Consider the following 109975-nt stretch of genomic DNA (forward strand, 5'->3'; position numbering starts at 1 on the left):
ATCATGAACGCACAATGGGAATTAACAAACGTTGCCAGAGGCTAAAAATACGGCTACAGTTGTAAGGTTCTTTTATTTAAAACACGACCGGTTTCGTGCTCTTATACTCTCATCTTCAGGTGTCGTACTGAAAATAGTAAGAGACGGGAGATAATTTTTACACGCAGCAATACACAAAAAAAAACAAAAAAAAATCCATAAAAAAGTAAAAAACCACCGGTCGGGCTGGGAGCTGTAAATCCTAATTCAATACCAAAGTGATACCAGAAAGTACTACAGATGACAGCCTGAGTAAAGAAATGTGCAAAGAATACCAGAACACTTCTACTTCCTGCTATGACTCTGAGCGCCGCAGTGGATGGGTGCAAGATGGCGTGTGCTACCAGCAAGCGCAGAACACGGAGTAGCGTACATGAAGGGGGAAGCAAGCTGGTAAACCAGAGTGGCAAAAGTACTGCCTTCTGTTGACAGGAAGAAGAACGCAGGGCCACTAGCCCGGCTGTTCGTAATATGAATTAGTGATTTACATTTAAAATGAAAATTAAAGAAAAGGAAACGGTTTGTAGAAAGTTACATGAAACATTAAAAGTGCATTAAAAGGAACATGCTGAACAGGGCAGTACAGAACTGTAGAAAAACTGTGTGGAACATAGTGGCATAAAATTTATGTTGTTGTTGTGGTCTTCAGTCCTGAGACTGGTTTGATGCAGCTCTCCATGCTACTTTGTCCTGTGCAAGCTTCTTCATCTCCCAGTACCTACTGCAACCTACATCCTTCTGAATCTGCTTGGTGTCTTCATCTCTTGGTTTCCCCCTACGATTTTTACCCTCTACGCTGTCCTCCAATACTAAATTGGTAATCCCTTGATGCCTCAGAACATGTCCTACCAACCGACCCCTTCTTCTAGTCAAGTTGTGCCACAAACTTCTCTTCTCCCCAATCCTATTCAATACCTCCTCATTAGTTATGTGATCTACCCATCTAATCTTCAGCATTCTTCTGTAGCACCACATTTCGAAAGCTTCTATTCTCTTCTTGTCTAAACTATTTATCGTCCATGTTTCACTTCCATACATGGCTACACTCCATACAAACACTTTCAGAAACGACTTCCTGACACTTAAATCTATACTCGATGTTAACAAATTTCTCTTCTTCAGATATTTATGTATAAACCGTAAAATGCAATGAAACTTTTCTCTTTACACGAGTGGCATGCAGGTTTTTAATTCCCCCACACGACTCCTGTATGACCTCATCCTCTTCCCCCACCTCCTCCTTTTCCTCCAACACATCCCCATCCTTTACTTTGTCCGCAAGGCTTGATCCCCCCACCCCTTGGTTTCCTCCTTCCTCTCCACCCCCTACCCATTGCCGCACCTCTATCGCTGCCTCCCTCCTTCTCTCCACCTCCTCACCCTCCATGTCCTTCATTAGGGCTATGTCCCGCACCTCCCCCGCCATAACATCTACCCTTCCTACCAACTGTAGCCAGGCCTTGTTCCCCCCTCCCCAGGACCCCCCATTTTTTCCTCTTCCCTCCTTCCAGAGCGGATTTTCCCCCAGGAATCTCTGCACCCCTCCTCGACTGTTTCCCTCCCATGCTCCTCTCTCACTGCCCCCCTTCAGCGCGCCCCCGCCCATCTCCCCCTCTTCCCCCCTTTCCCTCCTTTCTTCCCTTCTCTCTCATCCCCATCCTTCTGGCATTTCCTCTCAGTTTTTCGTCATCAGTATACCGCGTCAGTGTTGTGTTTTGTGCTGTTCACCCGTGACGTCAAGAACTGTGATTTTCACTGTGTGCTGGTCTTGTACATAGTGTTACTGTCAGTGATTGTTATGTGCTACGCTGCTCATCGCTACTTTTATGCTCTGGCCATACTTCGCCTTGTGTTCCTTTTAATCGTCACAGTGTGTGGTTTTTTGTGTACAGTTTTTTAGCTTTTTATCGCCGTGTCACAGTCAACCCCTTTTTTACGTTATCTTCCATTATGTTTCCCCTTTTATATGTCTGTTTCGCCGTATTTCCTCCTTTCGTTTCTTTTTTTGTTTGTTTTAATGTCTCTGTACTTACTGTCTGTCTCTTGGCTGAAGAGCGGCGCCTATGCTGCTGCCAGCCCGCCTGGTATGGGGTATTTAAATACAATAAAGAAAAAAAAAGAGTTTTTAATTTAGTGGGGATATATACATGGTGACGTTGAACGTAAAAGGTAGCTGGAGCTAGACGCATGGGACATTCCATTTCGGATATCATTAAGGAATTTAATATTCTGCTATCTGCAGTGTCAACAGTGTGTCTAGAATGCCAAATTACGTCTCTTGTAGGACAATGCAGTGATCGATGGTCTTCACTTCACAAGAGCAGCGGCATTTCTGTAGAGTTGTTAGTGCTAACAGACGAGCAAAACTGCGTGCAAAACCGCACAAGTCAATGAAGGGCGTACTACAAACTTATCCTTTTGGACAATGTGGCGAAATTTGGTGTTAATGGGATATGGCAGGAGGTAATGGATGCGAATCCCTTCACAGACAGCACGACATTGCTTGCAGTGGCTTTCCTGGGCTCCAGACCATATCGATTGGACGCTAGACGACTGGGAAACCGTGGTTTAGTCAGTTGACTCCCAGTTTCAGTTGATAAGGGTTGATAGTACGATACGAGTATGACGCAGGCCCCACGAAGCCGTGGACCCAAGTTGTCAACAAGGCACTGTGCAAGCTGGTGGTGGCTCTGTAATGGTGTGGAGTGCTTTTACATGGAATGCAGAGGGTCCTGTGGTCCAATCGAACCGATCATTAACTGGTAATGATTATGTTTAGCTACTTAAAGACCATTTTCTGCCATTCGTGGACTTCGTGTTCCCAAACAAAGATGGAATTTTTGTGGATGACTGTGTTTCACCTCACCAGCTATAATTCTTCGCGGTTGGTTTGAGGAACATTCTGGACAATTCGAGCGAATGATTTGGCTACCCAGATCAGCCGAGATGAATCCCATCGACAATTTGTGGGAGGTAATCGAGAGATCAGAGCATGCACAACATCCTGCCCGGCACCACTTTTGCAATTACGGACGGCTATGAAGGCAGTATAGCTCAGCATTCCTGAAGGGGACTTACAACAATTTGTTGAGTCCATGCCAGGTCGAGACGCTGCACTACGCTGGAAAAAGGAGGTCCGGCACGATATTAGGTGGTGTCCCATGACTTCCATCACCTCAGTGTAACTCACGTACTAAAGACTACCGTCCCTTGCGGGTAAGAAATTTACTCTCGTAAGTCAATATAATCAAACGATATGGGAATTTACGTCACATGTTTTGGTCCTCGCAAACCCACTTATGAAAACCTGTAGGGTACGTCTCGTTGCCCGAGAATCATGAAATTTAGCAAGGAGGAACGTTTCACTGCGGAACTAAAGGAAAAATTCTAAAAAATGTTCATTGGTAATTATACCACATAAAACAATTTTTTTGCCACTTGTCTGTCTGTCTGTCAGGCAGTTAACACAACACCTCTTTTTCTTAGCAACTAAAGTCAATTAACTTTGGCTCTGTAAAAAAATTAAGCTTTCAAGTCAATGCAATCAAAAGATACATATTTCGACACTCGCAAACACAAAACATAATTAAGTTTGTATGGGACCCTCAGAGTGCGAGTCCTGCTCGCATTTGTCCGGGTTTTTCCTTACATTTTTCTTAATTCATTTAGTATGGGACCTAATGCTTCACTTACGTCTTTAAATTTTCAGTAGATAAATAAATATTGCTGCACACAAGGTCTGACTAATACAGTTTGCTAGTTTAATAATTCAAGAATACTTCATCGAAACACTGTCGGACAGAGGGCGCCTGTGACTGGTGATCTATCTGATTATTGAATCTATAATACAGTGTACTATGACCAATGAATCAACCAAATATTCAGCCATGAAACTTTATAGGAAGAGGATAAAGCCCAGCAGTTGATTTTTTTAATGGATAAATACTTAAGATTTGAGCTGAAATAGCCGATATTTGGTTCAAATGTCCACTTCAATATAAATAATCCACAATGCAAAAGCGACACAATTTACCAGTATCTACAGCCTGAAGTTCTGTTGACACCATTATCTAGTCTGTTTAAATTCGTGGGGGGACGGGAAGGGGGGATGGGGCGAAGAACGTCGTAGCACTGAAATAAAGTGTAATTTTTGGAACTTTGAGCACGCTTCAAACAATAATAGATATTCAAAGAAGATGCGTATTAAGGCAAGATTAATTAGAAGCAGAGATTCTCATAGCCAGTCAGAACACACACTACAGTGATACTCAGCCATTCAGATTCCAGCACGGAGCAGAATACTGTCCGAAGCTACACGCAGTCGTCCTCATGAAGGCGGACTTGATGTGCACGAGCCCTTGTTTCCCAGTAACGTTATTTGCTGCATACTGTAACACTTTTCCCATGCTATCGATCCTTTCAACTTACAATCCGATCGGAGGCCGAGCACCAAACATCGACAGACTAGTATAATGAAGTTCGTTTGATATTTTTACGCAATTAATTTAAGATTAACACCCATAGTTGGAATAATATTTTTCTCTATGCCGCCCGAGTGCTGACATATACTTAATGATGTAATTGACTAATTAATGTCTTCCAATTAGCGACGTCCGATGACAAGCCAAAAATCCTACCACGACTCAAACTATGTAATAAGCAATACTAATAAACAGTAAAGCAGTTTAATGCGAAATGATTCTCAATCTTATCCAATACCAATCACAAGTCGTAAATAACCTCCATAGTTACCAAAACATGGAAACGACTCTGAAATTCAAGAACCACATTAGCTATAAATTTTTATATTACGAAAACTACTCACCTTTTCTGAAATTATTATCTCATTAAAAAGCTCAGGTAAGAGATAATCCGGAAAAATTCCTACTTTCCACTAAACTTGCTGGATTGATGGTTGTTTGAAGTAAGTTAGAATTATATTGCATCGTAAATAACGTATTCGAAACGCAACTGATTCTTCTTGGTGTTAACACCAGATCTCCACTTATATTTTTATAGTGTTGAAATAAATGAATAGCACTGAAAAAACTGCAACCTTAAGAAAACTAAATTAAAATCATAATATTGATAAGCCAGCGCAAAATTTCACACTCTAGTCAAATTATGTGTACCGTCAACACACGAAATTGCAAAATCATATTTCCATAGCCAAGCACCGCTATAACGACATTTAATTATTTAAAAGAACCATTAATATCTATTCTATTTTTAATGTCAACATCGTTTTTTTCCTAAACAACTGGGTGTGAAAATAATATTGTAAGAGATCATTTGATACTGGGATCTCCCAAAGACCTCAAACTTTTCTGAGGCAAAACTGACTTGAAATGTGTACATTCTAGAGGTCAGACATATGTGAAAGTTGCTCTGTAAATTTAACTATGCGCAACACTCGTGGAAGTAGAGCAATGTATACATAGAGTAATAGAAAACCTGTCACTGAATAAGTGAAGATATCTACTAGAAAAAAAAACGGCCTTGCCATTTATATAAGTGACAAAAGGGAAATTAGTACCAAAACATTATTCGTACCTTCGAAGCCTGGAAAACACAATGCAATGCCATAAAGTCAAGAACAGCAACTCAACAAAAGATAAGTTCCGAAAACTTTTTTCATGAACTCAATTAACGACATTTACAGAAACAGAATTTATTGTGGTGATCTCATGACCTACGTGGACATGTATGAGTTTGGACAAGAAGATGAGTTGCAGTTTACAGCGTACAGTGCGCTTTAGTATGTTTCGGATGGTGTGTGTTTCTTATCTGATAAATCGTTAATTTTTGAATGTTGGGCTCCATAAGGTTCCCTATCTGTGTAGCGACCGTGGAATATAAAATTATAAAGAATGCAGCAACCACTCGAGGAAACATAATTTATTTATCTTGTTGCAGATCGATTTCGACTGATATCAGTCATCATCGGTGCAGTTTTCTAACCGATACATGCCATATGTAGAGGTACTGTCCTTGGCAGATTTCTGCTACATTCTTTATAATTTTAAACCGTTAATTATTTTCGAATTTGTCAGACAAAGCGTTATATCTGTGAAGCGTAAAACAATTTTGTATCATAACAACAAAACGTTGCGATGTGACATGGATGACTGGATAAATACACGGCCCTCCGCATCTGAAATCATTCGCTGACGTTAGACACTTATAGAGGACAGTAATACACTATGGAACAAGACTCCATGGATAATAAGAGCAGTACTTTGAGGATCATTAATAACGGTTTTCCATAGCTTCTCGTTCTGAAGTGACTACGAACACAGCACAGTATTACTTCAACGAGGTCTGCATCCCCAGTTTCTGCTGCTTCCGTGTGCCCCAAGCCCTCTTTATTAATATTGTGATGCGTGGGGGGGTTGATCTGCTATTCTGTTATTCTGCGCAACGGATTAATCTGATATGTACCCTTTACCCTGTGGCTCCTGCAAGATGCAATTTCCACCCCCCACACTACTACAGAAGTCAGACAGACGCTCCTAACGTTCTAAAGAGAAATTTCTGAAAAACTTTCAGCAATAAATATCTTCTGGAGTCATCCACTGACACAAAAATTCACAAAATTTCTTATGTAACTAGTGGGATACTTGGATACTGGAGTAGTGCTAGTTAGTGTAAGAAAAACATGAAACTAACGAAAATTATTATTTATTTTGCAAAAATTCTGAGAAATCATAATGGCACTTTTAGTTATGAATTGAACAAGTTAAATCCTGGTTCTTTTCGGAATGTGAAGTTACCTCTCAGGGATAGGATTCGCTAATGAAATTTCTACACAAATTTTAAGATTGTTATTAACTTGGCAGAATGGCTGAGAGGCGCGCCTACTCAACTTGAATAATTATACTTTAGAATGTTGCTAGGTACGGTCGACGCTGTCGCATGTGACATGCAGTGAAGTGTACTGTTGTGGAGGAAATATGGGGCTCGCAATAGCTATAGCGCACAATACCGTAAGCTGCGATGACTGCTGTCTGTGCCGCTCGCTGCTGACAAATAAGATAACTCTCGTTCTATCTGGATTAACCTTCGCCAATCAAACTCTCCCTACGCCTCGATGAAGTCAAGGATTCCTATTCGTCCCTAGTATAACTATTGGCGTGGTACACCGGTCAGATAACCAGTCCACCGCGATGCCACTAAAAAATTCGCTCGCAGGCATTTAACTATAACTCTGTCCATTCACACCGCACAATAAGTGTGTCGGCCAACACAGTGAACAACGCTTAATCGCAAGGACTCAATATAGAGTCGCACTTCGATTTGCTTTGCTTTTAAGCCGAACACGTGGTCGTTCCCCCTTTCACTCGGGCACACGCTGTCTGCTCGATGGGCGGCCGAGGTTGACTCGTCCTCTGAAGGGACCGGCCTCCCAGTGTGTGGTCTGCCTCTCTCGAACTAAAAGCTACTGTGACCGTCGTGTCTGGAATGTATGTGTGTACGCCAGCCTCGAGTATTTCAACCCCGGTGCGCACTTGTTATTTGCATATCGTTTACATGAATTCATACAACCTTGACTTTATCTTATCGAGTTTGGGTTCGAATGAAGCGTCTTTATGTGCGGAATATGATTGTGAGGGCGGAATATGTAAGCAATGAAGGTCAGGAGACCATGTCGTCTTACAATATGCACAACATTGTTTCGGGACCAAACCTTGACCTGATAGGACCACAGACGCTGTATGAAAACTATTGACTAACGACATTCGTTCAGGAGATATGACGTCAGAAACACTGAGCTGCGTGAAAACGAAACTATAGGGCGACCTTAGTTATTTGCTGGATGTATTCCAATCTCTGCCTTCCTCTACAGTTTTTACTGTCTACAGCTCCCTCTAGTATTATGGAAGTTCTTCCCTGGTCTCTTAACACATGTCCTATCGTCCTGTCCCTTCTTCATGTCAGTGTTTTCCACATATTCCCTTCTTCTCCGATTCTGTGCAGAACCTCCTCATCCCTTACGAGTTTATCAGTCAATCTAATTTTCAACATTCACCTGTACGCCACAACTCAAATGCTTCCATTCTCTTCTGTTCCGGTTTTTTTCACATTCCTTGATGCACTGCCATACAATGCTGTGCTCCAAACGCACATTCTAAGATATTTCTTCCTCAAATTAAAGTCTATGTTTGATATTAGTAGACTTCTATTGGCCAGGAATGCCCTTTTTGCAGGTGCTAGTCTGCTTTTTATGCCCTCTTTGCTCCATCTGTCATGAGATATTCTGCTCCTTAGGTAGCAGAATTCCATAATGCCATCAGCTTCGTGATCACCAATTTTGAAGTTAAGTATCTTGCTTTTCTCACGATCTTCTGCTGCTTTTCATTACTTTCATCTTTCTTCGATTTCCTCTAAATCCTTATTGTGTACTGCAGTTCATGTAATTCTTCACTTTCACTGATAGCAACTTCCTCAGGGAACTGTATCATTGATGTCCTTTCATCTTGAATTGTAATTCCACTCCTGAACCTTTCTTTCATTTCCGTCATCGCTTCTTCGATGTACAGATTGAACAGTAGGCCCGAAAGATTACCTTCTTAATCCGAGCATTTCGTTCTTGATCGTCCATTCTTATTATTCCCTCCTGGCTCTTGCACGTGTTGTATATTACCCGTCTCTCCCCATAGTGTACCCCTACTTTCCTCAGAATTTTTAACATCTTGCACCATTTGACATTGTCAAACGCTTTTTCCTGGTAAACAGATCCTATGAACGTTTCTTGATCTTTCTTTAATCTTGGATCCATTATTAACCACAACGTCAGAATTGCCTCTCTTGTGCCTTTATCTTTCCTAAAGTCAAACAGATCGTCATCTAACACATCCTGAATCTTCTTTTCCATTCTTCTGTACATTATTCTTTTCAGCAACTTAGACACATGATCTGTTAAGCTGATTGTGCGATAATTTTCGCACTTGTCGGCTCTTGCAGTCTTATGAATTGTGCGGATGATATTTTTCCGAAAGTCAGATGGTATATAGCCAGACTCATACACTGTACTCACCAACATGGCTAGTCGTTTTGTAGCCACTACTAATTATTTTAGCAATTCTAATGGAGTGTTATCGGGTTTATTTGGTCTTAAGTCTTCCAAAGCTCATTTAAATTCTCATTTATGCAATTACAGGTACAGATACAGGTGAAATATGTGTACAAATGTGTGTGAAATATGTTCAATATATGTAAAATATGCATGATATGTGAGTGAGAGAGAGAGGACGCGATGGACAGAGAGAGGGAGCAGAAGCAGGTGGACAGTGAGAGAGATGGGAGTAGCAGATGGACACAGAGAGGGGTAGGAGGAGATGTACAGAGAGAGATGGGCGAAGGAGATGGACTAGCGGAATTGGAATAAATACATACCTGGGCAATGTAGGGTACTCAGCTAACTACTACTAAATTGTAGCGTAATGGAACGTGATGCAATGACACCTAACACCATATGGCACTAATACGCACATTCGTGTTTCAGAATGAAAGCATCAGAGGACAGTACGCCACAGCCTCCACAGTACAGCGCAGTACCGCCTGCCACCAGCACGGCACCATATCCAGTGAAGCCCGGGGCACCAACTGGAACAGTGGCTACAGGATATCCCCCACCACCCGGATACCCGCACAGCGGGGTGCCAGTTAGCAATGTTATTGGAGAGTATCCAGTACACGCTGGTGTGTATAAGTAATTGTATGTCGGTCTAAATATGTGAAAACTGTTAAGACAGAGTTTTGTCTGGTATTGAAACAGCATAAGCGATCAACTAACTTTATTTATTGCGTTATAACTGTATTATGTTCAAGGCATTGTGACATGTATACGTATTTTTCTTACATTTCCTGCAGTGCTGTAGTTTACGACAATGACCCAAACTGATTGTCTCTGATGAATCATACGCACAGTGAAATAATCAAATATTTGGCACTATGTGCCTTAATGATACCCTGAATGCAAGGGTCTTTGCTAATAGATGACTTTGATGGAGAACCATATGGCACAGCCTTTTTATGTCAGAATGAACAGAGTGACCTTGTCAAATTTTTACTGACATTTCTTCATTCTGTCTCGGGTATGCGCGTACTCATGTGCAGTTCAGTCTCACCTGCCATGTGTTACTTGAACACTATAACCAATTCTAAAGTCTTCTGAGGTGCTGAAAAGGAAAGAATACTGGTGTTATTCACACTTTTTATAAATTATTTAGGTTTCTTTTTCGTGTCTTCGGATTTTCTCTGTACACATTCTCGACCAGATGTTTAATATAACTACTGACATAGTTAGTATCTTCTTGTATAAAACATTTGTACTTCCTATCGAACAGAGATGTTGTTGTAGATAACTTGCAGCAACTGAGTTTTCTTTCCTTCTCTGACGCTCATACGTTGTAATGAGAAATGTGGATATAGCGAGAGGTGATGTATGTATGAGGAACTTGTTGATAACGTATGTTTCTGGTATATTCTCAACATATCATCGCCTGTAACACATTTTATAGCACTATGATTTATTTCCCATCTCCATACAATAAACTTTGTACTTCAAGCTTGTCATCTGTGTTACACCCTTTTTTTTCCAAATGTATTGTGAAACTTTAACAATAATGTATTGCTCGTCTTTTCATGTCATGTGTCTGCTTGCATATTTTATCTCAAGTAACTCTTCTATTATATGTAAAGTTCTCTACCTCCTGGGGACAAGTATTATTGTGTGACAATCATTAAAACTGTTCTGTTTAGCTTCCTTTCGGAATCATTTCACTTCCGTCAAATTTCTCCATTAAGTGATGTCATCTATTCCTCCTGAGTCGTCACTCTCTACGCTCCAATGTTCTTTGTCTTTGGTTTCTCTTTCATGAAGTTCCTGAGTCACCCTCTTGAACTACAGTTTAGATCTGAATGAACATCTTTTTCAATAAGATAGGTTTTCAATTTTTTGTTACGATATTTTAAGATGAGTCTCTTCGACCAAAAGGATTTAACATTTAGTGGTGCTAATGATGTGTAAGTATGTACATTTATCTGTTCAAATACGATTGTAAACGACTATCTTCTTCTGCCATCGTTCTCCCCCATTGCTCAGATTATAAAGTAAAATTTATTTTACGTTTGCAGTACATGTTTATAACAAGTAAGTTGTTTGACCCAAGCAAATATTTAAAAAAGTTACTGTTAGTCATGAAAATACAATCTGTCATATTCCATCATCTTTCAGGCGTGCGTCAGGTACAGTATTATTTCTTCTTGCAATATTTCACTTGATAGCTTTAAAGCCATCTTCAAGGTGAGTCACTTGCAGAATTTAAACCTCCTGACACGATATTGTGGAATAAACGTGCGTGCGTCAGCGAGAACGCTGTTATCAAGTGATTTAAATTCTTCTCGTGATCACACTGAAGACTGTTGTAAGATTATCAGCCGAAACATTGGAAGAAGAAATAATAATACCATCCTGAATGCACGGCAGAGAGTATCGTCGGGAAAGCTTCAAGAAACAGAATCTATAATGTTGCCAGGGATGTTACCTTTCGGGACAATCGCTATTTTTAGGTTAATATCGACACCAATTGTGACGCATTCGGTTTTGCTTGGATGATTTTGATTGCTAAATATTGCTTCTTTTTCCGTTCAGTCTTGGGGAAAGATACGAAAGACACTTATTATCTTTCCGCTTGAAACAGTATAGTCCCTATGTTGGGTTTATCTTGGCGTATGACAACAATTTCGATTTTAATTCTCAGTTAAGAGAAGATACATCCACATATTCTGTCCAGTGAGGAAATAGTGAAGATTAGCCTTACTTCAAATGCGGAGGCTCTAGAAGGTGAATACGAGAAAATAAACAAATTTTTCTGTGATTAAAACTCGAATATTAATTGTGCTTTTTTTTTAACCTCTTAGCACAGATCTCCTGACGGAGTTGTCAGCACATTTTCTGTGGCATTAAAGCAGCAGGTGTTTTTACGAAGATACGTCTCTTGTCGCCTTTGTCAGATACTTTGACCTTTGTAAAAGTCATGTATGCCTACTGTGGGAGAACAGCCAGTGACTTGCCTCTGTTACCTCTGTCTAGCCGGCACGGTGATTACGCCGCCACTGACCGTGGGCCCCGAATCGTGCACCACCGTCTGTCCCGCCTGTCACAAAACCGTCCAGACAGACGTCAAGGTCGTGTCAACCACCAGGACGCACACGTTCGCCCTGTTGCTAGCCATGTTTGGGTGAGTAACTTACAATACCACAACAAACGCTGTCACGTCTGAAATCTCTTGGCGTTTAGCTGTCGTACTAAAATGAAATGTTCACTAGCAGCCTTCAAATAAATAAATAAAATAAAAATACAGTGTATTTCCAAGTGAGTTTAGCAACGCAAAGATGCTATAGAATTATTTCGGTATCTTGCTCAGATAAGAGGAAATGCTGATGTGTAGTTAACAAGTAGCTGAAAAAATATTTAACAGCAAATTCTGGGAACGAAAATTCCATTTTGCCTTGCTGTGAGTATTAATATTCTTATGATGCATGCGCAGTATATGCTTCATTTATTGAAACACGCAATCAACACAGTGCACCACTCCTTAACAAAACAGTAAGTCTGTGTCAAATTAACGAACGATTTATTTTTTGTTTTAGAGAAACTCTTAGTGTTCAGCAGTTTTTTTAACTAAACATATTTGAGCTGAGTTCCATTCTTCTTCAGTCAGTGTTACAAAGAGAGTCGTAGATAGATAACGCCCCATTTTCTACTATACGAAACCAGTTCCTAATTGTAGTTACACGATTATGAACTAGGCTGTGAATCTTCAGGTTTTGGCGACGCAAAGACTGTTCCATTAAGTTTCGGCTGTGCAGCCCCAAGAATTCTCCTTCTTCTTCTAATAATTCGGCTGTATAACGTTCAGCCATCTTCAGAGTGAACCGCAAGACTGCCGCTCCAGTGCTCGCTTCGTCCCGGTTTATTACACCAAGTGCCGGGTTCCTTGATTTATCGGGGTAGAAACCACTATCTCTATTAATTAAATTCGACGTCAAGCGAATCTCTATTGCTTCCTTCATTATCGAGTCCCATAAAGATGATGTAGTTGCCAGAATTTCGACGTTGTCATACAACATACTGTGGCCAGTGTCAATACAATGCTCTGCCACTGCCGACTTGTTAGGTTGTAAAAGTCGTGTGTACCTCCGGTGTTCTGTACATCTTTCTTGGACAGTACGAGTTGTTTGTCCAATGTAAGAAAGGCCACATTCACACGGAATTTTGTAAACTCCAGATTTTCGAAGCAGCAAATCATCTTTGACGGAGCCCACGAGTGCAGCCGTCTTGGGTGGAGGACCAAAATTCACTTTTACTTTGTGTCTGCTTTTGATGAGAGGTTACCCACATATGGCAGAAAAGCCATCGATTTAAAGGTTTCTTCCTCTTCTTCTGCTTTCTTTGTGGCCTCTTTCGGTTTCATTTTCAGTGCCTTCTGTATTTGGTTTGGAGAGACCCATTGTCTTCACTCTTTGCAACTGGGAAAGTTCATCTTGAAGACTGCTTTCGTGAGAAGTAACATGCGCTCTATGGGTCAAAGTTCGGAGAACACTCATCGTCTGGGCAAGATGGTGGCAGCTATTTGCACGTGTGCGTCGGTTTCCGATACACTTCTTGTTCCAAAGTGCCATCCTCTCTGCACCGAACCAGACCATCCAAGAGTCTTCTTGAATGATTTTTTAAAGTTCGAGTGACTGTTTCGCTAAATCTTTACACTCTTGTAGAAGCACACCACACACTAATAAACCTTACTTGATTAGGTGAAAGATAATACTCTTTCAGGCTTGCAGAAGTTCAAGAGCATTTTCAAAGTACTCTTATAACATCGTTTAGTCTGTCCTTTGTTCAATGTTAGTTTCTTTCTCATTTAATAACAAGTTATCCTCTGAGAAATTTTCAGTATGGTGTTCCATAAATCTACCATTATCTAGATTTTTCTTCCATTATTTATATAAAGTTCATCCATAACTTGGTCTTGGTCTTGTTTACAACCTCACAATTGCCTCTGAACCCCGACTATGCTTCTTCTGTTCTCCTAGAGAGCTTTCGCTACAAAATGGCTCCCTTTGCGTGCCTTAGTCACTGCGCGACACAATCTCTGCTACAGCAAGTGGCACAACAAATCTTTTACAAATGACAGAGTGTCTCTTAAAGAGTCATGTGGAATTCCATAGCTAATCATCTTGTTTCCTAAGAAGTATAATCTAAGTATTTACAACGTTTGTCATCTCCAATAAAGCTCTTCAGGAGTTTTCATACAAGTATTTTTCTGCATTTCAACTTTTGAATAGTATGTATCCAGTGCTTGATGTATACTAATACAATGAAGCTCTGATATGTTTTGTATGTTCTTAAAGATAGCAACCTAAGTTCCGGGTGTAAGAAAAGAGTATCAAAATACGCAAGACTCTTGTTTTATATCTCCGGTTAACTGATAAGAAAAGGAGCAAAGAAAAGCAAAAACAATAATTTTCTGTATATTTTCAATATGATATTTTATTGCTATAATTACCGCATGCTAGTAAAGTTGCACGTGTTGCTTTTGGTATTAATAGTTAGTGCCTGAAGTTGGCTTTATCTGTCAAGAAGCTTATAGCTTCAATGACATGTAAAAGAACATTCACACGATTTTATTTTTATTTTTACACTAATTTACAGTACATCTGTTTCAATTTAGAGGAAACGATTTCAATATCCGTGCACAGCTGCAAGTGGGCACTAAAGATAATGATTTTTACGTATAGGGATTGCTCCTGGTGCGTGTTAGGTGAAGTAAATGCAGAAATGTTGCTTAAGACTAAAGGTAAGATACAAGTAATGCTATTTGGACGGTTTTGTTACCGAGATCGCTAAAACACGCACACATACACACACACACACACACACACACACACACAGAGGAGTGTGCGCGCATATTTTACGTACCAGGCTGTGGTAAAAGGGGGCACTCTACCTTATAATTCCAGTACGTGGCAAAACAGCCATAAACTGATATTTCAAGTCAAGGATGCAAATCGGCAATGGTATGCAAAAATTCTTAATGAAGCTCTGATACGTTTTTTACGTTCCTAAGTTCCGGGTGTAATAAATGTATCAAAAATGCAACAGCTTTTTTATGGGTAGTGCTGCCTGCCAGGTTCGCATTTCAAAATATTATTTCCGTAAAAAAAACGGTGTAATGGGTTTATGAGAAAAAACGTACACTTCTCCGTGTGCCCATTTTCCTTAACTATTTACCAGCGTGTGTTTGTACCTCATGCTGATATCGTGATCCCTCTCACTCAAATACTGTAAACTTCGGTGGGAATTGTTTGTTCGTAATATGCATTGTATACAAGATAAATGATTTTGTAGACAGTAGACTGTTCTGCCTTATGACATCTCACTTCATAATGATTTTGCCTTATATTAAGAAATATCTTTCTCCCGTTTCAGATGCTGTTTGTGCTGCTGCATCCCGTACTGTGTGGACAGCCTGAGAGCGAAGCATCACTACTGTCCTGAGTGTAAAGCTTTTATTGCAGCTTATGACAGATGAACCCAGTTGTTCAACGCTCTGTTCCTAGGAGATGATCTAATGACACACAACTTTTGGCATAATGCCCCTGTTAACGCCATCGTCAAAAATCTGCTTGTATGATATTGTAAACTGTGGAGCGTTGCTCCAGTTTAAAACTCACTATATGTACCTGGTGATGCAAGCATCATATTAGTGGCGTTCCGGAACATACTTTTCCAGTTACTCCAGTATATGTTCTGCTTTACAATGCTAAACATCGAGTAACTGATATAAAGTTCAGTAAACTGTGATAATGTTTGTGTCTGTTTTGGTTCTTATCTATTTATTTTGCATGTCTGAAAGACACAGACATTAATGGTGATCGACAGCCGTACGAAATTAATTCAGCATAAATTCGTAAATGCGAATAGCTTGCCTTCAGTTGTATTAAATACAGATATGCCACCCTATTAGCGGCCTTTGGAAATTTGTGTCGGGCCGGGACAACTTTGACTATCCGTACACGCCTCCGAGACCAAACCAAACTTCCATACGTCACGCTGTCTACATCCTTATACCATAGTCCCCTACATGCATCTCTATTACTTTGTACATAAATTGTTATAGAGTGAATGACACAACAGATTTCTTACTGTTTTTAAATGTGATAACGAAGAAGATAAAGCATGTTATCGAACAGAATCAGTTCACTATTAATTTTTCATCATTTTTCAATTTTTGTCAACAACTGTGTTGTTACATAAGGAATGCTAAGCATGGGTTAATTTTTTTAGTAATAATTGTTAAAGAACGTTCCATTCAGAGACACTACTCGTGTAACATTCAGTGTAGTTGATTGTAGTTTAGGAATAACAGAAGATACTTGCTCATAGAACTGTGATTTTCTCGTAAACGTAACGTCACTATTAGTCTTACCCAAGAGCAAATAAAACTGAGTTGGCTGCTGTCATAGAAAAGCACCTACCTCCTCGAGGGTAGCAAGCAGACATTGAGCCTTTCAGCAGCCCCACGGAAAGCGAATCTCATAGAAGACTGGACTTTCAAAGCAGACGCCAATCTGATGAGAATCAGCTGGTATCAAAGATAACGTGTTCTTTGTATGTTCTGAACTGAATCATGTAAGTTAATCATTTTGTAAGCTGCGATATGCAGGTCGTATTTTTCAATAAAACATACAAAAAAATACTGAATGTGTTCATATGGTTGCCTGTTATTGTTTCACAATATTAGACGTACTACCTACAGTTTACTACTGTTGCCTCAATTGAAGTACTTTCACTGTACACAAAACAAACATACACACACGCACACACTCCGCTGTGGTTTATTTTGTAGCTCAGTTTAATTCAAGCTCACATTAAGTGTCCCAGTGCTAGTCTGCACTGGGCAGTTGGTATCACAGGCTGCGAAATTTAATAAACATTTATTAAGGGAATGTTCTTCAGTGATTGATCCTGACAGATCAAGTCCCCCCACCCTCCGCCCATTTCTCTTTAGCGTCAAATTTCGCTAAGCTTTTAGGATCCTGTTACCTATATTTCCAGGGTGAATTATACGAGTACCTACTACCTACGACATGATACTGATACTTGTAACCCTGCTTCAGCTCAAATATGTAAGGTATGTGGGGTTAAGTCTGTGTCCTTTCGTGCGGGAAATATTACTGAATTCCTTTCAGGTGGTCCATGTTAAGGAGTTCCATCCGTTTAGGGCACAGGGTGTCATCAGTGATACCGTGCTCAATAGTTCTAGAGACGACCAGTCACGCATTCTTATGGTATATTGCAATCAGTGAGACAGCGCTCGCCTTTGTAGCATCTGACACATATTCAACCTTCTCTATACTCGTAACTCAGACGTAACATGAATGTACCACCGAGAGCATGCTCACGAGACAAAGAGGACAAGATAGGGTCAGACATACAAGCGGAAGTAAATTGACAGGGAACCGAAATCGGAGTGGTCGCACTTGATTTGAATGCAACTTCTCCCATATGAGAGCCTCTTGCCTTAACTACATCCAGGTCGCTCAGTGTGCCCAACTTCGTATGCACGACACAATTCGCACGACCCAATACTCACTACTCAATAGAAAATAAAAGATTGTTGGAGGTGCGTAATATCCCCCACATAGCCTACAGTTACGAACTCGTACCATCAAGAGACCCATTCAACTTGGTGTCAGGATTATCTAACACAAAGTAATACGTGTTCATCAACAGCCTGTCTTTGTGGATGTAGTGTCTGCCAACGGTTAGTGCAGTGATAGCTTTACAAGTCATCCAGTTCTATACAATTAAACACACAGTTCACATTAGCATCTTTACACCTTTACGGTGAAACAATTGGAATTCCAGGAAGTCGATAATTCATTCCCGTTCAGCTAATTGTAAGACTCCTATGCAGTCAACTAATCACAGCACTCCCTACACTTTTACGTTCCTTCAGATGGCACTAGTCAGTCCTTGCATGCTGTGTGACCTTCTATTTTGAATATTTACTGCCATTACCTCTTCTTGGCCGTCCTGTAAGTATATAATCACATATTTATTAATTTATGTAATTATTCTTCTGGAAGTATATGACAAATCTCCAGTGGCACACACTGACGGGAAATCGCAACACCAAGGAGGAGTTGTATGACATAAACGTAGGCTATTTAAATTTCGCGCCCGTCGGATAAGAGTGGCGCTGGCAGCGCCACTATCACTATGTGTATCAGGTGCTTTAAACACACTCAGTAACGTGCTTCAGAGTTAGTTACCTTTGAGACTGGACGTGATGAGTTGATGTTTCTCAAGAATAATCAACAAAGACGTCACTATCAACAGCTCACTGAGTTTGAACGAGGTCGTGTAATAGGACTGCGAGAAGCCGGATATTGCTTCTGCAGTATTTCAGAAACTGTTGTGTTGGCAGAAGAGCCAACACCGTGTTACTAGTGGACGCCGGAATGCGCGCGTTTTAGCTCACGCAGGCTGGCGTGAGGAGGGAAGGACTATACTGACGTGAGGTCTGGAACATGACAAGGAATTAGAATTCAGAAAGCGGACATAATTAGTCTGATACTTAACTTTAATCCATTAACGATGAACGTCGCTGTTGACGGTACATGATTCACAACATTATCTGTTCAGAATACATTCTTGAAGAATATGGCGCCTTGCTAGGTCGTAGCAAATGACGTAGCTGAAGGCTATGCTAAACTGGCGTCTCTGCAAATGAGAGCGTATGTAGACAGTGAATCATCGCTAGCAAAGTCGGCTGTACAACTGGGGCGAGTGCTAGAGAGTCTCTCTAGACTAGACCTGCCGTGTGGCGGCTCTCGGTCTCCAATCACTGATAGTGGCGACACGCGGGTCCGACTTATACTAACGGACCGCGGCCGATTTAAAGGCTACCACCTAGCAAGTGTGGTGTCTGGCGGTGACACCACAGAAACACTTGGCAGGAATGTAGCCACTATACATGACTGCTAGCAGCGGAGGATAAGCAGCTGTAGCAGCAAGTCGTATACTCCTAGCTCACCCATTTGTTACATAGTTTAATTCTTAATTTCTTTGTGTGTTTTTGGTACTTGCATTGTTTAATTCATAAATTTCGGGCATATTATAGTATTTGAGAGTTGTAGAATTGCGTTTTAGTACCTCAATAGTGTAAATTCGCGTAGTCGTTTGTCTTCTGTTTTTGTTTTGAACGGCCAGTGTCGGTTGGTCACAGTCAGTGTGCTCCCTGCCGCCGTTGGATAAGCAGCTGCAGCAGCAAGTCGTATACTCCTAGCTCACTCATTTGTTACATAGTTTAATTCTTACTTTATTTGCGTGTGTTTGGTACTTGAATTGTTTAATTCATAAATTTCGGTCGTATTATAGTATTTGAGAGTTGTAGCATCGCGTTTTAGTACCTGAATAGTGTAAAATCGCGTAGTCTCCTTCCGCCACCGAGCAGTGTCAGCAGAGCGCAAATAGCAGCATTACTGCATTAATTAGGCAATCTTGTATTTTAATAACCGTTTAAATTTTGTGTCGATTGGTTTGCGCTCTCTGTAGATTAGTTCAGACGTTCTTTGCACAACAGTTTTTAGCATGGATAGGGACTGCAACTGCTGTGTTCGGATGCAGGCTGAGTTGGCGTCCCTTCGCTCCCAGCTTCAGGCAGTGTTGGCTTCGGTCACACAGCTTGAGCTGTTGCCAATGGGCATCACTGTGGGGTTCCGGATGGGGGTTTGTCGGGGACGGCCAGCTCGTCCCACGCATCCCCCGATCGGACTACGACTGTGGTTGCCCGGGATACCGCCCGCATTGAGGCTGATCCCTCACCTGTGGTAGAGTGGGAGGTCGTCTCAAGGTGTGGCAGGGGGCGAAAGACATTCCGGAGGGCTGAACGGAAGGCCTCTCCAGTTTGTCTGACGAACCGGTTTCAGGCTCTGTTTCAGGCTGATACTGATCTTCGGCCTGACATGGCTGCTTGTCCTGTTCCAGAGGTTGCCCCTCAGTCTGCAAGATCCCGGCGGTCGCAGAGGGTGGACTTACTGGTAGTCGGGAGCTCCAACGTCAGGCGCGTAATGGGGCCCCTTAGGGATATGGCAGCAAGAGAGGGGAAGAAAACCAATGTGCACTCCGTGTGCATACCGGGGGGGAGTCATTCCAGATGTGGAAAGGGTCCTTCCGGATGCCATGAAGGGTACAGGGTGCACACATCTGCAGGTGGTCACTCATGTCGGCACCAATGATGTGTGTCCCTATGGATCCGAGGAAATCCTCTCTGGCTTCCGGCGGCTATCTGATTTGGTGAAGACTGCCAGTCTCGCTAGCAGGATGAAAGCAGAGCTCACCATCTGCAGCATCGTCGACAGGACTGACTGCGGACCTTTGGTACAGAGCCGAGTGGAGGGTCTGAATCAGAGGCTGAGACGGTTCTGCGACCGTGTGGGCTGCAGATTCCTCGACTTGCGCCATAGGGTGGTGGGGTTTCGGGTTCCGCTGGATAGGTCAGGAGTCCACTACACGCAACAAGCGGCTACACGGGTAGCAGGGGTTGTGTGGCGTGGGCTGGGCGGTTTTTTAGGTTAGATGGCCTTGGGCAAGTACAGAAAGGGCAACAGCCTCAACGGGTGCGGGGCAAAGTCAGGACATGCGGGGACCAAGCAGCAATCGGTATTGTAATTGTAAACTGTCGAAGCTGCGTTGGTAAAGTACCGGAACTTCAAGCGCTGATAGAAAGCACCGAAGCTGAAATCGTTATAGGTACAGAAAGCTGGCTGAAGCCAGACATAAATTCTGCCGAAATTTTTACAAAGGTACAGACGGTGTTTAGAAAGGATAGATTGCATGAAACCGGTGGTGGAGTGTTCGTCGCTGTTAGTAGTGGCTTATCCTGTAGTGAAGTAGAAGTGGATAGTTCCTGTGAATTATTATGGGTGGAGATTACACTCAACAACCGAGCTAGGTTAGTAATTGGCTCCTTTTACCGACCTCGCGACTCAGCAGCATTAGTGGCGGAACAACTGAGAGAAAATTTGGAATACATTTCACATACATTTTCTCAGCATGTTATAGTGTTAGGTGGAGATTTCAATTTACCAGATATAGACTGGGACACTCAGATGTTTAGGACGGGTGGTAGGGACAGAGCATCGAGTGACATTATACTGAGTGCACTATCCGAAAATTACCTCGAGCAATTAAACAGAGAACCGACTCGTGGAGATACCATCTTGGACCTACTGATAACAAACAGACCCGAACTTTTCGATTCTGTATGTACAGAACAGGGAATCAGTGATCATAAGGCCGTTGCAGCATCCCTGAATACGGAAGTTAGTAGGAATATAAAAAAAGGGAGGAAGGTTTATCTGTTTAGCAAGAGTAATAGAAGGCTGATTTCAGACTACCTAACAGATCAAAACGAAAATTTCTATTCCGACACAATGTTGAGTGTTTATGGAAAAAGTTCAAGGCAATCGTAAAACGCGTTTTAGACAGGTACGTGCCGAGTAAAACTGTGAGGGACGGGAAAAACTCACCGTGGTACAACAACAAAGTTAGGAAACTTCTGCGAAAGCAAAGAGAGCTTCACTCTAAGTTTAAACGCAGCCAAAACCTCTCAGACAAACAGAAGCTAAACGATGTCAAAGTTAGCGTAAGGAGGGCTATGCGTGAAGCGTTCAGTGAATTCGAAAGTAAAATTCTATGTACCGACTGGACAGAAAATCCTAGGAAGTTCTGGTCTTACGTTAAATCAGTAAGTGGCTCGAATCAGCATATCCAGACACTCCGGGATGATGATGGCATTGAAACAGAGGATGACACGCGTAAGCCGGCCGAAGTGGCCGTGCGGTTAAAGGCGCTGCAGTCTGGAACCGCAAGACCGCTACGGTCGCAGGTTCGAATCCTGCCTCGGGCATGGATGTTTGTGATGTCCTTAGGTTAGTTAGGTTTAACTAGTTCTAAGTTCTAGGGGACTAATGACCTCAGCAGTTGAGTCCCATAGTGCTCAGAGCCATTTGAACCATTTTGATGACACACGTAAAGCTGAAATACTAAACACCTTTTTCCAAAGCTGTTTCACAAAGGAAGACCGCACTGCAGTTCCTTCTCTAAATCCTCGCACAAACGAAAAAATGGCTGACATCGAAATAAGTGTCCAAGGAATAGAAAAGCAACTGGAATCACTCAACAGAGGAAAGTCCGCTGGACCTGACTGGATACCAATTCGATTCTACACAGAGTACGCGAAAGAACTTGCCCCCCTTCTAACAGCCGTGTACCGCAAGTCTCTAGAGGAACGGAAGGTTCCAAATGATTGGAAAAGAGCACAGGTAGTCCCAGTCTTCAAGAAGGGCCGTCGAGCAGATGCGCAAAACTATAGACCTATATCTCTGACGTCGATCTGTTGTAGAATTTTAGAACATGTTTTTGCTCGATTATCATGTCGTTTTTGGAAACCCAGAATCTACTATGTAGGAATCAACATGGATTCCGGAAACAGCGATCGTGTGAGACCCAACTCGCTTTATTTGTTCATGAGACCCAGAAAATATTAGATACAGGCTCCCAGGTAGATGCTATTTTTCTTGACTTCCGGAAGGCGTTCGATACAGTTCCGTAAGTAAGAGCCTACGGAATATCAGACCAGCTGTGTGGCTGGATTGAAGAGTTTTTAGCAAACAGACCACAGCATGTTGTTGTCAATGGAGAGACGTCTACAGACGTTAAAGTAACCTCTGGCGTGCCACAGGGGAGTGTTATGGGACCATTGCTTTTCACAATATATATAAATGACCTAGTAGATAGTGTTGCAAGTCCCATGCGGCTTTTCGCGGATGATGCTGTAGTATACAGAGAAGTTGCAGCATTAGAAAATTGTAGCGAAATGCAGGAAGATCTGCAGCGGATAGGCACTTGGTGCAGGGAGTGGCAACTGACCCTTAACATAGACAAATGTAATCTATTGTGAATACATAGAAAGAAGGATCCTTTATTGTATGAGTATATGATAGCGGAACAAACACTGGTAGCAGTAACTTCTGTAAAATATCTGGGAGTATGCGTGCGGAACGATTTGAAGTGGAATGATCATATAAAATTAATTGTTGGTAAGGCGGGTACCAGGTTGAGATTCATTGGGAGAGTCCTTAGAAAGTGTAGTCCATCAACAAAGGAGGTGGCTTACAAAACACTCGTTCGACCTATACTTGAGTATTGCTCATCAGTGTGGGATCCGTACCAGATCGGGTTGAAGGAGGAGATAGAGAAGATCCAAAGAAGAGCGGCGCGTTTCGTCACAGGGTTATTTGGTAACCGTGATAGCGTTACGGAGATGTTTAACAAACTCAATTGGCAGACTCTACAAGAGAGGCGCTCTGCATCGCGGTGTAGCTTGCTCGCCAGGTTTCGAGAGTGTGCGTTTCTGGATGAGGTATCGAATATATTGCTTCCCCCTACTTATACCTCCCGAGGAGATCACGAATGTAAAATTAGAGCGATTCGAGCGCGCACGGAGGCTTTCAGACAGTCGTTCTTCCCGCGAACCATACGCGACTGGAACAGGAAAGGGAGGTAATGACAGTGGCACATAAAGTGCCCTCCGCCACACACCGTTGGGTGGCTTGCGGAGAATAAATGTAGATGAATGTAGATGAATGTACGGTCGCAATAAGATCGAGCTCCGGACGGCCAAATCGCACTACCGAGAGAGAAGGCCATGGTGTTCGGCGTATGGCTCTGGCGCATCGTACTACATCTGCAGCAGCAATCTGATCAGCAGTTGCCACCACAGTATCAAAACCTACTGTCACAAATCTATTACTTCTATGTCAGCCCAGAGCTAGACATCCTGTAACGTGGTTTCCACTGACCCCAAACCACCGCCATTTGCAACCTCAGTGGTGTCAAGCAAGAGCTCATTGGTGGGCAGGGTACGGGTGTGTTGCGCTTTCCGATGAAGGCTGGTCCTGCCTCGGTGCCAGTGATACTCGTCTGTTACTCACAAGGAAGCCAAGAGGTCCAGCAGCCGGACGGAGTGGCCGAGCGGTTCTAGGCGCTTCAGTCTGGAACCACGCGACCGCTACGGTCGCAGGTTCGAATCCTGCCTCGGGCATGGATGTGTGTGATATCCTTATGTTAGTTAGGTTGACGTAGTTCTAAGTTCTAGGGGACTGATGACCACAGATCTTAAGTCCCATACTGCCCAGACCCATTTGAAGCATTTTTTTGAACCAGTTGAGGTCCTGCAACCAACCAGTCGGCGTGCTAGACACACTGGAGTTATGATCTGGGATACGATTTCGTTCGACAGCAGGAGCACTCTCGTGGTTATCCCACACACCCTGACTGCAAATTTGTACGTCAGTCTCGTGATTCGACCTGTTGTGCTACGATTCATGAACAGCATTGCAGGGGGCGTTTCACAACAGAACAACGCGCCCCCACATACTATTGCTCTACAAGGTGTTAGCATGTTGCCTTGGCCTGCTCGATTACTGGATCTGTCTCCAAGCAAGCACATGTGGGACATCAATTGACGACAACTCCAGCGTCATCCAAAAACAGCATAAACCACCCCTGTATCGATCAACCCAGTGCAACTGGAATGGGGCTCCATCCCACAAACTGACATCTGTCACCAGTACAATACACTCTGGCGGTTACGCCGATTATTATTGTACTAGTATTTCACATTTGCAATGACTTATCTCTCTCTTACATTAACCTGTGATCTTGCATTGTTAATCACTCAAACATGTTACCTAGGGAAGTGAATTACAGAAATTCACTTACTCTACATTAATTATTTTTTGTATTGGGATTTTTTTCCATCAGAGTATATGACAAAACTTCAGTGTCATAGAATACGTCATAACATACAAAGAGCTTATAAAATGAAAACGAAACACAGGACTATGAAATTCCAAAATGAGAAGCAACTGGAAACAATAATACCTATAATAATGACAAACAGCATAACAATTTACTTCTTTTTACAAATGTTGACGTTGGAGGTGGACAGAAGAAGGCATCAACTGTGGCCTCATAAAAGCAACGCTCCTGAAATGATTTGAGTCGTTTGTGGAATACCTGAATCAGGATCGCTACATGATAAAAACGAGTCAGAGTCGTCCTTACATCAGCAATTCGTACTTCTCGATACACTTCCGCGACTTACGATAACACAACCATGCAGGCCAAAATTACACAAATATTAAGATTATTCTCTATTATTGCATTCATTTAAGGGAATTTTGCTTTCTTAGTACAGCAAAACAGACCTAAGGCATTCTTGTTTAGAAGGAGTAAAAAATGTTCAGCTTTTTTTGAAAACCACAATTTGAGTCAACAGCCTTCAATTCGAGTGAAAAACTGTTGAAAATGGAGTTGCACAGCTCTGTACATCTACTTATACAGTAGCTGAGGCTATGATCGAGGCGTGGTAATCACTACTTTGTCTTGTGATCAAAAGTTAGTGCTACTGCCCGTTTTAAAAGAGATCTATATTGAGAAGCATAAATATACCAGCTGAAAAATGCCTTTTAGGCTGTAACAGAAGTGTAGGGAACTAGCCGCCTCAATCTTCATTCCCTTGTTCACCAAAAATATTGGCATGCGAGCATAATCGCGCTATTTTAAAACATTTTACGAGACGTGCTGAAAAGTAATATCCCTGAATTTTTTATGTAAAAACTCTTAAGGCTTTTTAAATAAAACAAACGTTATTAACGTTCTACACCTTTATTCTTCATTTCTACATGCTTATTTCTCATCATGGTCATCCTGATATGAACACAGTTCTCCCAAAGAAAGACCTGTTTGTTGATAACATCACTGTAGAATGTTCGCCTTTGTTGATGGAGTCACAACCTCACCTCTGCATGCACCGCTTCATCAATCTCAAAGTGAAGTTCCAGAAGGAGTTTTTTAAGTTCTGGAAACAGATGAATCGAATGGGGCCAAGTCAGGATATTGTGTAGGACGATCGATGAGAGCGAACCGAAGGCGTTGGATTGATGTAGCAGTCGCAGCATTCGTGTGTGGTGTGGTATTGTCATGTTGAAGGAGAGCGTTTTCCATGTGTGGCTGAACTCTTTGAATCCGAAATCCGATTACATCACACTGTTTCCCACGCACCGGCATGCTTACGTTATGCACCGCCATGTTACACGCTACGGAGCCATTTCGTGGCAGACGGAGGCAAATAGTTAGACATGAAGAATAATGATGTAGAATGTTAATAACGTTTGTTTAATTTCAAAAGGTTCAATAGTTTTCAAGTAAAAAATTCAGAAGGATTTCTTTTCGGTATATCCTCGTAAATCTTTCACCCAGTCTCTCTTTGCAGTGAAGCCTTCTTACTCAGCATCTACCACTCACTGTCACTGCCTGTATATGTCTCTGTCCCACCGTCTCCTTTTCCACTTTCTCCTGTCTGTCTCGCCCACTGTCACTGTCTTCATCTCTTTCTCCTGCTCTCCCATTCCACTGTCTCCTTCTCTGCCATTTTCACTCTTTCCCTGTCACAGTGCCATTGTCTCTGTCCCGTTTTTTTTCTAACACATTGCTTTCTCTTCAATCACCATTGTTTCTTCTCCACTCACGATGATGATGATTGGATTGTGGGGCGCTCAACTAATCAGCGCCTGTACAAAGTCCAACCTTTCCTCAGCCCAATCTCGCCGCTTTCATGAAATGATGATGTAATGATAAGGACAACACACACACCCAGTCATCTCGAGGCAGAAGAAAATCCCTGACCCGGCCGGGAATCGAACCCGGGACCCTGTGTTCGGGAAGCGAGAACTCAACCACAAGACCACGAGCTGCGAACTTCTCTACTCATGTCCTTAAGGATGGTTTGTTCAGAGTTTTGACCCCTAGTTCGGGAAACTTTAACAGGGGATGGGGGAAAAGTGGGCTGGTCTGAGGGCGAGTGGGGGGATGGAGGGGCGGGGGATGTGAGTACAGATCCCTGCTCCAGCCTATGTTATCCACTCATCTCTCTTTCATTTACACTGTTTACTGCCAATTTTTCTCCTAATGCCACTATCTCCATCCATTTCTCTTTTACTGTCAATGTCTCTCATTGATCACCACTATCTGCTCTGTCTTTGGCTGCCACTGCTATTATCTTCATCCATCTCTCATTCTCTTTCACTGTCACTTTCTCTCTCCCACAATCACAATCTCCTCTCTCTTTCTCCCCCACTGGATTTGTCTCCTCTCTCTTTCACTGCCACTGTCTCTCTGCTACTCTCTTTCAGCAGAAAAAGTGAGAATATATTTTCATGCCAAAATTTTTGGTGAGGATGGTGAAATGAGGACTGAAGCAGCTGGTTCCCCACCTTTCTGACACAGTCTGTTACAGAGGAGCATATTGGAATTTTTTGTGCTCCAACGGGAACATTTTTCATCTGGATCCCTTCTTTACACTTTACAGAAAGAAGTGCTGCTTATAAAAAACGGATTCCGCGGGTCAGTAAAGCTTTAATCAGTAAAGCTATAATAGTTTATTTATATACTTCGACACGTTTACATAGTTTGACACATATAAACAACGAATAAGTATGCATAATATAAGGTTAATACAAAATCTTCTCCCATCCAACCGAAGTTCACTTTACAATACGTTACATAAAAATGCACAACATTTTTCGGCTACTCCTACAGCATACTGAAAAATGCGGTGTTTAATTTGAAAGTACAATAAATTTCATACGAAAAAACAATTTTTTGTAACGTGCTTACGCCGCCAGATGGCACCGCCGAATAGTTTCTAGGTCAAGACAGCCTGCATAGGCATTAAGCGTTCATTAGACAGAGACAGAGCGTCACAAAATTTAATTGGTGAAAAAAATAACGGTTAAAAACAAAGCGTGGTTAACTAAGAAACCCTTATATGACCTCAGAACCGTTGCCATATGTTGTCTAAGTCAATTAAAACAACATTTACGCATCGGTTCGGATATTCCGTGCTTATTTTACGTGCTTACATCCAGTAAATTTGAACCGGTGAATCTTAGCAACAGATAACGATGTCGCAAAAAGTTTTCAAAATAACCCTAGTACAACATCTTAAAAACATACGATAACAATTTCGACGTTCTGTCATGAACAGAAATTACTGAAGTGGCCATTTGTACAAAAGCTACTTGTGGTACCCAAACATCACGATTTTTTCGGGATTTTTCAGGAACCGCGCGTGAACAAATGATGATATTAAAAGCATCGTAAGGTCCACCACAGATCACACCTAACGCAAAAGAACCAACCGATTTTCTCAATTTGCCTGGGCTGGAGGTAGCGTGAAATGTTTAAATTTTGAGGCCGTACTATAGGGAGAGTTACAGTATGACCCTTTTTCCGATGGTAGGCGAAGGGATAGCCAAAACGCTTGACCCCTTATCTATGTGATCAATAGAGCCCGCGTTATGACCCTCTGAAAAATCGCATTTTGCGTGCAAGGGTTTGGAACATACTGATACAGCGCACTGTCGCGCACGAACCGATGCTTTCTCTAATTGACACCACACATGTTCAGGATTGCTTCTGCTTGCACGAAGTTGCTCCTTCACTTTACGCCTTACGAAATCACGAAATAAAAGATATCCGAAATAAACAATTTTTTGTGTTTCACTGGAGCTAACACTGGGGACCATACTTAATATGTAAAGGGTAACTGCACTCATATTTACTGGAGGTAATGAGTACTTGCCATTCACGACCCATAGTAGGATATCTGGTGCCTTTTGCTTCACTGAACTTGAAAGTATTATAAGGACGTTGAATGACATGTAGAGTATAATTGTGTATAAGAGACTGGATATGCGATATTTAATTGCAATGAAGAGTCAATCCGTGACGCATTAACAACTAGCTGCTCGTCTATGGAACACGGTTTCCTGTATTATTCACATTCTGACCTAACTATAACAATTACCTTTGCACGCCCTCTACATAAGTGAGCATGTCGTCGCAGCAATTCAGACACTCAAATCGTCTTGCGGAGCATGAATGTTTTTAAACCGCATGGACCATTATGACCGATTTATTTCCATGTTATTACCCATTCGTAACTTGTGTTCCATGTTTAATCATATCTCATCATCGTTTCATCATGGTATTGTAATTTTTACAAAGAGTAATTATGATGCTAAATTCGCACATCTTCATAGAAATAAACCATTCGCCTACCTTGAAACACTCGTTTTATTGTTTTCTCTGTTTTAAAACAAAGTTTATCTCCTCGTTTCACTCTGGGTTTAACTCATTACTAAACCGTGTCGCTTTAGTTGATGAAGCAGGAAAAAGAAAATAGATCGAGTGCTGTATTAGCCAGCACATGATCTTTTATTAACTTACTAGCTCCAGTTGGTTTACTACGGAACCTCGACCCGCCAAAGCTTTTAAACAGCGCAAGTTTAGGTGCAAAGAACGTGCTTGGCATTGCAGCAAAATAGACAACCGGAAAGGGAGAGGACGAAACAGTTTTTATCCCACGTGTACCACAGCTCCCGAAAGATCTTATGTCTCTTTCTCTCTCTCTCTCTCTCTCTCTCTCACACACACACACACACACACACACACACACACACACACACAGACACACAAACTTTTTCTCTCTTTTACCCCACCCCCTGCCCTTTGACGTATCGTATTTTTGAGTTTGCATTACGATTTCTGAACTCGGTAACAATCCACAAGTCACAGAAACAGTGTATTAAGTACTTCGGAGTGGATTTCATATCACCATCTTTCCCAAAGACAACTTCTTTTTGCTTGCCAAAGGGTAGGTTCATGCAAGAGTTAACTCCTATTTATTTTGCTCCTAGAGGGAAATTAAAAGCTCCCAATCATACACAGTGTAAATTAATATTACAGTCAGTTTGTAAGTTTTTTTAAGTCGGCAAATTGTACGTATACACTATCGCTAATAATTGACATCTGATTCCCTGTAGAAACCATACACCAGATGATCTCGTGATGATGTTACAAATTTGAAAGGATGATTGGGAAGGCTACATGTATCGATTTGAGGTTAGGGGCCCTGGTCCGGAAGGGTGAGAGGCGAAAGTTGTACGCAAATACCGTGCTGATAAGTCTGATATTGCACTACATGTACCTATTCTGCTGTTGCTAAGACTAAAAGATAGGCAACTTTGAGAGGTCGTTGTATGGTGCAAGACAAAAAGAACAAAAGTCTAGTAAACATGGGCTTTAAAATGTATTCCTGAAGAGCTATGGAAACTGGAAACTTGTTCAGTAGAAGAAATGTGTTTCACAATAGCGAAGATGAACTAGTGCTGTGCCACTTTTGTATGCCTAGTTCTAAAGCATAAATCCAAATGAGAGAATTTGTCCTATGTTAGTCCATTTTAAGTGGTTGGAAAGCTCAACCTTTTTTATGACTGTAGCGAGGTCGTAGTTATGTTAGGTGAGAGAAGCTAAGAGAAGTCATATGATGTTGATCGCAAGATCACGGGACACCTGGGGGGAGGCTGTGGAAAGTGACACAACCACACAGAGTCTTCATCTCGAATGGGAACAAAGGGGCAAGCGGGTATGACGTTCTCGTAAGACATGCGAGCTGCAGTCAATAATGTCTCACGTCTCAACTTCCTAAACGCTGTGGAGAGGTTTGAAGTTTAATACAGTGCAATGGCGTACAATCCAACGATTAAAAACTGTATGTCAAATCTCTCCCTGTCGCCGTCCATCCACGTGCAACAACAGTTTGACTGACCGCTACACATGCTAGCAACTGAACCAGCAATCTCTGAGTCGGAGGTTAACGGAATGACGGTATGGTGCTTTTCCTTTGAAAAATATCACTTCTGAATTTGCACTGTTAATTAACAGCCACCAATATGAAAGCAGCGGACGTGTAGACAGAAGACCAGGAATGCTTAGAGATATTCATTAAAAGATGAATGAAAGCAAATGAGCTCCACAATCGTGCTGCAGAGGTAGCGTGCCGTCGGCTTACGTCATCGTCTCTACCGCCTTAAAAAGACCTATTTACTCCGTCTCGAAATTTAAAGGTTGATTTCATTCCTCAAGTTGTCATCTCCACACGTATATGTGATCCCATTACATGCTATATAGTGCTATAGGCGTTTGTTTATATTAATAAATGCTCTTGTGAGACATAGGAATCAGTTCTTGCAGATAACTACCCGAAACGTACTATTTGCATCGTATTCTTACGGTTCCTTTTAGTATTGTCACTTACATTTACTTTTTAAACATATAGCTATCTTTATCTCTTCACACACTCGCAATAAGATACGTTTCGCCCAGTGAAAGGATACTATTCATTAAGGAGTTAATACTCCAGCTTGCACGATTATTCCACTCTGTTGCAAGACACAAAAAAGCAATCAAATCTGAAACTGGTTAGAAAACTAGTCACCCCCAGCAGGCATCATACATGATGCTAATACTGTCTAACAGGCCGAAGAAGAGAATCCGCAAGTTTCTTCAGGTATGCCAAATCCAGCTGAAGCCACTCACTGATTATTACACCCTGTACAGCTATCAAACCGCGAGAATGTTAATTCATACGCTTCATCCGCTGCTTTAAGTAGATCCAGGCATGTGCTACAGTATAAAGATGACGTGATTTAGCGGGCAATTCAAGATGAGGTAGAGTACCTTACTGTTCTCCGAGCCAGAAACTTAAGCTTGCAGCCCTGTGAAAAAAGTTGTTGTCAACCTGGACGATCTGATTATCTTCAGCGCCCTGATGAAAAAGATGTGTTGAATTAAACATCCTGAGTCATGTTCACAACATCCTGAATGAGTGGGCACAAGTCATGGCAGTAAAAACACTTCCAAGACACCACAGAGCCGTCCCTAACCTAACCTACACCGTCAGAGCATTCGACATCTTGCATAACTTGAGAAGTAGCAAAACATCTACACGTCCGACCATACCATACGCTTCGAATCATCTATGTCTTCTTGATGTGTTGATTCGACCATTCAACAGATGCAGTTTTATATGCTGCTGCGAGCAATGTCCTTTTCCGACATTTACGGCTCCAAATATCCTTTGAATGCACTTTATTTCGCAGTGTTCGCTAGGAAACTGGTTGAAATGGACCTGCATTAACTGACAGCTCCAATTTCTGTCCGATTCGAAACCAATTCTCGCTGAAAAGGCGTGACACTGGACCACGGTCCCTGCCGCTTAGGAACTTTTTACTATTCGTATCACTGCTCTAACGACTTATTGTGACGGGCGTTCATTAAATAATGCCACACATTTGGTTTTCTGAAAGCAAGCGGTTTTTAGCCAGGATTCCAATACACCATATTATTGCCCAACCATTTGGCAATAAATCCTGTTGTCCAACATAACCTCCGATCAAACCTTACTGGAAGGGGCAATGTGCTGGTCGACGTCAGAGCCAACATCTTGCTGCCTCAATAACCTCCGCATAATCCACATACTGCTTCCCGCAGATTGCTTCCATTATAGCGCCAAGATCTGAAAGGTGCGAGATCTGCACTGTAGGGTGGATGAGGAAGAACAGTCCATCGAAGTTCTGTGAGCTCCTTTCGAGTGTGCAGACTTGTGTGGGACCTTGCGTTGGCGTGGAGAGGGGAAGTTCGTTTGCACCACTTCCAGCGAGAGTGTCTCCATGATCTAACATTTCAGGAGTCACAGCTTTGTGCGGCAGGCCGGCATGTGGGATTTCGAACACGTTTGTGCGACCTTGTTGAAATGATGACAGACTGCTCGCCCAACGACTCACTGTGCTTTTGTTCACTGTCAGGTCTCTATAGACGTTCTGTGAGTGCCTCTGAATATTGACGATGCTCTAATTTTCCGCCAAACGAAACTCAAAGAAAGGTCACTGCTTGGAATGCACCTCCATTACAGACGTCATTTGGAAGACTACGTATAGTGCCGCAACCTATCGGAACTCATGAAACTATAGTTGCTGAAGTGGCAATATTCCACGATGCCCACAACAAATTACATATTTATTTTCAAATGAAACTGGCCGAGAAAAAAGTGTTACATTAATTATTGAATTCCCCTCATTCATGACCTCAAGTGTTACAATTTCACTCATAAAAATGTTAGAAGGCCCACATTGCTGCTTAGCGAATTGAGTAAATTTATTTCCAGTGTGGTCATGGTCACGCCAAAAAACTACAGCTAACTTACGGCCTTCTCTCGTGCCTCCAAGTCGATCAATTTTACTGTGATGATTCCGCACAATCAAATGGCCTATACAGAGTGGTCTATGGATCGTGACAGGGCCAAATATCTCACGAAATACGCGTCAAACGAAAAAACTACAAAGAACGAAACTTGTCTAGCTTGAAGGGGAAACCAGATAGCGGTATGGTTGGCCCGCTAGTTGGCGCTGCCATAGGTCAAACGGGTATCAACAGCGTTTTTTTAAATAGGAACCCCCATTTTTTATTACATACTCGTATAGTACGTAAAGAAATATAATGTTTTAGTTGGACCACTTTTTTCGCTTTGTGATAGATGGCGCTGTAATAGTCATAAACATATGGCTCACAGTTTTAGACGAACAGTTGGTAACAGGTAGGTTTTTTAAATTAAAATACAGAACGTAGGTATGTTTGAACATTTCACTTCGGTTGTTGCAAAGTGATACATGTACCTTTGTCAACTTATCATTTCTGAGAACGCATGCTGTTACAGCGTGATTACGTGTAAATACCACATTAATACAACAAATGCTCAAAATGATGTCCGTCAGCCTCAATGCACTTGGCAATACGTGTAACGACATTCCTCTCAACAGCGAGTAGTTCGCCTTCCGTAACGTTCGCACATGCATTGACAATGCGCTGACGCATGTTGTCAGGCGTTGTCGGTGGATCACGATAGCAAATATCCTTCAACTTTCCCCACAGAAAGACATCCGGGGACGTCAGATCCGGTGAACGTGCGGGCCATGGTATGGAGCTTCGACGACCAATCCACCTGTCATGAAATATGCTATTCAATACCGCTTCAACCGCACGAGAGGTATGTGCCAGATATCCATCATGATGGAAGTACATTGCCATTCTGTCATGCGGTGAAACATCTTGTAGTAACATCGGCAGAACATTACGTAGGAAATCAGCATACATTGCACCATTTAGATTGCCATCGATGAAATGGGGGCCAGTTATCCTTCCTCCCATAATGCCGCAACGTACATTAACCCACCAACGTCGCTGACGTTCCACTTGTCGCAACCATCGTGGATTTTCCGTTGCCCAATAGTGCATAGTACGCCGGTTTACATTACCGCTGTTGGTGAATGACGCTTCGTCGCTAAATAGAACGCGTGCAAAAGAGCTGTCATCTTCCCGTAATTTCTCTTGTGCCTAGTGGCAGAACTGTACACGACGTTCAAAGTCGTCACCATGCAATTCCTGGTGCATAGAAATATGGTACGGGTGCAATCGATGTTGATGTAGCATTCTCATCACCGACGTTTTTGAGATTCCCGATTCTTGCGCAATTTGTCTGCTACTGATGTGCGGATTGGCCGCGACAGCAGCTAAAACACCTACTTGGGCATCATCATTTGTTGCAGGTCGTGGTTGACGTTTCACATGTGGCTGAAAACTTCCTGTTTCCTTAAACAACGTAAGTGTTCGGTGAACAGTCCGGACACTTGGACGATGTCGTCCAGGATACCGAGCAACATACATAGCACACGCCCGTTGGGCATTTTGATCACAATAGCCATACATCCACACGATATCGACCTTTCCCGCAATTGGTAAACGCTCCATTTTAACACGGGTAATGTATCACGAAGCAAATGCCGTCCGCACTGGCGGAATGTTACGTGATACCATGTACTTATACGTTTGTGACTATTACAGTGCCATCTATCACAAAGCGAAAAAAGTGGTCCAACTAAAACATTCATATTTCTTTACGTTCTAAACGACTATGTAATAAAAATGGGGGTTCCTATTTAAAAAACGCAGTTGATATCCGTTTGACCAATGGCAGCGCCATCTAGCGGGCCAAGCATAGCGCCATATGGTTTCCTCCTTCAAGCTAGACATATTTTGTTCTTTGTAGTTTTTTCGTTTGATGCTTATTTCGTGTATTTCGTGAGATATTTGGCCCGGTCACTGTCAGTGGACCACCCTGTATACAGTATTTCACTGTCACGACTTACATCAAAGGCGGGAGGATCGTAAGACTGCCTGGTATCAGGTCTACACCATCTGCAACACTCCAAGCCGATCAGTGAGTAACGCCCCACGACCAGTCGACATCACTGCTATATCTCCTCCAAGGTCGAAGACAAGGTACCCCACTCCTCTCCCACTGTTTCCCCACTGCTTTAGGCCGGTAGGTGAGTTAAAAATAGCAAGCAAATCAAACAGACGTTGCCCTGTTTGTCAAAAAATCTGAGACAGTCTTTAGGATTATCACCTTTATCCAAGAAAGTGGTTCTAATTTATTACCATTATTAATGATCTGTCACTTTTAGCCATGCCTTTTCTATGTTATCACTATAATTTATTACCTTACCGTTATTTTTTGGTGACCTGCTATGCCCCTTTATGATTTATTATCATAAATGTTGGGGAAACTGACTCAGCCTGCGTGGTCTTCGAAATGCGGTAGGGAGCTGGTGTTGTGTGGAAAGGTATTGAGCCAGAATGAATTTATTAACGTTCCCAAAAGCACTAATGAATATATTTTTAAAAGCAAACATCCAAGAGTAATATTAACTGAAAAGTCTAAATTTCAATACCCGACGGATGGTAAACACCTCAAAAGGGCAACAGTATAAAATCACTTCCTTTTAGTAAAGAATATTAAATGAAGCAAAAAAAAGTACATTTACATTACAAACAGCAAAACATATGATCAAATGATTATGTCACAAAAACCAACCATAGGCTACTGCCAGTAACTATCGAAACGCCATTGCCTCCGAAGTAGCTAAAATGATTGACAAAGGTGGTCCAAATTTATGAGGACAGAGGCGGTGGCAGAGGCGACGCCAGTATCAACAATTCCTCCTCCTCTACTAACATAGGACGGCGGTTGTCGCTACCGCACTGCAAGAAACCTTCATTCAAAATTTCAATTATGATACTCAGGCATCTTTAACACGATCACAATTAACAAGAGATTCAATCTTCTATCTGTAACATGGAGACCTCTCGTTAATGATTTGGGAAAAAATAAACAAACAACAGATACAGAAATTCTTCTTCGTTTTTTTTTTATATGCAAACCATTTAGTCAATAGCTCCATCTCGTGATACTAGCCAACAGGTGACTACAGACATGCAGAAATAAGAAAAGATTAAACAATTTTCACTGACTATAAGGTACACCTCATAAATCATAAAAATTACATCTGCATTCTATACCCTTAGATTCTAAAAACAGTTTGGAATAATTACTGCCACAAGCCCACACACACTGACAGAACTGGGCTCTAGTAGTACCAGGCAAAATCTTCTAAATAACGTATTTATATGTATAACAATGGGCAACCAGGATAGGGAGTCACCATGCGACACCAAGTGACTTGCACACTAATCGGATGCTCACCGAGATTTCTCGTAAAATCCAGCGCCCATTGACAAACGCTTGTTTAGAGGGCGCCGGGAGAAGGATGTAACGAAGGTTACTCGTAGTCGAAAAGCCACGGGCATCATCCAGCAGACGCCACCGCGTCCAGTACTTGCTAGGTCAGACCGGTCTCCAACCAGAGACCTCAATGGACACAAACTGCTTGCAATTTCAATAGCAGAGGGCACATCGAATACTCTGCGTCCTGCCGAAGTAGCTTTTAACGAGCAAAGTTCACGTCTGCGACCAACACTCGGTCCTGCCAAACACCTAGTGAGCAAAGGGACCACTCTTGCCAACGGGCCACAACAGACGCTTGACCACAACAGCACGCCGCGCCGCCTCAATTGCGTTCCTCGCCGCCCGTGTCACACTCTCCTCTTCTCCAAGTCGCCACAGCCCTGAACTGTCTTCTTCTCCGACCTGCCCTCTACCGGCAACAACAACGCCCCATGCGCTCTTGCTGCCAGATTCCAAATCCACTGCGATTACGCGAAATTGAACGTGCGTTTACGGCACAGCCACCAGATTTATCCAAGATGGCTTCCAATTGTCAGGAAATTCAGAGCCACGTTATCCTATTGGTTGGAAAGCTGGGACAGTCCGCGTGGATGTGAGATTCATCACCAATTAGTACCTGGCACCTCCCACTTTATAATTTATTATGCAAAAGTGGCTGCCAAGGATTTTTCCCTCCAAAATAGTTCTTCCAATCTGCACTCATGTCCTATATATATGCCTGACATATGTATCAACCTTTTATACATCTATATGCAGTAGCACTGTCTTTTTCATATATGTCCAGTGGAACTGCCAGTGTCATTGGTTTGAGGATTGGCATGTTCCGTGTATACTTACACCCTGTATACACAAATAGAAGAATCCTATCAGAAATCCTTACCCTAACAAGCATAAAAGCCATAAGGAATTTATTTAGGGCATGCATATGCGAGTACAGGGCTATTACAAATGATTGAAGCGATTTCATAAATTCACTGTAGCTCCATTCATTGACATATGGTCACGACACGCTGCAGATACGTAGAAAAACTCATAAAGTTTTGTTTGGCTGAAGCCGCACTTCAGGTTTCTGCCGCCAGAGCGCTCGACAGCGCAGTGAGACAAAATGGCGACAGGAGCCGAGAAAGCGTATGTCGGGCTTGAAATGCACTCACATCAGTCAGTCATAACAGTGCAACGACACTTCACGGCGATGGTATGCGCAGTTTAAAGCTTCTGGATGCCTCTGCAAGGGGAAATCAACGGGTCGGCCTGCAGTGAGCGAAGAAACGGTTGAACGCGTGCGGACAAGTTTCACACGTAGCCGCGGAAGTCGACGAATAAAGCAAGCAGGGAGCTAAACCTACCACAGCCGACGGTTTGGAAAGTCTTACAGAAAAGGCTAAAGCAGAAGCATTTCTTAAACAGGAGATTGGAAAACCGATGGATCGGTCGTGGTGGAGATCATGATCAACAATTCATGTCATGGCCTCCACGCTCTCCCGACTTAACCCCATGCGATTTCTTTCTGTGGGGTTATGTGAAAGATTCAGTGTTTAAACCTCCTCTACCAAGAAACGTGCCAGAACTGCGAGCTCGCATCAACGATGCTTTCGAACTCATTGATGGGGACATGCTGCGCCGAGTGCGGGAGGAACTTGATTATCGGCTTGATGTCTGCCGAATCACTAAAGGGCCACATATCGAACATTTGTGAATGCCTAAAAAAACTTTTTGAGTTTTTGTATGTGTGTGCAAAGCATTGTGAAAATATCTCAAATAATAAAGTTATTGTAGAGCTGTGAAATCGCTTCAATCATTTGTAATAACCCTGTATTAAGTTTAGAATACGCTATAGGCTGTACACAACATACTGCTAAACAACTTATGACCCAAAATATTGAAAAAAAGCAGCAAACTGAAAAATGCGTGATAGTTTTACTACTAAAACAATTACCATCATAGTGAACACAAAAGTATAAAAATTGCTGGAATCTAGTACCATACTGCCTACACACACACAGAGGTTGCGTGACATATCAAGTACACTATTGCTACAGAGCAAATACGGTACAGGTCACACAAGGAACATCACTAAGTTACTCTGATAGGCCCTAGTTCCATGTTTAACAACTAACACAGGTCTTCTTTTTTTTAAAATTCTGTGTCACTGTTGTACCAAGTATGGTAGAAAGGAGTGGACCAGTGCCAATGTCTTTACCAGTAAGTTACAGACCACAACTCTCATATAACAGCCACCATCGCTGCCACTGTCCAAAGTGATGCCAGGCTGTGAGTTGCAAGCAGTGATAGGAACATGCACCTCTGTAGACACATGATGCACCGACATGCCTCCCTGACCCCAGTGCGGGTTGCTGTCGTTTATAACTGAGCTCTTGCCTTTGAAGACAGTTTCCAACCCCACACGTGACTAGGTATATTTAGAAAGAGATTCTTTCAGCATCCCCCTAGTAGAAACCAGCGTAGTGCAGAGGGAGACTTTAAGAGGACTGTCTAAGGACAAAAACATTCTGATAGTCTAACTACTGCAATCTGTGATATACTCTACAGTGGACAGACTGTGTTACCCTCACTCAAATGTCATGTTGACTAAAATGGATTATTTCTATTGGGTAAAGTGATATTTTTATTTCTGTCTTGCATAAATCAGTTCCGATCCAGTAACTTCTTCGTATTTTAGCACTGAAGATGGCTCTTTAAAGCTGAACTCCAGATATACAAAAATAATAAAAATACCAATGGGAGTGTAACTGATTTCTGTGTTCCTATCCTTCCTTACAAGAAAGTATAGATTTATGGAGTCTCCTCCTGCTCTTACTTGTCAGCATGTACATACAGCATCTTTTTGACCCATGCACAGTTTAATTTTGATGTCTAATGCTACGTAGTCTCTATTTAAAAAAGAAAATCGTGGTTGGGTATATAATGGTCCTTAGTCTGTATTCAAAAAAGAAAATCGTGGATGGCAGTAATAAATAGGTATTTCATGAACAGTTCCACTGTTTACATCACACCATGAAGATGGGCCAGGTCATCTTGCTTAAAAAATTATAGCAGACCCTCTAGATGACGTGTGCACAGGATTTGTGACTGTATGCGTGCCACACACAGATCGACCTGAGAGCTGTTTTGACATCCATTGTTGTTGTTGTTGTGGTCTTCAGTCCTGAGACTGGTTTGATGCAGCTCTCCATGCTACTCTATCCTGCCCAAGTTTCTTCATTTCCCAGTACCTACTGCAACCTACATCCTTCTGAATCTGCTTAGTGTATTCATCTCTTGGTCTCCCTCTACGATTTTTACCCTCCACGCTGCCCTCCAATACTAAATTTGTGATCCCTTGATGCCTCAGAACATGTCCTACCAACCGATCCCTTCTCCTAGTCAAGTTGTGCCACAACTCCTCTTCTCCCCAATTCTATTCAATACTTCCTCATTAGTTATGTGATATACCCATCAAATCTTCAGTATTATTCTGTAGCAACACATTTCGAAAGCTTCTATTCTCTTCTTGTCCAAACTATTATTGTCCATGTTTCACTTCCATACATGGCTACACTCCACACAAATACTTTCAGAAACGACTTCCTGACACTTAAATCTACACTCGATGTTAACAAATTTCTCTTCTTCAGAAACGCTTTCCTTGCCATTGGCAGTCTACATTTTATATCCTCTCTACTTCGACCACCATCAGTTATTTTGCTCCCCAAATAGCAAAACTCCTTTACTACTTTAAGTGTCTCGTTTCCTAATTTAATTCCGTCAGCATCATCCGACTTAATTTGACTACATTCCATTATCCTCGTTTCGCTTTTGTTGACGTTTATCTTATATCCTCCTTTCAAGACACTGTCCATTCCGTTCAACTGCTCTTCCAAGTCCTTTGCTGTGTCTGACAGAATTACAATGTTATCGGTGAACCTCAAAGTTTTTATTTCTTCTTCATGGATTTTCATACCTACTCTGAATTTTTGTTTTGATTCCTTTACTGCTTGCTTCATATACAGATTGAATAACATCGGGGATAGGCTACAACCCTGTCTCACTTCTTTCCCAACCACTGCTTTCCTTTCATGCCCCTGGACTCTTATAACTGCGATCTTTTTTCTGTACATATTGTAAATAGCCTTTCGCTCCCTGTATTTTACCCCTGCCACCTTCAGGATTTAGAAGACAGTATTCCAGTCAACATTGTCAAAAGCTTTCTCTAAGTCTACAAATGCTAGAAACGTAGGTTTGCCTTTCCTTAATCTATTTTCTAAATTAAGTCTTAGGGTCAGTATTGCCTCACGTGTTCCAATATTTCTTCGGAATCCAAACTGATCGTCCCCGAGGTCGACTTCTACCAGTTTTTCCATTCGTCTGTAAAGAATTGGCGCTACTATATTGCAACTGTGACTTATTAAACTGATAGTTTGGTGATTTTCACATCTGTCAACACCTGCTTTCTTTGGGATTGGAATTATTATATTCTCCTTGAAGTCTGAGTGTATTGCGCCTGTCTCATACATCTTGTTCACCAGATGGTAGAGTTTTGTCAGGACTGGGTCCACCAAGGCTGTCAGTAGTTCTAATGGAATGTTGTCTACTCCCGGGGTCTTGTTTCGACTCATGTCTTTCAGTGCTCTGTCAAACTCTTCACGCAGTATCATATCTCCCATTTCACCTTCATCTACATCCTCTTCCATTTCCATAATATTGTCTTCAATACATCGTCCTTGTATAGACCCTCTATATACTCTTTCCACCTTTCTGCTTTCCCTTCTCTGCTTAGGAGTGGGTTTCCATCTGAGCTCTTGATATTCATACAAGTGGTTCTCTTTCCTCCAAAGGTCTCTTTAATTTACCTGTAGGCATTATCTATCTTACCCCTAGTGAGATAAGCCTCTACATCTTTACATTTGTCCTCTAGCCGTCCCTGCTTAGCCATTTTGCACTTCCTGTCAATCTCATTTTTGACACGTTTGTATTCCTTTCTGCCTGCTTCATTTACTGCATTTTTGAATTTTCTCTTTTCATCAATTTAATTCAGTATTTCTTCTGCTATCCAAGGATTTCTACTAGCCCTCGTCTTTTTACCTACTTAATCCTCTGCTGCCTTCACTACTTCATCCCTCAAAGCTACCCATTCTTCTTCTACTGTATTTCTTTCCCCCATTCCTGTCAATTGTTTCCTAATGTTCTCCCTGAAACTCTCTAAAACCTCTGTTTCTGTCAGTTTATCCAGATCCCAACTCCTAAAGTGTCCACCTGTTCGCAGCTTCTTCAGTTTTAATCCACAGTTCATAACCAATTGATTGTGGTCAGAGTCCACATCTGCTCCTGGAAATTTCTTACAATTTAAAACCTGGTTCCTAAATCTCTGTCTTACCATTATATAATCTATCTGATACCTTCTAGTATATCCACGCTTCTTCCATGTATACAACCTTCTTTCATGATTCTTGAACCAAGTGTTAGCTATCATTAAGTTAAGCTCTGTGCAAAATTCTACCAGGCGGCTTCCTCTTTCATTTCTTGCCCCAATCCATATTCACCTAATGCGTTTCCTTCTCTCCCTTTTCCTACTATCGAATTCCAGTCACCCAAATTTTCGTCTCCCTTCAATATCTGAATAATTTCTTTTATCTCATCATACATTTCATCAATTTCTTCATCATCTGCGGAGCTAGTTGGCATTAGAGCTTGTACTACTGTGGTAGGCGTGGTTTTCGTATCTATCTTGGGCCACAATAATGCATTCACTATTTTGTTTGTAGTAGCTTACCCGCACTCCTATTTTTCTGTTCATTATTAAACCTACTCCGGCATTACCGCTATTTGATTTTGTATTTATAACCCTATATTCACCTAACCATGTCACCAAGTCTTGTTCCTCCTGCCACCGAACTCCGCTAATTCCCACTATATCTAACTTCAACCTATCCACTTTCCTTTTTAAATTTTCTAACCTACCTGTCCAATTAAGGGATCTGACATTCCACGCTCCGATCCGTAGAACGCCAGTTTTCTTTCTCCTGATAACGACGTCCTCTTGAGTAGTTTCCACCCGGAGATCCAAATGGGGGACTATTTTACCTCCAGAATACTTTACCCAAGAGGACGCCATCATCATTTAACCATACATTAAAGCTGCATGCCCTCGGGAAAAATGACAGCTGCAGTTTCCCCTTGTTTTCTCAATAGAAAAAAGAAAAATGATGAAGATTCATTCGAGTTGACATAGAATAACAGAGCAAGAGAAGTTATTCTCCAGGAAGCAGGACATACGGCATTGCATGCTTTTCTAGAGAGAGGTTATGGCATGTATAGAGGCACATAAGTATTAATTTTTTCCTCAAATAGTAAATGAGAGCGCAATAGGGAAGAGAGTTGATAACATTGTTTTTATATAGGCTCTGCCATGCACTGTACAGTGCCTTAAGGAGTATGCTTTAGATGAAAATGTAGGCGTTTGCGAACAGTAGAATTGTGTTTGAGTGGGATACAGCCCACGTTTCGACGAGTAAACACACCTTATATTAATGACTGGATGCTTTTGAACAGTAAGTGTATGCACAATGTCGATAACACAGTTCACTATGAGTAACTTAAAGGACAGGAAGTTTGCTTATGGACATTGGTTTATGTGAGAAAAATAACTGCCACAAAGGAAGGATATAAAGTGCTAGTGGATAGAGAGTGGCCCATAGCCATTGTGTAAGCAATGATTGCAAGTTACTGTCCATGCCAATAGATCAGGGACAGAGTTTAAATGATGTCAGTAGTCGAAACCACACGTCGTAAGGTGGGGTGTGGGTGTTCTGATTTTTGGAACAATCCTCATAAAGACAACATTATCATGTAGAAAAAACTTGTAAGTACATTGTTCTCTATTGCATACTGTGTATGGACTGCAGGTGTGAATTAGCTGGGGTTGGAGAAGTAACTCGGGAATGTCCGGGAATACGGAATCAGTGTAAGTTTTATCAGATTACTTTTTTCCTTGTTATGGCCATCAGTAAGTTGGGGGTCGAGATGGCTACCTAATAGAATGGTAGTGTTGTATCATGTTAGGAATCATCTAGAACATTGTGAAACACTTGAAATTAACCGGTAGTATTTGTACTGCAGAGATGAGAAATTAGCCAATGAATTCCATGTACAAGGACGTCGCAACAACTCTCATGTCGATTTGTGTGTAGCAAACGTAAGGTCACGAGTCCTGTACACATGCCAACTAGATGCTCTAACCTACAATTCGTTAAATAGCGCGACTTTCTCCGTCTTCAGAGCAAGATAAAAATAATGGGCTTGTATATAAAATAACTTTTTTCTACTGTCCTCCACACTTTTTTCAATATGAACTATATAGCATTATGATCAAATTAAATAACGTCAGGGGCAAATAAACGATTGCAAATAACATTACAGTACAAATAAAGAGGGAGGTGACAGCACATTTGCATACATTAATGAAGTGGATCCACTGTGGAGTTTATGACTGTTTACAGTGTAGGCTATGCACACATCGGAATATTTTGTACTTCGACATTCTTCTTAAAGTAACTCTCTGCAATGTACGACATCTAGTGGGCAGACATTCAACATAACTCTCTCTAAACACATCTGGATACTTGGGGAGGGGTATTGGAGGCTAACTGCAAAAGAAGGAGCTCAATGAAAACCAAAACCATGGCAGACTATTCTGCAGACAGGGAAGTGTGGCATGGTGCCATGTGTCTGCAGGAGTGCCCACTTCATCTGAGAAATACATTTATAGCTATGGCTTATAGCTCTGAGGAATTAGGTTAGATTAGATTAGATTAATACTAGTTCCATGGATCATGAATATGATATTTCATAATGATGTGTAACGAGTCAAATTTTCCAATACATGACATAATTAAGTTAATTTAACAACATACTTAAGTTAATATAACAACTTTTTTATTTTATTTTTTAAACTTTTTAAATTTTTTTTGTTTTTTTTTCTTAATTTATATCTAAAAATTCCTCTATGGAGTACAAGGAGTTGTCATTCAGAAATTCTTTTAATTTCTTCTTAAATACTTGTTGGTTATCCGCCAGACTTTTGATACTATTTGGCAAGTGACCAAAGACTTTAGTGGCAGTATAATTCATCCCTTTCTGTGCCAAAGTTAGATTTAATCTTGAATAGTGAAGATCATCCTTTCTCCTAGTATTGTAGTTATGCACACTGCTATTACTTTTGATTTGGGTTTGGTTGTTAATAAAAAATTCCATAAGAGGGTATATATACTGAGAAGCTACTGTGAATAGCCCTAGATCCTTAAATAAATGTCTGCAGGATGATCTTGGGTGGACTCCAGCTATTATTCTGATTACACACTTTTGTGCAATAAATACTTTATTCCTCAGTGATGAATTTCCCCTAAAATATGATGCCATATGAAAGCAGTGAGTGAAAATAGGCGTAGTAAGCTAATTTACTAAGATGTTTATCACCAAAATTTCCAATGACCCTTATTGCATAAGTAGCTGAACTCAAACGTTTCAGCAGATCATCAATGTGTTTCTTCCAATTTAATCTCTCATCAATGGACACACCTAAAAATTTGGAATATTCTACCTTAGCTATATGCTTCTGATTAAGGTCTATATTTATTAATGGTGTCATACCATTTACTGTATGGAACTACGTACTGTGACTTATCAAAATTCAGTGAGAGTCCGTTTGCAAGGAACCACTTAGTAATTTTCTGAAAGACATTATTGACAATTTCATCAGTTAATTCTTGTTTGTCAGGTGTGATTACTATGCTTGTATCATCAGCAAAGAGAACTAACTTTGCCTCTTCATGAATATAGAATGGCAAGTCATTAATATATATTAAGAACAACAAAGGACCCAAGACTGACCCTTGTGGAACCCCATTCTTGATAGTTCCCCAGTTTGAGGAATGTGATGATATTTGCATATTATGAGAACTGCTTATTTCAACTTTCTGCACTCGTCCAGTTAGTTACGAATTGAACCATTTGTGCACTGGCCCACTCATGCCACAATATTTGAGCTTGTCTAGCAGAATTTCATGATTTACACAATCAAAAGTCTTTGAGAGATCACAAAAAATCCCAATGGGTGGTGTTCGGATATTCAGATCATTCCAAATTTGATTGGTGAAAGCATATATGGCATTTTCTGTTGAAAAACCTTTCTGGAAACCAAACTGACATTTTGTTAGTACTTCATTTTTATAGATATGTGAAGCTACTCTTGAATACATTACTTTCTCAAAAATTTTGGATAAAGCTGTTAGAAGGGAGATTGGACAGTAATTGTTGACATCAGATCCATCCCCCTTTTTATGGAAAGATATCACAATAGCATATTTCAGTCTATCAGGGAAAATGCCCTGTTCCAGAGAGCTATTACACAGGTGGCTGAGAATCTTACTTATCTGTTGAGAACAAGCTTTTAGTATTTTGCTGGAAATGCCATAAATTCCATGTGAGTTTTTGCTTTTAAGCAAGTTTATTATTTTCCTAATTTCAGAGGGAGAAGTGGGTGAGATTTCTATTGTATCAGATTGCATAGGTATGGCCTCTTCCATTAACAGCCTAGCATCTTCTAATGAACACCTGGATCCTACTATATCCCTAACATTTAGAAAATGATTATTAAAAATATTTTCAACTTCTGACTTTTTGTTCACAAAGTTTTCATTCAGTTTGATGGTAATACTGTCTTCCTGTACTCTTGGTTGACCTGTTTCTCTTTTAATAATATTCCAAATTGTTTCAATTATATTATCAAAGTTGCTGATTTCAGACATGATACACATATTTCTGGATTTTTTAATAACTTTTCTTAATATAACACAGTAGTTTTTATAATGTTTGATAGTTTCTGGGTCACTACTCTTTCTTGCTGTCAGATACATTTCCCTTTTCCGGTTACAAGATATTTTTATACCCTTAGTAAGCCATGGCTTGTTACAAGGTTTCTTACGAGTATATTTAACTATTTTCTTGGGGAAGCAGTTTTCAAATGTATTTACAAAACTGTCATGAAATAAATTATATTTTAAATTGGCATCAGGTTCATGGTACACCTCATCCAAGTCTAACTGCTGTAGGCTTTCCCTGAAATTTGCAATTGTTAAATCGTTGACTGAACGTACTACTTTGGAGGACTGTTTAGTATTGCTGAATGGAGCTATGTCATATATTGTAACTAGCTGTGCACCATGATCAGAAAGACCATTCTCAGCAGGCTGAGCATTTATCTGGTTAAACTTATCTTGGTCTATACAGAAGTTATCTATCAGCGAGCTGCTATCCTTTACCACCCGAGTAGGAAAATCAATAACGGGTGTCAAATTGAAAGAACCGAGTAATACTTCAAGGTCATTTTTCCTATTACCCTCTTTCAGAGAATCTACATTGAAGTCCCCACAAATAATAATTTGCTTCCCCCTGTCTGACAGATAGCACAACAAGGAGTCCAAGTTTTTCAGAAATAGATGAAAATTTCCTGATGGGGACCTATATACAGTTACAATAATAAATGTGCCTTTATTTAATTTAAGCTCACAGGCACATACTTCTATATGTTTCTCTACACAAAACTTTTTTGTTTCCATACTTTCTGCACAATTATAACTTTTGACATATATGGCAACTCCTCCTTTCTCCATACTTTCTCTCATTACATGTGCAGAGAGCTTATATCCACTTACATTTACCTTATCCATATCAGTAACAATGTGATGCTCAGACAGGCACAGTATATCTATGTCATCCTCAGCTTCTAAATCTTCTAAACAAACCAGAAGCTCATCTATTTTATTCTTTAAACTCCCAATATTTTGATGAAATATACTTACATTATTTTTAATTATACTTTTATGAGAACCTTTCCTTATTGTAACATTTGCAGTACTCTCCTGTCTGAGTTTCTCATTGTGCTTAGATCTAGTTCATATACCAGTGATCACATGGTGTTCAGAGAGGCAGGTTATGTCAACTGGGTTGGGTGACATTAATTCATCAATGCAATTACCTAGGACTGAGATATAACTTGGTGGAGATAAAATTTCTGGTGATTGGTGAAAATTTATAATTGACAGCTGTGATTGGTGATCCAATATGCTAGAATTGTGCTGTTTAATTTATTTCCTAAACTGAAGATTTGTTTCAATCCTGACCTCTCGTAGAACTTGACATCTTTCTGTCGTACCTATCCTAAAAAGGGTGCTGCTCCAACACCTGTAACCACTAGTATTTTACCATTCATGGCAGTTCCTCCCCCCTTTAAATTTCCTGCTATTACCCCAGCCAGTTTCCCCTTCCCTTTCCTGTTGAGATGTAGGCTGTGCCTGGTATAGTCCCACCTACTGAGAGAACCAACAGGAACCACACCAATATGAGCCCCCACACCCGACCCAAGCAGCCATTCCAACTCCAAATTATCTCTCCCAACAGAAGAGTTCAAATGAGGCCGGTCATGGCGTCTCAGGACAGATACAAATTCAACATTGGTATGTCTCGATGCCGACGCAATCTTTACCAGCTCACACTCTATACTGTACCCAGGATCTCTGTCGATGCTGTTCCCTGGCCCTCCCACAATAACCACGGTGTCTTCCCTGGTAAATCCTTTACAGAGTGAACCTAAATCCTCTGTCACCTGATCCAGAGTGGCACTTGGTTTGAAAAAATTTGTGACCTGGTATTCTGGTCCTAATTCCTCCTGCAGAAGTTGGCCTACACCTCTGGCATGAGAACTGCCTAACAACAAAACTTTCTTCCTTTTCGATGACTTTCCTACATTATTTTTCAATTTCCTATTGAAAGTTTGTTGTGTCCTGTCTACACCTACCTCTGCTTGAGGCTCATCAGTTTCCAACTGAAGCAACAGGTCAAACTTATTTTTGACATTCACCACAAAACTGTCAGACTTAGTTCTAGGCCTGTTCCTTCTGTTACCTGTTGCCACTTCCCACCTCTCTTTGCCCTTCTCCCTCCTTAACCTGTCCAGATCTTCCCTAGCCTGATCTAGCTCAGCCTGAAGGGCAGCGATTGTCCCCTCCTGTTCCACTATCTTCGTATCTCTGCTGCAAATCCTACATAACCACTGATGAGCCTGATCCACTTCCCCGACACCCACGCCACTGCAGTCCCCCCCAGTGAAAAAAACTACTGCATCCATCACACCAAACCCCAGAACTAACAATTCTACGGCAAGTCAGGCACTTCTCACTCATGGCAAAAATAATACTTTAGCTAGAATAAATCAATTAAATTACCGAAAATCAAAAAAAAGACGTTACAAGAATTAAGCCTATTCACAAATGTATATAAGCAAGTTTCCGATTTAAAATTCCACTGTTTTTCTGAGATCTGTATTAAAACAATGAAGGTATACGCTATTTATTATATATTTCACTTGATGGAAAGAAAAAAAGGACAATTAAACGAGATACTTTAAGTTTGATTCTCCAAAAACGTTACAAGAATTAAGCCTATAAACAAACGTATATAAGCAAGTTTCTGATATAAAGTTACGCTGTTTTCCTGAAATCTGTTTTAAAACAATGAAGTTATACGCTATTTACAGTAGTTTACTTATTTGTTACCGAAAAACTAGTTAAATTACCGTGAAACAAGGAACAAACACGTTTACAAAATTTAAGCCTAAGCGCGACTTCGCGAAGTTACGATCGTTTCGTGTTTTCCGAAAAAATACGCAAAGAAAAGTCAAACCTTCAACGGCAAGACTAAACGATACACTAATGCACGTATTTAATTTGTTGTCAGTGTTAAACTAAATTATATTCCTGTATAAATCACTTAACTTTCTGGAAATAGTTTCTGGCGTCACTTACTCGGCGGCCATCTTGGAACACATCCCATGTTCTTGTCTGGGACTCATAATCAAAAACCATTCTCTCTAAAACGTTCACTATATTCTGAAAGTCACAGACCAAAAAGAATCCACAAAATCCAACTACCAGAGCAGTTCAGAGTCTAATGCGCTGATGCCACTATAACTGTTCAAATTAAATGCTTAAGTGAATGCTCGCCATAATTTGATGATAACGTTCATCAAACGCCACGCTAATAATGGTAGAATGTCTGTCCTGCGGCAGCATGTGAAAATACAACATACGCAAATTAAAGATAGATCATTAACGTCATTCCAAAATTAACACTTCACTCGAAAACGATTTCATGGTTATGCGTATCCCGAGTAACTTATTACTGCATCCGTGGTTGTTTATATCAACGATACCCACGCCACGCGACTCCCGGCACAGGTGGTGCGCTAATCAGTGCCTGGAGAGAACTGGGGCCTTCTTTTCTCGCGCAGCGTTCTTACATATAAAGCCGCGGTGCAGACGGCTAAGGGAACGCCTGATCAAATCTGCTCTCCCGACTAGCCGCTGGGCTAGTAATGCACCACTTTAAGTTATCAAATAAATCATTGCTTCCTTTTCTGATGGCCAATGAAGCACTCAATTTAAATGTGCAATTATCACACAGGTAAGTAATCATAATAAAAGTCTGATGTGGCTAAGTCAAATATTTTGGGCGAGAGAATTAATTTAGTTACACTACACGCAGTAAATGAGCTCTGAACTTGCCCTTTGGAGATACGCTAGCGCTATAATTTTATAGTTATTCAGTTGAAACTTCTCACATATTTATGATTACAGCGGATCTCCCTTCTACTTAAATTTAAACATCCTAGCTTTATTTATTCACCTACTTAATCTATCTTGCTTCCTTAATTTTTAAGATAAAAACCAGAAAATCATGAATTTTAACTAAAATTTTAATTTGTGAGATACAGAATACTGTTTCTACTAAATTATTATGCAAAAGAAATCTAAATATAAATTTTTAAGTTTCTAGCTCTTTTCTGTTGCGCCAATGATTTTAACAGAAAACATCCAAATTTCGAAAATGGTTAAAGTTATTGAGCTGATATCCAACACATATTGATTTTGTATTACTCCTGACATGCTAGAAACGTTTCAGGTTATTTACTTCATTTTAAAGTATTGCACAATATTTATGACGTCAGAGCTAGTTACAGCGGACTAGGCTGGCACACAATGGAAAGACTGACGTGAATTTTATAAGGCTTGAGTATGCTGCTTCCCTATAACATCACCACAGGTTCACTCCTTCCTACCACACCTGGCGGTACAGTATCAATTGGAACTAAGGTCTGTCAGCATAACTTAGCAGTGTGTTGTGTTTGACCTGCAGTGTTCCATGGCAGAAGTGTACATGATATGTACAGTATGTGTGCAGGCAGTGTGGTAATGGAATTCCAGAAATTTTTACACTAGGTCGATGTCAACTATGGCGATAATGTTGCAATATTCTTACTGTAGAAATCATGCTCACATGTATGCATTTTTGAATTTCCTGCCGATTTTTTCGCTTTTTTTGGGTCATAAATTATGTCCTTCGTGAAACCTGTAGCGTGTTTTTAATATAGTACTGGCACATACTCAGCTATATAACTTGCTTGCATCAGTAACGCTTTTGCTTTCTTAGGTTCTGATTTCTGGTGGTATTCTCAGATGTGTATATAACACATGAGTTTAGGTAGGAAAGTGAATCCTCAAACCCAATCACATTGGTAGTTCCATAGAACATAAATGTAAAATGACAGTCCTGCTATACATACATGTATGACAGATTGAGACACATGTCAGATGTCTATGTAGGACAGAGTGCAAAGGTGAAAACCTCTTTGGAGGCAAAAAGCCTTCACAGTCAGTTTTGCATAATAAATTATACAGGGGGAAGTGACAGATACTAAATGGGGATCAACCTGACAATGATGCAAGTTGTTCCAGCTTCCTGACCAAAGTATAACACCCCTTTGAATTTCCCAAAGTTGAAGGCCATTTTGGTTAAATTTGGCAACCATGCAGGCTGAGCTGGCTTTCTCGCCATTTTTAGCTAGTAAATCGTAGAAGAGGAGGGGCAGGTCATCAGTTACAATAACTGGGTAATTAATAATAGAGATATCACAGAAAAGGTGTGGCTGGAAGTGGCAGGTCATTAATAATGGTAATAAATTTGATGCACCATGTTGCATAAATGTGACAACAATGCAGGCTGTCCCGGATATCCTGAGCAATAGGACAACGCCCCATCGATTTTCCCACCATTTTTATCTCACCCCATTCGCCTAGAGCAATGGACGAGTGTGAATGTGGAGGACAATGGGAGGGTGATGTAGACCTTGACCTTGGGGGTGATCTGGCAAAAAAGCACCCTGTTTTAGGACTGACCTTGTCCCATATCTCTTTTAAGGTGACTACTTCGACCTTAAATAATAAAATAATATGCTGGTAAATTCCAAGGCATTTGATTGTGAAGAACATGTTACACCACAAGAAAAACTGAAATTTTATGAAATTGATGGCTTTGCATACAAATGGTTTTAATCATTCTTAACAAAAAGAATGCAGAAAGTTGAGGTGAGTTATTCTGATAATATTGTAAACATAGAAAATTTTAGGGAGTGGGGAGAAATCACAAAACTGAAGTCCCACAAAGTTCAGTTTTGGGAACACTCCTGATCGCTATGTATATGAGTGACCTTCTGCATCACATTTAACAATCATAATTGCTACTCTTTTGCAGACGATAGTAGCGCTATTAGAAATCCCATTACAGAGAGAGCAACGCAAGAGAATTATTAAGTGGTTCTCAGAAAACGAAGTATCCATTATTTTCCAGATAGCACACTACATTCAGTTCTTTGCACCACATGAACAGGAGCCAGTAAACAGTGTATAATGCGTCAGATTTCTGGGTGTACTTGTCGATGAATACCTGAAATGGGAGAGGCATGTTACTGAGCTTCTCAAACAATTAAGCCAAGCCACTTTTGCTCTTTGTATAATTGCTAGTCTTGGAAAAAAAACGACTCAGCTTTCCGAAATATTTTGCACATTTCCATTCAGTAACGCGCTATGGAACAATTTCCTTGAGCAAGTCATCACTTGGGAAGGTAGTGCTGATTACTCAAATGTCAACAGTAAGAATAAAGTTTGGTGTTCATCCACAGTCGTCCTTTTCGAGGAGTTGAGCATTTTAGCTGCACCATCTCAATACATCTACACCTATTCGGTAATGAATTTTTGAAAACTGACGTGTTGTCAACTGGAAGTATGTGAGATTTGTGAAATTTGTATAATAATTTACCACGTCATCGATCTTTCACTGAAATTACCGGTTCCGGCAAACAGTTATTATCTTTAAATGTGCTTAATCCATAAAAACCTTCATACAGGCGAAAACTCTTATATCACGTGACGTACATTCATTGAAATTTTAAATGAGTTTATAACGTTCATGGTGCCTTATCATATTTATTTGTTTGTATGAAGATTTTTGTGAATTAAACACAGCTGAAGAAGTCATCTACTTGCCGCTACAGACAATATGAATATGTCTTACATACCCAAGCGGCTGTTACATAATAAATTATTTGTTAATGAAATTTGTTATAAATAATCCATAAACATTTGAGAACAAAAGTGATATCAGCATCTGACACAGTTTGAGGGAAGAGGGAGGGTGGGGAGGTTCATAACTATAACTATGGATGTAGAATGATGTGAGTACATCATGGGTATTAGGCATGTCTAGCGTTACTGGGAATTTTAAAATGGAGATCTCAACTCAACACGCCCAGAGGATGTGCAACTCAGTTTGTCGCTATTTTTGTGGCTTTGAGAATCATTGGGATTCGGGACATAGAAGCATCATATCGACAGATCTTGGCTGCAGTGAACATGTAACGACCAGATGGAATCACAACAGCATAACAATAAACAGTAGCCACAGATCCTTCCAGAGGAACCACAGCACGAGAATATCCAGATATTTTCGACTGGTTCCGACGAATAGATGCATGGGAACAACAGAAATCTGGGAAGAGTCTACGGGAAGCTTCACCAAAGACCTAAGGGAACAGATTACTGAAAGTCGGATGGAGATCTCAAGTTGCCAAGTATCGCATCATATAGAAAATAAACTTTCATGGTGTAGAGGCAGATGCGTTGTGCCTTGTTCATTGATGAATCTCGTTTCTGTTTGTAGATGTCAGATCAACACCAACGTATGTGTAGAAGATGAGGAGAGTGATCACAAGAAGCAGCAGTTGGTGTGACTGTTGGAATCGTGATTTGGCGAGCTATCAGGACTGTTTTGCTAACTGCTGAATGTAGGTTGAATGCTCGACAGTACGTAGCAAAAATGCTAACCCTTGTGTGATACCCTTCATCGCAGTAAATGACATTTTACAGCAGGGTAATGTAAGATCCCACACTGCACTTCACACCACAATCACCTTGAACCGCGCGCGGATCCTTGACTAGTCTGCTAGGTTCTCTGATCTGTCACCAACAGAGCATGTTTGCAAAGGGACGGGAAGACATTCATACCAGCGTCCAGCCATCAATCTTCATTAACTGACATGATAAATGTTTTAGGCGCGAAAAGAGATTCCATCTTGGTGATATTCGGAGGGTGTCTGCTTTAATCACACAACGAATAGAAACGTATATTCGTGTGCAGGGAGGTCACAACTCATACGTTTATGATGGACATCTGTTTCGAGTGGAACTGAAGTTTAATAATTTATTATCCGATGAATATTTCCATACAAATTAAAATAAATATCGGACTGATGCTTCATAGTGAAACACTTTCATATTCTGTTAGTATATATCTTTGGCGGGTCGTCGGAAACCTCATATTTCTGTTAACCTTGATTATGCAAGACATGTTACAGTAAATAATAGCTTAAGTTGCAACATGAAGGCACAAATGAGGCCTATGACTATTCTGTAGACTTTGAGAACTTGTTATACCACTGCTTTATTATGTCGGTTAAAAAACCAAATCACTTATTTAAAAATTGTGTTTGCTGAGGCGTTTCGGGCGTAGTGCATCATCAGAACATCTCCCAAATGAAGCATAACTGCTCTGAAATTACTGGTGAATTTAAAAAAAAAACACAACGAGTAAAGTATTCGCAAATATGTTTATATACATATAAAATGCCTTAATACAGAGTATTGTGTCACATAATTAGATTCTCCACATCAGTGCTCAACTGACGGCCATTTCAGAAACTATCTACCAATACATGGGATGAGGTGTGATAATTGTATAGCCGTAGTGGTGTTAAGAGCGCACGTTAAAAATAGACAGATAAGTTAGTAACAAAAATAGTATTAAAATGTAAGGTTAAATAGGCGCAATAACCTACTAGGAAAATTAAAAACAATAATCAAAAGTATATCAGCAGAACTATATAAGTAAATTATGCTGTTCATTGGAGGGTGGTTGGGAAGGGGATGAAAAAGGCAGGCAGGAGCAAACTGGGACAGTCATAAACCAGTCATCATTCATAAATATGAGATCTAGTAACACACAGCACTATCCACTCCAACGGTGTTGAATGTTCTTTAGTAAACAAACATAAACTCCGAGAGGGAAGAGAGGAAGCATTACGTACGAGGAGAAGTGTCTTTACTGACTTATGGTACATAAACACAAGATTGATTTTAGTGACCTGATAATAAAGTAATAAATGGCTTGCTCAGAAGAAAACGTAGACTTCCGCGACCGGTGTAACTGTGATTAAAATTCTTCTGGGTTCGCATTGCCAACTATAAAATTCCGACGTTTCGGCGACTGTTGCAAGACGCCTTCCTCAGGTTTGCTGTTAGCATGTTAGCAATACGCCCTGAGGAAGGCGTCTTGCAACAGTCGTCAAACCCTCGGAATTTTATAGTTGACAATGCGGTTACTAACTCAGAAGAATTTTATTGAAGGCCTACTCAAAATTTACAATAAATTTTGGTTTGCCTGTATTTCGAAAAAAAAAATGTGCGATTCAAACAATATACACATAGAAACTTCGTGTTGGAGACTCGGCGAGTAAATGTTAGACTATAAAACCAAGTGTTACGGATGCGATAACTGGTCCGTTCAGTAAAAAAAAATCCTGGAAATTATCGTGACTTTCTCCTATGACAAAGCTCTGTCTAAGTGGGGCGTATCAAAGTTGCGTCATATCTAAAACTTCTCGTTAAATTGTAAATACCCCTATGACAGGCTGCGTGAAGTGATTCTCATATCGGATGAAATTGAAAGGTACATTACCTGAAATGTTTATTTTAGATCAAACCAGTCTTTTGCTTGATGATTCTGTCTTATTTTAGACCGAAGAAAATGAATAAACGATTCTCTGACAGAGGACGAATAACCTAAGAACTGAACAATGTGAAACATTTAACATGGTAACATAGTATATCAGCATAGCTAGTGTTTTTTTTTTCTAAAAAAGGGGGTACACTCAGCTGCAATCGAAAAAACGGCACGATATCACAATTTTCGGCAATTATGCAGAGTTTCGCAAATCTTCATACATAACTAAACAAAGACAGCGAACTTCCAGGTTTTTCGATACCTGGGTGGATGTAAAATAGTTATTTTCTTCGTCCTTCAAAACCAGCCCCACACACAAAATAACAATCTAAATCGCCACAAAACACTAGCCTACGAGCCTATAAGACCGGAAATTCATTTTTCATGATGTATTATGTATCGTCAAATGGTTTGTATTCAAACGTAAACATTACCGACATAGTCTAATACTTTCTTTGGCTTCTTTAAAGATACACACACAGTTAATAAATTCAAAATATAATCACGAAAGACACAACGATTTTCAACACAAACCGCACAGCAAATCACACACTCATGAAAACTGAAAGGTACAAGTATCATATTAGACAAAATCCAGCGATCGTAAGAACCTACACTAACTATACAGCTAACATACGGCATTAAATTAATTATTTCTGCCTAAACGAGTACAATTTCTTCAAATAGGACAGCAATTACTAAGCTTTAGTCTAGCAGATAATAATGCGGCCCAACGTTTCGATTCTGTTGCTTAGTGTCGAGTTGCCGACCAAGAGAAACCGGTGCGATTTACTCGAAGTCTTTTCCAGCCTCTGTGGACAGCGGGTTCGCGCCAACTAATTGATGAACTTTCAAGTCGGAAGTTGTATTTGCGTTCCCCCTGGAAAAATTTTTGAGCATAACAATAGTTTTGCTAAAATTTAGCCACCTGCATCGAGTTGAAAATCTATAGGGGATTACTTTGTAAAACAGCTGATCGAGTGAAATAAAATCAATATATATCAGCAAGTAGTGTATTCGGGAGCGTACTGATGATAGCGATTGCTACCGGATCTGATTTCTAGATGTTATGAAAGAAAGATGTCACTGGCATTATGGAAATTATTTACGTCAGCCGTGCGCAGACGCGCTTCCCAATCGTCTTTCACATGACAGTACTCCTGAGATACTGGAATGCGCAACAAGAGGGCTATCTTCGTTATCGAATGGAGAAACTTATTCTTCAGGAGATATCTCCCTTACGTCATTAGCGATAATCTGTCTTGCTGACAAGCAACCTCGTATATAGAGGTTGCAGAAAGTAGCAGAATCAAGCAAAGTCTCAATCCACTGTGACCTACTGCTGAAGAAGGAAGTCGAAGTAAGTGTTGATGAATTATTGAATCATGAAAATTTACATTATCATCTGTTTGTTGATTTTATATTAGATTAAAGTAAGGAAATAAATTAGATAATGGTGCACGGGGATATTTTACGTTTTTACGCAAAATACTTTTTTTTTTAAATGGTAGCTACTACTCCACGCGAACGTCTGACTTACACAGCTTGCGAATGGTAATAATTCATGAATATTTCATTAAACTAGTATCGGGTAAAGGATATCTGCGGCTGGTGATGTGCAAGGTAATGAAACCTGTAAAATAATGAACTATGACCAAAAAATAAAGTAAATTTTTAGGCATGAAATAATATATGAAGACGATCCAGCACAGCAATTCAGTTATTAAAGGGTAACTCCTTAAGTTTTGAGCTCCTGAAATAGATGATGTTTGGTTTAAATGCCTACTTGGTTATAAATAATCCAGTATGTGAAACGTCTCGATTTATCAATATCTACGGTAGGAGGTGATTTTGGCAACATAAATTATTACACTTGGGAGACGTAAAACGACGCAGCAGCGAACTAACCTGTAATTTTTGGGACTGTGAATACACCTCAAACAACAACAGGTATTTAGAGAAAATGAAGATTTACGAGAAGCAAATGCTATTACAGCCCGTCAGTCTGTTTACTACAGCGACCCAAGCTATTCAAATTGCAGCACGGTGCGGAATATCATCCAAAACAACACGCAGTCGTCTCCATGAAGATGGACTTTGTGTGCATATGCCCAGTTTCCCAGTAAGCACATATGGTGGATGTGCAGTGCGCTTTAGTATGTTTCCAATGGCGCTTGTTTCTTTTCTGATAAATCGCTATTTAGTTTTGAATTTGTTAGAATAAGCGTTAATCTCTGTGAAACTAAAACAAATCTACAATTTTGGATCGTAATAACAAACGAGCGTGATGGCTACCTGGTTTGGCGGGCACGAATGGATGAACATACGGACCTCCACGTCTTCTGTAGTTCGCTTAGGTACAGACACATGCAGTGGGCAGTGATTAAAAAAAAAATATTAATTACGACTTTCCATAACCTTCGGCTCTACAGTGAATATGTACGCAGCGCATTACTACTTCAATGAGGTTCTGCATCCGCAGTATCTTCTGTTTTTGCGTGTCACAAGCCCTCCTTCTCAATGTTCACTACAATATCTGGGGACTAAGCCTTGACCTGAACGCTTTTGGAATTGACTGTGAACGTCAGACAATAGGTCAGAGCGACGTACATTAATGCTGAGAGGATGAACAGTGGAATACGCCTACGAACGTCAATGGAGAATGAATGATGGCATGCCATGTCACCCGTTTGCCTGTGTCTTCTTGGTACGCGCCCTATCGTTATTAAATTCTTGTTTTGTGCCATGGATACTCCACAGTCTTGTACTGTTCAACTGACATTCCTTTTATCAACTACGTATCTCTACAGATGTGGGATGAGAAAGAGTGTGTGTGGTTAGAACGGATCATTGCTTCTGCTATTCATGCACAATCTTACAATCTTAAAGTTACAGTAGCTGTCACTAGTAAGGGAACGAGAGACATACAGGATCTGTAGGACTTATACAGCGTGGTCCACTGATATTGACCGGGCCAAATATCTCACGAAATAAGCATCAAACGAAAAAAACTACGAAGAACGACACTCGTCTAGCTTGAAGGGGGAAACCAGATGGCGCTATGTTTGGCCCGCTAGATGGCGCTACCATAGGTCAAACGGATATCAACTGCGTTTTTTTAAAAATAGGAACCGCCATTTTTATTACATATTCGTGTAGTACGAACAGAAATATGAAAGTTTTAGTTGGACCACTTTTTTCGCTTTGCGATGGATGGCGCTTTAATAGTCACAAACGTATAAGTACGTGGTATCACGTAACATTCCGCCAGTGCGGACGGTATTTGCTTCGTGATACATTACCCGTGTTAAAATGGACCGTTTACCAATTGCGGAAAAGGTCGATATCGTGTTGATGTATGGCTATTGTGATCAAAATGCCCAACGGGCGTGTGCTATGTATGCTGCTCGGTATCCTGGACGACAACATCCAAGTGTCCGGACCGTTCGCCGGATAGTTACGTTATTTAAGGAAACAGGAAGTGTCCAGCCACACGTGAAACGTCAACCACGACCTGCAACAAACGATGATCCCAAGTAGGTGTTTTAGCTGCTGTCGCGGCCAATCCGCACATCAATAGCAGACAAATTGCACAAGAATCGGGAATCTCAAAAACGTCGGTGATGAGAATGCTACATCAACATCGATTGCACCCATACCATATTTCTATGCACCAGGAATTGCATGGCGACGACTTTGAACGTCGTGTAAAATTCTGCCACTGGGCACAAGAGAAAGTACGGGACTATGACAGATTTTTTGCATGCGTTCTATTTAGCGACGAAGCGTCATTCACCAACAGCGGTAACGCAAACCGGCATGATATGCACTACTGGGCAACGGAAAATCCTCGATGGCTGCGACAAGTGGAACATCAGCGAACTTGGCGGGTTAATTTATGGTGCGACATTATGGGGGGAAGGATAACTGGCCCCCATTTTATCGATCGCAATCTAAATGATGCAATGTATGCTGATTTTCTACGTAATGTTCTACCGATGTTACTAGAAGATGCTTCACTGGATGACAGAATGGCGATGTACTTCCAACATGATGGATGTCCGGCACATAGCTTGCGTGCGGTTGAAGCGGTACTGAATAGCACGTTTCATGACACGTGGATTGGTCGTCGAAGCACCATACCATGGCCCGCACGTTCACCGGATCTGACGTCTCCGGATTTCTTTCTGTGGGGAAAGTTGAAGGATATTTACTATCGTGATCCACCGACAACGCCTGACAACATGCGTCAGCGCATTGTCAATGCATGGCCGAACATTACGCAAGGCAAACTACTTGCTGTTGAGAGGAATGTCGTTTCATGTATTGCGAAATGCATTGAGGTTGACGGACATCATTTTGAGCATTTATTGCATAAATGTGGTATTTACAGGTAATCACGCTGTAACAGCATGCGTTCTCAGAAATGATAAGTTCACAAAGGTAAATGTATCACATTGGAACAACCGAAATAAAATGTTCAAACGTACCTACGTTCTGTATTTTAATTTAAAATACCTACCTGTTACCAACTGTTAGTCTAAAATTGTGAGCCATATGTTTGTGACTATTACAGCGCCATCTATCACAAAGCGAAAAAAGTGGTCCAACTAAAACATCCATATTTCTTTACGTACTACACGAATATGTAATAAAAAATGGGGGTTCCTATTTTTAAAAAAAACGCAGTTGATATCCGTTTGACCTATGGCAGCACCATCCAGCAGGCTAACCATAGCGCCATCTGGTTTCCCCCTTCAAGCTAGAAAAGTTTCGTTCTTTGTAGTTTTTTTGTTTGATGTTTATTTGGTGAGATATTTGGCCCGGTCACGATCAATGGACCACCCTGTATACACCAATGGTCATTCCATACCGACATGAGAAACCTTCAATGTACAACCCGTCGATATACACTGAGATGATAAAAGTCATGGGACAGCGATATTCACTTATACAAGTGGCAATAGTATCGCGTAAACAAGGTATAAAAGGTAGTGCATTGGCGAAGCTGTCATTTGTGCTCAGGTGATTCATGTGAAAAGCCTTCCGATGTGATTATGGCAGCACATCGGGAATTAACAAACTTTGAACGTGGAATGGTAGTTGGAGGTAGAGGCATGGGACACTCCATTTCCGAAATCGGTAGGGAAATTCGGTATTCCGCGATACACAATGTCAAGAGTGTGCCGAGAATACCAAATTTCAGGCCTTACGTCTCAGCACGGACTACGCAGTGGCCGACGGCCTACACGTAACGACAGAGAACAGCGTTGTTTCCATAGAGTCGTTGGTGTTAAGAGACAAGCAACACTTCATGAAATAACAGCAGCAGTCAAAATGGGACGTACGACGAATGCATACGTTATGACAATGCGACAAAATTTGGGGTTAATGGGCTACGGCAGCAGAGACTGAAGAGTGCCTTTGCTAACAGCATGACATGGCCTGCAGCGCCTCTCCTTGGCTGCCGACCATATCGGTTGGACTCTAGACGACCGGAAACCCTTGGCTTGGTCATAAGGTCATAAGGGTGCCGACTTCACTTGGCGAGATGGTAGAGTCTGAGTGTGGTACAGGCTCCACAAGTCCGTAGGCTCAATCAAAAAGGCAATGTGCAAGCTGGTGGTGGCTACGTAATGGTGTTGGCTGTGTTTACATGGATTGGAATGGATCCTCTGGTCCAACTAGATCGATCGTTGACTAGAAATGGTTATATTCGGCTACTTAAGGACCATATGGAGACATTCAAGGAATTCATGTTCCTAAACAACAAATGAATTACTATAGATGACGATGCGTCGTGTCACCGGGCCACAATTGTTCGTGTCTTTTTTGAATAACATTCTGGAAAATTCGAACGAATGGTTTGGCTATCCAGATCGCTCGATATGAATCCCATCGTCCCATCGAACATTCATGGGACATAATCGAGAGATTATTTCGTATCCTGCACCAGTAACACTTTCACCGGTAACACTTTCGCAATTACGGACGGCTGCAGAGACAGCATGGCTCAATACTTCTGCAGCGGCTTCCAACGATTTGTTGAGCCCACGCTGCGTCGAGCTGTTACACTACGCCGAGAAAAGGGAGACGCGGCACGATATTAGGATGTATTCCATGACGAGTCGCCTCAGTGTAGTTCTCTGTATATTCGTAACTCATGATTGCTCCGATAATGTTGCGTTGACTAGCCATACAAACATTTTGAGTTAATTCATTTGCTAGTTTGTCGTTACACGTGTTACTTTGATAATCCGAACGTTGACGTTTATGTTATCTGCTGCTTTTCTAAAGACAGGGAAGATGTTTATTTCATCTAAGAAGTCCGGGAAAAGCAATAGCAAATTATTACTAAAATGTGTCGTCGAAGATTAAACTGTAATGTCAGAGCCATGAGAAGTGATGCAGTGGCAGTAAAACACCACACGCTACTAATGTGTACACTAATGTTCCAGAATGAAAGGATCACAGGACAGTAGGCCACAACCCCCACCGTACAGCGCAGTACCGCCTGGCAACACCACGGCACCGTATCCAGTGCAGCCTGGGGCACCAAGTGGATATCCTGCTCCACCTGGACATCCTGGATATCCTGCTCCACCTGCACATCCTGGATATCCTGCTCCACCTGGACATCCACACAGCGGTGTACCAGTTAGCAATGTTATTGGAGGGTATCCAGCACATGCTGGTGTGTATAAGTACCTGTATGTCAGTTTAAATATCTGAAGACTGTTAATACAGAGTTCAGTCGCGTGCAAAACTACATTATGTAATCAAATTACTTTATTTATCACACTATTCCTTCATTGTGTTCAAAGCTCTTTGTCACGTGCATCTCTTTTCCTTTTCTGAAGATTTATAGTTCACAAGTGTCGCTGAACCCGATCGGCTTTGATGCTTCATACATACAATGATTCTCGTATAATCGGATATTTGACAGTGTGTGCCCTGATGATACCCTGAATGTAAAGATGTATGCTAGGAGATAGATATGATGAGGGATTATATGTTATCTTTTGTATGTTACTTCATACTGATATTTTTTCATTCTGTCCAAAAATTCTTCCGAATACTCCAACTAGTCATACCTTTTTTGTAAATTAAATTTCGTTTTCTTGTAGTGGGACTTTTGTCTGTTCGCATTATCGATTAGATGTTTTATATGAATATTCTCATAGTATCATATTGTATAAAATTCTTGTACCTCCTGTCGAGCAGAGATGTTGTTGTAGATAACTTCCAGCAACGAAGTTTTCTTTTCTTCTCTGAGACCCCATTACGATGAAGAGGAATCTAAATATATTGCGAGATGATGTATATAATTATGAGAAGCATGTTGATGCTGTAACATTTTGCTGTTTCCCAGCATGTCATAGTCTGTAACAGGTGTCACAACTGTATTATTACTTTCTACATGTATTTGTTCCATATCTCCATGTAATAAACCTTATACCAGTTTGATGAAGAAAACAGCTAGAATTTCGAAATTCAGTCTTTTCATTTAGTTGATGGCCGGTTTCGGGTTATCAGAACCCATTCTCATATCATCCAGACAGAAAAAAGGCCTCTGATACCCGAATAATAAAGTCAACTGAATTTCGCAACTCTGGCTGTTTTCTGCATGAAACTGGTTATTACAAGTTGCTGCCCTGTCATTAATCCCAGCATGCCGCAAATACGGAAACCTTATACTTCAAAATTGTCATATGTTTTATACTCTTTTATCCATATATTACTGTGGCACTCTCACTAAAGTGATACTTTCAGATCTTGTGTTTGCTTGCGTCTGTCAAGTCAAGTAACTCTTTAGCTGATATGTAAATTCCTTTTCCTCCTGGCGTAAGTACTGATGTGTGGTAATCTTGAAAACTTTTCTGTTTAGTTTTCTTTCAGAATCGTTTCACTTACGTCAAATTTCTCCTTTCATTGATGTCGCTTATTCCTCCTGATTCATCACTATTTATCCTTCTGTCTTTGGTTTTTCTTTCTTGTAGTTCCTCTGTCACCCTTTTGAATTAGTTTAGATGCGAATGAACACTTTTTTATAAGATGGATTTCTACTTTTCTGTTGTGATGTTTTTTGAGGTCATCCTCTGTGATCAAAAGTGTTTAATGTTTACTGGTGCCAATAATGTTTAAGGATGCATATTTATCTGTTTTCTGTTGTATATCGTTCCAATTGTAAACGACATTTCTCTTCCGTCATTATTCTCCCCTATTGCTCGGATTAAAAAGTGAAATTTATCTTGCATTTAAAATAAGTTGTTTGAACTACGCAATTCTCTCAACATTTTATTGATGAAATTAGAATCTGTGATGACATTCCATCTTGCAGGAATGCGTCCTGTATATTATTATTTCATCTAGAGATGTTTCTGTTGATAACGTTACAGCCATTTTCAAGGTGAGTCGCTTGCAGATTTTAAACCACCTGACACAATACTGCGGAGTTAACGTGCGTCAGAGATAACACTGTTGTCAAGTGGTTTAAAAACATCCAGCGTTTCACCTTGAAGACGGCTGTAGGTTTATCAGTCGAAATATCAGAAGGAGAAATAAAACCGTCTCGCATACACGCCCGAAAGATGATGGAAAATTTTATCCGACGGAAGAACTTCAAAAGAAAAAAGGATCTGTAATGTTGTCAGAAATGTTACCTTTCGAGACAATCGCTACCGTTCTGTTAATACCGACAAGAATTATACATTCGGCTTTGTCAGTTTTCGTAGCTGAATCTTGTTTCTTTTACCGCTCATTCTTTGATGAAAAGTTACTGAACATACATATTATCGTCCTGCTTGGAACATGATCGTCCCAGCGTTTAATTTATCTTTGCATACGATAAAATTTTCGATTGAATTTTCATTTCTACAGTTACCTCAAAGTATAGGAATACAGAGTAAGAAAACATAGTTTACACAATGTTCAACCATCAATTGACACAGGACCTTCTTACAAAATAGAGGTATTCGAAGTGAGGTAACAAGGAGAAAAAAAGATTCACATACGTAGGCCAGTGAGCAAATAAAGACGATTAGACTTCAAATATACATCCTCTATAAGACGAATATGAGAAATTGAAGAAAGTCTTCGGTGGTTAGAGGCTCCAATAGTAATATACTTTCTTAACCTCTGTGACATACATCTCCTACCGGAACTCCCAGCACTTTTTCTGTGCTTCTAAAGTCGCAGATATTTTATGAAGATATGTCTGATATCGAGTTTCCTAGATTCTCTGCACTTTGTTTAAAGTTATGTACTTCGATTGTCGGAGAGCAACGAGTGACTTTTCTCTGTATTCCTGTGCAGCCGGCATGGTGATCATGCCACCACTGACCGTGGGAGCCGACTCGTGTACCGTCGTCTGTCCTTCGTGTCACAAAACCGTCCGGACAGACATCAAGGTCGTGTCAACCACCAAGACACACATGTTCGCCTTCTTACTAGCCATCTTTGGGTGAGTATGCTTCAGCAAGCAGTGTTGTCAAGTACGCAATCTCTGCACGATTTGTTGTCGCACTAAAATGAAATGTTCAGTAGCATTCATGTGAGTGTGCAAATCCAATGATATTGTAGAATTATCTCTGTATCTTACACTGATAAGAGCATGTGTTAACGTGTAGTCACTAAGTAAATGACAAAATGTTAAAGAGCAACATTTTCAAAAAACTTAACATTTTACACGAATTCTAATTTGCCTTTCAATAAACAGCAATATTCTTAACCAATCTGGGCCGCAGATACCTCATTTATTACGACATGCAGTGAGCACAGTATAGCCGCTCTTTAACAAAATAGTGGGTCTGTTTGCATAAATTAGCAAATGATTTATTCTTTTGTGCTATAAGAACTATCATGCTGTCAGCATCTTTTCTTTACAAAGTAAATATAATTGCGCTGCGTTCGCCTTAGCCTGAGTCAGATCTCCAAAGAGAGTTTTTTATACGTAAAAACCAGTTTACTGATAAAGCACTAAAATTTTTCTGTGCTGTTTTCTCAAAAATTACGTTTATATAACACTGTGAATCCTCCTGCATCTTTATCAAGCAGTAATTTCACTAATAGTTCCAACTATCTTACATTTTGATTTCAGATGATTGTTTTGCTAAACCCATACATCCCAATAGGACCATACCATACTTATTCAGAAATATAGTACTCTTTAAGGCTTTCAGTAGCCTATGAGGATTTTTAAGATATAACAACATTTAGTCAATCATCTGCCCGGTTTTAGTTTTGGTTTTCTCATTTCATAATTCATCGTTTTCTGAGAAATTTTCTATAAGATTTTTATCTAATTTTACAGTTTCCCTATATCTGGCAGTATCTAATTTTTATCTTCTAGTATTTATGTGGAGCACATCCATAATTTTTTCATGTTTACAACGTCACAGTCGTCTTTACTTCCTCCGTATTCTTCTTCCGTTATCACAAAAACTTTTCTACAATATTGTTCCTCTCCCTATCTATCGCTTAACAAAAAAAGAAGGTTTCGTGACTACAGGACATAACGACCACTATGTAATACGTATGTGTAATGTGTCGCTGGTACAGGGAATTTTTACAAACAGATTAAAATACGCAATGTTTAAACCTCTTTATAAGAAAGGTGAAAAGGGAGGCTTAAATAGTTATCGTCCAAGTTCCTTATTGAAGGCATTTTCCAAAATGTCCAAAAAAAGTAATGTACTGAAGAGATAATAACATTTAAGTAAAAAAGATTACCTATAATACACAATTTGGATTTCAGATGGACTGCTTGACTCATAATACTATTTATACATTCACTCATCAAAAATTACAACCCTTAAATAACAAAATATCTCTAGTCTACTATTTTTTTGCCACGTTTTCAAGGGCTTTGATTGCGAAGAACATACTATTCTTCTACTACGCATTATTAAAGCAGTCAGTGTCTCAGAAAGGAGTTCAATGTACAGGAACGAAAATTTTTAATCACTTGCCCAAAACATAAAATGTCTGACATATAGCAAAGTAAGTTTTAAATCTAACCTAAGATAATTTTTCCTGGAGAACTCTTGTGGATGAATTTTATTTAAAACCTGATAGCCCCTAAAAAAAAGAAGAAAACTAATTTTTAAGTGTAGTGTATGATTAGGACTAAAAATTTATATGTTCATAATTAATACTAATCACGTGCACATATCCTTTTAACTGACTGGTTCCACATCGTTATGATAAAACAACAGCTGAGGTGATTTACGGGAAGTTTAACTAACTATTGCAAGTTGAATGACGCAGGGTCTCATACAGTCCTTTTCAATTCTTAATCTAATTATTTTATGAAAATAATAATGTAATTATGAGGTTTGTGTTCTCCAGTGAAACATTTCAGTATTCCGTAACTTAAACTTTCAGAAAATATGTACTCGGTGCGTAATGTGGGAGTGTTGTTATCGTATATCTCTCATTACCTAGTTAGACAACGAATAATGGGAAACTAAAAAGGTATTATGCACGTATTCAGCAGGAACCATTATCATTGAAAGTAGAAAAGCTGCAAGCATCGCCTTTGATGTTAAGTTTTATGCCTAAAGTTGGCATTATGCATCAAAAAACGTATAGCTTAAATGAAGTGCCAAACAACATTCACGCTTTTACGTTTTCATTCTTAAATTAGTTTGCAATACAACTATGTAACTCCTAGGAAAAATCACTCCGCTCTATTTGCAGGATTGCCAGTGGACACTGAAGACAATGTGACTTCTGAAATTTTCCCGGCGTATTTCTTCTTCTAATAATTTCCGGGTATGCAGCCGGATCCCGTCGACATTCTGCCACGATATTTCGGCCCAGAGACGTCCGGCCATCATCAGGTGAGTACACAACTACTTAAGAGCCCAGGTGCAGTCGCGGTATTTATGCCGAATCTCGCGCATGTGAAATGTACTGGCATCCTACAGCGCATGCGTCAGGTGTTGACATGCGCAGCATAGCCGAGTTGTACGTGCTGCCCTCGGTGGTGGAAATAAAGGTTCATCTAGTCATTGAGTATCGAATGACACTGTCGATTCCGCTGTGATTGTATAATTTTAATAACAGGATTCCAATTTTTATCCAGCTGAAAGCCGTTGTCACGAGGCCAGTGAACCTTTATTTCCACCACCGAGGGCAGCACGTACAACTCGGCTATGCTGCGCATGTCAACACCTGACGCATGCGCTGTAGGATGCCAGTACATTTCACATGCGCGAGATTCGGCATAAATACCGCGACTGCACCTGGGCTCTTCAGTAGTTGTGTACTCACCTGATGATGGCCGTACGTCTCTGGGCCGAAATATCGTGGCAGAATGTCGCCGGGATCCGGCTGCATACCTGGAAATTATTAGAAGACTGAAGACAATGATTTGCACGTTGCAGAGTTGAATCTGCAGCGAGTTAGTTAAAGTACAGAAATATCTGCCATAAAATTGCATCAAAGAAAGTCGTTAAAGATAAAGGAAGCCACTGATCACATTCTTTGCCGAGATCGCTAAACACACACACACACACACACACACACACACACACACACACAACACAACACACATCACCACCACCGCAACCACGTCACCTGGGTTACATCGGCAAGGAAAGGGGACGTACACCCCGTATCCTGCTCAAGATATGGTGATCCACCTTCCAGGATTGAATTCCAAACCCCTTACGTTTTTCACCAAGTGAGAGGTAACAGACACTACTGATGGAGGGTCCTTATGCCAAAGTCTAGTTTAGCTCGTCCTATTCTTTAGTGTTACTCTAAAAGATGTTCTGGAGACGGACTTCACCTACTTCCACCGTAATTTTCCACAGTCAAGCAAACAACACAAGACAGAACTCGGAACTGTTATATAAGCGCCACACACACACACACACACACACACACACACACACACACACCACACACACACTCATAAACGCATACTTCAAAGGACGCACTCTACCATACAACTGCAGTATGTTTCAAGAACAACCATAAAAATATTTCTCAACACTAGCGCTCTAACAAAATACTCTCTAAGATCGCAGCCCAACAAACGATCTCATATTTTCTTTGATACATATTTTTTGTGCTCTTGCATTTTAGGCCACACACAACTGACCATTCATATCAAGGACATATTCTTAAAAATAACACTGTCAGGTCCAGGAGCAAGGATACAGTATCAGAAACGTAACAGTTGTTTCATGGATAGTACTGTCTGTGGTGCTGGTTCACGCTGCAGAATAGCATTTTGGTGAAAGATGGCGTACGGGCTTATTCGAAGTGTGCACACTACCTCTTGTGCCCATTTTCTTTACTGTAACCTCTTATCAATGTGTATTTGTATCTGATGCTGTCATCATGGTCTCTCTCGCGTATCACACACTGTACGCCTTGGTGGCGGATTTTTCGTAATACGCATCTTATTCAAGATAAATGATTTTTAAACAGTAGACGGTTAGGCCTTACAACACTTCACCTTCCAGTGGTTTCGCCTTACATTAAGAAATTTGTTTCTTCCGTTTCAGATGCTGGTTATGCTGCTGCATCCCGTACTGTGTGGACAGCCTGAGAGCGAAGCATCACTACTGTCCGGAGTGTAAAGCTTTTATTGCAGCTTATGATAGATGAATCCCGTTTTTCAACCCTTTGTTTATGGTGGATGATCTGATGACTCATGACTTCTGGCACAACGCCACACATCAGGGTACCATTGAAAAACACTCTGGCTGTGTGGTATTGTGAACTATGAAGCACTGATTCATTTTAAAACACACCAAAGATACGAAGTGGTGAAAGCAGAATCTTAGTGGAGTTCCGTATGCTACTTTTCCAGTTACTCTAGTACATGTTCTGCGTTATTACGCTAAACATTGAGTAACTGATAGAAAGTTCAGTTCGATACACCAGTGTTTGTGTCTTTTTACCTACACATCTATTAACTGGTGAGAGATTGCTGATATTTTGGCCACTTCGTAGCTTGCATTATGCAACATAAGACAATTAACATGATTTACGTGCTTCACAGGCATCAAAATCTCAAATTTCTTATTGTGTGCATCACGCAAGAGATTCTGTGCTTTTTCTACACGTGATGACAAGAGAGAGAAAACCATGATACCGACCTGAGTCAATTTCCTGTTAATTCCTTATTCGTTTTGTAGCTTTTGAAAACAGTTATTTTCTCACATACGTTTTTAGAAATAACTGGCAAAGATTTTTTATACAGTGACATTACTCGCTTAGAATTCAGTGTAGTTGATTGTAATACAGAACTAACGAAAGATATCCGTTACCAGCTATTTTGAATGGTTCGGGCGAAAACCTAATCATCAACTGTAGTTCAAAAAAATGTTCAAATGTGTGTGAAATCTTATAGGACTTAGCTGCTAAGGTCATCAGCCCCTAAGCTTACACACTACTTAACCTAAATTATCCTAAGGACAAACACACTCACCCATGCCCGAGGGAGGACTCGAACCTCCGCCGGGACCATCAACTGTAGTTCCTATAGTTGTTGATGAGACTGTGGTGTTCTTATTAACTATACACAGTTGTTACTCTTATACCACCATACATAAAACTGAGCTGGCTGCCGTCATCAGAAAACGCCTACCATCTCGTGGACCGTAAAGCAGACAGCGAGTCCTCAACGAAACGTCTTTCAGCAGCTCCTTGCAGAAGACCGCCCCGTGGAAGACTAAACATTCAAAGGAGACTTCAGTCGCTGGAGAATCACTTCATGTCAAAGCGTGTTCTTCGTATGTTCTTAACTGAATCATGTACGTTCATTTTGTAAGCTTCAGTTTGCAAATCGTACTTTTTAATAAAATATACGAAAATACTCAGAGTGATTATACAGTTGTCTGCTTTTTTAGTGGTTCGTAATATTAGCCAGCTTACCTACAAGGTCTAGCACTATTGACACAACTGAAATACATTCGCTGTGCATAAAATACGTACATACACACGCACACACACACACACACACACACACACACACACACACCACACACCACACAGTACATATTGTTACAGCTTTTAAGTTTATAGCTCAGTTTCTCTTTAGCTCATATTAAGTTTCTTGATTTTGGTTTGGGTTGAGCAGTCGGTGTCGTAGGCTGTGAAATTTCGGAAAAGCTTTGACTCATTCAGAGAATGTTTTCCAGAGGTTAATGCTGAAAAATCATGATCCCTTATTTCCCTGGTAGCGTCACGTCTGACTAGGTCTTTAGCACCGTGTTCGCTATGCTTCTACAGTGAAACGTCCCTAGTGCCTTGAAACGTCTCCATGTGAGCTGCTTCACTGCCTCTATTGAGCTGCCTGTAGCCTGTCCACACTTATTTGCACCTCTGCTGGTCGTAACGTCTGTATTTTCGATACTGGGAGAAGGATGAGCAGCAGAGTGTTTCATTAGACAGCCACAGTAGCTCTTTAATAGTCAGAAACTGTCATTCATCAATTTATGCTTTACATTTTGTAGCACTGTAGGCATACTAAGTGTATATGTGGTCCTGTATTTCCTTTTCCCATTGGTCTATTACGTACCCATGTTATATTTCTGTGTTTGCATTTCCCATTCCTTGTCTCGTCTCATTCTTTGAGTGGTAGTGGCAGTTAAGACACTTTTATGTGGAGACAAAGTAGTTTTTGCTGGGCCAATGAAGCAATAGAGGTGATTGGTCAGCAGCTACTTTAGAGTTGGTGCAGGTAGTTGGAATATATTATCTCTGCCCATTTTCGCCCCTACATGGGGACCTCGGTTCGGTAGCGTCGAACGGTACTGCTTGCTGAGACGCTGGAAGGTGATGTTGCCTGGTCTAGTCATCTCGGAATGCATGAGAACTTTGTCGAGGTTGGAATTATGATTAATCACATCGGAGTATCTATTCAGTTAGGTAGTACTACGATGCTTATTGATAATACAGTTAATTAATGTGATTCCTTATCCTACTACTACTTAGTGGTGAGGCGGTGAATCTCAAACTGTGAATGTGTTGTGTGTGCGTTATCCATTTGACGTGTTAGCACCGCTTCTCCGAGTTTTTAACTTCAAATTCAGTTCGTAAGTTCCCTTTGTTTTTGCTAGATAAACCAGACCACGCGAGTTACTGCCATGTGAAGAGCCTTAAACTCAACTTTATTATTCCGTCAAGTGACCTGCTTCAAATGAATTCGAATCGAATGAGAATTTCAATCTGTTGATATTTGTATGTTTTGTGTCTCCGAGATGAAGACTTCCTATGCACACTACCGACAATGTGCTTCATTAATAGAGTTAACGTTTTTCTGGCATAGCGTGTTTCAATCTGGTATGAGAATTGATATTTATGTTCTTTTCTTTCCGTATTTATTGTGGGATGAATGAGCGTGTGCACGTAGATGAGACGAATCCTTCTTTATACGAAACCCAGGCCTTTCCCCCGTGTTCAGAAATAGTCATATAGTAATTACTTTTTCATGTATACGGTGTCAAGCATTCGCATACTGACGTTTATTGTTCGTAATTTGATGTTATTATATTTGATTCAAGAAGTAAATGATAACTGGGTACTAAATTGTATTTGCAACCTGTCCGACTTTTATTCTGGTTTTCTAAGACTCGTATGATTTTATTAACTGGTTTTTCATGTATTTGATGTCCATGAGAGAGTTTTACCTAAATCTAATCCCCACTATATTTGTTTCTGCATGAAATTTAGCCCAAATTTACCTCCCAATCTATAAAAGTCTACGTTTTACCAAAACTATGTTCCCACAAACTGTTATTCAACTGAAACTCGTATGCTAACCTTTGACTAAACAGAACCTAATTTGAACTGAACCGTAACTGATCTGAATGCAGTTTGTCTTTATAGTAAATGCGTAAATGAAGTAAAACAGGTATCTGGTCCTAATCAAAGTTTCCACTTACCTCGCAACATTGTTGCAGAATTCTAGAAAGCACAACAGCAAACAGCAAGCATGCAGCGGTTAAGCTAGATTTCTGTGAGACCTGAGTTTCTCCTGGCGTATACAACTTTCAAATAACTTCCGGGAATTCAGCCAGGTAACACTTTCAGCGACCGCCGATATTTCGGAGGGAGAACACCCCGCCATTTTGAAGGCAAACTGCAACGGACAGGCGGCATACATGCAAATTTAATACCTCGGTTCTCCGACAGAAGCAGGAAAGATAACACACACACACACACACTGAACACTAGTGCCACCAAAGATGACCAAAGTTAGAGCTATCGATAGTGAGACTATGAATTCGCAGGTGAGGCAGCATTGACTCTGTTCCTCTGTTTTTTGACAAGGGAGAGAGCCGGATTCCAAACAGAGTTTAAACAGAAACCTCCATCCCTGTTAACGAGGTTGCTCGCTAATTTAATCTCAAGTGCCTCCCTAATGACACTGTCCCAATAGCTGGACGTGCATGCCAATATCTCGGTGTTATTATATAACATGGAGTGACCAGTATCCAAGGAATGTTCGACAATAGCAGATCTATTTGGCTGCTGTAATCGTGTGTGCCGTTTATGCTCAGTACATCTGTCCTCCACGGTCCTGATAGTTTGACCAATATATGCCATGCCGCAGCTACAAGGAATACGATATACACCCGCCTTACGCAGTCCAAGATCATCCTTAACGGAACTCAAAAAGTGCTCTAAATTTAGATGGAGGTCGGAAAACACATTTCACATCGTATTTCCGTAAAATACGACCGATCTTGTTGGACGTGTTTCCTACGTAAGGCAAGAAGGCAGTAGACTTAGGTGTTGACTCAGAATTATCATCAATCACCCGATGTACAGTTGGTCGATAGCGCAACGCACGTTCAATCTGTCTATCACTGTAACCATTTTGACGAAATGTAACTTCAAGATTGGACAGCTCAGCTGGCAAAGTCTCAGCGTCAGAAACGACATGTGCCCTGTGTACCAAGGTACGAAGTACCCCTTCACGCTGAGCCGAATGGTGACAACTATTAGCTTGTAAGTACAAGTCGGTGTGAGTACGTTTCCTGTAGACTGCATGTCCCAATGATCCATCATCCTTCCTCCTAACCAACACGTCGAGAAAGGGAAGGCAACCATCCCCTTCCAACTCCATCGTAAAACGAATGTTCGGGTGGATCGAGTTCAGATGTTCTAGAAAGACATTCAAATTCTCCCTACCGTGAGGCCAAACAACGAAGGTATCGTCAACGTATCTAAAGAAACAGGCAGGTTTTAAAGGCGCCGACTCCAATGCGCGTTCCTCGAAGTCTTCCATAAATAAATTTGCGTATCTGTTTCTTTAGATACGTTGACGATACCTTCGTTGTTTGGCCTCACGGTAGGGAGAATTTGAATGTCTTTCTAGAACATCTGAACTCGATCCACCCGAACATTCGTTTTACGATGGAGGTGGAAGAGGATGGTTGCCTTCCCTTTCTCGACGTGTTGGTTAGGAGGAAGGATGATGGATCATTGGGACATGCAGTCTACCGGAAACGTACTCACACCGACTTGTACTTACAAGCTAATAGTTGTCACCATTCGGCTCAGCGTGAAGGGGTACTTCGTACCTTGGTACACAGGGCACATGTCGTTTCTGACGCTGAGACTTTGCCAGCTGAGCTGTCCCATCTTGAAGTTACATTTCGTCAAAATGGTTACAGTGATAGACAGATTGAACGTGCGTTGCGCTATCGACCAACTGTACATCGGGTGATTGATGATAATTCTGAGTCAACACCTAAGTCTACTGCCTTTTTACCTTACGTAGGAAACACGTCCAACAAGATCGGTCGTATTTTACGGAAATACGATGTGAAATGTGTTTTCCGACCTCCATCTAAATTTAGAGCACTTTTGAGTTCCGTTAAGGATGATCTTGGACTGCGTAAGGCGGGTGTATATCGTATTCCTTGTAGCTGCGGCATGGCATATATTGGTCAAACTATCAGGACCGTGGAGGACAGATGTACTGAGCATAAACGGCACACACGATTACAGCAGCCAAATAGATCTGCTATTGTCGAACATTCCTTGGATACTGGTCACCCCATGTTATATAATAACACCGAGATATTGGCATGCACGTCCAGCTATTGGGACAGTGTCATTAGGGAGGCACTTGAGATTAAATTAGCGAGCAACCTCGTTAACAGGGATGGAGGTTTCTGTTTAAACTCTGTTTGGAATCCGGCTCTCTCCCTTGTCAAAAAACAGAGGAACAGAGTCAATGCTGCCTCACCTGCGAATTCATAGTCTCACTATCGATAGCTCTGACTTTGGTCATCTTTGGTGGCACTAGTGTTCAGTGTGTGTGTGTGTGTGTTATCTTTCCTGCTTCTGTCGGAGAACCGAGGTATTAAATTTGCATGTATGCCGCCTGTCCGTTGCAGTTTGCCTTGAAAATGGCGGGGTGTTCTCCCGCCGAAATATCGGTGGTCGCTGAAAGTGTTACCTCGCCGAATTCCCGGAAGTTATTTGAAAGCTAGATTTCTGTTTCTAAATACATATTCAAACTGTTGCATGTGGTAAAGCGTAATGATAAACAGTTGGATTGGGAGAGTAACTGTTCCTATGAAATGATGTTCTAAGACAACGGTTCTGGAATGAAGTGCGCATTCAAAACGACAGAGTAAAACTTCACGTGATCTTCACACATAACACTGATCTGAACAACATATACTTAACAAAGTGAACAATGGTTTAAAAAGGGTACAATGTTAACGGAGAATTTCTGTAAAACTCAAACAGCTTAATCAGTAAATATGTTATTGAATGACTCAGGGAAGTGGACGGTCTTTCTCTCAGCTCTGAGCAAGTCAACTAGCTGACAATAATCATTCCTATTTGCGTAGTGCTGCAGTCTTACCTCAAACTTCTTCTCTTCAGGAATAATAACATTATTCAAAATTTATAGCCTTTTTGCCTTGCAATATATACATCATATTCATCCTTGCTGCCCTTTACAATAAATCTTTCTTCATCTGGTACCATCACAAGTCAACTTAGCACTACTGAATACGTCCATGACCTACCACACTTCATCTAAGAATATATCAGACTGCGCAAAGACTGTGTCACATAACATAAAAGATTGTTTAACAGTAACAAAACTTGCTCTCTCTCTCTCTGACCTGTACATAGACAACAAACAAAAATCAAAATGACATGACCACCGTATATAGTCAGGGAGGTAACATAATTCAGTAATTCAGTAGACGAATAAATGTCCTTCAATCGACAACATGACCTTCATACTCGGTATCCTGCTTCAGCTGAAATCTATACAGGTAAGTGGGATTAAGGCTGCGCGCTTTTCTGTGGGGAAATGTTACTGAAATTCCTTTCAGGTGGTCCCTCTCAACAGTACAATCGGCTTAGGGCAGAGGCTATCGCTAATGATACCCAGTAGCGGTGCGGACGATCAGTGTGGCGTTCATGTGGTATAGCGCTGAATATTTTAGTCAGTGAGACCGTGCTCACCCTTGTACCACTTCACACAAACTTTGCTATCACTGTACCCATAATTAGTCATGACTTAAAAGGAAGAAATGTTGGAGCTTAACATACCGCTGACATTGCGGTCATTAGCGATAGAGGTTAGACACACACGAGTAAGAAAAGTGATGGATTTAATTGATTTAGAGAAAGCACAGAGACCAAAACTTGTTTTTTAGGTCAGATCGTCCCAAATGTGAGTCCATTGCCCTGACCACAGCCATAATAACGCTATGCACAGACAGCTGGGGTATACATATTCCGTCCCGGGGAGGGGGGATGAGGGGGGGGGGGGAATAGGGTGGCGATGGGAGAGCATACGGCCATCTCTCATACCAAACTCCATAGCAACGGCGCCGAGCCCGAGTAGATGTGGGACAAAGGCACAAGAAAATGAAACAAAAAAAGAAGAAAAAATCTAATTCGAAGAGATTTAAATCAAAATATCTTGATGTATTCGAGCTTCTTTCGATTTAAGCCTATTCGTCCAGTGCAGTGAGCTCTCTTAGCTGTAAAGTACTGGCACACCTGCATGCTGCAATTCATTGGCTAAAATCTCTTATCCTATGCCCAAAATCCAGAAGATTCGCCAGGCATAGTAAATAATATAGGTATAATATCATGTGGCTGAAGACCATATATGTAATAGTTAAAAAGGTTTTCTGGGGGATAAAATTTATGGGAGTGGATTTGTTTCAGGGGACTTTTCGGTGGAAGGGGTGGTTTTTTCGCCAAGGGGACTATTTTCACCCAAACCCATCCCCCTATTACTTATATGGCAAGGGTGTAAAGGCAAATATACACAAATTTATGTGCTTCTAGAGAGTGTGATGCATGTGCAATACGATATATCCTAGAGTGGGGGTGAATCTACAATAGGCAGTGTCCCAGAGGTCAGACACGATGCACTATATTACATGACGTGGGTACTAACACTAAGACGTAAGAAAGTGCGAATATGCCAAGATGTTTTGACTTAAATGTTTTGGAAGGTGCAAGATAAGTCGAAAAGCTAGTTCCCCGTTTTACATTCCTAATTCTGCATGGACATATTTGCCTTTTCGCGCTATGGTAAGAGCATTTTTCATTCTGATGAAAATGATACTCGAAAAGTAATGGACACAATTGTTCGAATCTAGTGAATCTATCGCTCTCTGATCTTTATTTTTTTTCAGTAACTTGCTTTGAGTTACGAATTCGTATCTAGAGAGAAGTCATCGTTAGGGATAGGCCATGGCCGCCCCGCGGTATTGCGTGGGCCTCCTTTGTAAGGCCGCGCAAAGGGAAATCTCTCCCCACGATGAGGATACGCAAGTTAGACGTAAACGCAACGTGGAAGGCCGGTGGACGGACGCCTGTGCCCGCAGAGTCGCCTTAGGCCTGCGCCACTCGGTCGCCAGCCAGACCAGGGAACGTCCACTTCCTCTGGTGCCTGCAAAATAACTAACCAGAGATGGATATAGGAATTGTTTTCGGAGTGGGATGACGGGACGGCCCTCGGTGCTGGGTGGTTTCACTGCTATTCTCAAAACTCGCAACGGGGATGGCTTTGAAGAGCCAGTGAGGGGGAACACAACTCACCCCAGACGAAGTTTGTTTTTGATGTCTAAGTGTGGGCGTTAACCCGGCATCGCGAAGGAAGACGCTCTCTACTAGATTCGTAGTCTTTTTGGTTTCGCCGACTCAAATGGTCGAAGGAACGTTAAGACTTTCTGAACACCAGAGTTCCGCTACGACCTTATGCCACCTTGTTTGTTAAAATAGCTCTCTCTGTCCCTCTCTCTCTCTCTCTCTCTCTTTCTCGTTCCTGCATGGAATTTTCCACTAAAATGTTTTTCTCGAACTCTGATTAAGAGAGAGCGAAAAAGACCCTACCTTCACTCTCCATTAGCTGACCAGAAGTTAGCAGTTCCGATTAGTTAAAGCGCTGTTTTAGGGCGTTCTCCTACTGGAGGTACTGAGGAGTACACAGAGGGTAAAATTTAAGAAGCTTTCGGTTTTGAGTGGCGACGGCCTTGCCGCAATGGATACACCGGTTCCCGTGAGATCACCGAAATTAAGCGCTGTCGGGCGTAGTCGGCACTTGGATGGGTGACCATCCGGGCCGCCATGCGCGGTTGCTATTTTTCGGGGTGCACTCAGCCTCGTGATGCCAACTGAGGAGCTACTGGACCGAATAGTAGCGGCTTCCGTCAAGAATACCATCATAACGACCGAGAGAGCGGTGTGCTGACCCGACGGCCCTCCTATCCGCATCCTCCACTGAGGATGACTTGGCGGTCGGATGATCCCGGTAGGCCACTTGTGGCCTGAAGACGGAGTGCTTTTTTTTCGGTCTTGAGTGTTCGACAAGAACAGTGTGGTTTCATCAGCGACAGGAGTACTGTGGCTGTTAGATTATGGAGGACACAAATAACTGCTGCCTGTCGTCAGATTCCAGCGGAAGAGGACATCGCCCCCAGAGTGTTGTTCTGGGGGCAGCAGACCACGGCTTTGTGTACTTGGAGGCATCTCTTCATTGATGAGCGCTACTTTGGCCCGTGAATGATAGATTCAGGAAACAGAAAATAAATGACAGCTGGTGATAGAAATTCTGTGAGTTATCTAACGGGAAAGCATAATTTTTTGTAGCATCGCGACAATGCCTCTCCTTTATTTTAACTTCCGACTTTAGTTAACCTAGTGGATAATTTTTTGCCTACGCATTTCTCGGCAGATACCAACAATCAACTCCTTGCGTGGTCGTGTGATACTAACATTCAGACCGAGCGAGGTGGCGCAGTGGTTAGCGCACTGGACTCGCATTCGGTAGGACGACGGTTCAAACCCGCGTCCAGCCATCCTGATTTAGGTTTCTCGTGATTTCCCTGAATCGCTTCAGGCAAATGCCGGGATGCTTCCTTTGAAAGGGCACGGCTGACTTCCCTCCACATTCCTCCCTAATCCGATGGGAATAATGACCCCGCTGTTTGGTCCCCTCTCCCAAATCAACCAACAGTGTGACCAGTACAATTGTCTCTGTCTCAGCACTGAACGCTGCCTTCAGCAAGGTTGATGACAATTGACGATTTTTTATTATCTATCTTTCTAGTTCTATGCTGTTTATTGTTGCCGTTTTGCTTCGTTTGTAAATTCCCTTTCCTTATGTGGGTAATACGAGAGGCGATCGATAGGTAATGCAACATATTATTTTTCTTAAAGCAGGTTGATTTTATTCAGGATTCCAATACACCGTATTATTTCCCACTCCTTTGGTTACAGAATCCTATTTTTCAACACAATCTCAGTTCAATGCGACAGTCTTACGCCACCTTACAAGAAGGGCCTATATGCCCGCATGATACCATTCTAATGGTCGACGTCGGAGCTAATATCTTCCTGCATCAATAACCCACCCGTCATCCACGTACTGCTTCACGCGGAGAGCATCCTTCATCGGGCGAAACAAATGTAAGTCGGAAATTGCGACATGCGCGCTGTAGGTGGATGAGGAAGAACACTCCAATGTTGTTTTGTGAGCACCTCTAGCGTGTGTCAGCACTGCAAACAGAGACGTCCAGTTGTGCAGCTAAGAGTTTGATGGCGATCCGTCGTTCACCTCTTAATGAGAGTTTCCGCACGTTCCAGCACTACAAGAGTCACTGCTCTGTGCGGCTACTCGGCACACGGGACGTGACAGGTTTGCGCGACCTTGTTGCGATGATGACAGACGTCTCGCCCAACGACTACCGTGCTTTTGTTCAATGCCAGGCCTCCGTAGACATTCTGCAAGCGTCTATGAATATCTGAGATGCTCTGGTTTTCTGCCAAAAGGAACTCAATGACAGCTCTCTGCTTGGAGCACATCTCGGTTAGAGACACCGTTTTCATGGCTTCGTATAGCGCCGCTACCTATCGATACTTCATGAAAATATAGGGGCCGAAGCGAAAATATTGCACGACGTCCCGCAACAATTCTGCATTTTTTCAAACTAAATTTGCCGAGAAAAAAATGTGTTGTTTTACTTATTGCCGAACGGTTCTAGGCGCTACAGTCTGGAATCGCGTGACCGCTACGGCCGCAGGTTCGAATCCTGCCTCGGGCATGGATGTGTTTGATGTTCTTAGGTCAGTTAGGTTTAAGTAGTTCTAAGTTCTAGGGGACTGATGACCTTAGAAGTTAAGTCCCATAGTGCTCAGAGCCGCTTGAACAATATTTTTTTTTTTTTTTTTTTTTTTTTTTTTTTTTTTTTTTTTTTTTTTTTTTTTTTTTTGTTGAACGTCTCTCCTACCTTTGTGTGCGCGCATTTGACCAACTAAAATTCGTCGCTTAGATAGTCCCTGCACGTTTGCTAACTTCAGTGATGTTTTCATGTGCGAGGGCTGTGTTTTGCGTATTCACTGCATAGCTTCCATTTCTAATTCCCATTCGAACCCTTGGGAACGTACCAATCTCTGGTACCGTCCAATGTACCGTCCAATCGGAAACCAGTACCATGTGGCTAGTGAAAGTCAAGGTTTCAAGACAGGCTTCTTGCATAAAGAGAACTTGAATTTGCTACAAAACAGCAGCCTACGCACATCCCTATTTTTTGTCTTGGAAGGATGTACTACAAACTCATCACGAAGATCTACAGGTGTTTCGCCACCTTTGGCGATTTCAAATTTGAATAATGCAGGCTAAAACAAGATACAGCGACAGTGGCATCGTTTACTCGTACTGCAGAGAGTCAAGTTTCATCCCATATGCAGGTCAACAGTCATGTCGTACTGGTCGAAGCAACACCGTTAGTTTGCGGTGAACTGCTATATTCGCTACAGGGAATCTGTCGTGCGCGTGTAACGTGCCTTTCGTAAGCATTTCAAGATTCAGCCGCGATATACTATTCCTGCTCGTGAAAAATACTGAACTAGATAAGAAACTTCCGCTCAACCGATAACGCACTGAATTGAAAGTGAACTGTCCCTCGGAAAACAGTCCGATCTCCCAAGAACTTGCGTAGCAGTTTACAGGTGAGCCCTTGTCGTTCTTTACGAAAACGTGACGGCGCGACATACCACACATACAGCAATATCTTGCAAGATCTCGGTGAAGCGATTGATAACCGAATAATTTCGAAACGCGCTTATCTCAAATGGCCGCCTCGCTCGCCTGATTTAATCGCGCCAGACTTTTACCTATGAGATTACTTGAAGACAGGAGAAGCCGAGGAATTTGCAACAGTTAAAAGATCTAATTCACGATGAAATTTCCAGAATTCCTGGATGAAACGCCTCGAGTATTGCGTAACCGGTAATGGTCATCATTTCTTCTATTTAATATTTCATAAATGAACTCGAATAAATGTTTTACCTTGTGTAAAATATTCAGTTTTGTTTCGCGATTAGTTTGTGTCCTATTCAAATCTGAAATCGTCAAAACATTGTGAAAGACCCTGTAGAATAAAGGTCAACGCTTAGTAATCGAACGCTAGAATAATCATGCTGGTTCATTTTCACACCAGCTCAAGGCATCACAGAATTACCTCCAGCCTGAACTAAACATGCAAATACTGCGGATTAATTGACTCTCCGTGCCGTCGGAGCATTGGACGCCTCGTATCATTGGAAAAGAGTCAAAATCTCGACAAGTCGAACCACTCTACACGCCTCCAGTCACCTATGCCCAGTTTCTGTACTGTCTGGACCACTGAAGACGTGCAGTATTATGTGCTGTTGTGAGATATCCGACACCAAACTTCCATTGAATACAGTTTTCTTCGCAGAATTCGCTCGGAAACTGGACCTGCATTTACTAACAACAGCAATTTCCGGGCGGGAAGGAGTGCCTGGTTGGTTCAAATGGCTCTGAGGTCATCAGTCCCCTAGAACTTAGAACTACTTAAACCTAACTAACCTAAGGACATCACACACATCCATGCCCGAGGTAGGATTCAAACCTGCGACCGTAGCGGTCGCGCGGTTCCAGACTGAAGCGCCTAGAACCGATCGGCCACCAACGGCCGGCGAGTGCCTAGTCCCCGGCACGAATCCGCCGGGCGCATTTGTGTCGAGGTCCGGTGAATCGGCCAGTCTGTGGATGGTTTTTAGGCGGTTTTCCATCTGCCTCGGCGAATGCGGGCTGGTTCCCCTTATTCCGACTCAGTTACACTATGTCGGCGATTGCTGCGCAGACAAGTTCTCCACGTACGCGCACACCACCATTACTCTACCACGCAAACATAGGGGTTACACTCGTCTGGTGTGAGACGTTCCCTGGGGGTTCCAGCGGGGGCCGAACGGCACAATAACCCTAACTTCGGTGCGGGTTGGCGGTGGGGTGAAGTGGACCGCGGTAGTCGTCGTGCGCTTGTGGAACACTGCGGCTACGGCGAGGACGGAGCCTCTCCGTCGTTTCTAGGTGCCCGGTTAACATACAATACAATACAATACAAACAACAGCAATTCCGGACCGGTTTGAATATGACTGGTATTGAGAAGACGAGACACCCGTCCATGATCCCTGGCGGGTTGGATATTTTTACCATCATTGCTCAAATGCCGTTTTACACGGCTGCGTGTGATACACCTTCCCTTGCAGAATCGTTACACAGTCCAGATACACCAACGAATCGGTTAACTTCGTTCACGGTCTTGTCATGGTCACTACCAAACACGACAGTAACTTCCGTCCTTCTGTCACGTCCCCACGTTGACCTGTTTTAATGCGCTGGTTCCATCCAACCGACTGGCACATACACAACACTTCTCTTTCGTGACACGTCAGCAGTGAATTGTCACATGACCGTTCGGTATCATTTCAACATTGTCTACTGCATTCCAAAGCGATCAGTCTGCTCTTTTAAGAGGATAAGTAATATTTTTTTCGGCGAGATTACCTGGTGAGTGAAAATAATTTATATTTGGAATAACTATCGAAGGCACTTGATTGCATCTCCTATTTATTCACTACAAATTCAATGTACAACTAATTTATTAAACCTAGAAGCAAGGAAAAGTGTTTCTAGGAATTCCCTGAATCTGGTTTCGGTGTTTGCAGTGACCACCTGTTCCACTATATTCTAATTACGTTCCGACTGTATTATGCCACTTGATAAACGAATAGCTGGCGTAGAAGTCGATGGGGAATCTCATTGCCATTACTGTCTCGTGTACCAACGATGTACATATTCATTTATGTCCCACAAAACGTTATACAGAGCATGTAAAAGAACATTTAGTGCTTTTGTTCATCCTCCTTTACTGTCCATATTGACTATGAGATGGAAGAAAAACGAGGTTGTCTTTGCCTCCGCGCCTTCTATAATGTGTGCACAGTTCTTTCACAGTTTTCTTTCTCTGAATTTACTTAAAAACGTTTAACGAGAAGAATGTTGTTGTTGATTATTCCCAATGAACTTCAAAAAAATGGTTCAAATGGCTCTGAGCACTATGGGACTTAACATCTATGGTCATCAGTCCCCTAGAACTTAGAACTACTTAAACCTAACTAACCTAAGGACATCACACACATCCATGCCCGAGGCAGGATTCGAACCTGCGACCGGAGCAGTCGCGCGGCTCCGGACGGAGCGCCTAGAACCGCTAGACCACCGCGGCCGGCAATGAACTTCCCTGGACATCTTTCTAACACCTTGATATTTGCGAAACCGATTGGTTACAAACTTAGCGATATGTGTCTGCATTCCTTAGAATTGTGTCTTTACAGACTAACCCAACCTCTCAACCGGTTGAACCGCACCGCAGTATAGTACGCAGTATTTTTATCGTATGCACTACTTTTCAGCCACATAATACCGAGTCTTCCATTTGTTCTGCCTGATACCGATTTTAATGCGCTCCACTTCATTATATTATCGGTAGATATTGATTCGATGTGGAAACGTCCATAATTTATCAGTGCCATTCTACCTACACCTCATAACAGACGGCTGAGGTGCATGCTTTATTGTGAACTGGTAACGACGCCGGCCGGTTACTTGCGGGTCGCCATTTCAAACCACCAGCATTCAACTGTCATTTAGTAATTATCATTTCTGTAAGATATGTTCGGGCTGTACGTTGGTGTCAGTAAAAAATGTTCTTTTAGCAGTAAGTGACTTACTTCATTAACGATCGGCTTCGGCTTTGCACTTTATAACAGTTTCGACCCGACATTGTTTGATGGCGACACCGGGCACATCAAAATCTCTACATCATCGAATAAGCCAACGTAAAAGCCTTCGCCTACACGGACAGGAACCGCAATAGAAGCTGTACACCGTTCCTAAGACCCTTATTTTCAGGAGACAGATGGATTCCAAAACATCTGTAAGTCAGCTGCACGTAAAGCATACATCAGTGTTTTTCAGAGAGAGCAGCCACGAATGAGAGCCCCATACGTCAGGGTGTATTCAAGAATGTTGGAAAGCTATATTTAGCACGAAGAGCCAAAAGAATGGGACATCCCAGCAATATATAGGATACGTCCGTCTGGATCCACAGCCACATTTTGAGGGCGGCTCGTTACGCAAGAGAAAACAGTGGGTGAGACTAGTATGACCGAAGCGTCGACGCATAAGGCAGTAGACTCCCTCCAAGAGGAGCAGAACGAAGAGTGCCAAACTGTGTGGAATTTATTACTATAGCAGTAGCACGCGAGATGTTATTCAACTTTGGGCAAAGAGAGATTTGATGTATATGCGCATATCTGCAACGCAAATGATGAAAAGGAATGGGGAGTGAGTATCTGCCTCTCTGATCAAACACTCAGCTAGTTCATTCCCTGGGATGCCCAAGTGACTCAGGACCCAGAGGAAAACAACGGAACAGGCGGTACGGCCAAGGACAGAGAGAAGGTCATGGATAGCAGGGACCAAAGGTTGACGAGAGTAGCATCGATCTGTAGCCTGCAGGCTGCTCGTTGAGTCGGTGCGTAGTAAAATACTGTGAAGCGAGACCTGAGTGACAAAATGGAGAACCCTTTTAATGGTTAGGAACTGTGCTGTTAACACTGTACATAATCCCGTCAGTAAATGATGTTCTACGCCAGTAGGAGACGTAAAAGCGTATCCCGCCTTATCTATAGTTTTAGACCCATCAGTATAGAAGTTTGTAGCACCCTGGAACTCTTAAGGATGGAACGTACAAGACGCCGGAATATCATAGGGGTAACAGAGATCTTAGGACCCTAGAATAGGTCGGTCCTAATCCGTGGTCTATGTACCACCCGGGGAGGTGGGGAAGAAGGGGGGGGGGGGCAGGAGGAAGCACACCGGACACATTCCAGTGAGACGAGATGAAGAGACCGACAGACGGAAGTGAGAAAGAAAGTAAGTTTTCGACGACTATCACGCCGACATACGACAGCCATCACAAGCGTTCCATTCAAGCCAGTCAAATACAGACATCAAAGTCGAGCTGCGGAACGAAGTCCATCACCGTACTCTGGACGATGTCGCTCCCCAATACGCCAAAACCATTTCCCGTCATGCAACAGAAGTACCAGCCACTCGCCTACCTGTCGACTTCAGAAAAACTAAGCGAGGCAACCACCTGTGAAGGTGAAGTCACCAAAGACGAAAATCCTCGACAGAAGACACTCACCTAGATGTTACAATATCTTATTGACGTCAACGTCAACAGCCCATTCCAGGCGCTACAGACTTAGGTGCTTCCTTTTCTGTAAAGCCGAATGCTTATCATCACCAACTAAAGAGGACTATGTTCCGTGATGAGGAACGCATTGTGCCAAAAGTTACAAATGGGAAATACACCCAGCCGACAGGAAAATGTATTGCAAGAATAAAAATCAATGACAGTATGCAGCACTTCTAATTTGTAGTTTCAACAAAACGTAGTCATAATTCTCTTCTTGGATGGGACTTTTTAATTGTATCAAAAGCGGTCAAAGACTATAGAAGATCAGAAATGCAGAGCGTTGTAGCTATTCCAACACGAACACATAACAGAAATCGCTCCGGGCGGTAGTTTGCCGCTGAAGACGGACTTATCCTGCCATCATCAGCGAGAAGAGTCCCAACCGTCAGTCGAGATACTCAGCTAAATTCTGGAGTTTTCTACTATTGCAAAAAAGCTAATTAGTCTCCAAAAAGGCAACGCAGGGAAGAAACCTAGTATCAACCTGTCAATACACCGAGCGAGATGGCGGAGTGGTTAGCACACAGGCCCCACATTCAGGACGACAACGGTTGAAATGACCAACCAGCGATCTAGATTTAGGTTTCCCTAAATCACTTCAGGCAAACGCCAGGAAGTACTTTGAAAGGACATGGCTGATTTTCTTCCCCATTATTTGTTGAGCTCTGTCTCTAATGACTAAATTGTCAATAGATTCTTTCTTCCTTCCTTCTATCTGTCAACACAATTTGGCCTAACCGAGGAACAATATCGGCAAATGATGGCCGCTCTTTGTAAATTCTCGGGTACTTTCAATTCGGAGTGGAATTTCAACAGGCCAGGCAGCTCATGGTAAAACACTCTTATCAACATTGGAGTACTCATGTGGAATGTAGCCAGCTGGACGATGGCTAATCAGGTAGGAAATGGAGAGATGCTGCAAGATGATATCATTAACCGTCAGAGAATACTTAGTTCTCTCCTGTGGTCCTCGTGAAGAGGAACGGCGGCACATGGAATTTCTTTATCGACTGATCAAAATTAGGTAGAAAGATGTCTATCCGTTATTGCACACTGATGACGCCATAGACTGCTTGAAAAGAGCAACGTATTTCTCCACTATGAAAATGCAGACAGATTACTGGCAATCAGGTTGACGATGCCAAGTACTGAAAGCCTGCTTTCGTAATTCTTGATGGCCTCTATGTGTTGGAAGTTATGCCGATTGGACTGTGTAGTGCTCACCTTCATGCGTATGCTGGACGACCTGCTTTGAACATTAAATGTACTACGTGTATTTGCTACCTGGATGACATTGTTGTTTTTTCGAAGACATTTGGAGAGCATCAGAGACTGCAGGCCTGTCCGTGAATCCCAAGAAATAAACATCTTGGGGCATCTAGCCACTGGCGACGGAGTACGTCTCATTCCAAAAAAAATAGAGCATTCACAAAATTTCTGACTCATTAGTACATTCGCGATGTGAGAAATTTTCTGGAAATGTGCCCGTACTACTGGCAATTCGTATAGAACTTCCGTACCAAGGCACACCCGTTGCGAGAACTATTGCAGTGAGACACCAAATTTTTCTGGAATGAGGTTCAAAAAAGACCTTCCTTGTCCTTAAGAAAACACTAGCATCTATTCCTGTTCTAGCATTGTATGACGAAAATACCGAGACAGAACTTCATATCAACACTATAGAGTATGGGATAGATGCAGTTCTACTACACGTTCATGAAGTTGCTGAAAAGGTGATAGCTTATGCTTCCAGAATACTGTGCAAGTCAAAGATGAAATACTCTGCAACTGAGGAAGACCTCCTTGTTGTTGTGTGAGCCATTAACATATTCCAGCCGTATTTATTTGGCAAACTGTTCACTGTTGTGACAGACCTTTATTCTTTAGGCAGGCTGACAAGCTCGAAGGATTCGTCAGCTCGTATGGTGAGATGAGCACTGAGACTACAGGAGTACGATATCACAGTGGCATAGAAACGCGGACACGAACACAAGGGTGCCAAGCGTCTTTCAAGGAATCCTTTGGCAGAACAGGTAAGTGTCCATTTGCTCTCAGACATCGTTGCATTAAATGCATCGTTGCTGAACAGAAAAGGGAAACACTCTACTGCTGGAAAGCAAAGGGCCTTGAAGAAGGAGGAACTGACCAAAAGAAAATTCCAGTTAATAAATTGAACATAGTATCAAAAGAACCATCATTCAATGGGCAACAAATAGTTGCTCATCATCCTATCTCATCTACGGCCAGATATCCTGAAATATTTCCAAGACATTCCAACAGCTGATCATCTGGGATTCGTGAAGACTCTAGACTTAACTACATGGAGGTACCACTGGCCAGGTCTCTAACGATCATTTTGACACTACGTGAACCATTTTAAAGGACGCCAGTGAAGAGACGCGTGTCACAACTAACTCTGGGGCATCTGGTACGAGTCCTGCCTGCAGCAGCGCCATACAGGCGAACTGGAATCGACCTCATGGAGAGGTTTCCAAGGCCGAAAAAAGGGAATCGCTGGATAATAGCCTGCAATAAAATCTTCACCTATTAAGCTGTTGTGATAGTTGTGCCAAAGTTCCAGAAATTACGAAGTTAATAATAGAAGACAACATTTTGAAGCACACTACATCCCCATGATGACACCCGACAGTGGAAAATTATCCAGTCGGATCAGTATCAGAAGTAATTTCACGTTGCGACATCACCCACAGGATGACAACTGCCTATCACCTATAGGCGAATGGCCTCACAGAACGCTTTAATAATACTTGGGCAGGTATGCTCTCGAAGTACGTTGACGCCGAACAGAGGTATTGGGATGCAGTACTACCTATTTTGATATTTCCATGTAATACAACGAAGCAAGACACCACAGGCTTCGCTCAGTTCTTTACGCCCCATAGTCGAGTGGCCAAACCGTAGGGGTCGCGCGGTTCCAGACTGTAGCGCCTAGCCATGTATGGAAGTGAAACGTGGACGATAAATAGTTTAGACAAAAAGAGAATAGAAGCTTTCGAAATGTGGTGCTACAGAAGAATGCTGAATCCATGCCTCGGGCATGGATATGTGTGATGTCCTTAGGTTAGTTAGGTTTAAGTAGTTCTAAGTTCTAGGGGACTGATGACCTGAGAAGTTAAGTCCCATAGTGCTCAGAGCCATTTGAACCATACATGGCTACACTCCTGCGACCCTGAAAATGCAGTGTGTCTCCTGAGAGACATTGTGTAAGTAGACTGTTTAGGTTTTTATGTTGGTAACGCCACGTAGCGCTCTGTATGGAAATTGCTGACTGCGCTGTGTGCAGTCTGTGGCTGGTTGGACTCATTGTTGGAATGTTCGCTAGTGTAGCGTTGGACAGTTGGAGGTGAGCCGCCAGCAGTGGTGGATGTGGGAAGAGATCAGCGGACGATCTGGACGTGTGTCCGTCGGAAAAAGGAAATTTACAAGACTGGATGTCATGAATTGATATATATATTATGACTTTTGAAAACTATTAAGGTAAATACAATCTTTGTTCTCTATCAAAATCTTTCATTTGCTAACTATGCCATCAGTAGTTAGTGCCTTCAGTAGTTAGAATCTTTCATTTAGCTGGCAGTATTGGCGCCAGCTGTATTGCAGTAGTTCGAGTAACGAACAGTTTTATGAGGTAAGTGATTCATGAAAGTTATAGGTTATTGTTAGTCAGGGCTATTCTTTTGTGGGGATTATTGAAAGTCGGATTGCTTGCGCTAAAAATATTGTGTGTCAGTCTTGTGATGATCAGAATAAGTAAAGAGAAAACTGTCTGAGTACGTTCAATTTTACTCAGCTGTTTCAGTATTAAATAACGTAAGAGTTTTTCCAGCACCGTCATTCTTAATTTTCAAAGAGGAAGTTTCAATTCGAAGGCTGCTATAGTGTGGGCGAAAAGTCCCTGTACTTCTGGAACCCCTGCTTAGTATCATATGATATTATGCAGATTGGTAGCAATGTTTGGTAGCTATGTTACTTCCTATCAATTTCATATATCGACGCTGCCAGGATACCTCACTGGGACCTTCTGATTTTTTCTTGTAGTATGGGTAATTAGTGTAGTTATTGTTATTGCTGGTGCGTAATTGTAGAGAGAATCTCCTTTTCATTGTTGTACAGTAAACCAGTTGTGACACGCATGTAGATTTGCACCAAGTATTTCGCAGCCATGCTTTCAATTAATTAGATATTACTTTCAGTGCTATGTTAATGTGTCTTCTTATTTTTGCTCTTCAAATTGTGCCTTTCTGTGTTATTGTGGGAAATACGTGATAATATGGCGTGTGAAAAACTTAACGCTAGAGTCCAAAGTAAATTAAGAAATGATAGTCACTGTGTATTGAATTAACAAATATTCAGAATAGTAATTTGGTAACTGTGCATAGGGAAATGTACCCGGCAATAAATAATGGTGTGGACAGCTAGTGAACAGGATAGTATTGTCGATCGATCGGTCGGCAACAGTTCGCCTGAGGAATCCGAAATGGCAGGACACAATCTTGCAAATACTGTAGATTCAGGTTTTGTATCATACCCTTTTCTCAATCAAGTCAAGATACATTTTCTGCTTTTCAAAATGCGAATGTTGCCGGTTCAAATGTACTGCCCAATAGAATTGAGTAACATATTTCAGACACCAGTGCATTGTTATTACAATTAATGAAACAAATGGGACAAAGGCTTCAAAAGCTAGAGAGAATGCTTGAACAAAATCAGAAACAAATGGGACAAAAGCTTTAAAAGTTAGACACAACTAAGCAAACGCTTGAACAAACACTTGAAGGTTTAACGGCTGAATTACTTAAGATGTAATCTAAATGTCAAAAAGTCTGTAATGACTTAAAAAAACAAATTTGTGAGCATTTTCAACTCATTTTTTCGTGTCATGAAAATGCATTACAGAATCGCAATGCAGCTATGAAAGAACTGCAAACTATTGTTCATGAAAATCATGACACCTTGTAAGCTAAAATTGACTCAGTTGCATCTACTGATTCGGTTACACAACTTGCAAAAACTCAAGAAAACTTAAAGGACACAGTAAATACGCTTTCGACACAAATGGACACTCTGAAACTTGGTTCAGAAAAACACACGGAGGAAATCAGCACATTATCGGAGAAAGTAGTCGAACTTTCGGATCAGCTAAATAATTTATCTACGAAGGTAGATGATGATCTGAATGACACAAGACCGGTAGCCTTTATTGACACAGAAGAGTATGAACAGATCAGAAAATTCAAACAAAATCAGAATCAAATTAATACGCAACACGAAAGAGAAATCCGGGAAGTACAAGATCAGTTGGCACAAGTAATACAAGAATTATCTATTTCAGAGGACACTCGCGCTCCAATACGGGAAGAGGGACTTAGACATACGGAAAAGTCACAAAGTAATAACACAGGGCATTTCGGAAATTTTGAAAGAAATTGGCAAGGTACACCAAATTTTGAGATCCGCCGACATGACGTAACAGTCACCAATATGCGACTCGCCGACACGATGATTTTGATTATAAGCTGTTCATTACTACACGTAAATTCAAAACATTTAAGAATTCTGGCAATGATATTCATCCACAAGCGTGGCTTCATCAATTCTCTCATTGTTTTGCTCCCAGCTGGTCATTAGTGCACAGATTGGAATTTCTGTGTGGCTACTTAGAGAATGAACCAGCTGTAAGAATGCGATCGGTCATTCGCGATTGTCACAGTGAAGGAGAATCTTATCATGCTTTCCTCTCAGCATATTGGTCTCAAGCTACTCAAGACCGAGTAAAACATAGCATCATAACGACCAAACACTGAACAATCTGATTTTTCCAGTCTTGTCAAATATTTTGAGGACATGTCGCACAAGAGTCAATACCTGCTGAACAAATAGAGCCCCTCAGAACTCATCCACATTTGCTTAAACAAATTATCTAAACATTTAAGACATATTATTTTGGCAGGACGTTGAAAAGACGATGGAAGCTTTTCAGGGATACTTACAAGAATTGGAAATTGACACTGACAATCGCGGGAACGAAACCAGGAAAACAACAATTACAGGTCACATCCGTCACAATTCCGTTACAACAGAAATAATAAATGGACACGACAAGGCTATTCTTACAACGCAAATTATGACCAAAACAAACACCATCCGTATGACAATCGTTGCAGAGTAATAACAATTACAGGGAAAGATCACCTCTCCACAGTAATGACAATGATAGAGACAATCATAGAAACAGACAATATGGGAAACAGAATAATTATTATCAATGGAGGCAGAATAACTTCAGATGCAACAGCCCACCCTGTAAATACGATTCAGGGAGAAATTCTCCACCACGTAATCGACAAGAAAGAAATTACAGAAATTACCGACATGACGACAGACGATATAATATTAACAACAGACCAGAATTTCATCAGAACTGGCGTGATTCAAACAGGGCAAGGGCCTGTCGACAAGGTGAATTTCTAGAAATTAAATCTCCAGATCCCAGAACGACACACGACAACAAAGAGGTAACAGACAATGACTTGCACCACTGGTGGCCACATGAGCCAGCTGGGCTTGAGAAAAATAACCTAACCTAACCTTGAGAAAAATTCCAGTATTCTTTACCGATGTATTCTGCATAATTGAGTTCAAGTTGAAATTGTGCATACTGAGGAAAGGTAAAGAATTACACCACATTTCACATGTAAAGCCGTTTATTGAGAGATAATCGGCTTTTTAACTTAGTCTTTGCCATAAAATTTTTCACCTCATCTTACTAGTACACTTTGTCACACTTGGAAACTGTTAACATGCAACAATGTTTTGAAGTTAACTATCTAGTCACGAACCTAAGGAACTTATTAAGACAGTGATCACGAATGAAATAGTGAACAGACGACACAGTGTTCTTGTGTGTACATTCTTGCTTGTTAGTTGGACGATTATGTAACGATTACAAGGCTTACATATTTGGAACATATACTGCTAATGAGATTTTAATGCAACACTTTGGTCTACTTGAAAATAATTTCTGAATTTAAAGTACTTTCTGTGAGATTACATATGACTTAGTATTTGGTTTGTTTGGCAGCTACACGATTATATCAAGACGCTACTAATAAGTGACAATATTTACATTATTGCTTTTGCGCTGTACCTGTTTTGTTTCTGCACAGTTTTTCTACATTCTTCTGGAAAGTAAAATACGTTCTGGAAGTAACATTTGTGGCGAAGCTACAATGAGACAGCCTTTTCGCAACACAACAATACGTTACAGTACAGTACTTTCTTGGTCACGGTAATTTACATGATAACTACGGCATCTATATGCACAGCATTTCACTTTTGTTTATAACGAGGTAAGTACATTGACTTCTATAGAACTTTGCTTATGGACGACGATAACTACTTCACATTTTTACTACTGGCACATTTTTACCCCTAAGCAATGACAGAAATTATCTTACAGCAAGAAGCTCAGTTTAGCGCTACAGAACATGTATTTGAGTGAATAATTTTTGTACTTGCAACATTTTTTAGAAAGATTCTGGAATTACAAAGATTCAAAGAAGGTTTTCGGTGAGACATTTCAGTCCGTTGCTGTAATCTGTAACATCCAAGGGTATAATTACATTAATCCTTATGGGGTACACACCTACTTTGTGTACTAAGTGTGTGGCATGCGCTAGGAGTCCTAGCTAATATGGTATTTGCTTATTCAGTTTTACACATCAGTACCATTTTTCTCTAACACAGAATTACACAGCTATCTGATCATTTAAGAGAGACAAACATTTTTCTACTACATCAGTGACTTCACACTTACAAACATGTATTTTTTCTGTACTTTGTGAACTGTTCATATTTTTTTGGAACCATTTTGATACTATGAGAGCTTTGAACGATTTATTTGGTACAGGATCATGATTTTCGAAGTATATTTGAGGTAGATGACACTATCGAAATGAGCAGAGAATTTTTTTTAAGTTTTGAAATTATTGAAAGAAGCTGCGACGATTTTGAGATGTGATTGATGTGGTATGATAATATTATTATGACAAAGATGTGTACTATGATGATGACATATGTTTATGATCAATAAGATGATCCTATATAAGGAATGTGATTACACATTTATATCTATTTGATTAATGAGTAGGGGTTAGGGACTCTGGTTTGTGAAAAGGATGTTGGAAACCAATAATCGTACTTTAAGGGTGAATGTATTACAATGCCGGTGGAAATTTTTGGACACTGTTGTCTATGAGATTTTGTTTCTATGCACTTCTAACGTAAATTTTCAACCTGTGAAACTTTTTGTATGAGACTGTCACTGTAGTTGAAACCGCTGTTGTAAATGTTTCAGTAAAGAAGGTAAGTGACACTGACGTAATGCGCTGTGGCGACCAGCTACGTGACAATCGCTCTGGAAAAAAACTGTTAGTGTATGCCTTTCGGAGGCACAGGTGTAGAAAAAAGGGGCCATTAACCTCGCTATTGACATTTCTTTGTAGAAAACATCGCAAATGCTACACGCTCATACTTGAAAACATATGTGATTCTTGAGTTTCTCCTGGCGTATTTGATAATCAAAATATCCACGGGTGTGTTGCCGGTCTATAGTGTCCAACGGGCACAATATTTCGGCGGTCATACATGCCGCCATCATCAGGTGAACTGACGGACTGAGCTCCTGTGAACGTGCCGGCACGGAGATTCGTACGCTATGGCTGCTCATAGGGAAGTGGGTTCGGTCGCGGCGGCGGCCGATTTAAATACCCTCCGCCCGCGAGGCGCTCCCTCCGCCATCCGCGCCCCGCGCCACGGTCGCGCGGTGGAACAGATTGCGACGGCGTCTGAGATGACGTCGGTGTGATGGCTCTGTCCGCCGTGGTCGTCACAACTATACGTTTGTTCGATTTACTCTTGATTAACCCGATCGCTGATTCCCAAGCCTTGCTAAGATTATAGCCACAATCACGGTTTATGAGGTCGTCATTGGTGCGAATTTCGATGGCCTCTCTAACAACGCTGTCCCAGTATCTCGACGTCTGTACCAGAATCCTCATGCGGTCATACTCCATGGCGTGATTTTCCGACAAACAACGTTCAGCGACCACCGACTTGCTCGGATACATCAGTCGAGTGTGCCTCTGGTGTTCACGGCATCGATCCTCGACGGTACGCATCGTCTGACCAATATACGACTTGCCACATTGACGCGGAATCTGGTACACGCCTGCCTTCCTCAAACCGAGGTCATCTTTGGCGCTCCCCACCAGTGCACGAGTTTTATTTGGAGGACAAAACACAGTTCCAACCCGGTGTTTCTTCAGAATGCGGGCGATTTTCCCCGAGAGTGCGCCTGTGTATGGAATAAATGCAGTGCCTACCTCTTCCCTCGTGACTTCATCCATCTCAACAGGTTGTGCTGCAGTGGTTGGGCGGAGAGCACGTTGAATCTACCACTCTGAGTACCCATTTTTTCGAAATACAGTTCTCAGATGTTCCAATTCCTGGGGTAGACTCTCTGCGTCAGAGAAAGTGCGCGCCCTATGTACTAGAGTTTTAAGTACCCCATTCACCTGTGAAGGGTGGTGGCAGCCGTCTGCGTGCAAATACAGATCAGTGTGCGTAGTCTTCCGATACACCCCATGACCCAGGGTGCCGTCAGCCCTTCTCTTGACCAAGACGTCAAGGAAAGGTAATTTACCCTCCATTTCAGTCTCCATAGTGAATTTGATGTTGGAGTGTATGGAGTTTAGATGTGTAAGGAAGTCAAGGAGTTTATCCATACCATGTTGCCAGATGACGAACGTGTCGTCCACGTACGGGAAAAAGCAAGTAGGTTTCCATACGGATGACGACAGGGCTTCCTCCTCGAAGTTCTCCGTGTACAAATTCGCTACCACCGGTGAGAGTGGGCTACCCATGGCGACTCCCTCCGTTTGTTCGTAGAATTCTCCATTAACAAGAAAATATGTGGAAGTCAAGACATGCCTAAAAATTTCAGTGGTCTTCTCGTCAAACTTCTGACTAATCATTTCTAGTGACTCTCGCAGGGGTACCCTCGTAAACAAGGAAACGACGTCAAAACTCACCATGATATCTGACTCATCCAACCTGAAGCTATCAAGGCGTTTAACAAAATCCACGGAATTACGGATGTGATGAGGGCATTTACCCACATATGGACTTAATATTCCCGTCAGGTATTTGACCAACAAATATGTAGGTGCCCTGATGTTGCTGACAATGGGGCGTAATGGTACCCCCTCTTTGTGAACCTTCGGGAGTCCATATAGTCTAGGCGGTACAGGACCTTGGGGTAACAATTTCTTAGCGTCACCCTCCGGTAAATCTGCGTCCTTGAGAGGCGCCCTCGTCTTGTTCTCCACCTTCTTTGTAGGGTCAACGCTGATCTTCCGGTAGGAATCGTCATTTAGCAGGCTCTGCATCTTATCAGTGTAGTCCTTATGGGAGACAACAACTGTAGCATTGCCTTTGTCAGCCGGTAAGACAACAATTTCAGAGCGCTCCCTCAGGTCACGAATGCCCGCCCTCTCTTTACTGCTGATATCTGACTTCATCGGCTTGGATTTCGTCAACGCACGACAAGTTTCACGACGTATTTCCTCGGCTGATTCTGGCGGAAGTCGAGCTGCAACCTGTTCAACAGCACTAACAGTTTCTGCGACCGGAGTGAACTTGGGGGTGGGAGCGAAGTTGAGACCTTTCTGCAAAACCGCATCATCACTCAACACCATGCCACTCAAATTGATGACAGTCTTGCACGGAACCTGCAGAGGTGGTTTGTCAAGGAGACGTGAGAACTTAGCTGTTTGACGTCCCGTAGCCTTCTTATGGGCGGAATCAGCTGACACCCAGGTGACACCATCAATCCAATCCCAGGAACAAGAAGTGAACTAACTAGCCAGTTGCAAATATAGTTTGAGTAATTCCTGTGAGATAAACTCAAGGCTCCGGCGGGTGAATTGCACTCTCTCACGTACCAATGCGAGGCTGGCTCGTTTCTTGATTCTCTTAGCTGCTGCAGAATAGATGTGATGCATAACCTTAGCAAAATTTGGAACAACATTCTCGGAACGACATCTCTTTAGAAAGGCAAGAGTACTTAGCAAACGACATCTACGGTGGCGCAACTTTTCAAATTTCTTCATGCTGCGATACATCTCCTCCGCGTAAAGGTGTATGATGTGATTCTTGAGTTTCTCCCGGCGTATTTGATAATCAAAATATCCACGGGTGTGCTGCCGGTCTATAGTGTCCAACGGGCACAATATTTCGGCGATCATACATGTCGCCATCATCAGGTGAACTGACGGACTGAGCACCTGTGAACGTGCCGGCACGGAGATCCGTACGCTATGGCTGCTCAGAGGGAACTGGGTTCGGTCGCGGCGGCGGCCGATTTAAATACCCTCCGCCCGCGGCGCGCTCCCTCCGCCGTTCGCGCCCCGCGCCGTGGTCGCACGGTGGAACAGATTGCGACGGCGTCTGAGATGACGTCGGTGTGATGGCTCTGTCCGCCGTGGTCGTCACAACTATACGTTTGTTCGATTTACTCTTGATTAACCCGATCGCTGGTTCCCAAGCCTTGCTAAGATTATAGCCACAGTCACGGTTTATGAGGTCGTTATTGGTGCGACTTTCGATGGCCTCTCTAACAACGCTGTCCCAGTATCTCGACGTGTGTACCAGAATCCTCGTGCGGTCATACTCCATGGCGTGATTTTCCGACAAACAATGTTCAGCGACCGCCGACTTGCGCCGATTTGATTATCAAATACGCCGGGAGAAACTCAAGAATCACATCATACACCTTTACGCGGAGGAGATGTATCGCAGCATGAAGAAATTTGAAAAGTTGCGCCACCGTAGATGTCGTTTGCTAAGTACTCTTGCCTTTCTAAAGAGATGTCGTTCCGAGAATGTTGTTACAAATTTTGCTAAGGTTATGCATCACATCCATTCTGCAGCAGCTAAGAGAATCAAGAAATGAGCCAGCCTCGCATTGGTACGTGAGAGAGTGCAATTCACCCGCCGGAGCCTTGAGTTTACCTCACAGGAATTACTCAAACTATATTTGCAACTGGCTAGTAAGTTCACTTCTTGTTCCTGGGATTGGATTGATGGTGTCACCTGGGTGTCAGCTGATTCCGCCCATAAGAAGGCTACGGGACGTCAAACAGCTAAGTTCTCACGTCTCCTTGACAAACCACCTCTGCAGGTTCCGTGCAAGACTGTCATCAATTTGAGTGGCATGGTGTTGAGTGATGATGCGGTTTTGCAGAAAGGTCTCAACTTCGCTCCCACCCCCAAGTTCACTCCGGTCGCAGAAACTGTTAGTGCTGTTGAACAGGTTGCAGCTCGACTTCCGCCAGAATCAGCCGAGGAAATACGTCGTGAAACTTGTCGTGCGTTGACGAAATCCAAGCCGATGAAGTCAGATATCAGCAGTAAAGATAGGGCGGGCATTCGTGATCTGAGGGAGCGCTCGGAAATTGTTGTCTTACCGGCTGACAAAGGCAATGCTACAGTTGTTGTCTCCCATAAGGACTACACTGATAAGATGCAGAGCCTGCTAAATGACGATTCCTACCGGAAGATCAGCGTTGACCCTACAAAGAAGGTGGAGAACAAGACGAGGGCGCCTCTCAAGGACGCAGATTTACCGGAGGGTGACGCTAAGAAATTGTTACCCCAAGGTCCGGTACCCCCTAGACTATATGGACTCCCGAAGGTTCACAAAGAGGGGGTACCATTACGCCCCATTGTCAGCAACATCAGGGCACCTACATATTTGTTGGCCAAATACCTGACGGGAATATTAAGTCCTTATGTGGGTAAATGCCCTCATCACATCCGTAATTCCGTGGATTTTGTTAAACGCCTTGATAGCTTCAGGTTGGATGAGTCAGATATCATGGTGAGTTTTGACGTCGTTTCCTTGTTTACGAGGGTACCCCTGCGAGAGTCACTAGAAATGATTAGTCAGAAGTTTGACGAGAAGACCACTGAACTTTTTAGGCATGTCTTGACTTCCACATATTTTCTTTTTAATGGAGAATACTACGAACAAACGGAGAGAGTCGCCATGGGTAGCCCACTTTCACCGGTGGTAGCGAATTTGTACACGGAGAACTTCGAGGAGGAAGCCCTGTCGTCATCCGTATGTAAACCTACTTGCTTTTTCCGTTACGTGGACGACACGTTCGTCATCTGGCCACATGGTATGGATAAACTCCTTGACTTCCTTACACATCTAAACTCCATACACTCCAACATCAAATTCACTATGGAGGCTGAAACGAAGGGTAAATTACCTTTCCTTGACGTCTTGGTCAAGAGAAGGGCTGACGGCACCCTAGGCCATGGGGTGTATCGGAAGACTACGCACACTGATCTGTATTTGCACGCAGACAGCTGCCACCACCCTTCACAGGTGAATGGGGTACTTAAAACTCTAGTACATAGGGCGCGCACTTTCTCTGAAGCAGTGAGTCTACCCCAGGAATTGGAACATCTGAGAACTGTATTTCGAAAAAATGGGTACTCAGAGTGGTAGATTCAACGTGCTCTCCGCCCAACCACTGCAGCACAACCTGTTGAGATGGATGAAGTCACGAGGGAAGAGGTAGGCACTGCATTTATTCCATACACAGGCGCACTCTCGGGGAAAATCGCCCGCATTCTGAAGAAACACCGGGTCGGAACTGTGTTTTGTCCTCCAAATAAAACTCGTGCACTGGTGGGGAGCGCCAAAGATGACCTAGGTTTGAGGAAGGCCGGCGTGTACCAGATCCCGTGTCAATGTGGCAAGTCGTATATTGGTCAGATGATGCGTACCGTCGAGGATCGATGCCGTGAACACCAGAGGCACACTCGACTGATGTATCCGAGCAAGTCGGCGGTCGCTGAACATTGTTTGTCGGAAAATCACGCCATGGAGTATGACCGCATGAGGATTCTGGTACAGACGTCGAGATACTGGGACAGTGTTGTTAGAGAGGCCATCGAAATTCGCACCAATAACGACCTCATAAACCGTGACTGTGGCTATAATCTTAGCAAGGCTTGGGAACCAGCAATCGGATTAATCAAGAGTAAATGGAGCAAACGTATAGTTGTGACGACGACGGCGGACAGAGCCATCACACCGACGTCATCTCAGACGCCGTCGCAATCTGTTCCACCGCGCGACCGTAGCGCGGGGCGCGGACGGCGGAGGGAGCGCGCCGCGGGCGGAGGGTATTTAAATCGGCCGCCGCCGCGACCGAACCCTGTTCCCTCTGAGCAGCCATAGCGTACGGATCTCCGTGCCGGCACGTTCACAGGAGCTCAGTCCGTCAGTTCACCTGATGATGGCGACATGTATGATCGCCGAAATATTGTGCCCGTTGAACACTATAGACCGGCAGCACACCCGTGGATATTTTGATTGTGAAAACATATGATTATATGTTGGAGCTCGTAATTTCTGATATTTACTAAAATTCCTATGAAATCATGAGAAATATTTTTCGTCTACCGACCTGATTATGACTACAGTGTTCTAGATGAGAGTTTTTTTTCACTGCCTTATGAAGTGCCATTTGGTTAGTGAATGATGTTGCATGCTTTTATGTATCTAGTTTCTAGCTGCACTGCAGCATTGGTTAAAATAAAATTTAATAGATGTACTAATGTAAATATTATCTGTCTACAGATCCATTAAATAATAATTTTATGATCTACTTTCTTTAAAAAAGGGAGCACAAATAGACATTTCCTTTCACAGGAATTGCATACATAATTTTTTCAGCTATTTGGTATCTTGTTTGGTGGAGCAAGTAATCATGATGTATTACTCTAATGTTAAGATGTCACATAGGTATCAGACATTTCCTATCTTTATTGCAATATTTCTTCTGCTTGAACTTTGTCATATTCAGGTATAATTTATTGCTTTTTCTGCGGCTGTTTGTCAGGCGTTGTCCTACTGAATTTTATGTTGTATTAAGCCAGTTTTACTACTGATTTATTTTCTTGTTACTGCACATTGCATCATATTAGATGTAATGTTGCATTTGCTATGCTAATTTAGATTTATTGTTGCTTGCCTTGCCACTTTGCATTTTTTCTCATTCTTGTTTGTGTCAATGTTCGTGCTGCTGCATTGCCACGTCTCTTAGTTTATGTATCTAAGCTCAGTAGATTTAAGTCAGCTTAAGAGGGGGTATGATATATAAGAAAACGAGGAAATGGGAAGAAATGCATTGAGAAGCTATAAGAAAAAGGATTGGGCAAAGAGCATTGTACAACGAGGAATAATTATTTTGAAAGAATAGATTAACAAAAAAAGTTGGGTTTAGGGACAACAGGTTTACGTAGGATTTTCTTGGAAACAAATGATGAGGTAAGGTAATGAAAAATAAATGGTGAGGTAAGATAATGAAAAATACAGAAAGCATGCTTAGATAGGACCTTTTTGTGGAAAAAATGTTGAAATGAGAGGAAAGATCTATGGAATGAAGTTTTGGTTTGGACTGCAGTACCAAATGCTACACTGAAAACAAACCCTGTCCTTTCCTTTTGTGTTATTCCACTATGTGTTTCTGTATCCTTGTGTGTTTGTGTTCTTACTGTCTCTGTGTGCTTTTTCATACAATATTTTTCTCTTCTAATACTAAGCTACATTCACTATAATGAGGAATACTGTCATTCTCAAATATAATTTGCATTAATAATATGTTCCTTACTCTGTAGAGATGTTTAGACATTATTTATTCTGTTCTTAATGTTCATGTGTGAAGTTAATGTTTTGAAAGATAGTCTCATTTTTTTAATCTATTTACTTATGTCATAATTCCTGTAACACTGACGTATATGCTTATTTCCGCTCTTTTCTAACGCCTGGATTACTACAAATGTTATCATTATATTTTTAACTATGCTTTTTTGTACCTTTGTAATTGTATTCTCATGTCATAAAATTAGACACAGTTCTTCAAATTAAGTATATACTAGAGATTCATTTCACTGCACACGTTTCCATTGTTCATAGTATATGCACAATACGTGAGAAGTTAAAAAAAGGAGTTTTAGTGGGTGCACATGTGTTGATAATTCAGCAAGGGACTGGTTAACAGCATTTCTGGTTCTAAGAACATTTCTAAAATTTTTGTGAGTGGACAAGTGGTGGTTCATGGACTTGCTATATTATCTGCAAGACTCTACGATGGGGACTGTGCACCTGCACAGTCGCAACAGATGGCTGCTAGCCATCTCTACAAGGACTACCGTGGGCCTGCAGCTTTGGTGGCCCACCAGTACCATAATCTCTACCAGGACTACAGTGGGTCTGCTCTGTGATGACCTCCTACCAATGTTCCTCAAAACGTTGACTGACTCTGCTGTGGAGTTGCTCTGTTGTGGTCCATTATCCATCTGCTTGCTAAGAGTCTGCACTGTCTTTCCATTCGAAGGACAACATTACGTTTTCAAGACTGTATGGAAATCCACCACTTCCATATGCATTTGCTTTTAATGCTCAGACTTTGGGCATAAAACTGCAGTTACTATTCCGATGAATGATCATGATCATGACTGCCTTTATGGATTGTGAGCACAATTTTTGCTTTTGACCAACAGTGTATCAATAAGTGTATGCATTTGATATATTTGTTAGCTTTGATATAAAAAAATTTAGCAAATAAGTATTGGCCACTGTCCAAAACAATTTATAAACTTTTTTGTGGGGAGCATGGGGGCTATGTAAGTAGGCTGTTTAGGTTTTTATGTTGGTAACGCCACGTAATGCTCTGTATGAAAATCGCTGACTGCACTGTGTGCAGTCTGTGGCTGGTTGGACTGATTGTTGGAATATTCGCTAGTGTAGCGTTGGTCAGTTGGATGTGGACAGCGTGTAGAGTTGGGCAGTTGGAGGTGAGCCGTCAGCAATGATGGATGTGGGGAGGGAGATGCAAGAGTTGTGAGAGGTTACTATGAGCGGACGATCTGGACGTGTGTCTATATATATATATATATATATATATATATATATAATGACTTTTGAACACAGTTAAGGCAAATAGATTGCTTCTTCTCTATCAAAATCTTTCATTTGATAACTATGTCTCAATCTTTCATTTCCTAACTATGCCTATCAGAAGTTAGTGCCTTCAGTAGTTACAGTCTTTTATTTAGCTGGCAGTATTGGCGCTCGCTGTATTGCAGTAGTTCGAGTAACGAAGATTTTTGTGAGGAAAGTGATTCATGAAAGGTATAGGTTATTGCTAGTCAGGGCTATTCTTTTGTAGGGATTATTGAAAGTCAGATTGCGTTGCGCTAAAAATATTGTGTGTCAGTCGATGGTCAAAATAAGTAAAGAGAAAACAGTCCGAGTACTTTCAGTTTTACTCGGCTGTTGTAGTATAAAATATCGTAAGAGTTTTTCAAGCACTGTCATTCTTAATTTTCAAAGAGGAAGTTTCGATTCGAAGGCAGCTACAGTGTGGGCGAAAAAACACCGTACCCCTGTAACCCCTGCTTAGTATCATACGATATTATGCAGATTGGTAGCTATGTTACTTCTTATCAATTGCTAGAATCAATTTTAGAATTCTTATTTAACTCGGTATGCCGAGGACAACAATGCGAGATCAGAACTTTTACTCCAACGTCAGTACAGAAGTATTGGATACAGACCACAATGAGCGCATTTTTACATGCTGTGCTTTGTTAACTCAGTTTCCAAAAACAGTGAACCGGCCAAGGTTATGTTTTCAGATGAATGTGCCGTTTATAGCAGCTCACCTGCTAGAAAGTTCAACTGCGACAAAGATATAGCAAAAACCTCTATTAGTTCTGGGAATCGGACCAAAAATGTCTACAGCGGTAATGTGTCTCAATTTAACAGGTACAATGGGATGTAATGGAGGAATATGTGAAGTCGTATCTGACTTAGCTTTCTGGCAGATTTTACATGACGCTAAAACTCGTCGAATACGTTTCTCCATATTGGCAAATAACAATTCTGTCTCAATATAAGAAAACATTTTCTGGCTCTGTAATGTGCGTAACTTAAATGAGTATACCAAATTTATTTGTTAACAAGCTCGTCAGGAATGCATGGTAACCAGTTGTTGCTGTCAGGGTGAGAGCGGCCAAACAGAATGTTATTGCGCACAGTGTAATGGTTTCTGATGGTAACATTATTCCTATCTTGCCAAACGTGTTTAATTTCTTTCCATACGTTGTCTTTACTCTCCTCTTGTGCTATGTCTCGTAATGACGACGAAATGAATTTCTCAAATGCAACTTGTTGAATATACATGACGCTGAAATTTGCTTTGCAGAAGTTGATTGCTATGTCTTGCTGATGAGAGAACGGGCTAGTGCGTCTGCTACAATATTTTGTGTACCGGGAATGTGAACAATTGTAGAATTAAATTCCTGTAAATAAAGTTTCCATCTGCTTAACCTGTCGTGTGTAAATTTTGCGGAAAGTAAAAACTGTATAGCTCTATGATCTATGTAAATGGTAGTGTGTCTTCCATAAAGAAAATGCCTAAATCTCGTAAATGCCCATACAACACATAATGTTTCAAGTTCTGCAACAGAATAATTGCGTTCAGCAGGTGACAGAATGCGGCTTGCAAATGCGATGTTTTTAATTACTGTAGAACCATCTTCAATTTCCTGGAAAATGTGTACGCCTAAAGCGGTGTTAGAACTGTCGGTGGCAATGGAAAAATTTCTAGTAAGATCTGGATGTGATAAAAGTGGTGCATTCAACAAAGCTTGGTTTAGATTGACAAATTCAGAATGTGCTTGGCTATCCCAGGGCCAAATAGTGTTTTTACCCGTTAATTGACATAATCTAGGGGTGTCTAAAGCAGAGTAATGAATAAATTTACGAAAAAAGTTAATTGAACCCAAAAAGCTGCGTAGTTGTTTCTTCGTCGTAGGAATAGTAATGTGACGTAAAGCTTGAAGTTTTTCCGGGTCAGGCGCAATGCTTTCTGCTGAAATTACATGTCAAAGAAATTTTATAGAAGTCTTGCCAAAGTGCGATTTACTGAGATTAACTGTGAGTCCTTGTGCACGAAAAGTTCGTAACAGTTGTTCAGGAATCAGATTGTGTTCAGACCAATTAGCTTCTGCAATAAGAATGTCATCTACATACGTTGTGATTCTGTCTTTAAGTTCTGTCGGAAGTATACAATTCAAACCGCGAATAAATGCTGCTGAATAAATAGTTAAACCGAACGGTAATTTACAAAATTGATAACAGTCACCAAAACAGAGAAAAGCCGCGTACTTGCTGCAGTCCGGATGGAACTGAATTTGCCAAAATCCCGATTTCAAATCTAATGTGGAATAAATAGCAGTACCATGAAATTTCTTTAGAAGTTCTTCTAGTGACTGTAGGCGATCTGTTTCATTAATAATAATGTCGTTGATGTGACGCGAATCAAGTACGAGACGAAGTGAACCATCGTTTTTCTTAACAATATGGAATGGGTTTATGTACGGACTAACTGCCGGTTCAATAATTCCTTGGTCAAGCATAGCTTGCAATTCTTTCTTAACTTGTTCTCTGTGAATATACGGAATGGGATAATGTTTGGCTTTAAATATGTCGTGCTGTTTAACTTGAAATTCATACATAAAACCGGACATAGTACCAGGGACGTTGTCAAAAACTGGAGCTTGCTGTAAAAGAATTTTGCGTAGTTGCGTGCGTTCGTCGTCTGTATTTGCACTGCTCTGTTTAACTTTATCAGAAATCATTTGCATAACGTCATAGTTGGCTTCGTCTGGAGTATTATATTTGTGTACGTACATATCTGTGAACAATGTGGAATGACAGTCTAGGTTATGTGATGCGGAAATGACCTCTGTACGATTAATTGTTTGTTCTTCTGCAGATAAAGAGTGCTGAAATTCTAAAGCCAGTTGTACATTTTCATCCTTTAACATTAAATAGGAGTATTGAAAGTCAATAATTGCGTCGTGTTGTACCAGAAAATTCGTACCTAAAATAACGTCTGTTGTCAATAAGGGAACAATCCAAAAATTTGAGTGAAATGTATGACCTGCAATACAAAATGATAAATGTGTCTGTAATTTTACATCTACTCCTTTACCAGATACTGCTCCTTTTACTTTAGTTTTGCCTAATGGTAACGTAGGATAGGTACTCTCTTTGTTACATTTGTTGAAAGTTTCCTCATTTATAACTGACATAGGTGATCCAGAATCGATTACTGCTGAAAATTTGGATGATCCAATCTGTACCTCAATGACTGGGTGGGAAATGGTTTTTTGAATAACTGGTCTTTCCTGCAAAAGAGTGTCTCGGATGTTGTCAAAAGTAATAACATTTTCGTGAACAAGATTCTGCGTGTCAAAAGTATTGCTTGCGTTGCTGGAAGATGCAACCTGTACTGTATCTAGTCAAATTCTATCTGACGTTCTATTATTTGCGGGAGGATGCTGTGGCATTTCGATTATTTGAACTGTTCTGTTAGTTCGACCTGACGTATTACGTTCGGGATGATATCTACTGTCTGGTTCATTCATGATAATCTGTTGTTGCGGATGATTTTGCTGCTGGTAAGACCGACTGTTATTAAACATACGCTGAAAATTGTGCTCATTACTTTTGCGTCTGTCATGATAGTCATTTCTATATGGTGCATTGCGATACGAGTTGAAATGGTGTGATTTCTGCACGTACTGATTTCCTTGTTGCTGTGCGTTACTATTTGGAGTGTAGGCGGCGAAACATTAAAGCTTGGTTGACCTTGCAGACTGCATTGTTGGTTTGGTATGCTAACTGGTTGGTTTTTTTGCTGTTATTGGGAAAAACCTCTATTGTTACCAAAATGTGGTTCCTGTTGATAATTTTGACGATACTGATAATTAAAATTTTGTCTGTTATTAGAGTTCTGGTGGTTGTCGTTCCTGAAGCGTCTATTACCTTTGCTATTGAAATAGCGTGGCTGATCGTAATTGCTGTATGCTTGTTGACCTTGGTTATTATATGAAAAATTTTTGTTTATGAAGGAATAATCTGATTGCTGAACTTCCAAAAGCTGTAACAGATCTCTGAATGCCGAAATATTTTCTTTCTGCTGACCCGTTAAAAGTGATACTCTTAACGATCGTGGTAATTTAGAAATACATAACTGAGTAAGTGCAGATTCACTGTATGGTTCACTTAAGTACTGGTTTTGTTGGACCATGTGTTCAAAAAATTGCGTGACAGTGGAAAAATTTGAGTTCTCATAATTCGGTAAACAAATTAGTTGATCCTTGATTCCGTGCTGTGTCGTCTTCGACCAATACGCTGACAGAAAAGCATTCTGGAATTCTTCTACCGAGTAGCATTGTCTCGCGATCGGTCTCATACGAGTTGCCGGTTCGCCTTCCAAAAAACTGCAAATAAATTCAAGTTTGTGTGTTACAGGCCAAGTCGGTGGAAAAGCAAAGCTAAATTGTTGTATCCAATCCAAGGGGTGAATCTGTGTTCTGTCATTTTTAAATACCTTAAATTTTCTCACGGATAGAAAGTGCTTCTAATCAAAATTTTCGTCTCTGAATGTCTGAGCAGGTTCATGATTTTATCCTAGTCTGTTTGTCTGTGACTGCGGAATGGACCTCACGTACTCTCTGTAAATTACCTGCATTATACATACTGTGTGAGTGTGATAAATGTTTGGAATGTGGCATATGCTGTGCTGTGTTAGAGGCTGAAACATTTTTCATCTCTGTCACTTCTTGCTGTAAAGTTGACTATTTTCTACGTTTTGTATTATTGGAGGAACCTATCTCACTGATTGTCTGCTGTAAATTTTGGAATTCGGGTGTTTGATTAAACGAAATTGGTGAAGTATCGTCTGATTTGGTGTCATTATTACTTTCGATAACATCAATACGACTGGCCAATTCATCATATTTTTCAGTCAGTACTTTTACCTGATCATCGTTTTTATTATTACAAGCGTTAATTTGTTTTTGTATTTTACGTGTGGTTTCGTTCAATTTTTTAACGTCTGCTTTGATGGCATCGGGATCCTGTATTAGTTCTAATTGATCAAGTCTGTCGGTCACTGGCTGAAAGTCTACTGTGTATGTGTCTGTTTTTGTTTTAAGATCAGAGATTTCATCATGTAATTCGGTGTTCAACTGATTGATAGTATTAATTTCGTCTGATACTGTAGCAATATTGTTGTCTACGTATGTTTTTGCTTTCGTAAACAATTTACGCATATCTTCCTGTCTCTGTGCAGTAATTGTTTCCATGACTTGTCGCTTTACTTTATTCTGTTCCAGTATAAATTTACGGTAACGCGTTTCACTGTTTTGTGGGTGGTGATTAAAACGTTAGTCAATTTCGCTGTTCTGTTGGTCAAATTTCGCGTCTACTTTCGCATCCAGTGTACGTGAAAGTTCTGCTGACATTAATTTAAACTCGTCGTGTAACTGTGTTGCGTTTTCAGAGCATTGTTTAGCGACTGTACTAATTGCAACTCTAAGTAATTTAGCTGTGGCTGCATGTGTATTACTTAATTCTTGAACCACAGATCTAATTTCTTCACTACTACTCCTAGCACAAGCCTTAATTTCCTCACGTAATTGTTCTTTAGTATCATGACATTGCGCGGCAACGACTGTAATCTGTTCAGTAAGTTGTTTGTTCTGTTCATTTAGGTTGTCGTGTTTTTCATTCAACTGTTTGAAATTTTCATTAAGGTTGTCTTGTTTTTCACTAAGTTGTTTGAAATTGTTCTCTTGTTCTTTCTTCGATCGCTCGAAACTTTCATTAAGTTGTTTGAAGTTGTCGTCTTGTTCTTTCTTCGACTGTAGCAATACTGCCATAATTTGATCCAAGCCAAAATTAGCGACTCTATTTTCTATGCTGTGTAATGGTGTATGTGCATTTGTCGCGTTTTGTATAACCATTTGGTCATTCTCTGATTCTTGGACAGGTTCGCCAATTGAATGTGCATTGTTAGTCACTACCTCAGAATCAAATAAATCTGACGTATTTTGACTACATTGTTCATCTTCGTGAGAAAAATTTATCTGTTCACAATTCAAGTTTTGCAAACCAGGTGTGTCAAACTGGGCAGCGTTCATTGTATCGGAACGTGCCGCGTCATCATTTGTCGCATTTACTGTGGACATAACAGAATGTGTTTGTTCACCATTAGGATCAAAATCATTACTGGTGATCGGCATGCACCGATTATCTGTAATTAGGCAATTATCACTATTAGACTGAGTGTCGCTAGTATTATCTGTCAAACTATTCGAGTCGACTATTTCACTCATTGCACATCGCGATGTACTGTTAACAGTTTTTCGCGGCATTCTTCACAAATCAAAATTAAGCACAAAATGAAACAAAGTCAAAGCAAAAATGGAACAAACACAATTACAACAATGAGCAATAAATTGCCAATGATCTGTGAAAGAAAGAGTGACAAATTAGTAAATGCGTTGCGCCAGATGTAAACTACATTTAAGTAAATAAGAGCAGATATATGACTACTTCTCAGAGATTCACAAAGAATACGATCCTGGCCGGTTGTCGCCAAGTGTAACCTCCCCACAAAAAATTGAAATATTATAATAATAATAATATAATGATTCTAATTTTAGTATAAGCTCCCCACAAAATTATAATAAATAATAATAATGAATATGAATATGATTCTAATTTTAGTATAAGCTCAGATCAAAATTGGTTCCCATTTATAACCTCCCTACAGAAATTCATTCACATTTAACCTCCACACAAAATTTGTTTCCCATTTAATGTAAGCTCGAAACAGAAAAATTCCTAAACCTCGTAATAAAAAATAAATTCAGTAACCTGGTAAATTTTGGACGACAGCAGTGCT

General features: G+C 41.3%; 1 protein-coding gene across 1 annotated transcript; it reads left to right on the plus strand.

Annotated features, from left to right (window-relative positions):
• Positions 1–9545: 9545 nt before the first annotated feature.
• On the plus strand, positions 9546–62681 carry LOC124772150 (basic proline-rich protein-like). The gene is made up of 3 exons (XM_047249330.1): positions 9546–9741; positions 12137–12284; positions 62408–62681. The coding sequence occupies exons 1-3, from the start codon at positions 9546–9548 to the stop codon at positions 62679–62681; spliced, it is 618 nt and encodes a 205-aa protein (XP_047105286.1).
• Positions 62682–109975: the final 47294 nt, after the last annotated feature.

Source organism: Schistocerca piceifrons, chromosome 1 (genome assembly GCF_021461385.2).
Source record: "Schistocerca piceifrons isolate TAMUIC-IGC-003096 chromosome 1, iqSchPice1.1, whole genome shotgun sequence".
In the NCBI taxonomy this organism is placed as follows: domain Eukaryota; kingdom Metazoa; phylum Arthropoda; class Insecta; order Orthoptera; family Acrididae; genus Schistocerca; species Schistocerca piceifrons.

What these genes read in the sequence shown, in the direction of transcription:
- LOC124772150 (XM_047249330.1), top strand. Translation starts at nt 9,546, where the DNA reads ATGAAAGCATCAGAGGACAGTACGCCACAGCCTCCACAGTACAGCGCA. An exon ending in AGAGTATCCAGTACACGCTG is followed by an intron (nt 9,742 to 12,136) that starts GTGTGTATAAGT and finishes ACCTCTGTCTAG; the next exon opens with CCGGCACGGTGATTACGCCG. An exon ending in CTGTTGCTAGCCATGTTTGG is followed by an intron (nt 12,285 to 62,407) that starts GTGAGTAACTTA and finishes CTAATGTTCCAG; the next exon opens with AATGAAAGGATCACAGGACA.